Raw genomic sequence first — 143868 nt, 5'->3', positions numbered from 1 at the left:
AAAAACATCCAGCCTGCGTTTCTGTGCAGTCACAGTCATGGTCCATCAGAAGAGGAGGCTTCTCCGGGTCATTATTGACTACCGGCACTCGGCTCAACGTCGCAAAGTGCAAAAGATCAGACCGGTAAGGCAACGCGCTCCAGGACTTGGGAATTCATTTGAAGCGGTCTGGAGCGAAAGGAGCTACGGAAACACAGCTGGCAGCAAAGTCAGCAGAGTGGAGATCCTACCGTTCAACCATCTGGAGTTGTACTGATCGGTCCTCATGGCGGTCTGCTTCCCCAGGGTCCTGAAGATAGCAGAGTCTGTTCCCATGAAGTCAATGTAGACTCCAGCGTATAACTCGCCATCTACCAATCACACACACACACACACAGGTGTCATCCAGCTATCTCCACAAAGTTTAGCCACTCCTCCACATTTCATCAGTCGCCTGTTGACACTTGCAGTCCTTAGCAGTGAATATTGAGGTTGTATACAGTGAGTATTTAGGTTGTATCTAGTGAGTGTAAAGTTGTATACAGAGACTATCAGGTTGTAGAGTATTGAGGTTGTAAACAGTGAGTACTGTGGTTGTATCCAGTGAGTATCAGTTTGTATCCAGTGAGTATCAGTTTGTATCCAATGAGTATAACGTTGTATCCAGTGAGTATAAAGTTGTATACAGAGTATTGAGGTCGTATGGAGTGAGTTTTAGTGATTATGTCAGGGGTGGGCATGTATTTTGGCTGGCGGGCCACAGTTCTTATTTCATTTTTATGGGCGGCCACTTAGGTATCATGTAAATTGAACAAAATGAAAATTGCAATTTAAATATTAACATTTTTTTGGCATTTTATTTCAACTGTAAAATCAAGAATGATCATATAAATCATACGTGTCAAACTCAAGGCCCGCGGGCCACATCTGGCCCGCCGTGTAATCATATCCGGCCCGCAAGATAATTTTACATTATTGTTATTAATGGCCCGTCGATATGAAGCGTTTATCACACAATACTACAGATCCCATAATGTGACGCTTCAGTTGCCTTGCCGTCAATCAAGGCTAGCTTCTGAGAGACGTTAAAAAACGATGGGAGGCCGTGGAGCCAATGTGGTTGTAATCAAAGAATTGTATCTGAGACGGCACAATGAGACAAAACATAAGGATAACCTGAAAGACCTGGATGCAGAGCAGAAGATACAGAAAGCAGTTAAAGAAGAATCTGACATTTCAGCCAATGTTTATTTACCCCTGCAGGATCACAAAGTGAAGCTGCGGAGGAGATCGCATGATCAAAGTCTTTGACGTCTGATGTCACATTAGAGGAAATAATGGACATTAAATCCATGCGCAGGCCGACGACTGGAAAGACATTTTTTTAAAACGCATGTCAAAGTGGAACCGACATGAAACTACGCTGGAACAAACTTATTGGACTTCTAACCGACGGAGCACCGGCTATGTGCAGTGGAAAAAGTGGACGAGTGGGAAGGATGCGAGTGAAGATGCAGGAGGAGAACTGGACTGGTGAGTTAACAGCATATCAGCGCATCACACACACCAGGAAGCACGATGTGGAAAAGTCCTGAAGACGGATCATGTAACGAGCACTGTAACGCAAACCGTACACTTTATCCGAGCTAGAAGGTGAAATCACCGGATCTTTTATGCTGGAGATTCAGAGTTTGCCGGCGTTCCTTATCACGCAGAGGTGCGTTGGCTAAGTCGGGGAAAAGTTCTTACTAGAGTTTTTCGAGCTCAGAAGCGAAATCTGTCAGTTCGTGGACGAAAAAGGAAAAGACTCAACCGTTTTGAGGGACGAAAAGTGCGAGTCGGCGTTTCTGGGTGACATAACAGCTCGTGGTCTCTGACATGTATGACCCAGTGAAGGCATTTCAAGTGTTGTTCATAAAATATCAAATACAAGTAATTTAAGTTTATTCCGGAATAATATTTCTATCTGTTTTTATTCATATTTATATTCCAAAAACATTTAGTTTTTGTGTTTCCAATAAATGTTTATCCTGTTCGGCCCCGCGACCTAAAGTGCGTTTAGGTTAATCATACATACAAGAGTAAACAAAAGGAAAAAAATAAGGCATTAGTACATTCAGTATTGATTGAAAAGACTTAAAATATTCAAAGAAAATAGTTTGACGGGCCGGATAAAAAAGCAAAATGGGCGAATGTGACCCACGGGCCGTAAAATGCCCAGGTCTGGTTTATGTAGTCACTCTAGTTAACAGTTTCCCAAATGTGGGATCAGGGTCAGACGTTTCAATTAGCCGGTCAAATTAAAAAACTTTGAACGGCGCCGCCCTCTTGGTTGCTCCAGACTCAATAGATATTTGTCTTTGCCAGAGTCAGCTGGAAAAGAGCCGGTCTGGCCCTCCCCTCTGACACACACACACACACACACACACACACACACACACACACAGGGCAGAGATCATGGATCACCTGCCTGCTCCGAGCACCTGTGACCTGCTGACACCAAAAGACCACCCAGTGACTCCCGGTGTCTAAAAGTGAGTTTTAGTTCCAGTCAGAGTTAATTACAGCTTTATGAACCCGAACTCTATAAATAACCGAAAAATAAACTCAACTAAATTGTTCCTCCTCAAGGGGGTTTCAAGGTTTTGGAAGTCAGGACTTACTGATCAAGGCAGAGACGCTGTTGAGTTTGGGGTCAAACGGACATTTTCCTTTTCCGGAGTCCACCTTGCCGGGTTCCAGGCGGAAAATGTATTCCTGCCAAGAGATCGGGAAAACATTATCAATCTCTCCGGTTTGAAGATAAATTTGTGTTACAGAAGTTTTTTTTTTTTTCATCGACTGGGAAGTTACGATGTAGAGGGGAACGGATTCCAACTGTGAGCCGCGAAGCTTCGACCGCAGAAGAAGACTTACGGCACAGAGCCGGTTCTCAGAGACGGTCCCTTCGAGAGAACTTGTGTTTCCAACAAGAACCCAAACATCCAAACTGCTCTTCGCGGTCAAAGACATAAATACGGTGAAGCCCCCGAACACAAACCCCATGGTTCTCCTCAAAGTTCTGTCACGCTAAATGGGAGTTTTTCCGTAATGCGGTATCTTGCAGAAATGAAAGGTATTCAAGAAGGGAACCGAGCCATCGCGGTATCTCCTCTGAACCTCCACGTGGGCACCAAACCCAGGGGCCAACCCTCCAGCCCTCCAGCCCACCTTGGCCTTCGAGAGCTCGGCTGCATTGCTGAGGTCCACGGCGCGACTGGTTCTCCCTCCTGATTTTGGGGCCTGAAGTTGGGAACCCTAAAACAGAGACACGGCACACGGAGCCTTTACATTAGCCGGTTCTCTGCATGACGGTGATGCCGAGAGAAGAGGGGAGAGGTGTGAAAAGACAAAACGAATGGAGGTGGAAGGTGACAGAGGTGGGAACGACATAGGAACTCCATGAGGGTTCGTCCAGTGATGGATCTGAGACGATCTCGCGGAAGCTGAGAAGTGACTCTGTGAAACGGGTGGTCGATCCTGCGACGGATGGCCGAGAACCTCCGGAGTCTCCGGTCTGTGGTCGTCGCTAAACTTTGTTTGGCCGCAAAGGGTGGAATAAAAAAAAAGCCAGAATTCACAGGTTCTGATCACGTGCATACGTTTGCTGGTCAATAATGGAGACGTGGAATCTGAGAAGTTCAACGGAATTCTCTTCCACTTTTCCGTTCGTCCACTAATTCTTACTTTCGATGGCAACCTTCCCAATTTGGGAAAGCCGGACCCTTTAATCAGATGAGATGTTTAATCAACATCTCATGTTGAGATGATGGATGTTTCCCAACAGAGGAGCTGTGGTGTCTTCCATCCTCTGTGAGGAAAGTCAAGACGGTGTGAGGTCCGGGAGCTTCTGGGCCCGAGCACCGAGGACAAGTGACCTTTACGCTGAAATGTGAAGCCTGCTTTTCCAAGAGCGAGACTAAACGGGGCCTCAGGTGACTCCGGCAATGCTGACAGAACAATGGGTCTCCAGAGAGAAGGTCCACCGGACTCTTCACGTCTCAAGAGTCCCTCAGACCGTGAAACCAATGGATGAGAACAGAAAACGCCGATGGGGAGCAGAACCCATGAAATGAGGAGCAGAAGGCGGCGCACAGATATGGTAGAAGAATGCCAGACGAAGGAGTCTTCGGTTACCTGTGACCGGCGTCCTCGGTCCACGTAGGTGCAGATGGGGTTGTAGGCTCCGGTTCCGCACACGTACAGGTGGGTCCGGTTCCACGGCTCGATCAGGCGGATGAAGTTTCCGCATTCCCCCTGGAGGAGGGAACAACCAACATGGACAGGATTCAGCTCGTTCACCGGGATCCCCGAGATGCGAGAAGAAGGTTTACGTAACACAGAAGAACCCCTCCGTTAGGCCTCCGACCATCACATCCCTCGCAGGAATTTGGCTCCCGGCGACTCGGGCTGGGGCCGGGCTTCTCCTCTGTTAGAGGAGAAGGTTTTCAAACACCGCAGAAACCAGAAGAGGACTTCCTGCGGACCGCAGAGTCCACGTTAAGAGCGTAGATTTCAACTGTTTGGTGTGAGAAAGGGAAAGACCGGCGCGAGGGAACATTTCGGAACCTCGCTCTCCTTTCTCAGCGCTGACGAAGAGGTGCTGCCGGGGGGAAGTCGCTCAGAGGCTTCTAGGCTGGAGCTCTCTAATCTCTTTTTGTCCGGCCAGCTGTCCGTCGGGCCAGATTCAGAACCCAGGCGGCAGAAGCGTACGGCGGAGTGTGTCCTGTCAGGAGGGCCAGCGGGGACAGCTGGCAGAGCGGGGGGGTCTGGACCAGCAAAAAAAAAAAGATCCTGGGGGGTCGGGAGGGGCAGATGAAGCAGTCAGAGGTTTCTGAGGATCTTCTGTGTGTGTGTGTGTGTGTGTGTGTGGGGGGGGGGTGTGTGTATGAGCCACTTTGCAGCCCCCCTCAGCAGAGTCAGGATGATTGCCGCTGACCTCCTGGCTGGACCCCCTTCACCACCACCACCACACACACACACACACACACACACACACACACACACACACACACACACACACACACACATATATACACATACACACACACACACACACACAGAGGCTAACTGGGCGGTAGTTGGGATGGAGGTCACCCATCCAGGTGGAGAAACAGCAGCATCTCCATCAGCAGAACTAAACCGGACATCAGCCCCAACCTCATCTCTCCCTCAGTGGTCCTGCTTTCCCAAGAGTGTGTGTGTGTGTGTGTGTGTGTGTGTGTGTGTGTGTGTGTGTGTGTGTGTGTGTGTGTGTGTGTGAGTGTGAGCACACATACAGTAATAGCGTGACTCATGGGTTTCATTGGCTCTGTGACTAAGCTCGGAATTCCAACTGCTTGTACATCCACTTAAATTTCCTGGTGAAATGAATGGAAATGCAGCGAATCCGTTCCAGACCCCTAGGTTTGTTACATGTTTTTAAATAAGAAATAGGCGCTTTATTAATAAATAACCAATGAAATACCATGAAGATGCTGTTGGCAGCAGAGATGGGTGGAGAAGTTTGGGGGTCTCATTTTTGGTTCTCCATCCTTCACTTTCTGGCTCCAAACTTAGTGCTACAATGCTATACTAAATGTAGCATGCACACTTTGCTACGCTTCATGTCTAAACTCCATTGATGGACGCAGTGAAGCCGCTTATCTAGTTAAAACCATCAATCCCTCCCCGACCGTCTTTGAACGACTTTTCCAGTGCCTCGTCTGATGATATTCCTGCCGCCAAAGACCAGGTGTTTATAACGCCTTCCTGTCCATTTACTGTTCAATGTGTCTGTCTTTGTTTGGTTTCCCTCTGCTGTGACTTCCTTCGCCAAGCTGATCCATCTTGGCCCCTTAAGCTCCTTCCAGCTCCTTCCAGCGCCCTCCTTGACCTTGTTGAGTCTGATTTTGTGAGTCTAGTTGTGACGCTTCCAGTCTGTGTTGGACTTTTTGTGGATCCAGACAACACCAGGTAGAAGATCCATCCCAGAGCACATAGACATCAGTGACGGCCTTCCCATCTGGTACCTCAACAAGCTCCTGCTCTTGTCCGTCCCTGCCTTCTTGTCAGACTCTGAAAGATGGACCTTTCAGACTTGGGTCTCTGTTGGAGGCTAATTTCACCCGGACCCACTGAGCGGAAGGAGAAGGACGAACAAGGACGTACAAGAAGGAAGAATCCTGTCTCCGTCCTCGGATTTGAGAAGAGCCAGGTGAGCTGGTTCGGCGTACCCTTTCACTTACGTTGGTGTCTTTTCCGGACAGGACGCACTCGGTCCTCCTCTGGAGGGCCACGGGCCAGTGGATCTGTCAGGAGAGACCAAAAGGTGAGCGTCAGAACCCCAAGCTGACCCGCATCGGCGGCCCCCGTCCTGCCGGTCTTACTATGAGCGGCTCCTTGTTGATGTCGTGCAGATCCAGAGACAGGATGTAGTCCTTGCTGCCCACGTACATGCGGTCGTGGTCCTCGTCCATGCGCAGGATCCGGTAGTCGGTGGAGTTGAGCAGGAAGGAGAAGCTGTGGGCCGTGCCGGTGGACTTCAGCTCTGCCGAGGAGACAACCAGAGGATACAGGTGTTTGTTCACATGGAAACGGGAGGTCGGAACACGCTAGCCAACATCCAAGTCCCTTCTACTTCCTGGAGGCGTCATCTCACCCTTTCCTCCCCAAAGCTGACCAAATACACATTCACACATCTTTGCGAGCTACCTGTCAATCGCAAAAGTAACACTGCTGGATCGCATGATGTTAAAAAAAAAATCGACGTCTGCCTATCGTTCATCCCGTCGCTTGATTGATACGCAGGGCAGCCGGTCAGATGACCTCTGATTTTTTTTCTGACACTGAGGTCACTGCACATGCACAAACAACGGCGCAAAGTGCAGCAAATTAGCTATGAGCTACAATCTGGTACAAACATCTCTGCCTCTGTGCTTAATGTAATTGTACACTGTCATAATAAACTTCTAAACAAACAAACAAAGCTAACAAGCTAGTCAGCAAATTACCTCCAATTTTTAGCCCTCGTTTTTTTCTTTTACTTAACTGAAGAAAGGGTATAAAATGAGTGGGCCAGCTGGACCAGAAGACAAAGTCTACCAAAGACTGATAATGTGGAGCGGCATTTTCAGACCGTTCGTGGAAAATACGACACGGATATCCCGCCGAAAAGCGAGCTGAGAAGGAGAAAGGCGAAGGAACTAAAATCCCGGTTGTCCGGACAGCAGTCACTTTTCGCACAACAAACTTCAAAAGCGACAGCCGCGACCAAAACATCGTTCCGGGTGAGTCAGGTCAGCGTTAATAAGGCTGGCCGTCAAGACAAAAAATGTACATCCTTATTTTGTGTTGTGCAATATCAGCTCATGCGGTTATGGAAGGTACATCAACATATATTGCATTTTTGTTGTGGTTAGATCATTTTGACTCGATCATTTTATAAGTAGCTCGCATGCTGAAAAAGTGTGAGCACCCCTGTTCAAGAGGAACATGGTTCACCCGCCATTTAGAGACATCCAACCCTCTCATTCACATATCTGGATGCAGGGTTTCTCCAGAACCTCCTGCATGTGTTTGGACTGTGAGAGGAACCTGGAGAACCCAGAGAACCCCGAGCGGACTCAGGAAGGCCCGGCATCGGAATCCAACCGGGGACCTTCTGCGGGGACGGGGCGGGGCGAACCCGGTATCCCTCCGTCTCCATCGACACCAGTGGAGTGGAAACTCCTGTCGTTGTCTATGACGAGAACCTGAGGACCAGAGGAGAACCCGCTCGGGTTCCACCTCATGAGGAGGACGAGCAGTGCTTCTGTCCTCCGAAGCCCGGTCGGATCCTGCCTGCGGAGGAGGGGGAGCAAAGTGAGCTTCCCCGTCAGGAGGCCCCTCTGCTGCCGCTCTTCCGAGACCCCCCTCAGGAGCTATAAAGTCTTGCTGTCAAAGTGCCGCGATGCTTCTCGTGAGTTCTCCTCCGACTGGCCGGCTAATCTGAAGGCTCATCTCACCTCCATTGTGGTCGGAGCTCCTCTTAATCATGACACATCAACCTCATCCATGACGTCTTCTGGTGAGTCCCTTTCTGTCTCCTTCAGCAGAACGTTCGCCTGCTGTAGCAAACGGACCCCACCGCTGAGGGGAACGTGCCAGATGTGCGTTTATCTGTCCACGTCTGGATCTGGATCCCTGAAGGACATTGGAATTTGAAGCACCCCATTGCTGCAGATGATTGTCTGCAGTTCCTCCACCTCCACAAATGTGACCATTACGTTTACGACCGGAAAGGGAACAATAAACAGGCATCGGCACCGACGTGGGCTCGGGTGGGTGTGAATTCATCATCCCATCACCATTCTATCATCATCCCTTCATCATCCCATGATCATCCTATCTTCATTCCTTCATCATCCTATGTTTATCCCATCATCATCCCTTCATCATCCTATGTTTATCCCATCATCATCCCATCATCTTCTCCTCAGCCGTGTTCTTTGAGTTTCTTCCACGTGTGACTCCTGGAAATAGTCGGAGCCTCTGAATCATAAATGAACGATCTTCGTAGACCTTTGTAGGTCATCTGAGTATCCGAGCAACTTCTCTCCCAGTCCACTGTCTGCACGTAAACTGTAAACCGCACAATGAAAGTGTGTTTATTTGTGCGTGCGTGAGTGAATCTTGCATTCTGGCATGTTCGAATGGTCGAATGCCACCGCTCTCATCTACAGTATATCATTGTTCGACTCTACTTTTAACCACGACGAAGGTGTGGAAGGTCCAGGTGTCTTCAGACTTGGACCACAGAGGCAGCAGATCTATGAACGGTCAACTGTGACATTTTGATGGGGTCACGGCGATCGGCTTTCCGAGGGATGTGCATGTCCTCACATTGTTCTCCTGTCAAAGTGGTCTAACCGACGCTGTGAGACCGGAGTATCGTAGTAGGTGCAGAAGGTCCGCGGCAGTGCGGCCTCGTCAGCCTGACCTGTGATAATCAGCCTCCCACCACCCACCGGGCCTCAGAGCTCCAGCTGCTCACCTGCGCCTGTCAAAACCGTATAATTGCAACCAGATTGGATCTTATCTCCGAGCTTCCGGATGCCGTCGCTCAGATGTTTTTCACGCTCGGCTGCTGGCGATGCACGCAGGAGCACAAGGAACACGTCATCTCTGAGACACCTGAGAAAACACGTGATAGCAAATGTATCTCTGAGGCGGCTCATCCAAGCAGAGGCCGCTGAAGGAGGATGTCTGGTTCAACTGAGGGGAAGGTCATCTTGTTCAGTTTTTCCCAACCTTTTTTGAGCCACGGCACATATTTTACATTAGAAAAATCACACGGCACACCACCAAATAAATATATCAAAAACATTTTTTAACCAATTAGAATGAAACCGTAGTCTCAATTTACTTAGTGTGAAATTTAATATATCTAATATCTGTAGATTCGTCAAGTTGCAATGCAAATTTCCCACTGATGTGCAACTTTTCCAGAACACTTTCTTGCAATGTCCGAAGACATGTCATCAATATGTCTGAAAATGGTATTATTTGAGAGAACTCTGGCTATTTCTTTATCAACGCCAGAGCCGAGCATTTCTTCTACAATGATTTTACCGGCAGGTAGTATTAATATTTTGCTACGGCGTGTGGCTGTTTGGATTTAGAGATGAGTTCAGCAACTTTGGAGCAGCTTTCACTGCTTTCTCACTCGACTTGGTAGTTTTCGACAACGCTGCCTGTTTGTTTACGCAGACACAAGTACTTTTTATTTTAAAAATGTATCACGCAAAGCGTCACTAATGCACAGGTTAATTCACTACCTGTTGCTATGGAATGGGCGCGCTGCCCACATAGACATAGGAAGACACATTATTTGCGTTGGATAAATAATTTTCGGACCAATCAGGTGACAGTGGGCATTTTCCCACGGCACAGTGGTCGGGAAACGCTGATCTAGTTTGCTTCTTCTTCGGAGGAGGAGGAGAGAAAACAAGTGTCTAGTTTTCGAAAGGATAAAAATAATGATATTACTTTTGAAAATGTCCCTGTGTCGGGGGAGTCCGCTAAAGCCTGCATCTTCTCTGAAGGCTACGAGGCCTTCACGGCTACGTCTGAACACACACAGCCCTGGACAGCTGACCCCGGCGGCCTTATTGGGCTGCGCCTGGAAGGTCAAAGGTCCCCTGGGTCTGAGGTGAAAGCTCGTCTGGCCCTCCAACACACTTCAGCGTAATCAGGATTATCTCCTGGGGGGGTCGGCCAGAGACCCTCTAAAGCTGGGAGGTCATGGAGATACTGGGATGGAATATCTGAAAGGAGAGGGGGAAGTTGTAGATTTGTAGAAAACTGCAATTTAATTTCATGTTTTGTCCTACATCGTCTCCTCCTCAGACCTTCTGCTCCACATTAACGTCAAACTGTGTTCAAAGAATGGAAAATGGTCCATGGTCCTTCCCAGGAGGAGACGAACCCACAAGCTCAATTCATCTCTGATTTACAAACCCATAGAGGACCACGGGTTCCCCTCCTTTCCCTGGATGACCTCTGACCCTGCACGCATAACACACGCTCTTTCCCTCGGTCACACAGCTTTGGATGTGCAGCCCCGAGGCTGAGGAACATCTTATAGGATCACCGCTGACCCAGGTGAGAAAAGTCAAAAAATGCGGATGTGATTTCATGTGAGTTCTTCTCCACTATTTTAGCAGGAAAAACCCAGAAGGAGGGGAAATGAGGAGAAACGTTTCAAGAGACAATTAGAAATAAGGGTTGACCGGGGGTCCACTGGGGGAGGCAGCCACCTCCACCTCCACCTCCACCTCCACCCCGATCTCCAGCTCCCTCTGGTCATTTTTCACCTCCACGGAGGGGCTCGGACCTCACATTTATTTTGCGGCAGATGGCGTGAACATGGATGGACGAGGTGTTGGAAGAGCCGTTCAAAGCCGGTCTGGGACGTTTTGATGGTTTTTAAAGAGGAGCGGCTTCGCTCCGTTCCTAAATGGTGTTTCGACAGCAAACTTACATTTAGCATAGCATTGTAGCATTACGGGTGGAGCCAGTAGGTTGAGGATGGAGCACCGAATGAAACCCTCAACCTCCTCCGCCACCAACGCGCCTTCCGGGTATTTTATTTTTATTTTTCTTATTTCAAAAATGTAACGAAAACAGGGGTCTGGACAGAGTTTCCATTCAAAGAATCTGCTACTCAGCTGTGTTTTCCAGCATATATTCAACCCGAGCCTGAGCACGATGGGTGTCCCTTACTCGTGGAAAACCTACGCTCATCCCGATGAGGCGGGCAGCACCGCGAGAGTCATGTTCGACTCTTCGGGCGCTTTTAGCACCATTTGACCTGACTTACTCAGGAGTAAGCTGCCGGACATGCGGGTGGACGCTCCACTGGTGGCCTGGATTACCGACTAGAAGATCGTGTCAGATACGATCAGGAGCAGCACGGGGGTCCTGGCTCCCTTCCTGTTCACACTCTACACCTCTGACTTCAGCGTTCTCGGACGACTCTGCCGTCGTAGGCTGTACCAGCGGAGGCCGGGAGGCTGAGTACAGGGGTGTGGTGGACGGAATTGTGGAGACCAAGGAGCTGGCGGTGGACTTTAGGAACCGGCGGACCGGCCCAAACCCCAACTCTATCAATGGGACTGATGTGGACATTGGGGAAGAGTACAAGTACCTGGGCGTCCATAGAGACAATAAACTAGACTGGATAAAAAAAACAAAACACAGATGCTGTATACAAGAAAGGTCAGATCCGCCTGTTCTTTCTCAGGAGACTCGGGTTTTTCGACATCTGCGGAGCCATGCTGCAGATGTTTGATCACAGTTGTGTCCAGCATCGCGGTCGGCTGAAGACCGCCGACGCTAACGGACTTAATAAGCTCATCAGGAAGGCAGACTCCGTCCTGGGAGTTGAATTGGACTCGTTCGTTGAGTCGTCTGAGAGGAGGATGCTGAAGAAGTATCAGGGACAACGCCTCCTACCCCTTGGATGCCGGACTGAAGTCCTACCAGAGCACCTTCAGCCGTAGACTGACACCACAGAACACCACAGAAGGTCTGCTTACCTGTGGCCATCAAACTACATAACTTCTCCCCTTTCTGCAAAAAGGAAACCTGACATCAAGCAAATCAATATGTTTCAAGTGAATGGACGTAACGTTGAATGGACGTCGGGACTCATGATGTTCCATTCGACTCATTTTAAGTTTAATTTGATAACGGCAGATGGAGTGAAGAACTTGGTCACAATTCAACTCCTCCACCTGCTAACTTCTACTTTTACCGTAGAAGTTAGCAGGTGCTATGGTCTCATTTCTTGGTGTTTTCCCATCATCAGACCGGACGCCTGGACTTCCTACCGGGACACGGCGCCTCAGGATGCTCCTTCACTCATTCCACCTCTGCCGCTGTGAAGAGCCTCTGAAAAAGCCCAAACATCTGCTTCTCCTGATTACTTTTCACCCTTGATTCCTCCGGACGGCTGCGAGAATCCGACCGGCGTCCGCATCCTCTTTTCACCGTCGTTACCAGAGATTTGAGGTGAGACTCCATGTTTTTCATCCCGACAGAAAACCCAGGAGAAGCCATGGGGTCTTTGAAAATGAATCTCCATTTAGAAATATTGATTCTCCATCTATCTTCACTCTCTATTTTCCTGCCAATTCTTTTTTTTTTTTTTTTAATTTCCACCCGTTTCTTCCTCTCTTCCAGCGTGTCTGATCTTGTTATCATTCCCTGCCTCTGCATACCGACACTTTGAGATAACACACCCCTTCCCTTGGAGGTACCTCGCCCTTCTCTCCAGGTGAGTCCAGAGGGTTACGGAGGAGGTTCACGCGCGGTGACGTTAGCATTTCATTCGTAAAAGTCTGAAGCCGCGTAGCTGAAATAACATTTCAACAAGGTCGGCAAAACGTTCGGTTTGATGTTTGGGTGAGATTTCATGCTCAGTGGTGGAAGTGATGAGGTTCTGCTGAGGGTTCTTGAGGAAAACGTCTCCCTAGCATCTGCATGAAACGACTGTAGCGTCTATTCAGGTGACGGGTGTCCTAAAAAAAAGTCTGGAACAGAGGGATGCCCATACTTATTCGCCTTGTGAGCTACTTTTCAATGACCGTGTGAAAATGATCTACCTCCACTAAAAATGCTGAATATATATTTATTGATACATCCACTGAGTACACTTAACACTACAACATAGTACTTTTTTGGTAAATACCTTATTCTGATGACTTGAATGGAGTCAGCAGCATAGTTGAAGTTAGCTGGGGGAAAAATGACTGCCGTCCCGACAGCCGGGATTTTAGTTCCTTCAAGTTTCTCCTTCTCGGTTCACTTTTCGGAGGGAAGTCAATGTTGTAGCTTTTATGAACGGTCTGAAAATGCCGCTCCACATTTCCCTTTTTCGGTATAGCAATGCTAGACCGGCCGATGAGGCAAAACGCACTTTGAAAATGACATAGTAGAAAAAAAAAGTCCACCTCCTATTCCGTATGGAAGTGATACGATTTACGCTTTTTACTTGGTCAGGCTCCCCCACTCATTTTTATATCCATCAGTTTAGGAGACACAAATTGGAGGCTAACACGCTAGCTTGCTAGAACACGCCGTTATGTGCACTGTCAGTCAAGGGACAAGTTTCACGGTGAGGATGACAGACTGACGTCTACCTTTTAACGCCATGCGATCGACCTGCACTACCTTTGCGATCGACGTATTTTTGGCACACCTGGTCTAGAACATTCTCCCGCCCACGGATGAAGACGGGAAGCTAAACGGGCTCCGGGGTCACGTGTGAACTCTCCATTGACAAACCTCTAATGGGCGTCCGGCAGAGGCCCATCTGCTGCTGCTCAATCGATAATGCTGCACACACACACACACACACACACACACTTGACCCCACAATGCTGCCAGACAAAGGAGAGGTCGCACCCAACCAGGTACGTGTCACAGCACATTCTGGCTGAAGCTGCGATCTCTAATGCCTCCTGACAGGCGCGGGACAACCTGAGAATGCTGGCGGTTGCTGAGCAGCGAGGCGTGGTCCTCACACCGCGAGCTGGTTTGTCTGACAGCCTTTGTGTCTCAACCGCGAGTTGAAGCGCGGCAGCAAAGACAAAGACAAGCCGGCGAACCCAGGAGACACCGAGGTCTTTTGGAAGAGGCTGAGTTCAAGTGTCAGCGCAGCCACCCGTCGTCAGACCCTACAGGGGGGATCTACGAAGGACAAATATCTCGGTGGATCGTCGAGGCACGTTACCGTGAGATCGTCTTTGCGAACAAGCCCGACATGAACCTCGATCCGGGAACCGCATTGTGGAGTTTGCGAGGACTGAGCTGGTTTTGGTGTGAAAGCGCAGCTGCGGTAGGAGAAGTTAATAACCAGTCAAGAACTTCTCATCTTCTGAGTCGATCCTGACTGATTTTCGAACCAAAAGGTCCGAAACGTGAAGTTTTCAGGTTGCCTTCTGCAGCCGGTGGAGGCGGGGAAGGATAAACAAGGCACTCGGAGAAGGTTTTACTCGCAGCGGAGAGAATTCCAAGTATTTTCTGATCTGGGATCGACGGAATGATAAATGACGATGAAATAAGGCGGAGGGAGGAGCTTGTAGAAGAACGGCATCAGAGTTTGTTTACTTTGGTTGAAGGTCGTCGAATGATGAAGTTCAAATCGGGAGTTTTGGAGGCGAAGGGAGCGTAACTCATCGGGGCGCGGGACATTTGGACGGACGCTTGAAGTCTGAATCCATTTCCACGTTTTAGACGCCTCAGTCGTATCTGACGTTCTTTGTTTCCACGACGACCGTCACACTCCGGGGTTCCGGAGGCGAAGATCCGAGGAGGAGTAAAAGGGAATGCGGGGAGCGTATCTAAGGGCCTTCTCCCCACGTGGAAAGGGGGGGGGGGGGGGGGCGGAGGCCGACTAAAGGAATGCTGCACGAGAACCATTACCCCAAAACAAGGGATTTGAGAAGAAAATAATAACAGGCTGAAAGCCCCTCTCGCACTCCCAGAGGGCAAACCTGCCAAATTTGATGGTGCGGAGGAGATCCTTCAGAGCCACAAGAAACCGCCGCAAATGACGATGCGGTCCAAGCTAGCAGCCTGAAGCTTTCCAGCTCCAGGCTGACTCCTAATGACAGAAAAACATCTGCGCTCAGACAGGTGGAGGTGCTCAGACAGGTAGAACAAGAGAAAGTATTAGCTGGTAGTAGCTGTTTGGATGAAGGAATGAGAGATGAGGAGATATGAAGAGGAAGGCGAGAGCCTTATCAGCCGGAGGAAGGCAACATGCGTGACAGGAGGAAATCTCGGTCACAGTTCCTCCATCCATCCTCACCGACGGTGCTGGAGAAGGCCAGTGATTGGTCAGACACATGGCGGCGAAGCGCCTTATCTTCCACCATCATACCTTCTCGTGAGTCCGTGCTAAGCTCACCGCTCTGCCCTGATAAGAAGCCCCCCCTCTCTTCCTCCTCCTCCTCGCTCTCTCGCTCCCTCCTTCATTTTCTGGTTTTCATTCATCAGATCCTGACGTTTCTGTTTGTTTCTTCGGGGCTTTTTCAGTTTCATCTTCTCCAGCGGCCTGATTGTAATTATCTGTAGAAACGGAGACGTCAGTCTGGTGTCTGCAAAAATTGAAAAAGAATCTTCAAAACGACCGGGGGGGCGGGGGGGGAATCCTCCGAAAAGATCGCTGCCAAAATAAATCAAAGTTTTTCTTTGTTTCCTTTAGGTTTTTAAAATGACCATAATGACGGCGTTTGTCTAATGCAGTTTTCCTTCACGTTCTCGTGATGGGAAGTTCAGCTCTTTTAATTTGGGATCATTTGTAGCCTTATATTTTACCTTTACTTCACAAAGGTTAGTGCTTTGTGTGTTGAAAATGCCTTTAGCGTTCTGTGTTTTTATGAGAAGCCTTATAATGGTCAGGTTTTATGCATTTATTCTGTTCCAAAACTATTCTTCCTTTTAAAATTTCAATCCAAGTTTTTTATTGCACAAATTAACAACATGCTGCAAACAAATCCACAGAGCAGAGCCAGAACCAAACTCAAGCAAACGGTATTAGTTTCCTCAAAAATCCCACGCCTCGGGCCGGACGGAACGATCCCATTTCTTCTCTCCGAAAGGATCCACCCTGTTTTTTGAGAAGATTCCCTCAGAATGAGCAGATGTTGCCCCTCCATCGCCGTCACCGGCCGTGGAAAGAGCGAGGCTTTGGCCTGCCGCCGGCTCGGCGGTCTTCCGTCCTCTCACCGCACTGTAGTTCAGGTATGTCCGTGCAGGTTTGTGGTGGAGTCTGCTCTTAAAATTGTTTTTCATTTTGCAGTGAAAGCCTTCTGCCAGATCTTTAAACGGCAACCAGATGCCGCTTTGCTTTCGGGTGTCACTCATCGTTGTTCTACACGACATCGCTCGCACACGCCTTCGCAATGGAGCGTCTGCCCCCCTCTCTTTTTTCACATAATGGTATGATCTCATATCGTGACACGTGATTGGCCGAACGGCCTCCGTGGCGGCCAATCGAAATAAAGTTGTGCCGTGAGCAGAGCTGGGACTGAGCGATGCGAGAGCAGAGCAGGGACGGGAAAGAACTGGGAGCCGGATATTCGAACTCACTGCAAAGCATCGGCGCTCAGAGCTGCATCTTTTTCCTATGACACATAACTAATGCGTGCACGCACACACACACACACACACACACACACGCACACACACACGTGTACTGCATTGTAAATGGAACAAATGGACCTTCTTGTGTTCTTGGCTGAACTATCCCATCGTGCCCTGCAATGCTTTGTTTGTAATTAATCACGCAGAGATGGTTTAGTAGGACAATGTCATCCATCCACGAGCTGAAAGGTAGATTTCATGCTTTGCACCATCTTGGACATGAGAGTTGTTTGCATGATTGGAAGCCGAAGGACTGATGAATTCTAACTCTCGTTACAGGGTTGCACTTCGACAAAGCACCTGTTTGTGTCCTGTGTTTGTTTCTCGGCTGAACCGCCGTCATCGGAAGTGGATCCGTCAACCGTTACGGAAGCCGGGGAAGGGATGCTTTTTATAACCCTTGCTCGGCGCCGCCTGTGCCTCCGAGCGTCGGCGGCTAAATCACGTGGTCCAGAGGAGCTAGACGATTCTACAAAAAAAAAAAAAAAAAGGAATCCCGGACGAACTCCGGGAGACGGCGGGCTCGAGCCTCGGCGCCGGGAGGAGGAGCCCGGAGGAACGACCGGGAGACGACGGAGTGCAAGCGGAAGGGAGGCGAGGGCCGGGCGGACATGCTCGCGGCGTTAATACGGCGCCACTCCCCCTCCACTCCCCCCGGGGACGTGAATGAAGTAAATTAATGATGGAGCCTGCTTACACAAACGCCCTCCTCTATTGAGACCCGGCGGTCCATTCACGGAGATGAGCGAGGCGTCAACACCAACAACAACAATAACGACACCAACACGGGGGGGCCCTGACTCCATCCCTCATCCATTCACGTGTATGCGGTCACACGATCGCGCACATATGGCTCAGACGCCGCGGACTGTACTGCCAACATGCCATTAGGCCGGCTTTAGAAGGTCCCTGAGAACAGGGCCAACCGACAAAGCTCGGAGGCGAAGGGGCGTGGGTCGGGGGAGGCGCGGAGGAAATCTTGGCATCGAGTCAATGCAAGCTTCCACAATGACCAGGAATGAGAGGGACCCCCCTCCGCCCCTTCCTCCACAATCAGTACATTATCAGCAGAGCAGGGAGCCCATCAGTGCATCAACCCAGAAAACAAGCCCTGGAAACCTCATGTTCCACCACATTCTGCCCTTCCTCTCCCACTGGGCTTTCTCCCGTTGTGCTTCGAGGAGGAGACGGGTTCAGAGGGTTCTCCTGCTCACGCCGGAGATCTCATTGCAAAGTCAAAGACCTTCAGAGTCGGGACCTACTTGCCAGAATGGAAGGGAAGAAAATACAAAGGAGCGAGACGGCTCCGCTATTGAGCAAGCATTTACATCCGACCCTTGAAGAAGGGCTCCGTAACGATGTTAGCATCTGACCGAGGCTCCCTTTTCAGCAATTAAGGCGAGCGATTCTGTCGTGTGCAGGCTCTACGAAGGTAGAAGGAGCTTCGGTTCCCGGATGAAATTCAGCTCTGACAGGAGGAGGTCGCAGCCTCTTTAACCCGACGGTGAGATCGACCGCAGGAACTCGGTATGCTTTCGGCAAGCACCGTTTTCCCCCCTCGGTTTTCGAGGTCGCCCGAACAGGGGACCTTCTCCCGCATATCGATCGAGACTCGAAAACAAGACGGAGCAAAGCTTAGCTCAAATCGTCTGGATTAGCTTCTGCTCCTGCCGCGCGGCCCTTGACGTCGCTGGATGACAGATGAAGAATCCAAAACAAGTTTTGGAGTTTGGTCCAAATGTTCCTCTTATAAAAAACTCCCCTCATCTCTCCAGTTTCCATGATCTATCTGTTTTCATCGACGCCTTTACTAGAAATCGCCGTGTGAGGTCACCGGCGGAGGATTTGGCACAACGCTGAACTGCGGAGGCCGTCCAAGCCATGGCCATCTGAGGTAAACCATCTCCACCGACGGTCGTCCACAGCTAACGGAAAGCAGACGCGCCATTTGTTCGGAGAGCGTCTACGAACACCCGAACTCTCCTCCTCCTTCTTCTTTCTGCGGCACACCTGACCCCGACGCCCCGCTGCCCATTAATGCTCCTCCCGTTCTGGACTCCTCGGGCTCGACATGGCGGTCTCTGTCCGCGGGGGACGAGTCCAGGCCTGTTCTCACGCATGTCATATTCAGATGTGCCGGAGCTGCAGTAAATCTCCTTCCACGGATACCAACAATAGCTCCTCGGTGTAGCCTGCGCCGGCGGGGCATTGCGCTCGTTCTTCAGATACACCTGTTGTCATCGGATAGCTGAACTGCCCGCCTCTGACGGGCTCCTCACCTACAGCACTTCGTGGCACAGCTCACGCCAGGTTTGGAGTATAATATCAAGGCTACCGTCACATTCGTCTGCCCTTGCGGCCAGGAGGGAAGCCGAGAGGACTCGAAAGTGCAGCAGGGAAGCAGCTCAGGATCAAATCCAAACGACTCCGTAAAGTCAAGGGCGGCCGTGAGGTCTGTTTCGATGAACTTGTCCGAGCGGACCTTCCGGGAGGCGGCCTTCTAATCACGACATTACAAACCGGTTGTTTGAAACAACCGGATATCTGAGGGATTTTTCTCTCTGACCAAGTATCTTCAGCCAGACACACTGCAGAGGCTCAGGGTCTGCATGGTGCTGTCATTCTTCTGAACATTTCCACCAGAAGATACACCAAGCTGAAGGTCTCAGGACTGGTTTTCAGACAACCGTGTTGGAACCGAAACAGAGCGACACTTTTCCATCCGTGCAAACTGACCTGCTGCTCTTCATCTTCAATCTCATCCATACTGGAGGTCAAAGGAAACAGCAAAACAACCGTCACTGATATTTCAATGTTGGCGACCCAAAGAGTCTCCATGATTATAATCCACCGTGTTTGATGGAAAACATAAAACTGATACTCGTCCCTGAATGTGTAGAATTCCGAGGATGGTCCTCCTCACCAGACCCCCCCACCCCCACAACACACACACACACACACACCCCGGGTCATACTACACTCTCATTACTAGTATTTTAGCAGCAGAAAACAAACTGAGCTGGAAATCCAGTCTGATTCATGACTTGTCAGGTCTGAGGTTTCTAAGTAGATGTAAACACACACACACACACACACACACAGACACACACACACACACATTTTCAGGCCAAAGGGCCGGACGGACCCCCATGTCAGGAGGGACAACGGCAGCGCAGAAACCAGATCCCGGCACTGACAGACAGCTAATGAATAATAGCTGTCTGAGTAAACAAGTGGAGCCGCGCCCTTGACCCCCCCGGCTTCTTAATTTCAGCCCAGGTGCCCCCTCAGGACTCCCAAACCTTTGGCACATCTGGAGCGGAGAGTGTGTGTGTGTGTGTGTGTGTGTGTGTGTGAGAGTGTGTGTGAGGTGGGTCATTTTTGTTGTTTTCCTGCGCAGCCAGCCATCACTGCGCAGACGTCCCTCCGCTGTCTTACAAAACCAATTGTTTCAGCAAATGCGTTTTTTTTTTTTTTTTTTTTTTGTTTCTCATTTACGCTTCAGGGCGAGAAGGAGAAGGCGAGGAGGAGGAGGAGGAGGAGACAAGATGGCAGACACCGGGGGAAATAAGCGCAGCGTGATTACATCCCACCTCTCCTCCATGGAGGAAATCATTTGAACCCGAATTGGAGTGAGGAGTGACAGGTAGACGCTGCCATGGCAACCAGACCAAAGCGGTGTCAGATATAGCTCCGTGGAGGAGCCGTGCACAGTGCACTCTCACACTCACAAACAACAGACAGAACCTCACGGACTTTACATGAATATTAAACATCTCCTGTTCTCCTCTGTCACTTTGAATCTGGAGAAAAAAAAGTCTGTAGCATCTCCAGCTTAAACTCCTTTAATACACACACACACACACACACACACACACACACTGGAGGAAGGGGGAGGGGGTCAATCATAACAGCGTCATGATTTGAATCCAATAATGCTGAGAGAGAGGTGGACTCATTCCAAAAGGAACATCCAAACACCTACATATGCCTTTTTGGGAGAAATCAGAAGGAGTTTTCCTCATTTCTGACCTTCTTAAAAGGAATCTGAGCCCGTATTAACACTGCAGAAGGAGGAATGATGTTCCGGTTCCTTCCTGCAAGGAACACCCGCGAGATAACTTTGGTCGTTCGTGTCGTGGATCGGCAGCTTCATTAGAAATGCGTGTTTTCCACGATGAGGACCGAGGCTTGACCCTGCATACATAAAGCATGAGGAGATACGCTCAGGTTCGGGAGTTGGGTGGTAATGGGAGGTGAGAGGCAAAGGTTGCGCTTTCTCGACCCGATGAAACATTTAGCACTTCGGCGTTCGGATTCCGCCGGAACATTCTGGCCGCTAATGGCTTCTCCTTGCCGCCATTGCGGGTCGAATCGTCCGTTATTGACTATTTAAAACAGGAGCTGTGGACGGACGGACTCGTGAACCGCAGAACCGTCAAAGAAGCATCTCAGAACCGTCAGATGCGGATGTGAATGCAGAATTCCATCACTCTACATGCATTTAGACCTTCTCCCCCCAGGTGTGTGTGTGTCCATGTGTGTGTGTGTGTGTGTGTGTGTGTGTGTGGGGGGGTCCTGCCACTTAAGTTCACGGCCATCAGCTCCGCTCTCCTTTCACAGATTTGGAAGTATGTTTGTTTTTCTCTCGCCCGGAGGCTGCAGCTCCAGAGGCATCTTCTCAGATGCGCATCATCTCCACGCACCAGCCTCCGGTCCTCGGCCTCGGAGAGCACCGACGCCGGGACGCCCTCCTCCCTCCTCCCTCTGCACACCGGCAGCCTCTCATCGGCAAACAAACGCAGAGGGTGTGAGTGAAGAGCAGAGGAAGAGGAGGAGAGCCGGATAAGAAGAGAGCGTCAGACAGAGGACACTATATTTAGCACGGGAGCTGTCGCCTTCTGTTTTCCTCTCCTGAATAATCAGAGTTTGACAGCTCGGATCCTGCGGAGCAGAGGTTGTGGGTTGTACCGCCCCCGCCCTCCTCCGTGGCGGCGTCTCCTCGGAGAGCTGCCGAGTATCGTCATCATGACTGCAGGCTCGCGTGCCTCAGATGCCGCACTTTGCGGACACTTTGTCTGGGTCCCGACGTCTTCCGAAGGAGAAAAAAAAAACTCTCCTTCAGAGAGATCTGCGGTGATCTCAGAGGCTCCGCACGGAAAGAACAAGGAGCACAGAAATAGATAAATGCAGATAAGTTATGAGTGGTGTCAGGGTTCAAGTGAAATAAGTTACCAGAGCAGAACCCGGCTAGATGGATGGTGAGAGGAGATGAGGTTGTGTTAAACGGCCTGATCACCACAGACAAGAAGGAACTCCAGTAAACTTGGGTGGCGCACCTCGGCGGGACCGGCCTCCAGCCGATCGGACTCCTGCGATCGGTCCACAACATCGTCCTCCGGCTCCGAGCCCTTAACCCTGCCGGCCTCGGGCCGCTGACCCAGGAGTCAACGGCGTAGAAGATGGCGTTGGCCATCGCACACTGGTAGGACATCCTGAGGACCTCAACTCTCTCAGGAAGCAGAAATGGCTCCTGGCCCTACTAGTCAAACTCACCAGAGTTCTTTTGTCTGGTTCAGTTGCTGCCAATGTGTTGCCGCAAACTGCATGGACTGACAACCGGGACGGCAAGTGGTTTGGATCTTCTAAAATCCACAATCGCCGGCTTTGTCTTAGAGATGTTAGACTGCAGATGGTTCTGCTCGCACCAAGAGACCACGAGGCACCGGCATGCCGTCTCCGTCCAATGCACCCAACTACCGCAGAGATCTTCTGAAGGCGGCAGGACCAGCCGCCGTTTGACGTGAAGCTCCCGAGAAGACGCTTCTGCGATTCTTCTGCTGGGAGACAGAAGACGAAGAATCCCGTGCCAAACACGACGGGAAAGAAGCTTCGGCTGACATCAGGATCGGTTTCTGGGTTCTTCAGGCGTGTCGCAGCTGCACGTTTCCCCCGGTGGAGGCTCTTCGGAGACGCACCAGGAGCAAAGACCAGCCTCAGAGAGGAGCTTCACACGGACGTGAGAAGAAGCGGTGGGGTTCAAATGCGGTGGCGGCTCTGGATTATTCACAGGGAGGAGGTGAAGGCGTCGCACTTGGCTGATATCGTGTCCGAGGACCTTCGGATGACCCGGAACGAAAGGCCTGCCGGGAAAAGAGAAACCGCCAAGGCCATCCCGCAAAATCCGTTCAACTGCTGGCCGTCTTGCCTGGTCTTTTCTCACCAGGCTGAACCTTCACCCAGGTGTTCTTCTCCGGTTTAAGGTTTCAGAAGGAAAGCGGAGTTAAATGCTTTCAAATGTGCCCGAGGATCAGAAGAACAAGCTATTACTTCTCCTGAGTTCGAAAGCAGTTAACCTCTGAAAGAGCAGCTCCTGTGTGAAGGTCGTGACCTCTCGGAGCTCCACGCACCCAAAGAGCATGTGATTGTAGACCTTGTTCAAAGTAAATACGAGTCCTGGGCAGATGATCCAAAGCAGGCTCTGGTGGCCTTCATGAGCACCTCCGTCTCCTTGCGTCTTACAGGACAGCGTCCTCCAGTCCCATCGGACAACACATGTGAGAACCTGAGCTGGACCTCTACCTCCAAGGAGTCTCCTGGAGGTAGAGACCTCCATGGAGTCTCAGCTGGATCACAGTTTTCTCTGATCTGATGAAGATGATGATGATGATGATGTCTCAAGTTTGTTTGCTGAGGAGTTTATCTTCACCTCTTCCCTTCCGGAAACGTGATTGAATCCGTCAGAAGACCGAGCTAAACTTCCGGGCTTCTCCTTCATCGTTCCTGCAGGCTTCTGGAACTCCTTCGCAGCCTCTCCTCTGCTTCTCCCGTGGAGGACAGCCGAGTGTCTCCACGTGACAGAAGACCAAGGGTGGACTAGGAGATGCATTCGCACAGAAGAACGTGAGATGATCGGACCACGGCTGGAAGGGAAGAGACTTTCACTCATTTTCCGAAGCTGTTCGGAGAGACGGGCCAGGATGAGGAACGGGCTCGTCCTTCATGGTGGACCTCCTGTATGATCTCACACGACTTTGACATGAGTTCCACCTCATCCGGGTGGAATGAAAACAGCTTAGAGAGACATGAAGACATCTTCACTTCTCTTGGACACAAAGGAACATGTTTGTGTGGAGAAGTTGGTCCAACCTGCTGAGACAACAGAGCGCTTTGCAATCAGATTCCTCTCTTAGCCATCCTGTGTGTGTGTGTGTGTGTGTGTGTGTGTGTGTGTGTGTTGCTGAAGAGGGCAGAGATTTCAAAAGCAAAGACAAATGATTGCTTTTCTTCTTCTCTGGTTTGGACTCGGGCCAGAAGCGCCTCGGTCTTCTGGAGCAGGAAGTGGCAACTTAGATGTTGAAACATCTGAGGCTGCGGAGAAGCGGGAGGCAAAAGGGCCGCGGCGGAGACGGAGACGGAGACGCCTCCTTTCATCCACACACTCGGGAAACACACCGAGGCTCGCCGTTTGCCTTCATCGAGATCTTCACAAGGTAAGACGTTCACAAGACGAGATGTTCCTTCATCAGTCTCGCGCACCCTTAAATGTTATTACCATATTACTATAATATTATCAACAATCAGATGATCAAATATTATCTAGCTCGATGTTTCCGGGGGGGAATCTGCTGAACCTACTCCCACGCCTCTGGTGGAGATCTTTGCAGATAATCGGCTGGATGTTTCACGATAAACCCGTAAAATGTTGACGATGTCGGCGCTCCTTCTCGTCTCGGGAGCGGCTCCATCGGGTGTGAAGAACCCTCGGAGGATCGAAGAGGAAGACCGCGAACTTGCGGAGAGTCTCGCCGACCGAACGAAGGGATGAAGGAGGAGAGAACGAGGAGCCCCTCGGTTTAAATCGGCTGAACGGGAGACCGGGATGAGAAGGTTCACAAACATCTCTGAAGGGTCTTCAACCGACCACGGCTGAATCCACGACGTCCCACTTGGAGTCACATCATCTCACTCGGCTTTAGCCCAAAGAAGAGGCGGCGATGACGGCGCGCGGTCACGCGAAGGCCCGCGCGGGTGGAACCCGGACCTCCAGCGCGCACGTCCAACCCCCGACGGAGTCGCGTCTTACCTTTGAAGGACAGGAAGATCCGGGGAGCGGAGAGCGGCTCAGAGGACGGCGCCGCCCAACCCAACGCCAGGAGGGACAGCAGGAAGCCCAGGTCGTCCCACGACATTATCTCTGGAGGTTAACCCGGGAGGAAGGAGCGTCCGGGGGCTGAGGGACAGAGAGGAACCCACGTCAGACTTCTACCTTCCGGTGATCCCGGTCGGATGAGAGGTGGCGCGAGAATTCTTGATATAGCTAAAAAAAAAAAAAATTCTCAAAACCCGTTGAATCGCACGTCGGCCGGCGGAGCTCTACGGACCTCCCTCTGAGCAGGAGCTGGAATTCAGACACGCCGCGAAGCCAGAGTTCCATCATTGTTGTCTTTTCAGATGAACCTCTCATTACAACCTCCCGCAGCTATTCCTGCTGCCCTCTGGACAGCAGGACCAGCCTGCCCGGCTCCCAGAAGAAGAGGAGCCACCTTCAGCCGCCGAGGGAACCTCCTCTGGTACAACCAGTGGACATTTACATGAGTCTTCTTGGACACACACACACACACACACACACACCCCTGCAACTGTGTGTGGTTACTGGAGACAGTTGGTTCAGATGTTCCTGGTGGAGGAAGACCTCCACGTCACGGCGGACGCCCGTCAATCATGTCATTTGGGATCAGGACGGTCACCGTGGAGGACACACACACACGCGCACACACGCACACCCACGCACGCATACACACACCCCGGAGTTGGTTCAGATGTTCCAGGTGGAGGGAGACCTCCACGTCACGGAGGACGCGCGTCAATCATGTCATTTGGGATCAGGACGGTCACCGTGGAGGACACACACACACACGCACACGCGCACACGCACACACGCACACACACACACACACACGCACACCCCGGAGTTGGTTCAGATGTTCCAGGTGGAGGGAGAGCTCCACGTCACGGAGGACGCGCGTCAATCATGTGACACCGTGGAGGACTGCTAATGTCCGACCGCACACACACACACGCACACACACACGCACACACACACGGTGCACCGAACAGCGCTTCTCGCGTCTCGGATCCGAACCGTCAACCCTGAAAACTGTTGCCAAAAAACCGTTCGTCGGAACTTTTCCGGTACCGGAGCGGAGCGAACCGAACCGGGCCACCGCCGTGTTTGCGCTACACGCAGGACCCGCAGGACACGCAGGAGGACGTACCTTCTCGCCGCGTCCACGGCCACGGAAGATCGTTGTGGAACCGCGCAGCTCGCACAACCATCCAGGCGTCCTCTCTGTGCGCGCCGTGCACGGTGATCCCGCGGACGCTCGCCGGAACTTGACGCTGGAAGTTGGCGTGTTTTTCCTCACACGGCCGCGGCGGAGCCTCCGCTTCCCGGCAGAGAAGGTCTGGCACAAAGAGTCCTCCCGGAGAGGAGCGGCGCCGGAGGTCTGCGGGGGAGGAGGCTTCTGCAGGTGGATAGACGGAGGTCTCCGGCTCTGGACACACCCATGGGGAGGGAACCTACCTTCGCATCCCGCTCCCCCTCTCCGCCCCTAAAGCAGGAGGACCCACGGCGCATCTTCTCACACTCCAGCCTCCACGCAGGAGGAGAAGAAGGAGGAGCTGCAGGAGGAGGAGGAGGATAGCGCTGAAATCTACAGGGGGGGGGGGGGGGGGGGCAAAACACAAACATCTTCATGATCAGGGCTTCTGTGGATCGGAGCCTTCTGGAGCAGAAGCAGAATGATCTCCTTTGGAAGGATGATAGAGGTTTTAAGAAGAAGGTCCACAACCTGCTGGACACCTGAGATCAGCTCCTGGTCATCCTGGAAGAAGAACGTCACCGTGTGAACTCTGCAGGAGAACATGAACACGTGGACTTTCTTTATTCTGCATTAAAATGTCACAGATGACTTCATTCCACCTCCTCTGGTTTTCTGGATCTCCATGGAGATCTCAGCCTCGCCGCCGCACCGTCTCAAGGTGTTTGTCTTCAGTGATTCTGCCAGAGGAAACTTGGAGATAAATGGACCTTCTCATCAAACTGTCCATGAATGGAAAAGTGATGGAGAAAACACACACGCACACACACACACACACACACACACACACACACACACACACATACACACACACACCACAAGAAATGAGTCATGAAAGGAGAATTAACATGTGGTCAGTTTGAAAGACCTCAGTTGTTTGAGATTTCTCTCTCTCTCTCTCTCTCTCTCTCTCTCTCTATCTATCTATCTATCTATCTATCTATCTATCTATCTATCTATCCATCTATCCATCCATCCATCCATCCATCCATCCATCCATCCATCCATCCATCCATCTATCTATCTACATTGAGCCACTGCCTTGCTCTTCTGCATGAGGAGTTTGTCTTCCTGACATGAACTTGCTGAAACCAGGTGAGATACAGAAAGTCTCCCAGCCCTGGAGGATCAGTTTTTGGGTTTGGGTCCCTGCTGAGAGCTGAGAGAAGGAAGATGATGATGATGAAGCTCTTCAACCAACCACAAGCCCTGAAGTCCATGACCTCCTAGCTCATCTTCTCAACCTTTCTGGACAATCAGAGGCGGAGACGATCGTTCCACCGGAGAGACGAGCCGTCGATCGCGTTCCTCTGCTTCGAGTGTTTATGAGATGTTCCGTCTCCAACCCGTGGACGCCTCGGCCTGTCAGGAACGCAGGAGCTTCTGTCCACCAGCCAGTCGAGGGAAGGATGGCGTGTTGTCATGAAGCTTGCGTACCTTTACCGGTGCAGAAGAAATCAGATGTTGCAAGTTTCCCCAGACCTTATCCAGGAGCTCTGGGAAACAGCCAGGCTTCGAGGAACCGAGGAACCCAGGAACCCAGGCGGAGTGCCTGTGCAAACGGACGTTTACGTTTGAAAGGTGGTCCGAGCGCACGGATTGGGCAAATCCAAATAAATATGACATACAGGAACATCGAGAAGCAAACTCTCGGTCCCTCTGAGCTCAGGAGGACGACAACAGGCAAACAACCCCCTCCTCCTCCTCCTGTTTTCCCCCCTGAAGCTGCATGTTGACTCCTAAAAGTCTTTTTTTTTTTTTTAATCAACAATATCACGTCCCTCTTCGGCAGCGGCCTCGCCATCTGTCGCTCGCGTGAGACAAAGGGAATGGAATCAGAATCCTGGCTTTGAGACGTGCGCGCCTTCAAAGAAGTCCACGTGCCTCCGGCTTTCTGCAGAGCAACATCTCAGAGGCGACACACGGAGCAGTCAGGTGGTCGGCCACAAAAAAAAAAAAAAAATTGCACACACTCATTTTCTTGCAGTTCATACCGGCTGATTGGAGAATACCGCAGGGCAACGTTCCCTCTAATTTTTCACACGTCTGTGCATGCAGACGACCTCCCTGAGCGCACCGAGGACCACTGTGAGCAACATTAGATGTGCACGCTGTGGCCACACATCAGTATCACACCTGGGATAGTAGCTTCCATTTAGTCCATATTTTTGCAACAGAAAACTGGCTTACTACTTTCTTGAAAAGACCTTTCTTGAAAAAGAAAAAAATATCACCCGGATTCACCGCTCGTTCTTCTATTTGCACGTAATTGACAGCCGCTCCGACTTAAAAGAACCGCATTTTTCACTGCCCGCTCATTTCGCCGTGATAAGAGGTTAGCATGTTAGCATTAGCATCATTTAACGCCACCACACTGTTATCATTGTTATACAGGACTGTCTCAGAAAATTAGAATATTGTGCTAAAGTTCTTTATCTTCTGTAATGCAATTAAAAAAACAAAAATGTCATACATTCTGGATTCATTACAAATCAACTGAAATATTGCAAGCCTTTGGTTATTTTTATATTGCTGATTATGGCTTACATCTTCAGAAAACTCAAAAATCCTATCTCAAAATATCAGAATATGAAAAAATATTTTTTGTTTTTTTAATTGCATTACAGAAGATAAAGAACTTTATCACATTATTCTAATTTTTTGACATTCCTGTATAGCGTGTAATGGCAGAGCATGTGCGCAATTAGCGTCAATGCCGTGATTTGCATTGTATCGTATGATTGGCTGGAAACCTGTCGCTCACAGAGTTACACAGCAAAATTATACAAAAAAAAATATTATAAATCTGATCCATTTGCAATGCGCTCACTGTGCTGGATAGGTTTTCTTGTACGCTGAGAGTGTGTGAGCGAGTTGCGCAGCTTAGAGGGAACATTGCCGCTTGGTTCATCACAAATACTGATCCCAGATCAGATTGAACTCTACCGCCCTTCACACATGGACAGATGCGGGGCAGCCCATGCAGTTTAGCGCCAAAGATAAAATAAATAAATGAACTGCGTGCACACGGTCTATGACATAGGTGTCAAACTGCGGCCCACGGGCCAAATTTGGCCCGCACTGTAAATACATTTGGCCCGCAATGCCATAACAAATGACTATTAGAGCCGGCCCGTCTGTAGTGCATGTACAGTGCATGTATCGCAAATTCTACGAATCCCATAATTTTCTGCTGATGGCTTGGCATGAAAATCACAACATGACCCATAAACGCCCTCTCCTCTGTGTACAGTAGTCATAGCAGCCTTATGCTAATACTGGCAACCTGCAACTTAGGCAGAAAACAGGATTTTGCATGAGTGCGATATTAAGTTATATATTGTATTGTATTAAGCTATGCTTGTTCCATATTTAGTTTTTAAGCAAAACTTGTTTGGGTCCATATGAAAAGGACTATTTTTATATCTGGTGGAGGATTTTTTTCAATAGTAATCAATGCTGGCCCGCGACTTTGTCCCAGTTTTGAATTTTGTCCAACTGTGTATTTGAGCTTGACACCCCTGATGTATGACGTCAATAATTCATACTTTGACCGTGTTATGCAGGCGGACATGTGCATGTGCAGAAAGGAACCTTCATTTACCAGTAGCAACGTACAGGTGGGAAGTTACACCACAAAAATATGCAGTTTAAACTGATGTTAAATAGTGCAAAAATTAACATAGGCAGTGTCTGCCTGCTGTTACTAAATGAGCGTAGTACTGAGTAGTGTGTGTGCAGGACAGTTCAGTAGCGCAGTGGTAGTGGAGGACATTCTCTGATTGGAGCTGGGCTGTAAACCGGTGTGTGTGGTGTGTGTGGGGTCAGCGGGGGTCCAGTGAGGACGCGGTTCCGGGGAACGAGCTCTTCGACGCTGTCCTCAGGAGGAAGAGGTACCGCTGAGCTTTGACCAACCAGGAGGTGTTCGGCGGCCGATCTGTGTTTAAACTGACCGGGACTGTCCTGTTTCATGACCTCCATCTGCTTTTTCCCCTCAGTCGGGCTGCTCAGTCAGTCCACATCCTGCAGCAGGTCAGGAGACGCCGTCACCATCAGGACCTCCTGAAGCTCGCCGACCGGCGTCCTCGTGCGCCAACAAACCAATGGCGGTGAACGATGATTGGAAATTGCACTGACACCTGCAGTTCTTCATGCTCATCAGCAAAGGTCTGGGGAACCAGGATCCAGTGTGAGTGCAGACACACACACACACACACACACACACACACACACAATACTATAAAACACACACACAACCATGAAATTACACACAAACACACACACAAATATGTCATATAAACACACACACGGACATTCACACATGCGGACACATAAACACACGCACACACGCACACACAAACGCACACTACTATACACACATACACAAAACCATGAAAACACACACAAACACACACACAAATATGTCATATAAACACACAAACGGACACACACACACATGCGGACACATAAACACACACAGACACACGCACACACACACATGAATGCACATTACGATAAACACACAAGCACAAACACACACACACACACACACGTGGACAAACACACATATGGACACATCAACACACACACACACGCACACTATTATAAACACACACACAACTATGAAAACACACACAAACACTTCATGGAAACACACGGACACACACACACATGCGGACACATAAACGCACATACACGGATACACACACACATTAACAAACAAACAGAAATACTCACATAAATTCACAATTATACAAAACACACACGCCTACAGGTAGACCAAGTCAAATACACATACACATATAAATAAACAATTATACAAAACACTCACGCCGACAGGTAGGCAAAGTCAAATACACACACAGATGCAGACACACACACACACACACACACACACACACACAGGGACACACAGAGTGGCCTTTATGGCACTTTGTGTAGAAATTAATGAGGGAACACGTCCGTCTCCCGCCGTCTCTGCGGGGGTTCTGTCACCTCTGCAGATGAAATGTTAAATATTCACAGTTTCGGGGCTCTGACTGCCGCGGCTGCGCGCTCATTAGCATTTAAATAGGAAAAAGATAAGGCTGCACTTGGCGGGCTCGAACCTCCATCAGCCTCCACGGAGGTTGACGGGGAAATCAACTTGTCCGGTGGCTGAAAACTCGGATTATTTTTCAATATCCTCGGCCGTCGTCGAAGTAGTGCTCGCCGGGGAGGCGTTTGTTTCACGTCCGTATCCAATTTCATTTTTTGTTATTTATCGATCGATCGATCCCTCCATCCGTTCCTCCGTTCCATCGTCTGGGGCTTACGCCGTGTTTTCGTTCCGGTCGTGTCGATGTGGTCGCTGAAAAATAATAATTCTTTAAAATGATGCGCATTTTGGAGTTTCAGAGTTTAACTTGTGGCGCTTCGCCGTGCTAAGCTAACGCCGCACAGCTCGGCTCGTCGCTGCAGAGATTTCTCTTCGCCGGCGCCGGTTCGTCCCAGGCGTCGGAGGCCTCTTTCCTGGAGGTGTGTGTTTGACCAGCTTTCCTTCAGGAGGTGCAAGAGGTGAAGAAGGAATCCCAATGTGAAGAAGCGTGCAAATGATCTCACGTTTCACGGATCTCCTCCGACGTCGCTCCGCTCTTTGGGGTTTATCTCGTCTCGTGCTGTATGTGTGTTTGTTTTCCACTTCTGCTTCAAATGTTCACCAAAAGCTGCTTAAAGTCTCCCACGAATGACCCTTTTAAGGCGATTCAGTTTTCCTCTCAGGTTTTTATTCAACTTTCCAGCCAAAGACCCCAATCTGAAAAAAAAAACGCTTCAAATTTGGAGCTATTTTTGTTGGCCCGTGTGATGTAACAAGAGTCAAGATGCTGCGGAGCTGAAACAATGGCTGCTCTCTTGTGCATCTAATTTGCCAAGCGTTTGTGTGAAGCCTTTTTTTTTTTTTTTTTTTTTGGAAATTCACACGCCGTGTCTTTTCTCGGGCAGAGTCGTGATCGAGCTGCACTTGAAAGGTGAGCGCGCCTCCTCTCTCTTCGTTCCTCCCCTCCAGATCTCGGCGCGTTTGGCCGATTGTCATTTTCCTCTCGGCGTTTGTGCCTCGGTCCTTTGTCACAGTGTGACTCAGCTGGAGCTTCGCGTGGCTAAAAATGGGACAGCTGCCGTCTTTAAACGACACAAGTTTGCCTCTTTGTGTTTGGCTCCTTTTCGCCCGGGAAGCGAGGGAGGGGGGCAGCTGCGGCGGGGGGACGATTTGGTAGGAATTAAAGCTGTTTCCTAACAGGCTCCACAGGGTCTGATCCGTCCCCGGCTTGTCTGCTGGATTCCCCCCCCCACCGGCGTCGAGACCCAAAACACCGTATTATGTTACGGCGACTCCGTCATCTTTCTTCTTCGCGTTAAAATGTTCCCCGACCAATAACAATGGCTTTATATTTAGCCCGTCTCTGCGGCCGAAGGTGCCGCGGCCAGGCGAGTCGCGGTCGGACGCGTAATAGTTTTCCCATACGGGTTTGCGGACGTGGGCCCGCTCCCACACCGTTGCTCCTCGCCGGCGTCCAGCGGGCGTCCGGCCAGAGGCCGGGCACGGGCTTCTCTTTTTCCTGCGCGTGTGTCACCGAAAGCAGGTCGACTCGGAATTCTCCATCGTCTCAAATGCACTTTCCTCCGCCGCCGCTGGAAGAAACAGGAACGGATCCCCCCCCCCCGCCACCCTGCCCATCCTCCTGTCACCACCAGCCTCACGATGAGGCTGAGAAACAGGTGGCCTGAGAATTCAAAATGACATAGGAGAGATACTGACCAAACTGTGTGTGTGTGTGTGTGTGTGTGTGTGTGTGGAGGGGGTCTAGTAACGTCTAGTTCACTCCTGGCTGTCTTAAAACAAGAAAACAAGTATATTTAGTGCATCATGGGAAGAACCTCTGGACCATGATGCTTTTTTTTTTTTTTTTGACATCCCACCAGAATAGAGAACACAACTGAAATAAAGGTAATGAAATCCATCTTGAAACAAAACCCCCGGAGCTTCACAGAAGAAAAGCTGGAGCGTTTACAGAAGACAGGAACATTCCTGAGTGTCTTCAAATCGTGCCGCAGAAGCGGATAGTGACAAGAACAAATACTTTTGATGGACCATAAAGAATCAGTGTGGAAGCTTCCAGTACATCTGTTCTCAACATTCCCCAGCAGCCGCCGTGTTGTAGTAGATCCTGTGCTGAGTTGTACACACACACACACACACACAGGCTGGAATATGCGTCTTTCTCTGTGGCTTAGTTCTCAATTTAATTAACGGTGGAAGTGTTGTTGAAAGGATGTCACAACCTTGGGCGGCTCCGCAGTCAATCCCAGAAGAGACTGTTCGGTTTATCTCCGTCTGCTCCCCCTGCCGCCTTCAAACACACTCGCATTCTCCGGAAATCTGATCGTCGCAGAGTCGTATTGTCGATTCGGCTACGGCTTTTTGTTTGTCACATTGGCCCGTGGATATGATAAGACCACGGCTTACTCAAAAAGACTTTTTTTTGTCAAAGTAAGCATCAATTATAATATAGTCATACGGCCTTATTTGATGTCGAGGGGTTCGGAACAGTAAATTCAAGTCCAAATTTTTCCTTTGTTTTAGTGTAAAGGAGGTAAACAGGCAAATTCTAAAAATCTTTATATGTAATGAACTGTTCCTCTAAAGAATACATGATGAATTAATATTAAAAAAGAATTGATGAAATGACACTCTAAAGATATTGTTGAGTTAAAAGAGAAAATCTTGTCACTGCGGGTAATTTTAATTGGTAGCGTGTATAAGAGGTGTAATGTTTACAAGGCTAATTCTGGTTATTAGATCAATCTTTTTCATTTTGCCCATTTTTTTTTTTTTGCTATCATTTTTGTGGTTCATTTTATACAATATCACCAGACATTTTTTCATCAAAAAATCATTTTGTTTTTCAAATTTTGAAGCAAAAAATACATCGCAAAGTTACTTTTTAATTTTTTCCTTGCCCGTTTTTTTTTTTTTTTTTTTTTTTTTTAAGAGATGCATGAGAAATGGGATGAGAAAAAATGCAAAATGCATGAGAGATGATGCATGCAAGATTTGATTACGGGCAGGGGGCACAAAATATTGTTCTGAGGGCCACAATTGGCCCATGGGCCGCGAGTCTGGAACCCCTGGTTAAGTAGAATCTCGTGACGCAGGCCGTCGGGTCCTTGTATGACCTGCGGACGGACTTTCTGGGCGAGTGGACGAGGTTTTCCGGCATCAAGACCGGCTCTCTGCTTTTTGCAGACGATGTGATGCTGTTGCTTTTATCGGTTTGTGATCGCCAGCGAGCGGTTTGTGGCCAGAATGAGGATCGGCGCCTCCGACTCTGGTTGGCAGCTGGAAACAGGTGGAGCGCCTGCTCAGTGTTAGGAAGGACATCCTGTATCTCGGGGGTCCCGAGTCAGTGAGGGAAGAAGAAAGACCTGTATTGTCGCTTTTAGTTGGAGCACATCGACGAAATCCAACCGCTGCATTTTATCCTGCATGCTGCATGAACCTGAGCAGAAGGGGAAGCGGGTTGGGGTTCGCTGTCAACAACACTTTGACAGGCTAGCGGTTCCAAGGCCGACCGTTCTGACCCCCTGTGCCACGCCGTCCTAAGGATGGAGCCGAATAAAGACAGGCGCGTCGGAACAGCGTCCGGGGCGATGCGGATTCAGGATCGGTCTGTCTTGGTGCAGAAGGAGCTGAGCCAAAAGGAGAAGATCTCGATTCACCGGTGGATCGACCTTCCTACCCTCACCCATGGTCACGAGCTGTGGGTCGTGACTGAAAGAACAAGGTTGTGCGTCAAAGTGGCCGAAATGAGTTTTCTCCGCTGGGTGTCTCCCACCCAGGGGATAGGGTGAGGAGTAATAAAATAATTACAAATAATGATAGGATTATCAGACAGTTTCCAGTGAACGGTTGCTCTTCTGCAGGACCTTCAAGGTGAGCTGGCGTTTCCTACTTTCAGGCTGCTCTACAGATGTTCATATCAGCTGCCACGTCGTCCTCTGGATAGACCAGACCTGGGATTTTACGCCCATATCCGACCTGTTTTCTTTTTTTTATCCGACCCGCCATACAATTCTCTTTGATTCTATTTATTTTTATTTTTATTTTTATTTTTATTTTTATTTTTATTTTTATTTTTATTTTTATTTTTATTTTTATTTTTATTTTTATTTTTATTTATTTCTTTGATTATTTTCTATTTTAACAAGTATTTTCAACCAAAATTACATTACATTACAGTCATTTGGCAGGTGCTTTTATCCAAAGCGACTTACAAAACGTGCAATTCACTCATTTCATCGTTAACTCTTTTTTTTTCCGGGGGGGGTTGGGGGCTAATATTGAATATATTATTGAATATATATACGTATATATAATTTATATATATATACATATATATATATATATATATGTGGTTGTTTTTTTTGAATATTGAATATTGAATTTAGAAACTTATTTTTTCCTTTTGTTTAATTTTGTATGGATGATTACATGCAAAATAATGTCATCCGGTACATTTATATTATTATTAATGATTTTAAAATTGAAATAGAATGCCAAAAAATTGAAATATCTCAATCGCAGTTTTCATTTTGTTCACCTAGTTGGCCCGCACGCGAAAATTAAAAAAGAAATGTTGCCTGCCGGCCAAAATAATTGCCCACCCCTGGGATAGACGCTGTGTTTGAGCGCAGTTTATCTTTAAATCCAGGTTGAGGCTGGATGTGTTCAAATGTGTGTTCCATCTGTGAGCTGGAAGTCCTTTTTCATTGTTTCTCCTCGGTTTCTCTGAATCTGGAGCTGTTTAAGGGATATGTCACAGCTAGATGTGTTTCTGATGCAAACCATCCGGCAAAGACGGCCGGCCAAGGCTGCATTCTGGCCGAGCGATAGAAATCAGCCGCGCACGTGGAATCCCACATTAGGACACGCGCTCCGAGGGGTTACGACGTTTAGATAAATAATTGTTCCTCCAAAACCGCTGGAAAGGAATCTTTTGCCGTTACACGATATAAAGCCAGCAGGTGACGGACGGCGTGGAATTTGATACGCTCACTCTCGTGAGCGGCGGAGGCCGGCCTGCACGCGCTGTTACTCCAGGACAAGAAAACACAAGCGGCTGATTGGACGGAAGGAGGCCCGGAGACGTCCCAGGCTGTCAGAAGGAATGGGTCTCATTAAAAGTAGCCCCGGGTCACTCTTTGAGGGACGGGAGATGTCAATCTGCCGAGCGGTAGAGCCGAGACCGAAGCATCCGCCGTCATTGTACGTCACCAGAAACATGCGGCTGCTATCGCCGCTGTTGTTATTGGTTCAAGATCGATAATTCCCGTCCCTTCTAACCTTCTCAGGGGCCGTCGAAAGAACGCCCGACTCGACTTGACCTTCCCGGCGCCTCTGCGGCGAGCAAACACACAACCGTTGACCCGCTCATTAGCGTAGCATCGAGTCATACGACCAGTGTACTCCATATATGTATGTGCAACGTACCCTCACTTTTTACCGAAGGCACAGGCGTACGGTTTACTGGCATTTTTTTTTTCTTCCGAAACATCATTTTAGGCAGTTGCTGCCTCTGCTTTTTTTCCGTTTGAAAATACTTTTATAAAGTCCCCGTCGATCAAATTACAAAAGCGGACGGACCGAAGCATATCGTCGTCACGATCTTGCGACATATTTTGCGGCGTTTGTCAAAACCGCAAGTCGTTGGAGCGTCGGAGTGTCTTCGCCCTTGGATTTCTTCCTCTTCTTGTCGCTTCTCTTCCTCGCCGGCAAACTTCGTTTCAGGACTATTTACTGCGCTGATGCTTGAGCTGCTCCAGATCAGGTTAGGCACCAAGTTAGGCTATACAGTATGTGTGTATATGTGTACGTTTGTGTACGTCTTTGTCAAAAAAACAACAACTCACGAACCCAAGCTTTCTGTTCTGTATATTTCCTGTGCTTCTTGTATTTGCAAGCGTTATTTGCAGTCCTTATGTCCTCTATTGTAAGTCGCTTTGGATAAAAGCGTCTGCCAAATGTAATGTAATGTAATGTCATCTCGGTGAGGACCTCGTTGGTCGACGGATCCAACGGAAGTCTGTTAAGCCGTCGATGTCGTCAGGAGTCATGTCGGAGAAGCCATCTCCTCCGAGTATGTTTGCCAGCGAAGGAGATTTATTTAAAAATTTTTGTTTAATTTTTCTGTATTTTTTTTTTTTTTTTTTTTTTTAGGCTGGAATAGGACTATTTCATCTTAGAAGACTTTTCAAATAGTGCAAAAAAGGCTAAAAAAAAAAAAAAAATCGAGAGAACCGAATCACACAAACGTCTGCAAAGTAGCGAGCGTCCACCGTGCATCTATATCCGTTTTTGGATCTTCATCAAGGTTCACGGGGTGGATGTCACTCAACGGGTCCTTCCAGGAATCGTCTATTAAACATGAGCTTTTTCAACGGCAGTTTGGGGCACCTCGGCATTCTCTGCCTCTCGTCTTATCAAACGTCCCGCGGTTTTCCAGATGTTTCATAACACCTGTCACCCGCTCCCCTTCCGAAGGGGTGAAATCTGGGTCCGACACCGAAGAAACGGGGAGAGAACACGTTTATTGACGAGAAACATAAAGCGACCGGTCGGGGCGAATCTTTTCTTCTCCGGTGAAGAACATAGCGTTCTAATATTTTTAAACGGCGGTCATTCAGACCTGGATTGGAAGGAGCAGGACGGTCCGTATTGAGAGCGCCTTCAGCTGCACGGGAATTCTGGCTCCAGATGTTTAGCTTTCATTTTCCATCTATTCGCTCCAACAGCTTCTACGGAGACATCCAGATGATCTTCTCCCTGGTGTCAGATGGTGTTCTACAGCGATGCTGCTTTTCCCCGTTCGTTTATCAAAGGGCGAGGTTCTGCAGCGAGAAGCTGCAGGTTTTCAGAAATAATACAACAGTTCTGGTGGGCCTGGAGGTTCTGGTTCCAGCCAAACCAAATGTCGTGGCTCCGGGGTGAATTTAAAACATTACTTCAATCGGTAACTTCGCGTTTTCCCTCATTCCTCGCTCTTCCAGTGCGGAGAAGCTTTAAGTTGGTTGATTTTTTCTTTTAAGACCTTAAGACACCTTATAGCCTTGACTTGTTACTTTGACACTTTATAGTTTTCTTTGTATTTCTTATTCTCCCCCCCTTTTTATAGTGTTTATACAATTTCCTACTATTATTTATTATTGTTCTGTTTTACTTGAAACTCTGGCGCAACAATTTCCTTCGGGATAAATTAAGTTGTTCTTATTCTTATTCTCTTCTGCCGGCGTGGAGTCGGAAATGTGAAGCTCCCGGGATGTAACTCAAGAAATCGCCGCCGAAATGAACTTCCTGAAGATCGAGTTCCAAAGCGCGCTTCGTCACGGATCCGATGCTGGGATTCATCCTTTCGAAGTGTAGTAAACTATCTATACGTTTCTTTTTCCCTTTTTTGTCTCCCTCTTCTCCTTGTCTCGCGTGCACTGTAATCATACAGTGACCTACTGTTTATCCCAGCATTCCCAAGAGTTCAAGTCTCCAGCAATAGCCCTGTGGCACGGCGCCCGGGACAGAGGCCGCGCAGGCTCGCTTCGACACGCATGCTGGGCAACTTCTCCCAAAGCGGGTCAGGATTCCAGACCGGCACTGACACACCAGGAGATTGACGTAATGCACATTGGATCTGAAACACTTCTAAATCCAGGACGATAAAACGGTTCTGGCAAATGATGGGCAATTTATGGAGTTGAAGGTTGGAGTTGTGTGTGTGTGTGTGTGTGTGTGTGTGTGTGTGTGTGCGTGCGCGGATTGAAAAACCCTCATCGGCTTCTGGATTTCTTGGTGCATCTGAAGGCCAAAGGTGGTGCGGATACGAGATCTCGTGTATATCGAGACAGAACCTGGGCGGAGGAACCTCTCCAGAAGACCTGGTCACTGACACTGACCCTGTTAAAGAATAGCTGACTGTTGAAAGTTTATATTTACGAGGGCTGGAGATAGATTGAGCAAACTTTAAAAAAAATTATTAATGTTCTTTAACGCCTCCGCCCACACACACACACACACACACACACACACACGCACACAGGGATCAGAATACCCAAAGCTGATTGGATATTGACCTTATGTCCCTGAGTGATCAGGACTTTTGGATGCATCTGCAATCGGAGCCATCTCAGGGGACATTACGGTGACTTCCTCCGCAGATACCCCGCTCGCTGGGTTTGACGGTGTCTTTGGGGGGGGGTGAAGGAATTGCAGTAAATCGGTTCCTCTTAAAACCTGCGTTGAACCGACGCTCCAAAACCTACACGGGCAGGTTTCTCCGATGTCAGGAAACAAGGTTTCCCAAACAGTGGATGTGTTTTGACAGACTAGCTGGAATGTGCAGCGGTGTAGGTGGTTGGAGAGAAAAAAAATAGCTATTTGACCCGTTTTTGTGAGGCAGCGGGCGATTTCGCAGTCCAAGGGAGAGGTCTGTGTGTGTGTGTGTGTGTGTGTGTGTGTTCCACAGTAATTGTACATGATGGCTTTGGGCAGGTTCTTAAGTGTTGCACGTCTTCTAAAATGCTGAGGGCAGGAAAGCGACGGGTCTTGGAGTGAAACTTCTCCCGAGGTGTTCGGGCTGTTTTCTGCTCCACGAAACACCTCCCAACCAGAATTCAAATAATTCCTGGTGAGCAGCGAGCGCTCCGGTCATCTCGCTCCGGCTGCGTTGGGTCACTTGCCTTTGTGCGAAAAACCCGCCGAGGTCGAGAAGGAAATCGCATATTTTCCTCGTCACTTGCTCATAACGTAAGAGGCTTTATATCCTTCGATAATCCTCAGACGGGGAATTATTTCCCTCCAAATAACCAAACCGTACATTTATTCTCTCTGCGTTCCGTGGTTATTTTGCAGCAGAGTAATGTGCTGGATATGGTATTAGTTTTGACTGTTCTGTAAGTGGATCATGGAGTGGTTCACCACCCTCACTTGTCCTTCTCCGGCTCTCAGAGCCTCTTAGCAGAGTGTTTTCTGTACATGCAACTGGAGGAGCTTCCCTCCCCGCTCGCCGTCAGCCATTCCAGGCCCGGCCGCGGTGCCGTGAACCGCCACTGCCGGTGGGTTCGCTTTTTAATATTAATAACGCGACGGCAAACCCAAGCCCGACGCTCACCTGCAGCGCAGAGAGCAAGGAAGCGAAAAGGGGGATAGTCCTCGCTGGTTTCAGCCCGCCGCGGCGAGCGCTGCTGACACGCGGATGTTTCGCTAAGCCTCTCCTTCAACAGGCTGCATGTGTGGCATCTCGGCAGGCAGCGGCTGGAGCGGATGGAGGAGCAGCAGAGCTCCTCGTGGGGGGGCTGGAGAGGGAGGAGGGGGGGTCTGCGTTAACCTGTAGCTACGCCGTACGGCCGATCATTCTTATCTCTCCGCGGTCCCGGCTGAGTTCTGTTACCATGGCAATGCTAACTGCAATATGTTCTGGAATGCCGCGCTCGCGTCAAGCCTTCGTGCACAGCACAACCCGAAGACTCCTGGCGGTAGGGGGGCGCGGCGACGGCTTAGCGCAAAGTGGAACCGCGGTGCATTATGTTGCATCAGCTCTTAGCGACTTGGACGCAAAATGTAGCAAATCACCAACCGGGTGAATTTTTAAGCCCTTGTCATTTTCCTCCAAAGCAAATGTTACATTCAGGCGGCTCTATGTTTTTAACCTGGTTCCCTTCTGTTTGGTTTCCCCGGACGTTTCTCCCGATGCACATTGACACGCATATCTGACTTGCTAACAGGGTTTAGCTCATTGACAAAGAGGTCAATTGATCCTCAGGGAGTTTGCGCCTGCTGCCCTGCCATAGGGAGGACACGCCTCCGGACATTTTGGATTGGACGGACGCAGCTCTACATCCGCACATTTCTTGATATGTCAGTGTCGTCCTGGCATATTTAAGAGTTAGCCGCCACGTTACTGGCTTGAGTCTCCAGTCAGCTGCAGGGGTGCGTGTCAACATGCTTATTGTGTTTTGATAATCCCGCAGTGACATGACCCCAATACAAAATCATCTCAGTGGTCGACGGCTGCAGAGAACACATTTGCCAACATTTCAATCTTTTTTTTTTTAAATCTGTTTTGTCCCCCCATTTTCATTTTAGAACAATAACAAAATGAATCCCATTCCTGCTCAAACATGCGTCGATGTGGTTCTGCGGAGTGTAGAATAGAACCCGATAGCGTTTTATCGTCATTGCATTTTAAAACACGACAAAATTGCAAAAGTAGAGCAACAGCAGCACCAGTAAAAGGTGCGACAACATCGCCACTCGTGAAGCAGCTGACTCGTCCCGTGGACGTGACCTGCATCTTTACACGCGACTAAGCCTGAATGCAGTCACAGCCAAGGCAGGAACCACACCTTGCAAAGCGCGCAAACACACACACACACACACACACACACTTCCATCTCCCCCAAATTTTCCCTTTAGAATACTGTCACCTGTTTAATGTTTCCATGGAGACCTAGCACACTAATGAGCCGGTGTATGTGGTTATGTTGGAATATACGTGAGTGTGCTGACGTGGGGGGTGGATGGAGGGGGTTGGCAGGTGATGCTAAGCAGCTTCTTGGATTATTAAAGATGAGTTTATCCCGGGAGCAACACCAGCTGCGCACGTGTGAGTCAGTATGTGGTGCAACAACCGAATCCCCCCGTGGAAAGATTCAACCGTTTTATTAGACAGTTCGGACAAATCCTATGTACCTGAGATCAGACATTATGATCAGATGGCTCTTAAAAAAGGTATTAGCCATCAGCAATCCAGTATTTTATTGGTCGTCAAAACATCGCGCGATGAAGAAGTTCTTCACCGCTTGTGTTTCACATCAGCTGCGACGTGCACGTGGCGATCGTTGAGAGCGGGTCATCGGAACGTTCCGGTTCATGTTGATCGAACGGCCTCCCGAGAGCAGCGACAAAGTGTCGGATCAATGACCCGGTTTCTCGGTGAATCCGAATCTCCGGGAGAACACGTGGGTCGCTCTGCAAACACAAACGTGAGGTCCACCTCTCTGAACACGTTATCAGAAGACGTGATTCTACAAACAAATCTCCAATACGGAATTTACAGGTTTTTCTCTGGACCGGCATCATTGCTTGTTTAGTCTTTTCAATTTATTTGATGGATTGTTTGAACATTAGAGAGGATTCGGATAAAGAATCGTGAGAGGGCGGGACTTTTCGATGACTCGCTTTTCTCAAGGTCTTAAACCACGGCCGATGATTTAAAAAGCTCAACTCCGCCATCTGTGAGAGGGATGTCCTCGTCCACATGAGGGTTGTAGCGGCCTCACGTGTCCAAACAAACCGTCTCTGCCTGAAAAATCCGTACTTATCGTATGCAAGTATAGACTTCCCCCGTTCAGTCGGTCGGTCGGACACCTGGAGGACTTACGCTCCATAAACTCTTCCTCTGCGCCCCCACTGGCGTCCATCTGTTCTGCGGGGACTTGAAAAGCCTCAAGACAGTTTGTGAGAAGCCTGGATGCTGTACGGTTCACCTCTGATAACTGAGCAGAGATCTCCACCTCCTAAACTTCTTTTTCCAAATCCTCTCATGACCGCAGAGAGGTGTCAGATAGGCCAGAAAAACAAGGACTGTGCACTAAGGACGTCTTCATGTTAAGTATTCCCATATTATTTGAAATTTCCATCCATCATCCGGGCTGTTTGCGAAACGTCAATTGACGATTTCGCTACTACTTTGAACAAGCCGCGGTGAAGCTGCTCCAGAAGTGGAGACAGCTTATCATGGCTGTCACAACGATGGCATATTATTTGGTTTCCCAGTATGCCATAATCCCTCAGGATCCTCCAGCAGCAGGAGAGAAACACCAGACTTCTCAGCATCATTTCCTCCCTAAACATGTTCTGTATCACTTGTGAAAAGTCACCTCTGCGGCGTTCCTTAGTCATCTTTGGTCCTTGCTAATCTTTGGCTAATAACAAGAAATTAATTCATCTATAATTCATTCATTGTCCAAAAGTGCTTATCTGCTTAGAGGCAGGTTTTGATCTGGACGGGTTGCCAGTCCACCAGACCACAACGTACGGCACATTACATTACATTACATTACATTACAGTCATTTTGCAGACGCTTTTAACCAAAGCAACTTACAAGAAGTGAAATTCAGTCAACGAAGATCCAAAGTACCTGTAGTCAGACGTCAGAAGTGCCCACGCAACCAAATAGCCATCTCAGAACCATATTCATACATGCACTCATTTCATTAATCTTTATTTTTTTGGTGGGGGTTTGGGGCCAAGTGCGATTTGTAGGGTAGTGCTTTGTGAAGAGGTATGTTTTAAGCTCACTGCAAAAGGCAGGCCGCGACCCTGCTTTTTGGACCTTTTTCGGGAGTTGATTTCACCACGGAGAAGAGCCAAGACCGGTTCGATCGGCAGCCGGGGGTTCTGAGTGATGGGGTGGACGGTCGCCCAGAGGTGGCTGATCGGAAGGGACGGGTAGGGACATGTGGCTTGACCATATCCTGGAGATATGGCGAGGTTGTCCCATTCACTGCCCAGTAGGTGAGCACCAGGGTCTTAAACTTGTTGCGGGCGGCTACCGGGAGCCGGTTTAGGCACATAAGAAGGGGAGTTGAGTGGGACAAATTGGAACAGTTGAACACCGGACGGCATGCCGCTTCCTGAATAAGCTCCAGAGGTTTGATGGTGACCACTGGGGCACCGGCAAGGAGGAAGTTGCAGTAGTCCAGACGAGAGACGACTAGAGCCTGGATGAGTATCTGCTCCGTATCCTCCGTGAGGAATCTGCTGATCTTCCCGATGTTGTAGAGGAGGAATCTGCAGGAACGCGCAACTGCTGAAACGTTCGCTGAGAATGACAGTCGGTTGTCCAGGACCACGCCAGGGTTTCTCGCAGTTGGGGGTTGTCAATGGCGATGGCCAGGAGACGTGCACCCTTTGGTGCCTCTGGGAAATTCAGATTCTTCTACGAATCTGCTTCGTGTTTTTTGGGCTAAGAGAGGAAACTGCAGAAATCCAATGTAGACCCAGGAAGAAGAAACAAACTCCACACTCAAATTTGGAGCAAACAAACAAATGTGTTTAATAAAAATGCAGATTATAAATACATATACACGTACATTATATGTTTTTAGCATTCATTCGATCCCGCTCGACTTCCTGCCTCTGCGTCTGAGCAAGAAGGTCCAGAAAACTGGAGGAGGACGGCGAGTTGCCCACCAGGGACCCTCTCTCCGTGGACGGCGCTGCTGACAGGGACAATATGCTGCAAACATACAAGTTTACCGGAGGAAACCTTTTCAAATGTTTGCCATAATACATTTAACATGCTGGCAGGAGTCTAAAGCAGAGGGATATTCTTTTGAAGTGTTTACGGCACCAGTAAATGACTTCTCCCCCCCCCCTCCCGTGCACTGAGGGGCTCTAATTACAGAGCCCTTCACATACCCTTCACATACTGTCCATACTCACTGCTCTGGCTTCACACATGGAGCTCCATTCACACTGCCCTGGTCAACTGAAAGAATAGCAGCCACAGCTGTCGCTGTGTCATCAGCTGCTCATCCAGCAGTATGAGGTCAAAGGTCAGAAACACCTCGTGTTTACCTGAAAATTGGGTTAGCTTATGCCCAGAAAAAAAAACAAAAAACAAAATATTAGTTTCATGGCGAAACGACCTTCTGTGCATTCAACAGAAAATTCAGAGCTTAATGCAAGTAGTTTGGTGCATTCAGCTGGAGTTTTAAGGATTGCGTTAAGGATTCTCGGTTCAGAGTTGTCGTGAGGAGAGCAGCATCCATTACGAAACGCTTCTCGGAGCGTCTGGCCCTTCTCAGCCCGGACGTCTCTTCTGGGATGCAAATATCAGAGCCTATCAGACATCCTGACTGCTTGACGTCAATAGTGATCTTCTGGTTTAATGAGAGCAAATTCTGACATCCGAGCACAGGCATTTTGTGGATCTCCTTCCTGGAAGAGGGTAAGGTCTCGTAGTAGAACATCAGTGCTGAAGGAAGTTGTTTGGGCGATCACGCACGTGCATGAGGACCACATTTGGGGATTCCAAAAAAAACGATGAACTATGTTGTGTTTTGGTTAACCGTCCCATGATTTTTAGTTTCAAGCCCGTTCAGCCCTTGAGATGAACGTGCCTCGGTTGTAGTCTGAGCCTTCGTCCCGGGAGCCGGAGAACGCCGGTGAAACGTGATTTTAACTGATTCTTATCGTTCTGCTGGGGTTTGAGGAAGCGCTGAAGCCCGGAGATGGAAACACATGTTTCCAAACGGAGGGATCATAAAAGCCCATTTTAGCCGTCTTGGTATTCGTAATCCTGGCAGCCTGATGACATTTGATTTGCTCGAAAGCTGCGGTTGTTCAGTGAATTTGAGTGGACAGAAAATGCTCGGTGGAGCCTTAACACTGTTACTCCTGTGAAATAAAATCATGGAAATTCAATTAGAACAATACCGCGAAGCTTATCTGGAAGCCGCCGACATAAAACCCGGCCGAAGGCCTCGTGAAATGTCAGCTCGATTCGAATCGTTGGCGCTCGAGTTTTGCGAGTAGAAGAAAAGATAAGCCCGGTTGTTGTCGAACATCATATCTTGAACCATTTCTGTTCAATAGCTTCTTTTTCTGAATCCGTTTTGATCGTCCGAGCTCTGCATGTTCACAAATTAGACTCGGAAAGGACCGTAATCATTAGCGAGAAGCGTCCATTGTCTGTTTTTGTCTCGAATCCAAAGATGATTATCTCTGTTTTCACCACGGTCATGTCTGCCTGGCTATTAAAATGCCGACCTCTGACCGCTGGCGTAAACAGACTTATTGGGTTATGTGCGGTCCTTTTACTAGTCAAGGGGTCTCAGAGTCTGACGATGTCGCTGATGAGAAAACAGGGGCCGAGAACGGTTTTGGGAAAATCCGAGCGTCTTCCAAAGCTGTTAAAAGCAGGGATTCACATCCCACGCAGAAGAAAAGCCCAAAGGCAACCGCGTTTAAGTTCATTCGGTATTACTATCGTATATATTTCATTTTCGTGAAAGGGTTCAGCTCTTCGCGGCGCCGATCTGACACTCACTATCTCCTCCTTGGTTGCCACAAGGGTTATCGGCCGCGTCGCTTATCGGCCGCGTACTCAGAAAAAACAATTAAGTCGGGGGCGGAATCGTGATAGGAAGCAAAACGTTCGCTCGGAATCCTTTCGCCGGGCCGGCAAGCACGCCGGTCCTCCCGTTTCCAGAAGCTCCCCGACTCGGCTTCCCCCGGGGAGCCTTCAGCTCATGTCTACACTAATTGCTCATTGATACAGATTGTGATTATCTGTGCTTACGGGGTAATTATGTGGTGTCAGAGTCGCTAAATCAGGTCTGGAATGAGGCTATCACAGTGCTGGCTCTCTGAGGATTTGCGGGGGTATGTCTGGGCCTCCGCGTTATCTCGATTCCACTCCTGCCCTTATCTCCAGAGCGTGAGCGTGGAGAGAAACAACGGGCAGGTCACAGCCAAAGCAGACAGATAGTTGGAGTTCCAGGCATGCAATGCATAGACGCCGAGGTGGAGAGAGAGCCGGCCGACGCGCTCGGCTCGGCGTTTTGGCGTCGCTCGCTGCCAACGAGAACAGCTGGCATTTCTCAGAACGGACGAGCGTTTCTTTTTCGCAAATAAAACCGCTAAGATTTGACAATGTCGCTAAAATACGACCGAGAATTTGAATCATACCTTAGCGTAGCCGTCGGTATTTTTCAGCGGGGTTTCATTCGCAACCGTGTATTTACACGTACAGCAAACACAGGGTGGTACGACCGTCGGAGGCCGGGTGTTTTGACATCGCATCATGCGTATTATGTGCAGCCTGGGCAGCCGCAGACCTTGCCAACATTGACAGAGTGCCATAATTGTTTTAGCCTCCATTTGTCAAACTGAGTCAGAGCCCACGAAAACAGCGGCACAATGACTGCACAGACAATGCTGCGCCCTCCTTTCTGACATGTTTGCTTACTTTATGCTTACAGGGAAAGACAAAATTACACACGCATTTAGAATGACCCGAATTTAACTCGCAATGTGTTGAAAGACGACCGCGGGTTGAGATGCCTTTTTCGCCACGAAGGCCCGCGACTTCCCCGCTCCTCTTCCTCTTTGTATCTCCAACAGCTCGATGTCGGGAGGGGCGCCTGTCGCTCAACGCGTCCTATGTATTCAGAGGCGAGTCGTTTGCCGCGGAACAATTGCATCCGCGACGCTGAATGTTGTGTTTTTTTTTTAGCGAGGGGTCCATCTTAGCGATAGCCTTCATTAATGTACGGATGAAAACGTCATTATGCTGTACATCCACCTTACGTGAGAAAGGCCTTTCTTTCGAATTTGGTCGTTTTCAGAAAAGTCCTACCCGGGTCAAGTTACCGTTGGACCATTCAGTCGACTAGTGGTTCATGCATTCTATCGCAGTTGGATCACGATTTACATAACACTGTTTCCCCGATCTAGAAGAGTTGATGGTTCCACTCTGGCGGTTGATCGTGCGTGTTCTCCTCAGATTCTCCCGCCTGGGTTCTCTCAATGTTCAAAAACAGATAGTAGGTGTGAAGGAGAAGGTGGATGGTTGCACCAACCATGATTGACAGGGAGGAGATTGTTTGTTGAGGAGAGACCTTTGGTTCTCGGTAGAGATTTGGAACAGGTTCGTTCAACCAAACACGCTTCTTTGATACCGACGAGGCCTCGATGACCTTCGAAGCACGGCTTCTTCGATCCAAACCTTCATGTCCGCCGGACGAGCGGGTCGGCTTCTCCCGGAAGCGCTTGGTTCTTTAGCTTTTATTGACGAGTTCTCCCATCGTGACGTAACCGGACGAAGCCAGACACTTGGATATGGGCCGGAGGGGTTCGCAGATTGGAATGAAACCGAGTCCGACGGTTTTGTAATTTTTAATGAATAAAATTTTGAATTATTTTTAATTCCTCTTCCCTCAACCGCAGGGAATCTTCAAATCTTTGTAGTTAACAGTTAACTGTTAAGACAATTTATATTTCATTGTATTTCTTATTCTTCCTCCTTCCTACCGTCATCTATTACTGTTGTGTTTTTGCTTGAAACTCTGGCACAACAATTTCCTTCGGGATAAATAAAGTTGTTCTCATTCTCATTCTCATTTGTCTGCCGGCAGAGCTTCCGACCCCCGTCGCTGAGACAAGAAGAAAGGGGAAAGACAGAAATCATTTGTTCAAGTGACAGTAGCTACTAGCAGCCGTGTGTCTGCATCAAACACAGGTGGCGACACCGGATCTAGAGGATCTACAGAGCCATGGAAACTTTCACTCCATACTTGCTCTGGGCCTTTACGTGCTTCTATGTTCTGGCTGGAGCTCTTTGAAATCTATCAGCGGTACTTCTTCCATTCCCCTGAGAAGACCCAGCATCAAGACGGCATCAGCAGATGGTGTCGTGTCTCCCGTCAGCTCTCCACGACCCGCCCGGTCTTTCAGATGTTCGTGAATCCTACCGAAGGGCTCGGTACGTTCTCCAAAAAGATGTCGTCTCTAGAAGGTTCTTCTCAGTAACGCAGAGAAACTCTTGAAGTTTCCCCGAGTCCGAAGTGGTTGCTCTTTGCGTGTCTCTGCGTCTGCGCTGTGTTTTCCAGCTGCATCTTCTCACGGCAGCTTTCATGTTCGAGTATCTGCTTAATCATGACCCGACGTTCCCACGGCCCCCGATCGGCCTTCAAATAGCAGCTCTCTGATTCCCGCTCCTCTCCCACATCTTCACCGCGGGTTCAGGAGGTTTTTCTCCTGTCGTCTCTGGAGGTTCTCAGTCATCCGGGTCACGGCTAACCCTCGGCTAACGCTTCGCCTCCCGTCCGGGAGGCTTCTTAAGTTGTTTGGTTGTTTTTCTCCTGTTCTGATTTCATTTCTTGCGCTGATGCGTGGCTGCTTATGCTTGGCCTGGACACGGAACAACACATTTAGAATAATAACTAAAGTCATATTAAGGATTTAATCATGATTAGAGTTGGAATAGAAATTGTTCACATAGACCTTGACTGGTCAATGCTTTTGTATGAAAACAAGTAAATGGGGAGAATTAACTTCATTGGGAAAGCATCCAACCACCACACACACACACACACACACACACACACACACAGGCAACCTCGTCAGCAGAGATTGACTATTCATTACATTATGTCGATTATTAACCCTCATATAATGTTAAGGGTCAATTTGACCCATTTCACCCATTGACCCAATGGGTCAAATTGACCCTTAACATGATATGAGGGTTAAGGTGATGGGATTGTCTCATATTTAGTTCATCAACATACAGGACACTCCAGGCGTAAAAGACAAAATCTTGACCTTTTGTTTTGGTGCCCTATTCTTGTGCTCCGACCTGTGCGTCGAGATGGATGGACTCATTTGCGATGCCTTATCACGTCCTCATTTCTACTTTGCTCTAATGACTGACCGACCGGGTATTTCCAGACTCTCATTCTTGTTTCTTCTACTCCGATGCCATTATCTACCACTTCAAAAAAAAAAAGAGACCCCCTTCCAAAAACCCAAGTCAAACAAAGAAAACCAAAACACTGTCTTCAGATGCTCCTGCGGCTTCGGGCTGAACGCCCTCTTCCTCCTTCCACTGTCAATGCACGGAATACAGATTATCAGCAGAGCATCCCTTTGTTACTGCATGGAGGGGATGGGGGTATTTGAGTTAGATCTCCCGGATAACGTCTGAAGCGCCCAGATTTCATTTCACGCAAGGCTCCGTCGCGATGACGATTCCACATGTCGGGATTATGGTTATATTCGAGAGGGAAAAGCCGACAGGAACCAAAACCCACGAGGACAATCTTCTAGAAAGCTAAAAAAGAATAGATATATTTACAAAGAACTGTACAAACAGGAAGAAATCTGAGTGAAACGGTCGTTCATTCGCACAAAATGACGGCCTCCGCAGGCTTACGATCACGGCAAACTCTGAAGTTCTCGATGAAGGAGAGCCCGGGAGGACGAAAGAAAGACTCTTCCAGCCGTGATAGACTGGTTTTATCAGAGGCCTTTCTGGTAAAACTGACAGACTGAAGAAGAAGATCTGATATCTGGACCTTGTTTTGATTTCCTCAGACTGCTTATCTCCAAGCAAGTTGGGTGGAATCCAGCTTCAGACGCACCGTCCAGAGAGAGGAGACAACATGCTTTGGTTACAGGTTATCATTTTCCCCCTGTCACGCTTGACCCGCCTTGCCATCAGCTCCTCCGTCTGGCTACCTGGTTACCTTTCCAAAAATCGTTGCATGTTGGTCGATCTATCCCCCGTAAAACGCCGGTTTCCCTTTATTTATATACAAAATATGGAGAACTTTGATTATTCTCTGCTCTGTGTGGCCAGGATTGAGGTTAGAGAAGATACTCGACCCGAGTGTGTGTTGAAGCCATGGTTACCTGCTGACGAAGGTCATGACGTGGAGTTCCATAGAAGGCCGAAGACGTTCTGGACGTCAACCTTCAACGGCTGGTCGCCGCCGTCCAACGCAGCAGTTGCAGGTACCACATCCGACGTCGAGACGATCTGAAGGTGTATTTCCGGAGAATGTGTTACAGGCAGAGAAGATCTTGGCATTTGGAGGAAGAACTGGTCTAAAAACAAAGAGGCACAAAAGGTCATCTCGTGATCCGTGTTTCCCAGACTGCTGCTTGCTTCGTCTGTGGATCAAATGAAACCGAACCCTAAACCGAAGCTGGGGACAAAAAGGCTTTCTGATACAAAACTTGATAACTGAAAGACTTTCCGGAAACGTCGCACAAACGACTTCATTTATAAACCCGCGTGAAAACCTTTTTAAAGCGGCGCGGACAAAATCCAACACACTCTTCCAATAAAGATACCTTGTTTTGGATGTGTTAAATTTCACAACCTGCCAGATATGCTCATTTGGGACTCTTCTCAAAAGCAAAGATGTTTTCCGCTACTATGCAGGAACCATGCGACCGTACTGGCAACATAAAACTGTTAATAGTCCTTATCTGCGAAGGCTCCGTGTCTGGGTGACAGTATGAGCGGTACATTTGGCTTCAGGTACTTGTTAAAACTCGATATCGCGCTCTAATGACAAACACTGGAAGGTGATGACTGTCAGAGCGTACTATCAGCGAATGACCGCTGCGTGCCTGCCGACTCTCCCCGAGAAGAGCACGGGTGATTTAGAAGTGAATGATTGTCGGAACGCCTCGTTCATCCTTCGCTATCTCGCCACGAAGAGCTGAACGGCGAAACACAACAAGTCCTATCCAGGAAGAGCTCTCAGAGAGAAGACGTATCACCGTAATATTCATTTCACGCTCCAGGAGCCTCCGGGAAACAACCAAGGTTATATCGGGAGAAAACAAATCAGCGTTTCTTTACTTTTCACATGTTCTTCAAATGATTGAGACCAAAATCATTTGAATTGTCAAACATTAGAGAAACGCCTCTGCTGGTTCCCGTAAAAGGCCGGCTGGGGGAACTGGCGGTATCTCATATCCATTAAAACAGCTTGTTTTTGTCATCGTTGCTAATTCTGTAAGTCACCCTCTTAAAATAATCGCCTGGGTCATTTGCTCAGATTTTTCAGGAAACACAAAACACTGAACCATTTGACACACTCTTGACGTAGGCAATTTCTACTAAATGGCACAATCTGTTTAACTTAGGATGTAAGCATTTTTGCCAGAGGTGGTCAGTATCATGAGATGATTGAGGCACAAAAAACATTTTTGTAAAAAAAAAAACACATAAGCGATTATTTGAAAAGGGCGACGAATACTGTGGCGAGTCACGAACGTCGGGGTTTATGTTGACGCTTCTTTTTCTGCATGATTTTGAAGTCGCTGGGAATTTACTGGTTTGGGGTGCAATGAATTCTAGTTTTCGTTTTTACCTGGAATTGAGCTGGAACAGTTACCGTATTGAGTCTTGTGTGGCGCCGCTGTGAACAACAACAGCTACTGCTTATTAAACAGACGTTTTATCGCTACAATACTTAGAAACAAGAAAACAACAATCGTGGTCCTCCCTCCCAAGTTTCCTCATCTGCTGCACCAAAATTTGAATCGGCTGACCTTTCATAGCGGAAAACACCTTAGATTTGCACTTAACAGGGCTGTAAATAATCAATCTTAGCTTCAAATGTATTTGATATAAACAAATAACACAGTTTAAAGAATACCTAGAAATGACCTGCCAGGTAGGATTATACCCATATTCACTGCTCAAAAAAATAAAGGGAACACTTAAAAAATCCTAGATCTAAATGAATGAAATATTCTTATGAAATACTTTGCTCTTTACACAGTTGAATGCGCTGACAACAAAATCACACAAAAATGATCAATGGAAATCAATTGTATCAACCCACGGAGGTCTGGATTAGGAATCACACTCAAAATTAAAGTGTAAAAACAAACTCCAGGCTGATCCAACTTTGATGTAATGTCCTTAAAACAAGTCCAAATGAATCTGTGTCGCTTCCTGAGTGGACACTATGATTTCACAGAAGTGTGATTGACTTGGAGTTACATTGTGTTGTTCAAGTGTTCCCTTTATTTTTTTGAGCAGTATATTTACCCCTCATCTGTACGTGACTCTTACCCACGATGCTATTTGCCACATATCGACCCCTACTGGCCACGGAGGGAACGGTCTCCACCTTCTAGTTATGCAACAGCTCAGCATCTATTTCTTTGATAAACCCAAATATTTGCTCGGCAACCTCCCAGGACGCACGACATTTCGGCAAGATACCGAAGGTCCAAAAGCACCGGTGCTCAGATGTGACTTGCTGTCTTTCAGCTGCAGTGAGGAGGAGCGTCGATGCCCGGAGTGCCCCCTTCTGCCCCGCTGAGGTACGACCGATCTACCGACAGCGACGTCTCTCCTCGAGGCTCGACAGATGGATCACGGGTGAGAGCCGGCTCAGTGCAATTCTCTTGTAAACATTTTCATCCCGGAAGAATAACTTTTTTAGCAGAAAAACAAAGCGCAGGTGCGTGTTTTTACAGTGCGGACGAGTAGTTGGCGATACTCTCATTAGTAAGGTGTTTTGAGAGAATGAGAATGACAAAAACTTTATTTATCCCGAAGGAAATTGTTGTGCCAGAGTTTCAAGCAAAAACATAACAGTAATAGATAATAGTAGGAAGGAGGAAGAATAAGAAATACAATGAAATATAAATTCTTAACTGTTTTAAGGTCTTAACTACAAGATTTGAAGATTCCCTGCGGCTGAGGGAAGAGGAATTAAAAAGTCTGATAGCCCATTATGAAACAAGATGTTTTTTCAAGTAGTTTTCATTATGATATTTCCATTATGATCATCCGGCATCGTCATCTTATTGAAAAAAGTGCATATTATTTCTGCAACGCCCTCATCTCGAGACGGACCGAGCGGAGAGGTCGAGAGGAACGGGCCGGATCCGAGTAGAGGAACCCACGGCGCTGCCGCCACGCGGTGATTGTGTTTCATGCAGACATGAGGGGAATGTCAGAAGTAGCGGCGTCCTCCTCTTAGAAGTGGCCGTGTCGTCCTCTCCCGCTCCGAGGCATGCCGCCCGGACCGAGTCCAGGGAGCGGCCTACGTCAGGCGGTCCTCTCCGAGCTTCATACTCCGCCGACGGGGCTGTCGTCGGAGAGCTTTGACGGCGTTGCCTGTGAAACCCGAGAGCTCCCGGAGGGGCTTGGCGGCCAAGAGTTGAGGGAGGAGGGCTTTATCGGCGCGGAAGAGGTAATGCAAACCTAGAGTAGTGGGGAAACCGTCGCTTGGTGTCGAGCCACGGGGCTGCTTGAGCGCGGAGGAAGGCCAACCTCCTGCCTACAAGAGGATCGGATTTCCTCACAACTTGTTGCCTGATGCTATATAAACTCTGGCATGCAGCGCCGACACCTGATCCTGACTAAAAGGGCCGCCGGAGAGGTTCTTTGCACTCAGCATCTGCCCCGCTCTTTCATGTTTGCTGCCCTCTTCTCATGCCCAGATCAGCCCACCGGCATGGTCTCCCTTTATGGGGCCCCTTGTGGGCTTCAACATGAAGCTCTCACTCACTTTCAGTCATCACTGCTCTACTAATCAGGGTCTTGAGGGACAGTCGGCCACGACGGAAGGGACGCCGTGGATCCGGTGGAGGTTCCCTTCGCCCCGGCTGTGTGCAGAGGGAACCCCCCCCCCCCCCCCCCCCCCCCCGTCCCAGTCGTCCACCTGCTCCGCCAAAACATCCCGGTAACCTAAATAAACACACAAAAATGCTCAAATTTTGGGGATCCCCCTCCCCAGAATCTGATGTCACAGCCTGCTTCTACTGCTCAAGCGACTGGGGAAAACATGTGTAACTTTTGGCTGCAAGCACATCTACCGTTTGCGATGATGTAACAAAGAACACCAAATCGATGGCTTCCCGCTTTCATCCAGCGGTGGCTCGTACAGGGCGCTTGGGCGCCGCCACGCTTGTTTCACTTGAAGAAACGCAAGAGAAGAATGACAGGAAATTATGAACGTGTAAATAAACCGTCTATATCAGGGGCGGGCAAACTACGGCCCGCGGGCCACATCCGGCCCGTCGGTCTTTTTAATCCGGCCCGCCAAAGATTGGTGAGAATTCATACTTGATGTGAATGATTGAAGGATTGGATCAATGAACGTGGGAGCTCAAACAGGAGATCATTTCATTTTTGGAGCTACACGAGTTGATTGACACAGATTAGCTTTGTGATTTAGCCTTTATTGTGGACGTACTGACACACATGACTGAGCTGGACGTGAAATTACGAGCGAAAAACTGTTTTTTTGCCTTCAAAACCAGCTTGGTTTTGACATTTGAAGGTTTTGACGACCAGCAAATGTCAGACGAGTCTGATAAACACTGTTAACAAATGTGTTTTTTTTTTATATATATATCGTATCTTGTGCTGACCCGGCCCGTCTGTCAAATTTTAAAAGTCAATGCGCCCCATGAGCCAAAAAGTTTGCCCTCCCCTGGTCTATATATTATACGGTTGGTTTGTTCCGTGAATAATCTGCATTCACGCGTGGTTTAAAAGAATTCTGCGGTTGTTCATATAAAGGTCACTCCCGTGGACTCCCCGCGGTAAACGTTCCCAGCAGGCCTCCCATACGACATATTTGTTAACGCGGGCGACTCTGCAGCCCGAGATCCCTGAAACAGGTTTTATTTACATCCGGTGTGAGGATTGATGTGGAACCTGTCAGGCCGCGCTTTATTTGAATTTTAATTAAACGCAATCTTTGAATGAATGTTGTGACGTGAGCGGTGCTTTGGCGTATCCTAGTGGCAACAAGGGGTCACGGCGCAACCGAAAACAGACTTGCGCGTCAGAAAATAAACTCACCAGTTGCCTCTGAAAGCTTTTTCTGAAAGACATGGACACCCAGCAGGAAAACTCAATGTGAGGCGCTTCAAACTCTGATCAAACTCGCAGGAGGGCAGAATGCCGCTGCCCTCTCCGCTCCAAAGACCCCCCAACCAGAATCTGCAAAGTCTGAATGATGGAATAAGTGCTCCCTGCATCAATTATTAATCCTAATTGGCTTTTCCACTCTTTTACCTCAGAAAGCAATGGAACGGCTGCCCCCGGAACACTTCCGCCGCCCCGCCGTAAATCTATCATAATCAGAATTACAGTGATCGATATGATGCACGGCTGCAGAGATCCGACTAATGCACTTGGAACAAGAAGCAGAACCGTAGGCGGAGAGAAGAAAATTTAAGTCTGGACTAAAATCTTCCTCTTTGCAAATCACATTGCATGTGATTTACTTTATTTCGGCGTCCGCCGCTTTGTTTTTTTGAAACATTTATCCCTGTTTATCAGAGTATCTATGACTACCAAGGTGATTTCAGATGAGGGCCGGGACAGGACGTAGGAGGGAAAATGTTTCCGTGTCGGCATCATTTCTCAGAAAGTTGCAAAGCAGCACTAAAACTGTAGAGAAAGAGATGAAGCCACCAGAGAGGGCCTCCTTCTCCGCTCGGGATGTTGTTTATGTTGTTGACAGGGCTTTTAACCTCCCGAGCCCATTCCGCGGGGTCTCTCAGGGATCTCGCTCTGGGTTTGTGGCCCGAGGAGTCTATTCAGCCCCGTACCGAGTCAAACACTTGCATTATTTATGAGTGCTTCGCCTGCTATTTTGACTCCTTTATTGAGACTGTCGATACGTCTTCACAGAAGGAAAACAAAGAGGCGACGATAAATCGAGGTTCTGTCAGCAGCCACTTGGGCGAACAACGTGTCGAGTCTTTGCCCTTCAGGTACGACTGACATCAGATCCTTCTCTCCATGCGATATGTTTTTCTTTGGACAGATTCAATGGATTGGCCCCAAGGCCCATTTCACACCGGATTAGTTTCCATTTCAAACACCAGCCCCCTCCCTTCCCTTAAGTTCATGCTTCAGAAATTCTTTCTGGTTTAACAGGAATGTGGCATTTTTTTTTTTTTTTTTTTGGTCGAATGAAAATAATGTCAGGTTTGCTCACAAACCTGAAAGTGGCGTTCTTTAAAAAGCTAAAAGGTGAAAAGAATGCGATCAAATGTTGAAGTATCATTGTTGCATAAACATTCTCGGCCGCTAACACGCAGCGAAGAACATTCCCGTCTTTTTTCCGCGATCGGCACTTTTCCCGTCACTCATCGGTCGTACGCGCGAGCGTGTTCCTGCGTTTTCCGAATCGTGCGGACTTTGCAAACATCAGAGGACATGAACGCAAACACACACACATCTGCGGCCACACTTGAACACACACCGATGTTTTAGCAAGACAGCTGTACAGGCATGTAGGCCCCGAGCCTCATCAGTGAACGAACTTCCAGATGTGAACACAAATCATTCACTCCCGGTCGCCGGGCTCCGTGTCGGCGCGCGTACCGTCCAAAACGGGTGTTTGTAACAGGAAAAATCACAAGAGGAAAGAGAAAAACGTGATCCGAACTGAAAAAAAAGTTCCATCCCTTATCGGACTCCGGACGGACACCTCATTATCCCCAAATGACGGAGAACCCGGTGCCCGACCCGTTATCTGACGGCACCTTATCTGCATTTTTGTGACACTGAAAACGGCGCTGAAGAAGCGGTGAGGTCTTACCGGCCTGAAGAAGGTCTTTTAGAATACATGTGGCGACTTTTACTTATCGCGCTCTGTTATAAATGACCTTTTTGCCCCGCTGGTAAATTAATATTACCTCTTGTCATGTAACAGCTCATCACAACAACCTTCCAGTCACACTACATTTAACATTCCTCAATGAGGCCGGTCTCGGGAGTGAAACCATTACTGCTCTGAACCTTTGACTCCGCTTCGTGCATCCCTTACATGCACGCGCTTTCCTTTCTTGCCGTGCACACTAACACGCCCCAAAGTGATATAAAACCGTCACATCTGAAATTGATTTGTGATTCGTCACCTCTGACATCACTATGGAAACTTTAAAAACACCTTTTATCACATTGGGCTGATTTACTTTCTTACACTGCTTACATATACACATATATATATATATATATACACTGCTCAAAAAAATAAAGGGAACACTTAAAAAACACATCCTAGATCTAAATGAATGAAATATTCTTATGAAATACTTTGCTCTTTACACAGTTGAATGTGCTGACAACAAAATCACACAAAAATGATCAATGGAAATCAATTGTATCAACCCATGGAGGTCTGGATTAGGAATCACACTCAAAATTAAAGTGTAAAAACAAACTCCAGGCTGATCCAACTTTGATGTAATGTCCTTAAAACAAGTCAAAATGAATCTGTGTTGCTTCCTGAGTGGACACTATGATTTCACAGAAGTGTGATTGACTTGGAGTTACATTGTGTTGTTCAAGTGTTCCCTTTATTTTTTTGAGCAGTATATATATATATATATATATATCTCACTTCGTCCATAAATCTTCTCTTTGGTCTTCTTCTAGACCTCCTGCCTGGCAGCTCCAATTCCAGCAAAAAAAAACAACAACAAAATAAACATATATATTATATATACCTCTTGATTTGTGATTCATAATATATATATATATGGTAATGGTAATATATATATATGTGTTTTTTTGTTGTTTTTTTTTTCCCTTTCCCTTCAGGGGTCGCCACAGTGAATCAAACCTTATTCTCTGTATCCTCCTCTCTCACACCAACTACTTCATATCATCTCTCACTTCGTCCATAAATCTTCTCTTTGGTCTTCTTCTAGACCTCCTGCCTGGCAGCTCCAATTCCATCATCAGTCTACCAATATATTCTCTATCCCTCCTCTGTACATGACCCAACCATCTCAGTCTGGCTTCTCTGACCTTCTCTCCAAAGCATTTAACATGTAGTGTCCTGCTGATGGACTCATTCCTGATCCTATCCATCCTGGTCACCACCTAAGAGAACTTTAGCATCTTCATCTCTGCGACCTCCAGCTCTGCCTCCGGCCTTTTCGTCATTGTCGCTGTTTCTAGACCATACGGTCTCACCACTGTCTATATCAGGGGTCTTAGACTTGCAGCCCACAGGCCAGCTGTGGCCCTCGGAACAATGTTTTGTGGCCCCCTGCCTGAAATCAAGTCTTTGTGTTACTGCGGCCCGCAGGGTTTTTGTCATATGCAACTGGGGGTTTTATACAGTGGGTTTTAAAAAACAGAACGGGCAAGGAAAAAATGAGGAGGTAACTTTGCAATGTATTTTTTGCTTCAAAATTTGAAAGCAAATGATTTTTTGATGAAAAAACGTCTAGTGACATTGTTGAAACAATCTTTTCTTTTCTTATATCTATAAAAACCACAAAAACAATGGCAAAAAAAAAAACGGGCAAAATTAAAAAAAAATTTAATAACCATAATAGCCATCATTAGCCTTGTAAACATTACATTTCCTCTTATACATGCTACCAGTCAAATATTCAATAAATTCTATCAGCAAATTTTCCAACAGTGACAAGATTTGTCTCTTTTAACGCAACAATATTTTTAGGGTGTAATTTCATCAATTCTTTTTTAATATTCATTTTTAATATTAATTCGCCATGTATTTTTTTAGAGGAACAGTTCATTAGGTAAACAAAGATTTTTATAATTTACCTGTTTAAGGAAAAATTTTGGCTTAGTGTTACTTCTAGGTAATGATTTTACCGGTCAGTTCCCCTTCACATCGAATTTGGCCGTATACAGCCCCGGACTAAAATGAGTGTGAGACCCCTGGTTTATAACTATACTTATGTATTCATATAAATACCCGACATCCCTTTGTGTTCAAATCTGGTGAAGGCGTGTCGCGTCAAAAACTCACTTAAGTTTGATTTTCAGGCAGAATAAATCCATCCTAAAATCTTAACAACAACAAAATCACTTCAGGAAACTTGAGTTTACAATGAATGACGCGGTGATCCGCAAATACAAATAAAAATTAAAATGCAGGAAAATGAGTTTAAGCACTTCTTCGGTTGGCTGTCCTTCCAACAATAACACCTGTCCTGCTGCACTCGGATCAACTTCGCTCTCGGGGAAGAAAGAACTGAAGGGGCACATTTCTCATTAACAGTGGCTTTTCCTCAGGCGGGCCCATGTTGCTCCCTGCAGGAATTTGGTAACAAGCGCCGTGATCCGCTTAGTCCGACTCTCCTGCAGAGTGGTGGGTGGATGGCATTACCACAAAAAAAACCCAAGGGGTCCTGCTGACCAGCCTGCTTTCATTAGCAGAGTTCACCTTCAAATGTACTGCTGCCTCTCGCTTTGCCCTCGGGTCTATTATGACTGAAAGGAAGTTGTGTCAAATATACTGTCAACGCGCTAAACGGGAACAGCTTGGACACAACAAAGTGGTAGACGGGACTCCCCGCCAGGCAGAGAGAAGTTTTCCTCTCCGGGAGTTTAAGGGTCTGTCTTTCAAACAAAAAAACGTCTCCTTCGAGAACTTATCTCTGTTTCCAGACCGAGGAAAAGACGGAAATGATGTGAGGTTTAAACCGACCGAATTGACGAGGTGGAGAGGCTATCTGTGACAAAACACAGCCAGCTGTTGAGTGAATGTTCATGTTTCCAGGACATATTTGTGAGGTTACGTGTCAGTGGCCTCAGATCATGGTTTCATGATTGCAGTTTTAGGATTATCGGGTCCTGGACTTAAATACCCTTTGAAATGTAGCATGGAGGACTTCAACGCACGGAGGAACATAATAGTTGCCTCAAATACAAATGTGTTAAATGCGTGACGTAACGTTGACACCTTTGTATCGGAAAAAACAGCGTGAACGTGTCCCGGTGTCCGAAACAATGTCGGCCATACCGATTTTCATTTAGAAAGAGGACCAAAAGTCATAAATCGTCAGTCCTTTCAGCTCAAATAAAAATCATTATTACCTAAAATGTCTGCACTCAAATAGAAACTGAAGTGACACCAAAGGTGATGCCGGCTAACCCAGGTGTCACACGTATGTCACTTTAATTTCCTCTGCTGAATGTATTGGTGTTTTGTGTGAGGATGTGTGATCGCCACTCACCAGAGGCTGGATCAGGTCCAGATGTGTTTCAGATGAGGCTCAGATTCATGGACCCAAGAAGAGGAAGAGGAGGTCATGAAACCGCTAAAGTATCTGCTCAGGTTTACTCATGGCATGAAGATGCATGTTTTACTTCATTCTAGTTCTATTACAGAAGTGATTGTTGAGTCAAAGTTTGTTTTTATAGAGGGGCGGGAACTGTAAGAGCCTTTACTGCATCATAGTTGCCCTCAAAGGGCCACATGTAACAGGACAAATGTAACTAAGTGTAACTACTCCTTAATGTTAAATAATTCAAATTAAACAGCCTTGAAACAGCCTTCCATCTGTGTCAACTTTTCTCCTCCTGGACATTTAAGAAACATTTGTATTTCTCAGTTTCACTTGTTGAAAATGGCGCAAATGTGGATACGCTGCGATCTAAAAGGCAGGATGCCGTCACTTTGCTGGTAACGTGATCGGCATGAATTGTGGGAAATGTAGTTTATGGTCAACGCACGCGTTTGACTTTTATTTTAAGACGTTCTCGCGGGCCACATAAAATGACCTGGCGGGCCACATTTGGCCCGCGGCCCGGGAGTTTGACACGTGTGCTTTACTGTGTGGGCCGACCTCAGCAGTAAAACCACTGCATCTCAAATAATGAACATGGTTTTAAAGGATGAAGACAAATTATCTCGTCAGAAACCTTCATCTCACTTGATTTCTTAGGAAGTGCAATGAATCAAACCCCTTCACCCCTTTGTTTACACAGTGCTTCTCAGCGGAGGTCAAGAAAAGGACGAAGAGGATGAATAAGGAAAGGAGAAAGAAGAATTGAGTGAGTGTCAGCTTCTGGGACTGGACTTCTGGGACTGATGACAGCGTTGGCGGCAGAAGTGCACTGGCAACCAGGCGACATCGTAGAGACATCGCTGGGAATCCACATGGAATAAAATATTGAATATTAAATGTGTGCTGGGCGTGCTCCCCGCACCACCCGGACAGTGACCTGGAGGGGAAACCGGCCCTGAATCGCTGCAGGAAAAGGACAAAGGGTGAAGAATTTGGCCGAGCTCTGAAAACACATCCTCAGTTGGGGACCGTCAACATCATCAAAAATGCAACCTGGAATTCCATGGGAGTATTTTAGGAACTTAAATACTAAAGACACATTTTGTATGTCCGACATCAAAGTATGGAAACAGTTGTACTCCAGAAATGGAGAGATGTACTACTTCCCTTGGGAATTTGAAGTATTCCATTAACGGAGGTACTCTTTCCAAAATCTTTTCTTTTGAATTTCTTTTCTTGAAAACTTTTAATCCGAGGGGCCTTTTCACTTTGCAAATTCAAGTCCTGTTCCTACGAAAAGGATTAACTATGACTTGGATGATGCAGAACAGGCTTTTTTCAAACTATATTCCACAATGCACTGCGTTCATGTCTCACGTCCGGCTCGGGGTAAGTTCATCTCCAGAAAAAAAAAGAAAAAGTTCATCGCCAAACTTCTGTCAGATGTTGAACCCAGTTCATAGTCTTCCTCTGAAGTCGCTGCTCAGAAAAACTGCGTCAGCACCTTCATGTGTTCAACCACTGTCATTGCAGGGCTTCAGAAGTGAATCCATTCATAATGTGAAGATGAATGTTTTAGCCCTCCTGCGACGGTGGACAACAAACAAATCTGCAGAAAATATAGATTTTACTGAAGATGGCTTTCAAGGGATGACTTTAATTGGAGCACTTTATTTTTAATTTGAAAACAACAGACAGCATTTCTTTGCACGTTGGATGCTTAGCATGTTTAAATAGCACGTGTATCTAGTAAACCAACTAGGGGCGGTTCCTGTGTCCCGATAGGGCTGGAGTTGGGTGTGTGGTTCAATGTGTTTCCTTGGGAGTTTTGGTTCTGACTGACTGAGCAGCCGCTTGTCCCAGCATAAATAGTTAACACCTGGCTGCGGCCTGGTGGTTCTAGGGTAGAGAGAATAGTCTATTTTATCGAACTTACGGCCCCCTCGGAGGATCGGGTTGAGGAGGCTTGTGAGCGAAAGAGAGCTTGTCATGCTGAGATGGCGTATTGGAGTTGCCAGATTGTAGCCTGTCAGAGGAGTACAAGCATGCTAAGGTTAGATTAGAAAGGACTCTGCCAGTCAAAGGATCTGGTGGTTTGGGTTGCAGAGCTTGTACTGATAACAGGGAGGAAGGGGAACCCAAAAGAGGTGGTCCAGCAAGCACAGGCAGCCCTTGAAAGTAGGGAAATCATAGGTCAGGTACAGTTCGGGCGTGAAGCTCAGGGGGTTAGAGCGGTCGACCTCAGAACCGAGCCTGGTTTGATTCCTGGTTCCTCCAAGCTTGTCGACGTGCTGTTGAGCAACACACTGAACCTCCAACTGCTCCCCTGGCGCTGCTCCTTTGCTGCCTTCTGCTCATGGTGGGTTAAATGCAATGGTCAAATTTGGCTGATGATGTGCTCTGTGTATAACTGAATGTGAAAATAAAGGCATTTCTTCTTTCTTCTACTTATGAGATGTGCTACCATCTCCCCCGAACCTCCAACAGCGGCTGGGGGAGGATGCTGCCTGCCCTTTGTGTTCTGGTGTATGCACACTGAGGTATATATTATCTGGGTGTAAGGTTAGTCTTTACCAGAGGCGGTACACTTAGTGTCATAACCATGCTAAAATGTTTGGCAGCAGCAGTTGAGGAAAAACATCGAGAGGTAAATTCTGGAGTTGCTGGATGAGAAGCTAGACAAATTAAATTTGTACGTGAGGAAGAAAAGGTGAGATCGTTTATGTTCGGGCACAACTCCGGGCAGCTAAGTGAAGGCGGGGCTTGAGAGCTGATGGTGGCCCTGAATGAGCAGCTGGTTGTCCTAGCAGATATGATTAGCACCCAGCTGCGGACGGTTACTTCTATTTTATCGAACTCACAGGCCTCTGGGAGGATCGGGTTGAAGAGGCTTGCGATGGTAAGAGCTAGGTATGCTGAGAAGGCGGCAGATGGAGAGCAGAAAAGCTGGAGCGCTTGGGTGCAGCCATGGTTTTGTTGCAAAGTCTGTCATTGCCCTACTAACTGAGTTGGGCATTCAGGTTGGAGCCTGAAACTTGCGGTCAGAAACACATCTCTGGCAGCACAACAAGCAAGCAAGGGGGAAGGTAGCTAAGGTATGGTTGTCTGCTTATAGATCAGCTGACCTTCCAGGATGCTGGATTTGACCGTTAAGCCTTCTTGAGGTGGGCCGAACTTAATGAAACATCGGTGAAGGCAGTCGTCCACTGGAAAACCCTGATGACATCCCGCAGACTGCTGTTTACTAGGGTAGGTAGTCGGTAATGATATATTCTTTGTCGGGTTGTGAGCTTATTTGTTGTGTGGCTTGTTAGTTTCTTTAAATCTGAGTTTGGTTTCTAGTTGTGTTATGCCTTGGATTCTTGCACAAGGGACAGTCACATCTTGTCCTGTGTATTATTGTACAGTGTGGGCTGTTTCAAGCAACCTGGCAGTCTCAAGGCACAGGATGCTCATGGATATTTGTTTGTGTCGCCATGTGACAAACAATTGAATTTTGGACGGTGCACATTGTCCACGGCTCCAAGTTGTTCATAATACGAAGAAGATACAGTTTTTATAACTGTCTTGACTGGACTACCTGACTCACCTGAAGGATCACAGATTGTATATTGTACTTGAAAGGTCTTCATGTAATTTTAAATTTCTGCTTAAGTAGCAGGGTGCCAGTATGAGCATAAAGTCGCTATGACCACTGTACACAGAGGAGAGGGCGTTTATGGGTCCTGTTGTGATTTTCGTGCCAAAACACCAGCAGAAAATTCTGGGAATTGTAGAATTAGCAGTACATGTACTGTAGACTATTCCGGCGAGCTAGCTCTAATAGTCATTTGGTGTGGCTTTGCGGCCAAATATAATGATAGTGTGGGCCAAATTTGGTCCGCGGGCCAGAGTTTGACACCTATGCTGTAGAAGATTCACCCCTGAAACTCGGACCGAATGAGTTTCTCTCTGTCTCTCTCTCAATTTCTCTCACTCTCAGTTGTACTTTTTCAAATTGTAACTCAAGCAATTCCCCGGAAGTTAGTGTCATAGGATTAGAGAGTTGGTGTTCGGGTTTGGGTTTAGAGTTACGTGTAGATTGATGCAAGATAAGTTCATGTTGCCTAAATGAGTGTCTCAGTCATGGTAGCGTCTGAGTTGTTGCGGAAACCTAACGGTTATTACACACACTCGGCAGTACGGCACACAAACTGACTGGATGTTGAAAGAATTAAAGGCACTGAACTCCTGCATCTCGATCCCTGCCTGAGTCTCTTTCTAAATGACAGAAAACCTGAGTGAAACCAGGCTAATAAATGACACATCTTGTGTTTAATAGTATGGGATGTTTCAAGTAGCGCCCGAGAGCTGGGCGGGTAACCTTGTCTCTGGTGATCCAGCAGAATCGGGCTGGAATTGGACAAAAATACAGTTAACCCTAAAGACCTGTTTTAAACCGGTGTTTCCCAATTTTGTTTGAGCCACGGCACAGCCCAGCTCACATACAGGACTGTCTCAGAAAATTAGAATATTGTGATAAAGGTCTTTATCTTCTGTAATGCAACATTCTGGATTCATTACAAATCAACTGAAATATATTGCTCAAAAAAATAAAGGGAACACTTGAACAACACAATGTAACTCCAAGTCAATCACACTTCTGTGAAATCATAGTGTCCACTCAGGAAGCAACACAGATTCATTTTGACTTATTTTAAGGACATAACATCAAAGTTGGATCAGCCTGGAGTTTGTTTTTACACTTTAATTTTGAGTGTGATTCCTAATCTAGACCTCCATGGGTTGATACAATTGATTTCCATTGATCATTTTTGTGTGATTTTGTTGTCAGCACATTCAACTGTGTAAAGAGCAAAGTATTTCATAAGAATATTTCATTCATTTAGATCTAGGATGTGTTTTTTAAGTGTTCCCTTTATTTTTTCGAGCAGTGTATTTCAAGCCTTTTAATATTTTAATATTGCTGATTATGGCTTACATCTAAAGAAAACTCAAAAATCCTATCTCAAAATATTAGAATATCATGAAAAAGTATTTTTTGTTTTTTTAATTGCATTACAGAAGATAAAGAACTCTAATTTTCTGCGACAGTCCTGCATGCATGTTGTGGAGAAAGGGAACACAGCTGAAAATAGCTATATTTGCCAGAATCGAGCGCTCCTTTGCAACACTCCGCCAAAAACTGTCCAAAAGTAGATTGGCAAAGCTTAGCTTTAGACCACGATTTTGTCTCAGTTCAGTTATTTCCTCCAAGTCATATCTTTTCCAACTGTAGTTCGACTGTATGGGTGCCTAACCTAGTCAAGGCAACCAGTTGATCGTGAAGGGAAATAACACGACCGCTGCTCCAGAGTCTGCAGATGTTTACCTGTTGTCTCACACACTGCAGCACTTTCGACACCCTGCCATTTCTGGGTGTGCGGGAACATTTCAAGCTTTGCATTTTCTCGTCGCCAGAGCTGCACATTTGAACGCTATCCAAACATTTTATCTGTTCTTGCAAGCATGTTTTCATCTTGACCTAGCATTCGCATTTTCAGGTCATTCAAATGTTGTAAAATAACTGCCGGATATGCCAGTCTTGCGCAACACTTGAAAGCGACTTAGCATCATCTCACTTCTCATTTTTCAAAAACACTTCAAGTTCCTCCCGCAGCTCACACACACACGGGCTAAAACCTCTGAATGGAGCAATAACACTTTATGCACTGCTTCCATTTCCTCTCACAACAATGCAAACATGCAGCTTTTCACAGGTCTCGTCTTCACAAAGTTTGTGAATCGTGCAAACGTCTTTCAGTACGGGAGCTGGGTCTGCTGGTAATGTCTGGGCAACAAGAGCCTCCCGATGCAGAAAAGAATGCGTCGCAATAACATCTGGATGCTGCGCTTTCACCCTGTTTACAAATCCTTTGGTGCAGACGAACATCAGTGCAAACACTTATGCAGTTTTGCCACTTCATTTCTTTGTGGTCGAAGTATTCTGATGCAATTTTAAATATCTCCTATCGTGTTGTTCTTTCTGGAAATTCCTTGCCAATCAAAAACTTTTCTCTGACGCCGTCTCTATCTACAAAGCACACATTTGCCAGAAGTCGTGCATGTCCTCCAATATGCAGTGCAAATTTCCCACTAATGTGCGATTTTTCCAGAACACGTTTCTATGTCTGCAAATGGTATTGTAGCGTTTTAGTCAGGGAAACACCCAAGTAATGGTAAAATGTTTGTTTGTTTGAGCAATAGCTGTTGTCGGCCACACAAGCCTGCAGTACAAGTAACTATTCCCGCTCAATTCCAGGTTAAAAAAAAAAAAAAGAACAGATGTATCAGAAGTATTTCTGTGTGACAGAAGTCACACAGAAAAAAAGTATCACCATAAATCTCAACATTCGTGACTTGCTGCAGTATTATTTGAGAGCGGGACTTGGACTATTTCTTTAATTGTGCCAGGGCCGATGATTTTGCAGGCGGGTAGTATTAATGTCTCAGCCACGTTGTGTGGCTGTTTGTATTTAGCCACAAGTTCAGCAACTTTGTAGCTAGTTTTCAGAGCGTTCTCACTGGTCTTGGTGGTTTTCTTCAACAATGCTGCCTGTTTCTCAGTCTGTTCACGCAGATGAACAAAACAGTCCGCGTTCTTATCTTGAAGTGAAGGGTGTTTCATTTGGAGATGCCGTTTAAGTTTGCTTTGAACCACTGCACTTTTGGACAGCTTTTCACGGCACATCAGGCGTAACAGAGTCGGCTCGGTTGGTTCACCAGTAAAAGTGAATCCAAGTGCAATCTAACTTCCATCGTTTTGTCTTGAGCTCACCTTTTCCACTACTCATACTGAGGTCTTCATCTGGGTCAGGATTTCTCAGGAACAGAAGGTCCCGATTGAGTACTTTTTCTTTGAAAATATCTATCCATCGTGTATCACTGCTGCCGTCTCACCCGAAAACACTCATTACTCTGAGCAACAGCAAGTAGATACACAGGTTCATTCACTAGTGCCATCTAGTGGAAAACCATTTTATTGTTCTGCCTGTCACTGCACGCTGCCCATATCGGTGGATGTACCAAGAAACACTATTTGCGTTGAATAAATATTTTTTCCGCACATCAGGCACAAAAGGGTTCTGTTGCAACACTTAACAGGAGCTGAAGTTTAGAGTATCTTTTCCACTCTGGATACATTGAGTTAAAAACTATTTATCCGCTTTTGCCAATGCCCTCCTACACCGGATGAGTCTGATAGTGTATCAAAGGAAGTGACGATGGGTAGATTTAGCATCGTTTCAGGTTAACTTGACGTCACCATTTAGTTTTGGTTCAAACTTTCACTTCATTCGGTTTTCCCCTTCTTCAGATTAAACTCAGGCCGTATCCTTGTCCATGCGTTTGAATCCTCATCGCCACTTGTCGGGCTCTTGTACACACTTAAACATTTTGCATGGGAGACATCTGCCCAGCCTTTTACATGCCACTTTTTCTCCTCACCCACCGTACACATTACATTCTGCCGTCACCGAAGCCTCTTTTCTGCTCTGACCCTTCAAAAAAAAAAGCACCTAATGATGCTTTGATGTGATCGTGAAAATGTCGCTAAGAAGAGTAAATAATAGGCGAGTTTTGAAGAATAATGTCTTTCTCGGATTACTGTGGTTTTCTCATGATATCTGTGCAATATTCAGAAACTCAGAAACTGTGCAATATTTCATCTCATCTCATAACAGCTACACTACAATTTTCCCTTCTATCATACTATTGTGCACTCCTTACCTCACTTGTTACTAAGACACTTATAGTTTTATCACTGCTTACTAAGACACTTTATAGTTTCACTGAGATAGTTTATAGTTTATTTTTATTTCTAATTCTGCCTTTCTTTTATTATTTATTACTGTTATATTTTCTGTAACTCTGGCACAGCAATTTCCTTCGGGATTAATAAAGTTATTCTTATTCTTATATGGAAGCACACACCTGCTGGTATCTCACTGAGGTTTTGAAAAATTCAAGAAGTCAGAGTAAAACCAGCAGGTTTTTGTTGCTGATTTTTATTACAGGAGCACCATTTTTCCACTATATTTGACCCAAGCGATTTTTGTGAAGTTTGTGGCACGGTTTTAAAATGCGCTTTTCGAGCTGACATAAAGCAGTGTTGAACTAATAACGCAGGGACTATGAAGAGCAGGTGTGTGCCGTTGAAATACGTGATTCCACAGAATGTGTAAAATGCATTGTAATTCTGAAAAAGCTGGTTTATGGACCGAATCGCAACGACGGAGAATGACTTCAGAGACTTTAGTGAGGCACAGGAGAACACTGGAAATACTTGCATCACAAAGAACAGTCTGGCAAGAGAGTGAGTGCGTAGCTGAAACTTATGGTGGATCGCCTAAAATCACTCTGAAATAGTAGAGCCGTAAGAAACGGATACAACTGCATTTTATTTGTTGTTTTATTCTTTCATTTATTTAACCATCAATATTGCATTAAAGGCAATCATTTGAATCACAGTTCAATCTGTGCAATGAGGTCATTTGAAGACGTTTTCAACAAACATTGAACCAATCCGGCCCCTTGACTTCTACCAATGTTTAAAATTTTGTCCCTCGGTGTATTTGAGTTGAAGTAATCATGACTCGTAAAGCAGTTTAGATGACTCACAAGTTTTGAACGATTTGTTCACCATAAATAAGCAAGCCGAGCTCTACTTTAAGAGCAGTGCTAGTTCAGACGTCATAAATAGGATCGCCACCGGGTTTGGCTGCTTGGAGTTGTTTGACATGAGCTGTGGTTTCTCCCGGGAAGTGTGAAAACTGTTGTTGATTTTGAAACTGCTATTTTCTCTTGAAAGGTTGTTTGTCATCGCTGGTGTCAGGGAAAAAGCCTTCGCCACTAGATAGAGCCAGAGACCTTTAGAAGAAAAAATTATTTTGACATATTGGGTGAAACATATGGGACAACGGATCGGCAAAATGCAACCGCTAGATTTAACCCATCGCCAAGGGAAAAGTCGGGAGTTAAGAGTCAACAACACTTCGATAGGAAGAGCAAACCAATATGAAACCAGGAATGTTTGGAGCCAAGCCGCCGCCCCAAAAGCTGTCAGAGGAAGGTTTGATCCATTGACCTCGGCTCTTTAGTTGTCCTTTCTATATCACAATTTGATTCGCTGGTGTCTCCATTCCGGGTGTCCCTTTGTATTTCACTGTGAGATACGAGTTGATGATTAAAAATAGAGGGAAAAAAAGAGGAGCTAATGCTCTATGTTATTCAGAAAGATTTGAGAATAGCTGTTTTTTGCTGGTTTCAAACTGGGGGACCTTTTACATGCATGGCAAAACGTGGTCGCCACAACGCTAAGTAAACTTGAAAATAGCATTTCCGTGGCGATTTGTATTCATCCATAAACCAAACAATAATAAATGCATCCAAATGCATGACTGAAGTGTCGACCGTGAAGCAGGGAGTCGATTCCCCGGCGGGGACAAAACCACAAAAACACGTTGCTACGGAAATAAATAACCAGAGAAAAACCGACTCGGCTACATAACAGTAGCTGCACTCTTAGGAAAGAGACTCTGACAAAAGTCAAACACTGGAATTGAGAGCTGGAGCAAAACTTTATGCATGTGTTTTGTTGGCATGGTTACAGCTGACAGCGACCATTCTGTTCCAGCAAAAGAGAATGAGTTGGTTGATGAGTCAGTGTCATCCTTTCACCATCCGGGTGGAAGCTAGTTTTTTGAGAGCGGACTAATTGACTTTAACGCTTTGTCTCATACCACAAAGTGTTGTTGAAAAAAGCACGAAGAAGTGTTATTTCTTTAAAGGTTGCAATTTATGGCATACTTAACCTACGGGCGCAGCCATTGTTTAACGGTCGCAATGCATGCAAACTGGTTGTATTGTGTTAAAGTTGGTTTTCCACTAGTTTTAACTTTGCTTTAACTTGCTTCTGGATGCACAGAACTTCCTAAGAACGCACAGCTGTGTTCTTGTCGCGTATCTCCGGATGCATTTGATGCATTTAGCCACGCTGAGCTAAGTTGCCGAAAGAGCTCACAGGTACCTGCTTGTTTTGAACTCAAGACTATTTACATGTCTACGGTTTTCTTTCACAAGCCGACAAAAGGTCCGAGGGAAACAAGAAACACCTCAGGGAGGAGATGCTGGATGTTCTGTCATGTCAACAACCCACGACTGCAGAAGTAGCATCCCATGTCTAAAGACTGACGGGTCACAACAGCGGGTCTTAAGTCTACAGTGAACAAACATTAAGTGGAGCTACTTACAACATATCCTCTCTCTCTGTTTACATCCCTCCCACCTCCAACAGCAGTGACAGGAATGTAGCACATGGTGAACTGTGCCAGGCAATCAGTGAGCAACAAACAGCACATGAATTTATCATCCTTGCTGGAGATTTGAATCATGCTAACCTCAAGGCTTTCCTCCCAAGCCTCACCAGTATGGCGTGTTCCCAAAATGAGGAGCACCCATCTCCGCCATCTGCATGCTGTTTGGTAGTTATTTTTCTTTCAATATACACTAACCTGCCTTGAACAGAGTAACTCCAGAAGTAAATTGTTTTCTTTCTACTTTTTTTTAATAATGAAAGACATTAGATTGAACTTCCCTAGTTTTCTTTCATGAGCAAATATTACCTAATTTTCTGTAAATTGATCCCCAGAAATATGCAGGACAATGATGGCAAAGGAATACGTATAGTAATGCAATTAAAAATGTCAGACAAGGCCTCGAGAAATCAATATATGCATTCATTTATTTTATACGCGTATCTATTATTTTCCTCTTTTCGTTTGCACATTTGTTTCGGCGTGGATGTATTTTAAATATTTTTGTTGTTTTCTTTTCATTAGAAATTTGTGATTATTTATTGCAATTTTGCTTCTATACACAAGCCAACATAATGAAGAGCATCAGATGTCATCCATTGCACTTAAAAGCAACATTGCAGGTATTAAATTCTACAATTAGCTGAGAACAATTCTGAGGCTGTTGCATCAAAAAGTTTTATTGATGATAGTCACTCACAATTCCAAGCTATTACTCCAGAAACATTTACATATAATCACAGAAATGGATTTATTCGTTGTCTGTACCTCTTATCCTGCACAAAGGGTCGCAGGGGGCCAACATGTGCACTCCGCACAGAAAGGCCACAGACAGAATTGTATGAAGGACCTTTTTGCTTAAATCAAACAAAAGTTTTGGCTATATCATTCGAACCGATTTGCTAGGTTAGTAGATATACTGGCTGAGGTAGACATGATGCAATAAAAACTAATTCAGACACATTTTAAACATGTTGATAAATACAACCGTCATGCACAGTGCAGGCTAAATGCAATTTTGTTACATGATAATTACCAGAACAGTGAATATAGTATGCAAAACTATTATGACAATTAAGATCAAAATAAGTATGCATTTTTAAAAAGATGGGTAGCAGACAGTCATTTGCATCCTACGAAGTGTGACGAGTAACTTATCGTCGCTGGCGACTGCGAAAAGGAAAAGAAGGCGGAGGTATGCGTCTGCGTGAATTCACTCGTGACGAACACGTTTCCTTGGCGATGCTGGAGAGTCCAGAGAGAAGGCGGTCGGGGAGACGGGCCGGGATTCAGGGATATACTCTGTCTGGTACTTATCGATGTAAGGCTTGGCTACATGCCACACCTGATTTGACAACATAAAAACGTCTAAATACAGTGAAACATTTCAGACGCTTTTAATATACGAGTGGGAAACTTCCGGTCTCGACGGCACCGACTCGTTCCGTCGGCACTTGCCTTCTGATCCAAGAGGAGACGGTGAACAGCCTCGATGTCAGGAGACATGAATCTATCTTTAATCCAGGGTCTGTTGAAAACAGGAAAGAGAGGAAAACGTAAAAGTGGAACAGCAGATAAATATTAACTATTCTGTACATCATTTGTGGGATTTGTACCTTGGCCACACTGTTTGACTTACTTGACAACACTGCGAACAAGTTCATAGACCTTTTCCAGTGGAGTGGTGGTACGAAGCGGACGGAGAAACTCAATACCCTGACAGGCTGCCAACAGCTCTATTGCAAGAACTGATTGACAAAAAAAAACATAATGAATGTTACTAATCTTAGAACTGAATATATCTGAAATAATGATAAACAGCAAAGTACGGCATTTGTTTTCAGTGTAAGTGAATTTGCATTCAACCTATACAGTTCCCGCTTCTTTCAGGGCAACACAGAATATGTAGAAGGATCCAAATTCAAGCCCTTAGTGATTTTCTTTTTTAACCCCCTCTCGATTTCATTCGAGGCACTGCGCGTAAATCGTTAACGATAACATGTTAACCAAGTGTAACCGAAGAAGCCTCTCGAAAAAAAGTAGTAGGATGTGTTTTCGGTATGAAAGCCGTGACCTAGATGACCGAAAAACCTTCACGGACATACAAACTAGCATTTGTTTGGTGCACGGCAGTTATTGACCCAACTGTGACAATAATAGCACTCAGGGACAGACTCACTAGTTCCGATATGTAATATTTGTCATGTTGTAATGCGTATTATTGACAATGTCTTAATATAACATGCTCTGCTCACCGATCTCTGGTCTACCCCTGCTTGTATAATGAAGAACTATTGCATTTTACAGTTCCTCTGACAAAAAGGCCACGCTGGAGACTCCCAGTGACCACCAATATTCAATATACCAATATTAGATAGATTTACTACGACTGGAAGATCTACTTGTCCTTTCTTCCTATAAACAGCTGAATTGCAAACGGTTCTTTTAAAAACCACTTTGTGACTTAAATCAGACTTCAGGCGCTCAAATCTGTTACGAAATCACGACACGTGTCGGCTTGCCTTGCTCTACGTGTTCCACCACCCTCAGGGCCTTCCGTGCAGCCCAGCCGCCCATGGAGACATGATCCTCCGTGGCGGCACTGGTGGACAAGGAGTCCACCGACGACGGATGGCATAAAACCTTACTCTCTGAAACTAAAAAACAGCACAAATGATCACTTTGCGTTTAAGTTGGATTACTGTGAAACCGAATGTAGACTAGATACATGCTGATTTTATTTCATACAAACCCAAGGCTGCGGCGGTGCAGTGAGCAATCATGAATCCTGAGTTTAGGCCTCCTTCATTGACCAGGAAGGCCGGTAGCTCACTCAGAGACGGATTGCACAGTCTCTCGATCCTCCTTTCACTGATAGAGGCCAATTCATGGACTCCAATGGCCAAAAAATCCAAAGCCTTACAGCAAAGACAGAGCGAGCGATGAAAGAAGAACAAAATCTATGGAAAACACCAAAAAGTTAGGATATCCTTGGCTTCTACACACCTTCGCAGGGTATTCTCCATGAAAATTCCCCCCTGAAATAGTTTCACCTCTTTCTGCAAAAACCATCTTATATAGCTGCTAAGGAAAAAACGCTTTGCATTTAAACAAATGTAGTAAGCATGCAACACAGATTTGTAAAGAAAAAGTGAAGTCTGCACAGGAGAGGATACAGGGTTGTCAGTTGCACTGTTAATTTCTGTATTGATGATGTTCTGGACAAATTTTATTGTGTCATTTGTGACTCCGTGAACCTATTTAAGAAGAAGAATAGGACACATTCACAAACAGACGGACAATCTTCTCATATGGGTCCATTCATTATGCTGAGTCAGGAGTTGAAAAAAGAAAATCTGACTTGTGAATATATAACTTAGGACAGCTGATATTCTGGCAGTTTAAACTTAACACAGCACCTGTGATTTTAGACAAAGCTACAATAGATTTGTGTGCGCGGTTGCCTTTTAACGACATAGTACCGATTCGATATGTCGTTAACACCCCGGCAACTGCGGTACTGCTGACATACGAGTGGATCTGGAGCGACGACGAAAATGTACGATGTTATATAAGGCTTACCTGGGGACAGCATCGCATGGTGTAGGCATCCTGGACCCTGTCACAGAACCTGTGGCTCTCTAGCAAACCAGCGACACATCACTCAAATGAAGTTCAACTTGACAGTTTACAAACTATGCGGTTATAGTAGCTGCGCCCGGACCAGTACCGGTGCGCAAAGAAAATCTCTCTGGGTACAAATGATGATTTTCATGCTTAAAAAGGTTGGGGACCGCTGGTTTATAGGATAGCAAGTGTGTACTGTATCGTAGATAAAGCCTTGTGGTTTACGATCTATGCACCCAATACTTGTAGCAAAGCCCAAAAAGAGGAGGGTCTTTTCACATGCAACTCCCCAAAGCTGCCCCAGATGGATTTGAATACAGGAGCCTCCTTGCTGAACGTTAAGATATCATATTGAGAATGACTATATAGTATTCTGTAACTCCTCTGTTTAATAATATGGGCGCACCTACTACCTACCTGCAATCTGGGAGGGATGGTGATCGGAGTCCAGCAAAGAGCGAAAACGTTTGGCCACCTCGATCTGACCCGGGTGGGGCCGCAGTGAATGGATGTCTACAGAAACACACACACAAGGGATAATAACATTTGAGAGCCTTGAGGTTTTGGGTCAATGATCTCGTCCTGTTTGGGGATTCGGCTCACCGCTGTCGAAGGCCTTGGTGGTTCCCTTCAGCACCTCCAAGGTCAGGGCAGCAATTATGTCCGCCTGTTGGGCAATAGCCTGAGCTCGCTCTACAGCCTCCGCTCCCAGAGAGGTGATCATCTGAGTCCCATTGATCAACGCAAGGCCCTGTAAAGGAAAGACAAGTTAATAGTCATCACTTGGAGAATCGACTAAATCAAGTTTTCATTTCTATCGCCTCGTACTATGTGGTACAATCGCGACCGCTATTCTGAATCTTTGCTTTGGAGATCCAAAGATGATGCGGTGTGGACCCATTTAAACCCTGGGTCATCGGTATTCTCTACAGCGAGCGGACTGAAAGGACGTGAGCTCGGTTGTTTTTAAACATTACCTCTTTGGGCTTTAGTGATATTGGCCTTAGTCCATGGGCTTCCAGGACCTGTTCAGAGATGAGAGGGGGAAAAACATGAAGAAGGTCAAGGGTCATCAAAAGCAAACATGTTTTGCTATATGATCTTGCGGCCTTTTGCCGCACGCAGTTCCTACTGTATCAAGCGAGTCATTGTCGTTCTTACATATTTGGCATCGGCCCATCCGCTCTTGGGGGACCACATTTTACCCTCTCCCATCAGTCCCAAGGCCAAATGAGAAAGGGGCGCCAGGTCTCCGCTGGCACCTACCGTTCCCTTCTCCGGGACAAACGAGAGACAAGAAGCTGCCGAACGGATAAAAGTTTAAAACCGGTCATGCGGCCGTCAGACTCCTACAGAAAGCGGCGCCATCGTCTCGAACCGCTGAAACCGAAAAGCAGACGGGTTACCGTTGAAAGCCTGGATCATGGCATGGAGCGTCTCCAGAGAGACTCCGCTGTGTCCTTTGGCCAAGACATTGATCCTCAGGGCCAGCAACATGCGGGTTCTCTCTGGGCTCAGCGGGTTTCCCACACCTGCAACCCAGAAAGATCGTGTATTGGAGCACAAAGGTCTAAAAACAATCTGTTCTCGACAGTTCTATCGACGGGACCTTTTCTCACCGGCTGAATGGGAGCGCACTAAGTTCTCCTGAAGCTCCCTGCAGAATCAAACGTTCACGGCTGTCAGCGTAAAGCTTCGTACTCTCAAAGAAGATGATTTGGCGGAAGAGAATAGGGAGATACTGTCTTTACTTGAGTTTGCTGACGGGAATGACGGTCCGGGCGAATTTGCCGAAACCCGTGGTGATTCCATAAACCACTGGACGGCGACACATCAAGAACGGCATTTAGAAAATAACCTCAGTTTCTAAGAAGATGGATCTTTCAATTTAATTTAGACTTTGACAAGAACCTTTGTTTTCTTTGACAATGGTGTCCAAAAGCTCCCTGGATTGCACAACTTTCCTCTCTGCCTCCGGAGTCAGCTGAAATTGCAGGTGCAAGGAGTGATTAGGTTAGGTCAAAGATTACCCGAGGATGATCCGGGACAGGAATTCAATTTGTCGATCATTACCTTTATCTTGTAGACCCCTCTGCCCAAGTTGACCAGATCCGTCGACGTCAGGCTGTTGCCATCCAAAGAAATGTACTGCAATTGACAGAGAAACTCTACGAGCAACTATCCGAGGGTATTATAGACAAAACACTTATTTGTAGCGTACGATGTAGAAATCTCGACTTTAGATGGAATAGCGTGGATGTGTTTGTGCGAGACGGTAAAACGAAAGGACTTACTTCGGCAGGTTCTTTATACGCCGCCGTACTATTCGATATATCTAAGGACAGACGTTCAACTGTGTGTCGACTTTCTGACTACCAAACATTTATTTTAGGAGGCGGTGCGACGGTAACAAACGATTTCAAGAAAGCGTCAATCTGACTCGGGACGCTTCGAAAAACGGTCACAAACAAGTGGAAGGATACAGATGAGAAACTCCAGGCTGACACGGAATGAAGTCGGTAGACACGGTATCTCCTTCAATAGCTGTGAGAACGAGATGCCACAAAGTCATTGGAGGATCACACCTGTATTGGGAGGTTCGCTTGTGTGCGCACTTTACGCACGACACCTCCACTTTCCCCTCCAAACGTGGCGTTATCAGGATGTGAAATGCGCACGGTCCTACCGAGCTCCACGAAGTCATTGTCCTCCAACACATCGTCGATGGTGTCGTCCGCGTCCAGCAGCCCCAAACCCTGACACCTGCGCACGACGAAGCGTGTGTCCTTCACGGCCGCGATGCCGCCGTTGTCCGGTTTGTTCTTCACGTAACGTTTGAGGGCTTCGTGTCCGAGCCACCGGATCGAATTCCCGGTGTCCCGGCAGGGCACCGCCAGCCATTCGTCTCGGATGTGGACGGTAAAACGAGGCATCGTGTTTCGGGCGGACTCCGCTGCACTGGCCGCGGGTTCGCCGCGGAGCTGCGACCACCTCCGGGCCCCCCGGGGCCCCGCCGCCAATCAGGCCGCGCGTCGGGAGCTCCGCCCCCGCCGGTGTCTCCTCACGGGACCGCTGACCCTCCGGGGCGCTGAACCGAGTGTTGGAACAGAGTGACCGGGATTGTCTCCGGACCGTGACGAGAAAAAAAAAAGGCTGATAGTCACAGTTTGAATTCATGTATTCGACCAGATTTAAATGTTGCATGTTGTACAACGTGCACATGATCATCTTTTTTTATTTCTCCAGATTTAAATTGCAAGGAATGACTGCACTGAGGCAAGAGAGGCCATGCCTCACTTGCCAATCATGGAAAATAGTAAAAATGGTTATATGTATTAGTGATTAGCACAATAATGCTACTTTTCATTTCACTTCACCAGATTCAGATTGTTTTTTTATATTCAAAATTACTGGATTTTCACATTTACTGTTCAAATACTGAGGAGACGTGCAGTTGTGCAATGACGGCTGACTGCTGCCATGCTCTGCACTAAGACCGCATTGCCACGTCTCTGTATTTCGCTATTAAAATGTTTCAACATTTTTACTATATGAGCAACATTTCAAATGTACAGTGTTGTATTTTTGTCAACTGTAATAATAATAATGATAATCATAAGCACAGCAAATCAAACTCCTCCATCTAGCCTGTATCCTCTCACATGAACTATCTTCATGTCCTCTTTCACTTTATCCATAAATTTTCTCTTTAGTCTTCCCCTGACAGATGTCTTCTGCCTGGCAGTTCCAACCTCAGCATCCTTCTACCAAGATATTCATCATCTGTACGTGTCCAGACCATCTCAGCCTGGCCTCTCTGACTTTCCGAAGCATTTAACATGTGCTCTCGCTCTGATGGACTCATTCCTGATCATATCCATCCTGGTCGCTCCCAAAGAGAACCTCAATGTCTTCTTTTCTACGACCTCCAGCCCCGATTCCTGTTTTTTCCTCCATGCCAGTCTTTCAACCCCACAGCATGGCTGGTCTCACCACTGTCTTGTACACACTTCCTTGGCTCATACTCTATTATCACACATTAACCCTCATTCTTTTCTCCAGCCATTCCAACCTGCCTTAACCCATTTCTTTACCGCTTTTCTACACACTCAATTGTGCTGGACTGTTGAACCTAAATACATAAAATCCTCCATACTCTATCTCTACAGCCTGTAGCCTCACTGCTCCACTTTGGTTCCCCTCATTCACACATTTATTCTGTCTCGCTGCGACTAACCCTCATTCCTCTCCTTTCCAGAGCATACCTCCATCCCTCTAGATTTTTCTCCACCTGCTCCCTGCTCTCATTACAGATCACAACGTCATCTGCAAACATGATGGTCCGTGGAGATTCCTGTCCATCACCACTGCAAAGAGGAAGTGGTTCACAGCTGATGCCTGACGTATTCCCATCTCCACCTTGAACTTCTGCCACACAAAGCAGTCTGAAGGAGATCGATGACTGCAAATGTCTTGACGGGTGAGAGAGTAGCCACACAGCTTAGACTGGTTTGTAAGATGAATCTGGTGACAAGGAAGATGAAGAAGACAGAGGCAGAGCAGAGGAAAAAGTGGTGGAAGCTGAATAAGGATAGATGCTGTGTGGTTTTCAGGATGACAAGAGGTTCAGGATGACTGGACAACTGCAGCTTATGTGATCAGGGAGACTGGTAGGAGAGTATTTGGTGTGCTGTCGAGGAAGAAAGCAAATAATGACACTTGGTGGTCGAAAGAGGAAGTACAGGGGTATTTGCAGATAAAGAGGTTAAAGTGGGACACTGCATACTGAAGAGAGCAGGCAGGAGTATAGAGAGACTCGGTGTAAAGTAAAGGTAGAGGTAGCAAAGGCCAAACAGAGGGTGTATGACATGATGGTGCCCATTTTTTTGGAATAAGGAAGATGTGCAGAATTGCAGTAACTATAGAGGAATAATGTTAAAGAGCCATACGATGAAGTCATGGGAAAAAGTGGGAACTGGACTGAGAGCAGAAGTCAGCATCTGTGACCAGCAGTGTGGTTTCATACATAGAAAGAGTACTACAAATTGAAAACGCATACAACAAGGTGCCGAGAGAGGAACCATGGTGCGGTGTAAGGAAGTCTGGAGTGGCAGCAAAGTATGGTAGGCTGGTGCAGAACATGTATGCAAAAGTTGTGTGCTGCAAAGTGGAGGTAGGACTACATCAGCGATCAGCTCTGAGCCCCTTCTTGTTTGCAGTGGTGATGGACAGGCTGATAGATGAGGTTAGACAGGAATCTCCATGGACCATGATCTTTGCGGATGACACAGTGATCTAGTGAGAGCAGGGAGCAGTTGGAGGAAAATGTAAAGAGGTCGGGGTATGCTCTGGAGCGGAGAGGAATGACGGTTAGCCGCAGCAAGAAAGAATATATGTGTGTGAATAAGGGAACCAAGTGGAATGATGAGGCTATAGGGATTGGAGATGAAGAGGGTGGAGGATTTTAAGTACTTCAAGTCAACAGTCCAGAGTGGAAAAGAGGTAACTGTACCATTGCCCACTGGAACAGGAAGGAGTTTGCATGTTCTCCCCGTGACTGCGTGGGTTTCCTCAGAGTTCTCCGCTTTCCTCCCGCAATCCAAAAACATGCAGGTTACTTGGATAAACTGAGAAACTGCCCAAATGTGTGAATGAGAGGGAATGGTTGTCTGTCTGTATAAAACCGCAATTGACAGGCGACCAGTCTAGGGTGTACCCCGCCTCCAGATTGCAGAGATGAAGAGGTTTAGATTTTCTTTTGGGGTGTCACAGGATGTATAGAGAATATGTTGGCAGAAGAATGCTGAGGTTGGAACTGCCAGGCAGGAGTCCAAGGGGAAAGACCACGGTAAAGATTTATGAATGGAGTGACCGACGACAAGCTCGTGGATTTTAGAGAAGAGGATACAGAGAATAGGCTTAGATGGAGGAGGTTGATTCGCTTTGGCGACCCCTGAAGGAAGTTGCAGAAAAAAAAGTAAAAGAAGAATACAGGTTGCTCATCAAAAGGCTAAAAAGAAAAAAGGGACTGTCACTTAAGGTCAATAATTGTCAAAAACTTTTGTCATAATTAAGCCTAATTTATTTTACCTTTCCCCCAATAGATGGCGCACTCCTCGTGCACATTGACCTTTGTTGGAGTGTGATGATTACTCTCTACATCATTTTTTTCACTTTGACCTTTTAACTATTCTGTAAAAATGATCTTATCAAGGAAAACTGGACAGCGAGTGCTAAATAGGGGTTGAACAGCAAAATGTTTTTTTAGCTGAAGTCCGATCAATAGCTGTATACCTGATATGCCAAGAAACTCTCACGAAATTCATCAGCTGACACTTTGCCACAAAGCATGCTAACTTGTGAGCGGTCTACGTAAGAGACCGGTGGCCTCGGCTCAGAGGGGTTTTTTTAACACTAATTTACACTGTTAGCAAAAAATAAAAAAAATGTCACCGACAAGCCACAATTAAAGAGGCAAGTACCAAGGCAAGTTTTATGCTAGCATTCAAATTAGGGACTAACCGGGTTTCCAAACTTCCGGAGGACAACACAGATGCTGACGTTGTTTTGCTCGACCTACATACACTGTATGGCCAAAAATATTTGCTCACCTGCCTTGACTCGCATATGAACTTAAGTGACATCCCATTCCTAATCCACATGGTTCAATACGACGTCAGTCCACCCTTTGCAGCTAGAACCGCTTCAACTCTTCTGGGAAGGCTGTCCACAAGGTTCAGCAGTGTGTTAATGAGGAGTTTTGACCATTCTTCCAGAGGCGGATTTGTGAGGTCACACACTGATGTTGAACGAGAAGGTCTGGCTCTCAGTCTCCGCTCTAATTCATCCCATCGGGTTGAGGCCAGGACTCTGTGCAGGCCAGTCAAGTTCATCCACGTCTTTCTGGACCTTTCTTTGTGCACTGGTGGCGTCTCCACTGCTCTAGAATCCAGTGGCGGCGTGCTTTACACCGCTGCATCCGACGCTTTGCGTTACACTTGGTGATGGGTGGCTTGGATGCAGCTGCTCTGCCATGAAAACCCATTTTATGAAGTTCTCTGCCAACTGTTCTTGAGCTAATCTGAAGGCCACGTGAAGTTTGGAGGTCTGTAGCGATTGACTCTGCAGAAAGTTAGCGACCTTTTCACACTGTGTGCCTCAGCATCCGCCAACCCCGCTCTGACAGTTTATGTGATTTACCAATTCGTGGCTGAGCTTCTGTCGTTCCCAAACACTTCCATGTTCTTATAATCCAGCTGACAGAATATTTAGGACTGAGGAAATTTCACGACTGGATTTGTTGCACGGGTGGCATCCTATCACAGTTCCACGCTGAAATCGCTGAGCTCCTGAGAGCCACCCATTCTTTCACAAATGTTTGTTAAAAACAGTCTGCATGCCTAAATGCGTGATTTTATACACCTGCAGCTATGGAAATGATTGGAACACCTGATTCCGATTATTTGGACGGGTGAGTGAATATTTTTGACCATATAGCGGTATCTTAGCAGACATTCAGCGTCATAAACCCCAACAAAATTTGTCACAGATCCAAGCTCGGATGCATCCTGAGAATTGCCCCAACAAAAATAACCCCTGACTTGGATGCACTGGTGAAAAAGGGAGATCAACAACACTGTTCCCACTGAAGCTGAACCTGAGTTCCTGTTGCCGTGTTATACAATCAGTGCCTTTGGGAAACAATTTGTACAATAAGTCTTGCATATTCATGCTTTGCTAAATGGCCACATCCTTTCATGTAATGGCTTTTACAGGGTCTTCTATTCTATCAGTGTCATTTATATGAGTTGACACAAACACTCCATCCATCTGATCCTGATCCGGCCCCTCTGTCAAATTTTTAATCCGTTGTGGCCCAAGCGTCAAAAAGGTTGCACTCCCTTAACATAAGCCATTGGACTGTTGAAGTCAAAATTAAAAATATTAAAATGTAAAATAAATATAGAATATTTATTTTATAAATATAAGATATTAAATATATTGAAAATACCTGTCTGTGCACTATACACTACCATGTCAAACATATTCATTGATATCTTTGCTACGTTTTTTTTACATTCTTAGACATTGTATATTCTTACAAGCGCGCACGTATCTTTTCATTTTATTTATATTTCAAAGCATTGTGGATGACGACAAATACCTTGGCGCTGAACAGGACAAAAAAACTCAAATGCGGTTTTCTAAGAAGGGCCAGACATGTCAACTTCCTGAGGCAGCTGAGGTTCTTGTACATCTGCTGAACAATTCTCAGGATGTTTTATGAGTCTGTCATGGCCAGCGCCATCTTTTACACTGTTGCATGCTGGGGCAGCAACCTGAGGATGGCTGACGGTGATGTCTGGGAGGAGAATATTCTCCAAGATTATGGCGATTCTCAATAGCACTTTTCATCCACCCCGTGACACTAGAGCTTATTCAGCAGTTGATCGATTTCTCGGAGGTGCACTTTCGAACGTCACAGGAGGTCATTGTTGCCCGTGGCCATCAGACTTCCAGGTAATACCAAACGCACTCATATGTGGTTGTATTTGATCTTTTAACTTGTTTATTTTATACATTGACACTACTTATATCTTATCATCTTTATTTATTTATTTCGGTCAGTCTTATCTTATTCATTTCTATTTGTCAATGGCGGGGCCACATTTAGAGAAAGACAGCTATTCACGCTCTAATCCACACATCTGGGCAATTTTTCCAATTAATTCCAGTCAACCTTCATCTTTTTTTATTTTATTGTGGGATCATTGTCTTTAATTTATAAGATGACTTCTGACCCAATGTATATGCTTAATGAATCACAAATAAATACAAAAAAAAGGTACAAATAGAACTACACACGTAAATAAGTGAATAAATAACAATAATCATAGTAATGAATTTTCTGTCACATGCAGCACGACAGAATATATGTGTGTGAATGAGAGGAACCCGGGTGGAACGGTGAGGCTGCAGGGACTGGAGATCAGGGAGAAATTTAAAAATACTTCGGGTCCACGGTCCAGAGCAATGGAGAGTGTGGAAAAGAGGTAAAGAAATGGGTTCAATCAGGTTGGAATGGGTGGAGAAAAGTATCAGGGGTGCAATGAGATAGAAGAGTATCAGCCAGAATGAAAGGTGAACAAGACAGTGGTGAGACCAACAATGCTGTATGGACGTGAAACAGTGACAATGATAAAAAGACAGGATGCAGAGCTGGAGGTCGCAGAGATGAAGACATTGAGGTTCTCTTTGGGAGCGACCAGAATGGATAGGATCAGGAATGAGTCTATCAGAGGAACAGCACATGTTAGATGTTTTGGAGAGAGGGTCAGAGAAGCCAGACTGAGATGGTTGGGTCATGTATAGAGGAGGGATAGAGAATATAATGGTAGACGGATGATGGAAATGGAGCTGCCAGGCAGGAGGTCTAGAAGACCAAAAGAAGATTTATAGACGTAGTGAGAGATGATATGAAGTTAGTTGGTGTGACAGAGGAGGATACAGAGGATAGGGTTAGATGGAGAAGGTCGATTCACCATGGCGATCCCTGGAGGGAAAAGCCGAAAGGAAAGTAAGAAGAAGTAACATTAACTGGGCATTGCTTTACACTTGAATCAACGCGTGCTTTCCCATTTTAAGAGTTAATAGATATAACTAGTTTTTACATAATTATGATGAAGGGGACAAGCTGGGGGCCCCTGGAGGCCCGGTTGCCCTTAGCATTTGGCTATCTGGCCGAATGGGCCAGTTGATATACACAAATAAATCATTCTGTTCCTTTTTTTTTTTTTTTTAATGCGTGGTCACTTTTTTTTTTTGTAACACAATAGCGACACTTTTAAGTTTTTTGAAGTTTTAAGTTTTATTTTTTATTTTTTATTTTTTTGTTTGTTTTGTTTTGTTTAGTTTTTTTTGAACGTGGATTGGCTGTTTAAAACCACGTTTTCCCACGCACCCCCGCGCGCCACGCAGCGGAGACACGCGGGAAGCTCCTGCGCGTGCTCGCGTGAGTGCGTGCGTGGGCGCGTGCGTGCGGCAGGGGCCGAGCGCCAACCGTCAGCGGGCAGGCGGAGAATGAGGAGGGTGGAACCGGGTGTTTACACAGACTGAGAACCGCCTGGGGAATCGGAGGGGAGAGGAAGTCGGCCGGCTCTGGGTCTGCCTGCTCCGACTTCCTGCCGACAAAAAGACATTTTGCCCGGGATCCTATTTCAGTGCGACGCGGGCCGAGAAGAACAGAGGTGAGGATGGGAAGTCCGGGAACCGACCGAACTTCTCCGTAAAGTTACGAGGAGGGAAAGGAGAGAGCCGAGACCGCAGGTAACGACAAGAACAACGGCCGTGTCTTTTTTTTCCGCTCGGCGCTTTTGTTGTCGAAAAGAGCGTCGGTGAAAAACAAAAAAAAGGGGGGGTCTGGACCGGTCGGGACGGACCCGGTTCGGTTAAACTGTTCGAAAAGTGTATTTTCAGAGTTTACGCCGGCCCAGCGTGGACGGTCGAGCCCGGAAAAAAAGGCAGCCTTCCGGTCTGCGCTGGAAATGAGTCACCGGGGAAGAACCGAGCTCGGCGTCGAACTGGCTTCCTGACCGCGGATTCGATCCGGCGAACCCGGTCGAACTCCGGAGAGGGGGGCGGGGGGGGGGGCTAGGAAAACACCCCGGAAACTAAACCCGAGATGCGAAGGGATGCGTTCGAAACGGGCCGGGGTTGAATTCCCTCCGTCCGCGGACCGGAAGGGGCTCGTTTAGTCACGGCTAAGTCACGTCTGCACTCCCGGCTAATCTCATTAGGAGTTTCCGCTTCGACCGACACACTGCGAGACTTTGTGCTCGACGAGCCGAGACTGGGGCCCGGGCTTCGGCCGGGCGGCTGCGCGGCGACCCCCGGCGAGGAGGGGGGGATATATCTAGCTAACCCCCGGGGGGAGGTGTGTGTGGGTATACATATGTATATATACCCACACACACACACACACACACACACACACACACATCAAAAACGACGTGTATATACCCCAGAATTATATGTACATGTAACCCTGGGGGAGGGGTTATATATACCCCAGAATTATGTATACAATCCGAGGGGTCGGGGTGGTATATGCCCCCAAACTATATATTCATGCAACTAAAGGGGAGAGTTATATAGACCCCATAATTATATTTACATTTTACATTATAATTATATATGTATATCTACAACGGGGAGGTGTGTATATACCTCAGAATTATGTAAAAGATAAATCGGCGAAGGGGGTATGTGGGTATGTACCCCAGAATTATTTTTACATGTAACCCGGGGGGAGAGGTATATAGACCCCACAATTATGTATAACTATATAACTGTGGTGTGTGTGTGTGTAAGTGAGTGTGTGAGTGTGTGTGTACATACATATACCCCAGAATTATGTGTACCCAACAGTTACATGTAAATGTATCCCAGAAATAGATATACCCCATGGTAAGATGTGTGTCAGAATCACTTTGTTTGTCCATGAGGGGCAATTGTAAGTGTGTATGTGTTTATATATATGAATATATCGACACGTATATGTGTTGTAACCCAGAATTAGACATATATCAACCCAACAGTTAGGTGTGCATGTATTCAGACGTGTTAGTGAGTGTTTGTGTGTGATACTCCTGAGATCCTCCTTACCTGTGGAAATAGGAGGTGTTGCCTGACCTGCACCTTTACGGCGCGGCGCATTTCCTGCCGAAGCTGCCGAGGCTCTGACTTCCTGTTTCACCTTGCCATATGAAGCGACTCGTAAAAGTTTGCGTCTAGACAAAAACTAAAGGCAAGACTAGACCAGTATGAGGGAACTGGACCCCCCCCCCCCCCCCTCGCAAGGACGGGTTCCAACTCGGTAAAACTTGAGCAGGAAAAAGGACGGGGATTGTTCCTCTGATGACCCTTTCTGTCTGGGATTGCAGTGGGAAGTGTGGCAAGAAGGGGGAAGCTCTCCCCTGCTGTGGGATCCCCTCTCTTCAACGTTTGTCCTTGGAAATAGAATAAGAGGAAGTCCGGACCGCGACAGGTTTGTAGTTTCACATGGCGGACAGAAAACTCTGGGGACAGTGTGATTTGGAAAAAGACTTCCGTCCCCTCTTTTCCTCCCCGTTGTCTGGACTCACAGGAGCAGCCTGTTGGATTTTAGAATCAGTCGGTCCTCACATTCAGAATCTACCCAGTCCATCAGTGTTTGGTCTTTAAAACGGGTAATGTTGAGGTAACAGCTTCTGCTCATATACATTTTAATTCGTTGTTTTGTTATTATCCAAATTAACTTTGACCCAAAGCGGGTCAAACTAAGCTTTTCTCTCCGAGGACCGAGATCAGTCTTCTCACCAGCAGTGCTATCCCAAAAATTTGCACTCCTAAAAATAACAAAGTATTGCACTTTAACGACTCCTGCACTCAGATAAAGTTTATTTTCTCCTTTCCCATCTTCTAGAATGCAAATTAAAATGAAGGCATGGGAGAGTATATGGATTATCATTTTGAAAATGTGATATTTTTCAGTTGATACAATGAATGGCGCCTGTTGTTTGTCTCTAATGTGCATCTGCACACCGTGCCAGTTTAGATCATCAACCCTGAAAGTGTTCCTCATCTTGTCTTGGCTTTGCAGAAAATAACCATTGTTTCCTTTCTTTTAATGAAATATGTTCATTTTGGCCTTTGCTTGTCATTATTTCACCGGTATACTTTATTGACCATGTTGGAGCTGCACAACCCCGGTGACACCGGTATGTCCTTCCAGTAATGCAAGAGTGGCTTGCAGACAGACAGCAGCTTCGAGGCTGCACATTCCTCTATTAAAGGAATAACACACCCTGGGCCCAGCATACTTCCTGTGGAGGGCCAGGTTGAGCCGCAGCATATTTCTGGCTTGAGCTGTTCTTCCTTCTTATATAGATTTTTTTTTTCTCTTTTCCTGCCGCTGCTGCTACGCGACTACACTCAAACACACAGCGAGCTACTCTTCCTCGCACCGCAAGTTACAGTTAAAACAAGCTGCTCCCTTTCAGCCACTAATCTGATTTAGACTGAAAAATGGAAATTATTTGAAAAAGCAAAACCGCTTTGCTCCATTGAGGTTTTTGCTTTTGTCACAACACCTGCTAGGCGGTGTTGCTTACGTTATCATGTTCTAGTTACATCATGGAGGAGAAAGACTGATATGATCACGATGATCCTCGACACAGCACGAGCTTCGATGTTTTAGGTTTCCTGGGTCTTTGTGTATCCTGTAAAACACTATCAACCATAGGATCATGGAACCTAGGGAAATAGAAATGTGTTGGAAGATATTAAGAGGAAAGAAAGGGCTGAAATTACAGTGGAGAAGATCTGAGAAGGAGCTGGGAGTCAAGAAGAAACTGCTTTCAAAGCAGCCTCAGACGTGAACTTGGATAAAGATGTTAATTTATCTGAAAGACAGAGGAAGAGTAAGCCAAGAATGACAAGAAAACACACAGCAGTTGGAAGAATTAGAGAAGCAACTACAAGTATAAAAAAGGCAAATAAATGACTTTTCAAAAATGTTTTATTTTTTAAAATATCATTTTTAATATAACAACTTAGAAGATAAAAATAAACTGTGAATATAGGACTTTGTTTTTTATATTTTTTATTTGTATATAATATTTTAAGATAATATAGAAGCAAAAAAGTTTCAAATAAATGGAAAACAAATTATTCTTAAGATATTTGTATTTATATTAAATATAACATTTAAAGGAATAATGTATAAGCAAATAAAAGTATCAAATAGTAAATATGTCATCCGTTTAAATACATTTTATCTATATCAAATCATGTATTTTTTCAATAATTAAAGAGATTTCTAAAAAAAAAAAAAAAAAAAGTGATTTGAATTGGAATTGGTGCTGAAAAAACAATGGGGACTCTGTTCTCTGCTTCACCCGCGGTTGTTTCGCCGCAGGTATGGACAGCGCCATCACCCTGTGGCAGTTCCTGCTGCAGCTGCTCCTGGACCAGAGTCACAAGCACCTCATATGCTGGACGTCCACGGACGGCGAGTTCAAGCTCCTCAAATCTGAGGAGGTGGCTAAGCTGTGGGGGCTTCGTAAGAACAAGACCAACATGAACTACGACAAGTTGAGCAGAGCCCTGCGCTACTACTATGACAAGGTAAATAATTGACGATTAACCGTCGTGGCTTCATTTGGAATTGTTACAAATGGGTGGTGATTCTTTAGTAATTCCGCTTGTGTGTTTGGACTTTGACTCCCACCCCGGCTGTGTGATACTCTTGAGTCCATTGGGGGGCGGAAACGTTGTTTGCTAGTTGGCAAGAAGTTAAAACGTTAATATAACAAGCCCAAAAATGAGTAAAACGCATGAATAAGAGAAGATAATTAGTGAGAAATGATTTGATATCTGCAAAGACAAGAGGTTTCTGCCTGGAAAAAAAAACCAAACTGTAAACGTGTCTGCTTCACAGAACATCATCAAGAAGGTGATTGGCCAGAAATTTGTCTACAAGTTTGTATCCTTCCCTGAGATCCTGAAGATGGACCCCCAGACAGTGGAGATGGGCTTGGCCGCCGGAAGGTTTACCCTCCAGGAGGGAGAAGCCCCCGAGCTGGGGGTAGAAGAAGAGGAAGAAGAGGAAGGGGAGGAGGAGGTAGGCCAAGGAACCGCCCTGGCGGCAGCCCTGGGGGACCAGCAATGTCGAAATGACTACCTCCGCTCAGGTCTTTACTCGTCCTTCAGCATCAGCTCCCTGCAGAACCAGCCGGAGCTGCTCCGAGGCCTGTGGGAGCGCCAGGAGGAGCCGCGCTCGGTCATCCGCTTCGGCAACAACGCCAGTGAGGGCAGCTCGCCTCCCGCCGTCAAACCCGAGTCCTACATCTCTCAGAGGCCTCCCAAGCCCCCCCGTCATTCCAAATCGCCGTCTTCCTCTCAAACCCGCCCCGGCCACACCTGGAACCCCACGGTCAAAGAGGAGGAAGAGGAGGAAGAGGACTGCGAGCAGAGCGCCGAGCCGCTCAACCTTTCTTCCGGGCACAGGGAACGAGCTTTGCAGCCCCCCGAAAAGAAGGGCGGCAGCGGCGGCGGCAGTAGTTCGACAAATACTAGTAGTAGTAGTTGTAATAGTAGTAACCATGGAGATGGACTCCCACCAAAAGGCAAAAAGCCCAAAGCCCTGGAGATCTCTGCTCCGTCTCTGCTGCTGGCAGGGAGCGATATCGGCTCGATCGCCCTCAACAGTCCGGCCCTGCCGTCCGGTTCCCTGACTCCGGCCTTCTTCACTGCACAGGTGAGAGTCGGGAGGCATTTGGATGTCGAGGGTAAAAACGTCCCACCAGTTAGAACGGAAGAGCTTTGTGAAAACATCAAGGATCGCATCCGTACGCTGCATTAGCCATACATTTTATGCATATATAAATGTCGCCCTAAAACGTGCGTGGGATAGTTTTCTCGGCATTATAAGCCCCGCACATTTGAAAAATGGATGCAAAAAAAAAGTCTCTGGCAGTCGTGGGGCTGTGTTTACACTTTTTTTTTTCAACATCACTTCACATTTGTCTGTGTCAGTCACACAGAGGCAGGGTTTTGGTTTCGCTCGGTGTCCACTCCCAAGTATCCGCAGCTCTCAGGTCAATTGCTAATTTCTCTCGAGCATCAGTTTATTGATGTTCCCCCTTCACGTTTCCTCTATTTCGAACAACAACGTAAAACTAGAACGTTAATACGAGTTCTTATCGTTTCGCGTCTTCCTGGTCACCTTCTCCCCGTTCCCGTCTTTCCCCTTCTTCCTCAATCAGCACAAATCCTATCACCTCTAGAGCTCCAGGATTTCTGAGATCTCACAATAAAGCATGGAGATCCATCACCGGCCCGACAGCCAAACTCAGGGCGGGCCAGTATTTTAGATCTGCATTCCTTCTTTCTCTTGTTTTGACCGACTTCCATGTACCGTCACCGCGGTACCACCTTAAAAACCGCATCGGGGAGATGTGTTGACACTGATCCTAAGACGAATAGACACCAAAAAAAAAATGAGATAAGCAAAAACAGGAGAACGACAAGAAACTTGCGACTCCCAACCTGTGAGCGTGGTGGAGAGGCCCTAAATGATGCCATATGCTGCAATAGCCCCATTAATAATGAGAGTGGGGCCACAGCGTTGGCTCACTCCTGGGGTGACACAGAGGAAAGTGGGGGAGGGGGAGAGAAAAGAGCGGAGAAGATAGGTGGAGAAGGATTCCGCGTTCTGAGACACACCCCTCCCGACCCCACCTCCACACACACAACCGGCCTCCGTTTTCCAAATGTACATGCATTTAGCGTTTCTGCATGTAATGTATGTCGTAACGTGAAAAGCAAAATCTCTCATCCTAACTAGTTTCCTTTGTCTATCCCTTACGCCTCCTCTTCCTTCCTTTTTTTTGTCCCCCCCACCTAGACTCCCTCCGGTTTGCTGCTGGCTCACAGTCCCCTGCTGTCCGGCATCCACTTCTGGAGCAGCCTCAGCCCTGTGGCCCCGCTGAGCCCCGCCCGGCTGCAGGGCCACAGCTCCTTGTTCCAGGTGACACACACACACACACACACACGCACACATACACACATACATACACAAAGGGTGTGGGTTCAGATTTGCTGGGGGAAAAAAAAAGTGCAGTGTTTACGGGTCATTTTTGGCAACACGATGTGGAAGTTTGTGAAAAATATCAAGGGAGTAGATATGAAGTGTCAAAATACATAACTTTTGAAAATATCGATTCATCTGCACAGGCACTTTCAAGAAAAACAATACAAGTGGTCAAAAATGAATCTACTTATGCATGCTGAAATGTCGCTTGTTGTTCGTCGTATTCGAACTTCCAGGGCAAAAACATTTGCTCGTAAATTCATAGACGACAAATAGGGAGCCGGGCATTTTGTGATCCGCTAAATAGCAGACAACCTTGGTGGGGTTAGTCAAGACTTGCGAGCCGATCCTGCGAAGGTGTCCTGTTTCAATGCTTGTGACTGCGAGAGGAAATCCTGTGAATACTTCCTGTTTGAACCCGGGGGAGCCGGTCTCAACAGGGCGAACTGGTTCTAGGGCTGCTGCTCACACATCACGCCGCTTCCGTAGGCACACGCTCACACCCTTAACCGGATTCTTTGCTCACAAATAACGTCGACTTCTCCTTCTGTTGCGGATGTGCAGGGGGACAGAGACAAAAAGGAAGAGGCCACAATGAAAAAGAAAAAAAAAAAAGACAAAAAAAAACAGGAAACCAGAGCGGTGACAATGCTCGCAGTTCCTCACCGGAAAGCAGCTTTCATAGAGTCTGCGTTCCCTCCCCTCTAACTCTCAGCCCCTTTCTCTTCCTCCGTAGTTCCCCAGCCTAATCAACGGACACATGCCTGTCCCCATGCCAAACCTGGAAGGAACACCCTCCTCGCTGCTCCTCTCCCTCACCACCCACAAATCCTGATCCAGGGTCAGTGGAAAAAAAATATCATTTCTTGTTAAAATTGTTCCGTCGGCGGCGATCTCGCATCCCAATCTTGTTGAACACAGTCCTCCGCTTCGAGTTGGCGACCTTGCTTTTTTTTGTTCTTTTTACAAGTTGCCTCAGATCGCAGAGGTTAAAAGACTGCGCTTGGTAAAAAGCCGCCGCATCTGAGACATCTGTGAAAAATACTGATGATGTACAGCACGTGTCCACGTCGAGTGACATGTCACGGCTGGCAAAGACTCGCGATTTGCCTCTTCCGTGCAAGAACTTGTCTTTAACTTTGTTTAAAAAAAAAAAAAAAAAAAAATCTCTAAAACAGTCATTCTGGTTTCTGTCACGTGGGTTATTTTACATATTGTATGCATCATGCTTCTCAGATAGTACCGGCCGTGCCTTATTGTAAGTTTTCTCCAATTTTTTCAAAATCTGTCGGTGAAGACGGGATTTCTAATTAATGAAAGACCTTTGTAATACCTGTAATATTCTTTTTTTTTATACTGGACATGGTATGCAGTGTGTATTCTGTATAATTTTTTTGTATTATGAAGAATATCTTGTCATTTTCAATAAACAAAGCATTGAATGCTTGAACGCAGTCTCTTTTACAAATCAACAGGAGTTCAATAAACCTCATTGCATGCAGGCAGATGATAAATAAAAAGGGTTCTAAGTGTCGGATGTATTGTTTTTACTCTGGAAAAGATACCACGGGAGGGCAACCTCCACACACTCCCACACCGGTTACAATTATCCACAAATAAATTGAAGAATATCATTAAAAACACATTTCTATGACGATTAAAGAGAATCGGGATCGTTTCCACTCGACGCAGGACCGTAGTCGTCGCCTCCTTTATTCGGGATTTCGCGGCCGAGAGCTTCTTCAAACAACGTGAGCCAAGAACAACACAAGGGTGGATGTGTGCCGGATAAAAGACACATTTTTAAAGTTCATGGAGACAGAAATGGCAGGACAAGTCAATATACAGAGGCTGCGTCGCTTATTTGTGTGAGACACGACATGATTTGCATCCACGATGAAGAAACCATTCACTGGCATTTGTTTACTGCACAATTTAGGAGGTTAGCACTTTGGTTAATAATGCCCGTTCAGCGGTTTTACTTTGCAGTGTATTTCTTTTCTGATTGTTGAAACGATCTGGAACGAGGGGGCGTCGTCCTGGAATGATGTACTGGAAATCTCAAGGAATCCTGACAGCACTGGACAAATATGAAATAGCCTTCACGACCGATAATATGATTATTATTATGACAGCTGCCGTCAAAAACCATTGAAGCTGCTCCAGAAATTGTTTCCTCAACCTAAATAACCTAAATAATGGCCAGGCGGAGGATATGGATGTATGAACATGTAAATAAAAGCAAATATATATATATATCACGGCTTGAACAATTACAAAACTACACACACATTGCATGTACTCATTAAAGTGACTGAGACAGTAATCAGATTTAGCAGCAAATTGTAATAAATATAGATGTACAGAATATAAAAGTCTATTTGGCCCGAGTCAGGCCAAAGTGTGTGTGTGTGTGTGTGTGTGTGTGTGTGTGTGTGTGTGTGTGTGAGGAGGGCCAGGGAGGGTGTTTTCAAGTACCCCAAGCTGGTCATTGGAAAGTGATGATGGTGATTACTGGAGGTCAACATCCATGTCAGATCCATCAATCAATCAATCAATCAATCGGTGACGTTGTACACTTTGGGCGTTTTGCAATTTTTATCTGCAAAGACTGAGAATTTAAAACAGCATGCTTTGCCTCCTGTTCTTTCCATTGCCTGGGGGGGACAAAAAGGGTGCAGGGCACAGATATGCGTCTGTTAAAAAGTGAAAACATCATGTCACACCATTGATTCCTGCATCGGCGCTCACCTGACTCGGGGTAGGACGTGTTCTGGTAGCAGGGATCTCTCTCCAGCCAGACCTCCTTCAGTGTAAATATGGATATGTCTGCCAAAGACACCGAAACAGAAATCATAACGTGCACGGACGGTGGTGTCTTTTTTTTTTTTTTTTTAACAAGGCTGCAAACAATCCACGTTGAACATTGCGATAGTCTACAACTTGAAATGGAAGGGAGTATATTTAATATGCCCTGCAAGGTCATTACTCACTCTCCGGGATTGTGTGCACTCGTGGCCCCAGGCTCCTGAAGTACGACTGTCTCATCGCCTCCTCGGCCGATATTCTCTTTTTTGATTCGTACTAGGACATTAAGGACGGCGGTAAATATGGCGAAACGTGTCGGCCGTTCGTGACAGGACGTTGAACGTGCGGACGACAGGCTTCTTGAAAGCGGAAATCTATGAAACGCGTCTCGCTGGGCGCACCGCTTGGCGGCCGGCGATTCGACTCACTTTGAGGAACGACTTCAGCAGGTCGATGCCGTCGGCGTCCAACCTACAGAAGTGAAAGAGGGAGAGAGGATGAGGGGGAGGGGGAGGAAGTCGGCGGAGGCCGGGGCTACCCGGAGGTGGCGACAAGTCAGAGTAAGGAAGCGGTCATCTTTTCCACAGGATTTCCTCACAGGGAGTAACAATGAGTGTGTGCTCCTGACTAAACAACCCAACAACACCAAGATCACGCTCTCTCTTCGTATATACCGAGGTTCCATCCCGGGACGGGACTGCAACACTGGGATCTGAATCCGTGAAAGGTTTTTGAAGGTCCGAGAGTCCTACCTGGGTGCGTGATGAATGAGTTGCTGAGTCTTGTACTTGGGGAACTTGCAGGACTTGAACTCCTCTATGGAAGATATCCCAGGCCAGTTGTCTTCAGTGGGAGTGCCTGGGGAGGGAGAGTGAATAGACGCTCGGTTTGTTGCGGCGTTCGGTTCAGTTTTACACGCCGGGCGCTGGGGCTACGTGCAGATGATCGCTTCTGGGCCGGCAGGGGGCGGCACTGACCTAGAAGCCTGAAGATGAGGTGCAGCTCGTCCTCCACTGCGGTGCCTGGGAACAGGGGCCTGCCAGCAGCCATCTCATAGAATATACAACCCACACCCCTGGCAGAAGGACGCGCACAGGAGGGGTTAGGTCACAAATAAATGCCCAGCAGATGCTTTAACACGAATGCAACTTCCCAGTAACCTTTTCCATTAGAGAAGAGGAAGAAAGCTTTTATAAAAGGAAACCTATTCCTTCTGACCAGAAACCTGATTTGGGGTACAAAGTACATCTACTGTCCCTTTTGACTTCAAAAGGACTTCCATAAATTGGAAATATAGTTAAATTTAATTTTTTCGATGTGCAACTTTTTTGATCTTTATGCTCTTGTCTATATCCCAATAACAATCTCTCTTTGGCAAAATCTGGTTTCAAATCATTTGGTTTCATTACATTACATTACATTGCATTTGGCAGATGCTTTTATCCAAAGCGACTTACAATAGAGGACATAAGGACACTTGCAGGTTTCAACCAAAAAGGTGTTTTTTCAATTAAATTAACAAGTACAATCAGTGAACAATCACTTTTTAACCTCAAAGGGACTTCGATAAATTCGAAATATAGTCTAATTAAATTTTTGATATGCAACTTTTTTGATCATTATGCTCTTGTCTATATCCCAATAACAATATCTGTTTGTTAAAATCTGGTTGTGAATCATATGGTTTGACCAAAAAGGTTTTTTTTTTCAATTAAATCAACAGATCAAAACATAGAATAATCACCATAAAATGGGGGAGCAAAAAAAAATAAAAAATAAAAAAATCACCCATATATCAACCTTCAGACCTGGAACAAATAACAAGAGCTTACATGTAAACAAATAAAAAAATACTGAAATAAGCATTACATTTCCTACAAATCAACGAATCACAACTTAATGTCAGCAACAAACTAGGTTTCTCGAAAAATAAATTAAGTATTGAACATTTCTGCTAAAACTGTTAATGAATGAGCTGATAAAGCATTTCTGATCAGACATTTATAGATTCGTATCGGGCAAATGAACACAGTTCGTAAAAAAGACGTGTTCAGCTACAACTGTTTAAGGGAAGAGTGAAATTATCTTCTGGTCATTCCGATTGTTTTCTTTGTCTAACACGTAATTTCCCATCCTTCGTCTCGGCCACGGCAGGTTTTCGTTCGTGTTGTTCTTTTGGAAACTTTTTGTATTTCTTTATGGCTCCCAAACGACGAGCCGGTCGCTTGGCCTCAGTCGCAGGAGCGTCTCGACGATGAAAAGCGTCTCCGTGACGATGTGAAAGGAGTGCTTTGGCTGGAAGACCAGCATCAACGGTGTATTCCAGTGAGCAGTAGGTGCGCGACGTAGGTGCTAGCAGCCAAGTTCCGACTTACGGGGAAAACACTGATACTCTGCATTGCTATTGAAACCCAGTTTTCTGCTCTACATGCTTTTAAAAATTGTAATAAGAACACAGAGATACAGTAGTCAGTCAAACAAAAGATGCGCCAGACAAAATACGTACAAGACTCGCCCATGACAAAAAAAAAATCCTTGGTATGTGAGTATGTGTTTGCTGGTGTTTTGATTCAGATAAAACCAGAAGGCGCCTGGGAAACCGTTCAAATCCTGTATCAGTTGTAATCACGCTGCCGAGTTGCAGACTCACCACATGTCTATCTGCGTGGAATACTCCGAGGACCCCAGCAGCACGTCGGGAGGCCGGTACCAGAGCGTTACTACCTCGTTGGAGTAGGTTTTGGTGGGCACCGACTTGGCCCTTGCCAGGCCTGAGGAGGGAAAAACAAGGGATAACAACCGAACCAACGGAACTCGCACACGGTCGCTCAAAAACAAAACTTGGCCGACAACTTGAGATACATACAGCAAGGTCAAGAACTGAAGGGAAACGTCGGAAAACAATATCATCTGTGTTTCTTTCTTTACCAAAATCAGCCAGTTTCAGCTCTCCTCTGTCATTGATGAGCAGATTCTGGGGTTTCAGGTCCCTGTGGAGAACTTTCCGGCGGTGACAGTACGCCAAGCCTCGCAGGATCTGGAACAAAAATACCTGGAGGATAAAAAAAAAAAAAAAAAAAAAAAACGTATTACTTAACGTCATGTAGTAAAGTAATACATCCAAGTCCAAGAAGATATAACCGCTTCTTTTCACACGGATACTACACAATGCTCGCTTATATCTGTCCCTATGAAAGGGATGGGATGACACGCTCCATCATATTCAACCAACTACTTTCAAAATCCATCCTAGACTCGACCACAAGGGGTCACACTGATGGTGTTTTCTTGTATCCTGGCAACCATGGGGGGATTCCAGCGCTGATGAAGTCGGCCAGCTGCACTTCTGTCGACGCTCACCTTGACATTCTGCATGTTCAGGATGTTCCCATAGTCGTCCATGTACTGCTTGAGGTCTTTTTCCTGGAACAGAGACAGAAGGAGAGACACACCGAGAGCCCAAAGGCCACCGTCAGACAGCCCATGTCACTCTGCCGGCTGAGGAATTATGACAATGAACATATTCAGCGGGACATCCGTCGACGGCCGGCACATTGAGGATGGAATCGTCGAGGTGCGCTTGTTCTCACCAGGTACTCGAAGACCAGTGTGAGCGACTTCTCGGTGTGGACGATGTCGTGGAGCGTTACGATGTTGGCGTGCTTCAGGTCCTTCAGTAGTGACACTGCAGGAAAGAGATGGTCGCATGAACATGTTCTTCCCTGGTGTGGGTTAAGCTCTGGAAAATCCGATAATGAGCTATAAAAGAGTAACTGAGAAATTCTCTGAATTCTTGTATTGTTTTTTTAGGTCAGTTTTAGATTACGTTAACTCATTTTGGTCTGCGGGCCACATACGGCTTAATTTGATGTCAAGGGGGCTGGACTAGTAAAATCATTACCTAGAAGTAATACTAAGTCCAAAATGTTCCTTTGTTTTAGTGTAAAAGAAGTAAGCAGGTAAATTATAAAAATCTTTATATGTAATGAATTGTTCCTCTAAAAAGTACATGATGAATTAATATTAAAAAAGAAATAACATCCTAAAAATATGGTCGAGTTGAAAGAGAAAATCTTGTCACTGTGGGAAAATTTGCCACAAGAATTTATCAGAAAATTGATTGGTAGCATGTATAAGAGGAGGTGTAATGTATACGAGGCTAAAGTGTCTATTCTGGTTATTACTGTAAAACAATCTTTTTAATTTTTTTCCCGTTTTTATTTTTCTGCTATTGTTTTTGTGTTTTTTTTATAGAAATAAGAAAAGATAATTTTAACAATGTCACTAGATGTTTTTTCATCAAATTTTTTTTTTTTTTTTTTCAAATTTTGAAGCAAGAAATACATTGCAAAGTGCAAAGTTACTTTTTAATTTTTTTCCTTGCCTGTTTTTTTTTTTTTTTTTTTTTTTTAACTCACAGTATAAAAACCCCAGATGCATGTGAGAAAAAAAACGCACGGGCCACACTAACACAAAGGTTGGATTTCAGGCAGGGGGCCACAAAATATTTAAGAGATTTAAGAGATTGTTTGTCTCAAGGCTATTATATTCATATACACAAGTTACTTTTTAGTAAAATGATAGGTAACATGAGGACGGATTGACAAAGAAGGTACCTTCTCGAATGGCTGTGCACGGAGCCCCTTCTTCGTGCTCTAGTCTGATCTCCTTTAGCGCCACAAGGTTGTCGGTCAGCTTGCTCCTCCCCTTGAAGACCGTGGCATACGTGCCCTGGAGGACGGATTAACGTCAAACGTGTTTCTTCGGCGAAAACACCAGCGCCTGAGAGGAACTGGAGGACCACGGTAAGCACAAACTCTCGCATACCTCCCCCAGTTTGTCGAGTTTGATGTAGGTCTCCAGCTTCCCGAAGCCAATCTCTGACTACAGGAAAGAAGAAGATGAGCAAAGTTGATGAGGAGAGCATTTTGATGCTCAAAAGGGATGAACATACGTTACATTTTCTTGTCAAAATCTTCTTTTCACAGCTTCACAACTGGACTTGGAAGAGGCTTATTCAGTTCGGGCGCAAGGGAAGAATATCAAATCCAGTTGCTGTGAGAAGATTTTTACAAGAACTGACCTTGACCTGGATGACTGAGAACCTCCGCAAACGTCGGTTATATTTCTGTACAATCCAGTACAATTGTGGCTCGCGGGGAGCGGCCACTCCCAGATGTTCTACGAACCTCCGATCTAAAATGCTTAATGAGCATCGCGGCTTTCGATAGCTTTTTGGACATCGATTCGGCTTTGCTCGCGCTCGTAATATTCACCCCCAGCCCACGCCGTTCATCCGTCTCACCAGCGATGTCCTCCGAGAACGTCTGCTCAGCGGCCGGTCGAAAGGCGGGCTGCCGAGCAGCAACTTCTCCAGGTAACCGTCGGGTATCCGGATATCGGCCGGCAGGGACAGGCGTTTGTTCAGGTCCTGCTCTTGCACAGAGACAGACGCAACAACTTTGTCACGTGAAGTGTTAAAACCTTGGAAATCGCGTGACCGAAACCCTCGGCAGGGTTTATTTCATGCAGCCATTTAGGTTTCGATTTTACCCCTGACACCTGCAGAGCTTTACCAGCGACGGCAGTATTTTAGGATCAACTTTTTTACCTCAGGAAGCTGATGTTTAATCAGGCAGATACAAGGGTTTATCTTCTTGATATCTTCCCATGGTGACCATGTCCCATGATGAATAGTGGTATGTAACGTGTATTCATTCATGTTTCCCTTTAAAAAATTGGACGGATGGGTTCCATAAAAGATTTTTGAGTAATTTTAACCTTTTTTCTTTTCATTATCCATCGCCAGTCTGCTATCTTACCATTGCGGCGTCTTCAAATTAGTCAACAACTGGTTGAAAGGAATCCATTCCATCATCCACTTTTTTAGTCAACCTTATTGCAACTGACAACCGTATGTCATTATATATTTTTTTCTAATAAATCAATTCAGCAATGAAAAAAATTAAAAAGTTAAAAGGGTATAGAACTAGGATAGGCCTCATCTGTAGCCAAACAAAAGACTAATTCAATAAAACAAGTAGGTCAAGATAGTGACATTAACTTTTCTACGGTCTCTGTAAACAAATAGTCAAAACACACAAACTTAACACTGCTTGTTTACTGCATTGATCATTTAAAAAAAAAGATGTAGAAATAGTGTAAGAAAAGCAGTTTTCCCTAGGAATGATACCAAAGTATGTATTATTGTCGTAATAGATAGAACATAACACATTTCATTAGAGCGATCAACATATATCCAGAACAAAGAGCGTGAGAGAGTTTATATTCCATGATATGGCTAATGGATGGCGAATTAAGCTGATCACTTAGCAGTTGTGTAGTTTTCACATGTTTCCTATACAAACTACAATGTTTGATACAAACTCCAATTACAAGAATTAATAATGTACTTCAATGATTTCAAACTCATTTTCCACCCAAATTCCTGTTGAAAACGTTTAATGTTCAAACTGACAAACATTACTTTCTCTTTTTTTTCCCAAATATTCACTCATTTTGAATTTGATGTACACACTCACAAACACACACAAAAACAAAAGACCTGGAAAGCCTGGGAATGCTCAAAAACTACCCTTTTGTAGCATTGTACGGGTGAACAGGTAGATTGGAAACACGTCAGTGTCAAAATTGAGTATTAAACGTGCAGCCCGTTAACAGGCTCAGTTGTTCACTAGCAAGGACGGGGTGAGGATCACCACTTTGTGACCAACTGCGTGGGCAAACAGTCCAACAGTTTGAGAACAACTTTTTTCGGCATACGCTGCAAGAACTTTAATGATTTCATTATCTACACTCCGCAATATCATTAAAGCACTTAGAGAATTCATGCACAAAAGCCAAACACCAACATTGTAATTCTCAGAAAGCAATTTTCAAGAATTCGCTTCATTCTAATTAAAAAGAAATGTGTGTTTCTATGATGCAACCACCCAAAGAACATTTAAATCTGTCCCCCCCCGACTGAACCCTCTGATTGTTCAGGAATAATAGGAGTTGGTAGAGCAGGGGATACCGATTTCAAAAGCTTATACAAGAGTACATTTTGTGGTGTCACTGTAGGTGTGTTCAATTTTCATTCAGTTACTCAATAAGGCTGCGGAGTAAACAGATGCATTAATACGTGAGGATGCATAACAGTAGATTGCCGATAACGGCCATGTATAAACAACATGATCGATTCAAACATTAAAAACTGAAAATAGTGACAAAGGCAATCTGAAAACTCGGCCGTGTTGAGCTCACCTCGGCGGAGATGCGTCGGTTCCCTTTGTTCCGCAGACAGACCCCCGGCGGGGATTGCACCTCATCAGAAGACGTCCCAGATGCCTGGTCGCTTTCTCCATCCGACCCCATCGTCAGGTTCTCATGCACTATATCTACATTGCAGAAATAAAAAGGACGAATAAATGTCCGGGCACCTCATGACAATTTTTAATGAGAATTCACCAAATTCCACACATACTTTAGCGTTGAGCAAGTTCATTGATGCGTCGATTAATTAAGCGACCAAATATTTGCTTGGACATTAGTGCAGGTTTTATTTCTTTTCATTATTAGTCTGTTGCTCATTGGCTTTTAATAAAAATACAGACAAACCGGGGTCACCGGAGAGGCGGGGAGAGGATTCGGATCACCGCTGGGCGTCGTCAAGCGTTTCAACCAGTGAGAGCATTTGGGGGCAGACCTAAGACTATCCCAGGGCTCTCCTGAACCGGAACAGAAAGGAACTGGCGGGGGCAGCTCAATGGACATATATGCCGAAATGTCACAAGTCACATTTTAATGTCTGCATTGTCCGGGGGGCGCAGTTGACAGAATTGATTAAAGAGTTCTGAAATCGAACTAAAGTTGATTTTTCTTGTCACCTGTGTACTTCCAGTCTGAAGTATGACTTCAATGCAAAGCACGCCCTCGATGCCAGCCAATCATCCCCTCCAAACCCAACAGTCAAGAAACGATTTTGCACACTAGGTGGCAGGCAGCACGTCGGAGAGGATCCTGTTATAATATTCTGATACTGTTCCGATGTTATGCTCCTGTTGAAATGTTGTGATTGTGGCTCTGGACTCCATGGGTAACTCGGTGTCTAACAAACCAGATGATGCCCTTGCAGGGGCAAAAATGCAGCCTCGGGGGCGGGGGGGGGGGCACAAGCCTGTGTCTTTCTGCACCAGTCCAAAGCCCGTATAAATGTTGTAGCGGGAAAGGCATCCATTGTGAAACTTATGCCAAATGACAACTATGGGAATCAAACCTATGACTTCCATAGCAGATCAGTCAAGAGCTCGGGTTAACAATGTTAACAATGGTACCATTGGTGCCAGTAACCTAGAGGTTGCCAGCGGAAAATTGGACTATTGTGGGTCGAAGAAAGAGAGGAGAATTGTGCGTTCGGAAGCAGAGAGAGAAGAGATAATGCAAGAGTCTGGGACTGAGAATCGGGACTTTAAAAGTTGGGACGATGACAGGAAAAACTATACAGTTGGTTGCCAATCATGCAGGAAGAAGGAAGGTGTATTTACTGTAGGTCCAGGAGACCAGATGCAAAAGTAAGTTGTACTATCATGGTATTGACAGGAAGAGAAACTGAATACGAGTTATCTTGAGGGATGAGTTTGTTAGGAATGTTCTGGAGGTGTAAAGAGCGTCAGATAGACTGATAGAATAAGATAAGATAGACTTTAGTGATCCCACAATGGGGAAAAATCAATTGTCATAATAAGTCTGAAGCTAGAAATTGAAGGTGTGATCTTCAATGTTGTTTGTGGCTATGCCCCACAGGTGGGATGTGAGTAAGAAGAGAAGGAAAAAATTGAAGTACTTTAGAAAGAGTGGTAATTGGTGCAGACGTCAATGGACATGCTGGTGCAGGAAATAGAAGTGATGGGCAGGTTCAGTATCCAGGATAGGAACACAGACAGTGGCATTGAGGAAAAGACAGCGAGCAGAGCTGGAGGTCGCAGAGATGAAGATATCGAGGTTCTCTTTGGGAGTGACCAGGATGGAAAAGATCTGGAATGAGTCCATCAGAGGGACAGCAGATCTGATGTTTTGGAGAGAAGGTCAGAGAGGCCAGGCTGAGATGGTTTGTTCATGTACAGAGGAGGGATAGTGAATATATTGGGAGAAAGATAACAATATAACAGCATAGAGGAAACCAAGGAGGTAGATAGATGAGGTTGATTCGCTGCGGTGACCACCGGAGGGAAAAGCCGAAAGGAAAAAAAGAAGCCTTTGTTTGATTTGAGAAGTTGAGATTTACAAGAAATATTTTAACTGCACCTGTGTAAAGAGAACACCGCTGTTAGAAAACAACTTATTTGTATCAAGTTGTTGCCAACCAGACGTCATTACACTTTTATTCAAACAGCAATACTTTTAAAGATCATTATTGAATTATCCAGATAACTACGTGATCATATTCAGAATTGTAATCGTTGCCCAGCGCTAAATAAAAACAAATAATAATATTCTAAACAATGAATGCAAAATAAATTGCCAAATACACTTAAGTAATTTAAAAAAAATAAAAAAAAATCAAGAGAGAAGCGTGTGTCGACGTGTGTGTCTCACCGAGGCGACTGCCATTGCGAGGCGCTGCCACGAGAGCGCCGGGGCCGCCACCGATGACGCTCTGAGGGCGACGCGGGGGAGGCTGTTTGATGGAGCCCGTGCACTGATTTAGGAAGGAGTTGACGCTGTGGGCTGAGTGAGGACGACCATTCCTCGCTATGAGCTCTGCGGGTGGAAAAAAATTTAAAAAATCCTTTTTTAATAACAATCGTGAGGCGGCTGTCAGCGATGCAGGAGGCTGACAGTTTTCTAGAGCGCTAAAGTACATGTTTATGTTTCTGCAGCCGTCTAAACTGACATCTGACTTGAATTCGTAACATTTGTTGTGAATTTAAGTCGGAGTTCTTTCACTGTGGCAACCTGGCAAAACACTGGACGTGCACGTACTGATGTCGTCCATTAAAATTCGTTCGCTACATCCCATGTTAACAAGCATCATCCGATGTTGGAAAAATCCTGAAGACTGTTAATTGACAGTCAGAACACCAACCTTTTCCAGAAGCGGTAACGGTTCACCCGTCCGATTCACTCACATGCAATCGATTAACCAATAAGAAGCTTCCAAAGCCATGACATCATCATCTTGGCTTTCCCAAATTGTTTTAAGGCATAGTAATCTAATTGTGTGTAAACATCTCATTATTCTGGCATTTAGCGAATGGAAGTAACGTCGAGAATCCAAACTGACCCAGAACAGGAAGTTTAATCTGATTTAATTTCAGACACTGAAGATATAAAGGTTATGGGTCTTTTAAGATGTCAGCAATAAGTCAGATTCGTTCCCAGTGAGGGTCGGATTCCACTCTTCGTCACGATTCTGTTCAGAACTTTTACGGACGGATGTTCTAGGCGCAGCCAGGGTGTCGAGGGGATCCCGATCGGTGACCTCGGGATTGTGTCTGCTTTTTGCGGATGAAGTGGTTCAGTTGGCATCGTCAGAGCGTGATCTTCGCGGCCGATCGGGATGAGGATCACCACCTCCAAATCCGAGACCACGGTCCTCAGCGGGAAACAGGTGGAGTCCCCCCTCCAGATCGGGGATGAGGTCCCGTCCCAAGAAGATGAGCTCAGGTATCTCGGGGTCTCATTCAGGAGTCGGGGGAAGATCTCCAGCTGGATTAGTGCAGCGTTAGCAGCGATGAAAACTCTGCACTGGTCCGTCATGGTGAAGAAGGAGCTGAGCCAAAAGGCAAATCTTTCAGTTTACCAGTGGATCTACATTCCTACCCTCACGTATGGTCACGAGCTGCGGGTCGTGACTGAAAGAGCAAGATCGCGGATCCAAGCGGGTGAAATGAGCTTGTCCGGACCCTCGCTTGGAGATAGGGTGAGGAACTCTGCCGTCCAGGACAGGCTCAGAGTAGAGCCGCTGCTCCTCAGCATAGGGAGAAGTCAGAAGAGGTGGTTCAGGCATCTGCAAAGGATGCCTCCTGGACGCCTCCCTAGTAAGGTATGCTGGTCATGTCCAACCAGGAGGAGGCCCTGGAGAAGACCCAGGACATGCTGGAGGGGCCGTGTGTCTCGCCTAAGCCTGGGAACACCTCGGGATTCTCCCAGAGCAGGACCAAATGGCCAGGGGGAGGGAAATCCTGGCCTCTGCTTCAGCTGCCAATTCCCCCCCAATGGACAAAAGACAATGGACAGACGCCTTTTTATACAGAGAATGTAAATGCCTGGTTTCCTCTGTTGAAAGATATGCAAGGATGAGGTTTAACATTCACAACCATCACAGTTCGTCCAAACGCTTAAACTCAAACACAGCAATGTACTGTCACAAAGCTTGTTTCATATTTGCCTTTGTGTCTGAATACAGCTATTATCTTCCACTTGTTTGTTTGTTTGTTTGTTTGTTTGTTTGTTTGTTTGTTTAGAAGTTTATTAGGACAATGTACAAATACATTAAGCACAGAGGCAGAGATGTTTGTACCAGATTATAGCTCATAGCTAATTTCCATCTGTAGTCCTGGACAATACAAATATAAAACTGTATAAAATAGACAATATATATAAAATATACGGATAGGCAATAAAATAACTATACAATATATAAAAGGCAATAAAATATGTATTTTGCAAGTTGAAAGTGCCATTGTTGTGACATACATAACAGACAAAACATACTTTTTAGTATTGATTATTTCTTGAACAAGCAGCCAGACCCACCGTTCTATACACAAAAGCAAGAAGTGACGCGTACAATACTCACCGCCGTCCTTACTGCTATTTTCCCTGATTTTCATCTGCTCAGCCAGCTCAGACAGCGACTCGTCGCTGGTGCGGCTGCCTCTTAGTGTTTGAGCGAGACCCCGTTTGAACCGTTTCATCTTCTCCATGGAGCTCTCAGGAAGGGGACGCCTAAATACAGCAAGACACAACGCCAGGACATGAAGATGTGTATTCTGTATAATACTCCCGTCTGAGATTTATTAGACAAAACCCCACATTATTTTGCAGATATATATTTAACTTTGCTCAGTGAGGTGGCAGATGACTGCACGCGCGATAAAACCATGACGACGCACGGACGCAGATGTCATTTTTGTTTTGCTGCAGGCGGAGTATTTAAATTCAGCTTTTTAATTCACAACAGAGAGGACTCGGACATTGAATGTTTTCTTTGAAAGTAAACCTTCAACCCAGCAAGTTTTTTTTTTTTTTTTTGAGTTTAAAATGTTTTGTTTCTACATTTGTTCCATGCAGAAATGAAATTTTGTTATTTTCCATGGCAGCTCATTGATTTCAAAAATACCACACACTGTAGTTTTCTTTTTTTTACATATATAGCATCAAGGTAAAAACAATATAGGCGGATGAGATGTCAAAAGGGTTTTGTTATATTTTACTTCCGGCGCTGTCTCGGGCAGTTTCTCCTCACCTTAGTGTCTCTTCAACAATTTCCTTCGGGATAAATAAAATTGTTCTTATTCTTATTCTTAGAAACATCTCCAAATGATTTGTTGAGTGTTTAAGGTTTGCCTACGCTGTTTCTTATGAATCAACTCATTAAACCATGTGAGTTTAGGTTCCTGCCGGAAAAACAAAAAGCGGTTAGTTAGACATTCTTACATTCTGAGGGGCATGTTTAGAATTTGTACACACACACACACACACACACACACACACACACACACTCCATGGCATAATGGACTGTCAAAGCAAACCCCAACCCGGGGGGGATTTGGCGTTGAATAGAGCAGGGCTAAATCGAGTCCACATCACACATTCCAGTAGCGTTTACGGTGTTCATTAGAGTGACTGATTGTGAACGCTGGAGAGTGTGTCCATGTGTGTGCATGTGTGTGTGTGTGTGTGTGCGCGGGGGAAAAAAAAAAAAAGTGAGCTGGTGTTAGTGAATACATATAAAATTAGGACTGAGAAGTTTTGATTGCCTGGTAGAGGCAGTTAAAAGCAGCCTCTTTCTCTTACATTCATTTGAGGATTCCAGTGTGACAGATCTGGACACATAGTTGTCTCTGCAATACTGATGAGTAAAGCTCAACGTTAAAAAACAAAAACAGCCCCTTAGGGTTGTCATTAGAACATCCCCAACAATTGCTCAACATATCAGTCATAACCTGGAGTCTGTTCAGAGAAGATGTAAATCATCCAGTCGGAATGGACTAATAAGACAGAAACCGTCCCACGGATGACAAAAACGCCGGCTAAAACTCTCGGGATTTGAATCTATCTTTAAAGAACCTCTCATTTTAATAATCTGTCGTCTTTTTTTCCTCTTGCAACCCTTTCCACAGAACAACAGATGACAAAAAAGTGGCAGGCTAAACCTATATGGGAAAATAGAACGACAACTCTCACCATCATAACCAGAGCAGCTCCCTTTCAGGCACTGTAGGCAAACACTAAGGGTGCCATGGGCTCAAGAAGGCGTCAAAAGAAATCGGGAAAAATTCACCTTCGATATATTTAAATTATAAAACACTGTATATGATTTCGCCTAGGGGTAGTGTCAGCTCTGTTTGCAAAGAATTTATCAGTTTAATTTTTTTGCAGACTTATAATCCCACCCCCTTTAGTGTCAGGAAGTACAAGAATATCTTAAAACTCATACTTTTAAGGTTTTCCCCAAATATTCACTTTCTTATATCAAGAGACAAGCTGCAGAGGACTCCGTTAGTGATTTGGTTCATTATTTTACTGTATCAACTGATTGTTGATGCAAATCGCAGATCAGCAACTCAGTGTCCTTCAGCATGTGGACATGGTCAATATGACATGCTGAATTTCAAAGCAAGCATGAAAATGGGGCAAGAAATGAGATTTAATTTACTCTGAACACGGCGTGGTTGGCTATTTCAGACAGCACGATCTAAAAGAGCAAAATTCAACCAGATATTAGTAACTGCTGGGATGGTGTGGTGGTATTACCGGACCGAGTCGGACAGGCCGACTGCCGCAGACGACAATGGCAGTCTCCTGCTGAACGAACTCTTGTGATTGGTCAGCATGCCATCGAGTAGATGAACAATGTTATTGAGAATTGCCTTCATTTTGGACAACATTCTCCTCTCAGACACCATTGTAAGAAAGTCCCACTCCAACCCAACCTTGCCGGCCTGTCTGACTAATTTATGGAGTCTGTTGGCGTCAGCCACCCTCAGGCCGCTGCCCCAGCATGCAACATTTAAGACTCATAAAACTACCTGAGAATTGTGCGGCAGATGTTGAAGGAACCCAGCTGCCTCAGGAAGTAGAGACAGTCCAGCTCACTTTACCGTCAATGTTGAGTCCCAGGTATTTGTAGTCCTCCGCAATTTCCACACCCACCGCACTGATGGTAACAGGGATAGCGGGTGCTTTAGTCCACAACAGCCCGGTATTCCGACCCATCGCCCCCTCTGATACATCCAACCATCCAAAACTTCTGAAGGTAGTAGAACTGAGTGCCGTAGCTGAAAGTTCTCTGGGCTAAAATGCCCTGTTCATTCTTGAAGTCAGAGTAGAGCGGCCCAACGGGCTCAAGATGAGAGAAAGGAAACAGTAACTCAAATAACCACTCGTTACGACAAAGGGATGCAGAAGACCATCTCTGACCTCTCAACATGTCCCATCCTGAAGATGATGTGCTCCAGTAACAGAAAAAAAACACACCGAGTACTTCATTTTGGCTTCAGTTTGCAATGGCGATCCAATATTGGGTACAAAAGATAACATGAGCATGTCCATGTGTTGCAGTCTTTGAGCCGGCGTCAAAGATCAGGTTCTTTATAGAAGCAAATTAAAATAAGGTGATAAAAAAATTAAAAAAAAAGAACAAAACAAACAAAAATAACACAACAGTCCACTGTATTGCCAAAATAAAGATGGTCTCTAAGTGCCACGGTAGTGGGGACACCCTCTGACTTATCTGACTTATCAGTTTTATCAAATACCCTGAATATTTAATTGACATTTCCGGTGTGAGAGACAGATCACATATGTTTTCTAAACAGTACAAATTTTACATCCTCTGATGTAGAACTGTCAGACACTATTTCTGCTAATTTGCTAATCTGTACATTTTCTATATAATTATTTCATCTAGGCACTGACAAACTTTCCTTCTCAGTCTAGCAACAATTAAATTAATCATTCTAAGCGCTAAGATGAGGCGGAACCAGACAGTCATGACAAATCCATCTCATGACACATCCATTGTAACAGGGGAGAGCCATCTATGCTTGCCTGGGCAGCTCACTCTGACCCTAATAACCTAGCAGATCTTTGCAAAATAAGTAAGAGAAACAGGTGAAATGATGGGAAAATCTCAGCCCTCAAAACACTGTTTAGTTAATATTTTTTTCAGTTAAAAAAAAAAAAAAGTTTTGGGTGAGTTTCTTCTAAATGACGCATATTTTTGCCTCTTCAATAAACGGCACACTGCCACATCTAGATTACATCAGAACCACTCCCGTCGATGACGTGCTTTGCCTCCTGTTTCTCAGCTGCTTTCAAGTCAAGTCAAGTCCGGCTGTATTGACATTGTGCCAATTAGGACGCTTTACATGTAGATAAGTTTTGGATACATGCTTCAGTTCTCACCGTGGTCTACGGACAGAGTCATGATGAATTAAAAAAAGTGTGAGTAACTATGCTAAGCACTCATTTAACTTTATCTGCACCTCTGTAAAAAACAGATTGTTTAGAAGTTGGAGCAACTCATTTCAGGATTATCTGGTGGCCAATTCAAATGATAAGAGTTCCATGGACAATTTCTGAGCGAAATTCCCCGGCCAACGGTCGCGTTGCGGGATCGAGTGTAGAGTTCTGTATGCGATTCACGGTCCTGACCATATCTCGGCTAGACCGCTCTGAGACCTGTGCTTCGGCTCCACGGAGAGGAGGCCGGAGATGGGGAGAGGGAGGGCAGTGTGGGCTGGAGGGGTTCAAGTGCAACAGTGATTCAGGATTTGTTACCAAGGCAACTGCTGCTTTTTCCATGTTGTAAATGCAGAGAGATTGCACGCATACAGATTTTCAATCGCCCAACATCTCAGTTCCATAAAGTATCAGCTGGGTGAATCCGGGGGCGAACAGGAGAAAGGGGTGCAAATTGGATGACGAAAGCCGTCTAATTCATGTATTGCTTTTGATTTATCAAAAGCCTACAGCAGCACTGAAATGTAAAACCAAAAGTCTGTGACCCGAAACCAACCCTCCGGCGGGTTGCAACTTTCTTTCATTGATCCTCTTCAATTACCACAGTCTGAGCCCTGTGATGAAATTGGAAATTTATGGTCACATCCTCTCTGCGACCCCTGCCTTCAATATTGAATAAACCCCTATTAACAGCTACTCGCTGCAAAAATGAACAAAGACACAAAGCATGATGGTTGGGATGATTCATAGGTGAGCTCAGAGTTGCTTGCGTAAAGAGAAGACCAAGAAAAAGAGGGCATGAGTGAAGGAACTAACTAACTTAAAGCCTTCATCTCACACACACTCGAAAAAAGGCTTTTCCAAAGACAAAGGAGGTGTAAAGGTGAGCTGCATGCCGTTACGTTGTGCAGTTGCTACTGGAGAAAATACTGTGTGTCACCGGATTCCACAGAATTCTGTGGCGCCGTAAGACTAGCCGCTGGGAGATGCTTAGGGGAATCTTGGCAAATGCAAATACCTCTTACCAGATTTAATAGCCTGAGGAATTCAGACAAGAACTGCAATTACCGCCCATCGATCTTTAAGGCAATGGAGATTCAAGATTGAATCATTAAGACCATTCCAAGGGTAATGGCCGTTTGACAGACAGACCTGCAACTAAGCTCTCTGTGTGATCTGACGAGGAATATTTGTAAAATAATCAACGTAATTCATTCAGGTTGCCTTTTGTAGATCTAAACCGCAATTGTGCATTTTTTGTTGACTTAAGGAAAGACAGAGTTTTTTTTTCCTGAGAATGAAGGCTCATTCAAAGGAAAGAAGCTTAGATAAGAAAAAAAAAACATGTTTTGTATATAATTATTCAGAAAACTTTAGGATAATTATTAATCAATACATTATTTTTCAAATATGCCTCAGTTAAACAAAAATAACATGTGCAAGAAGGTAAAATAATTTCTGTTCATACCAAATGCTTTAATCATATCAATTAAAAAATTGTTTGATCCGACTTTGGAGGATGACAAATAACCACAATATTTGGTCATATAAATATACATCGATACCGGCTGTTCAATAAGTCAGCGTTAAACAAAAAGCCACTTGTAAAAAAGTAAAAAGTAAAAGAGAAAAAAAAAAACCTCACCCTCACCCTTGCATTTCAGAAGTACAAAGTGATTGTTTACCAATTTGGCCTTTAAAATGAAATTACAGTAATCCTTTTGCCTTTTAGTATTGTGACACTAGTCTAGTTAGTAAAGTGCATGCTCACCTAGCCACAAAGCGTAGATTTGTCTTAAAACACAGGCATGCAAAAAAAAAAATGAAAACTGCTCAAAATCCTGTTGATGGCGGGGACACATAAACCTTAAGGAGCAAAGCTAGGCTTTACAAATGAAGTGGAAATGAGGAACCACCTTAAGCAAAACAATCACTTGTATATGTTGACCTCATTGTGGAGACGATCACCTGGGCGTGGACTCATCAGATCAATTCAGATCGCATTGGGTGTGGTTTTTGAGCAGAACATTAGCACCAGAGAAGGTGATCACGAGCGACCACCTCCCCAACAATACCTCAATTTTTCCCTTTCAGGTCCCAGAAGCCTTTCACGACTTCTTTTCCTGTTATCAGGGAGCCGTGCTTTGTGATACGGGCCAATCAGCAGGATGAGGTTATCAAATTATCAGTTTCAATGTCAAACTGCAAACGGCTCTCGATAGCCTTTGTATCATTGCTTCGGTGGGTTCTCGTTTAAACTGTTCGGGGGGATAAATATGCATATGTGTACATGTACACTCGATTAACTTCAGCTTTCCTTCCAAAAAAAAAAAACAATTGTTTAAATGAAATTACTTTTGATTTGTTTCCTCAACACTAATCTGTTTGAATGCTTCTCAGGTCAAGATGTTTACAGAATTTCTCCTTTTCTTCCATAGAGTGGTGAGAACTTCGCTTAGCTTTAGATTGAATAAATGGGGTTATGAACAAAGAACTGAGCCATTCATTTACAAAAAAGAAAAAAAAAATAATAATAATTTTACATGAGATCAAAAAATTATCAAACAATGGGCTGAATCTCTAATTTAAGCAAATTTAAACATAAATGGACGAATGGACTACATGAACAATTTCAGAGACCCACTTTGAAACCAAGCTCTGCTGGCTAGAATAAAATTTGCAATGGAGAAACATTAGTGTGTCATGGTCCAAATAAAGATCAGACAAGTGTTCAGACAGTTTCTGCAAATCCTGCCAACAGTAACAGAAAGAAAGTCATATCCGGCCCTCACCTGTTCAGGATTAGAATCCTGCTGATAACAAGCCAAATATGTGGCAATTAAGGAGTAAGTCAATCAAATGGGTCGCCAGTTATAAAAAAAAAATGCCAACATGTTTTCAGGCTGAGGGAGGTCAAGTAGCCGAACTTGCAGCTATCAACATTTGTCAGATGTGGCAATTGCAACGGAGAAGTTTCAGCCGCACAGCAGCTCCAGAATTCTGTTAATGCGGCGGTAGAAAGAGGGAGCATTCGTATTCATGGCTATCTATAGACCCAAGTGCTGGGCTGTGGCATAGCAGCTGCTTCCTTGAGAGCTGTGACACATTAACCTTCAGCCAGCTGTCTTGGCCATCAGTTTAAATATGTGCTTGCACAGTCACTGCGCACACACACTAGCGTTTGCATCATGTGTGTCATGGAGCATCTGAGGATTGGACTCGAAGAAAGAATGAATGAATTCGTTTTTTTTCAATAGGTCGGTAGGAAGTAAATAGGAAGTCTGGAATGCCCAAAAGGCCACAAATCATCTGGAGATGGGCGGTTAATAATATAAGTAGCGAAATCAATGCAAATAGATGTGGTCAACATGTATGTCCATGGTAAAGGCAGAAATCTCCTGGTCGTTTCGGTTCCAACTAAAATGACAATTCTGGGCGGCACAACAGGATTACAAGTCGAAACGCGACGGCGCTCGCTCCTTCTGGGGTAGAACGATAAGCTGAAAAAGACCTACAAAGAGCTGAGAAGGAGCTTTCAAAAATTCTATTGTAGCAACAAGCGGTTTAACAGGTTAGAACGAGGTTATTCTTCGTTTTTGAGGCCGGTTCGAAAATTAGAAAATGAGCAACAAAAAAATATTAGCGCACAAACACAGGGGTTGCAGCACAAGCGTGACAGATAATGAATGAATGAAATCTTCAATGGCCGCAAGAAAACTCGTCAGGAAAATACATTTCTGACCTGCTCTCATCTACAGATGTTAAAACCCGGTTAGACGACCGCAAGGATCCTTTCTGGCGAATCAACCAATGGATGAGAAATGACTTTGAGCTCATTCATTTATATATGTGTCATTCCCAATGAGCCCGCAAGCTTTGGGACTTTATTTTTTAATTGAAATTATTCATTTTTAGAATTGGCTTTATTCAAATCGAACTTTGCTGTATTAGTACCGCGGTAGTAGAAATATTTGGTTTGTCGTGGTTCATATTGTCAACCCTTCAAAAATAAATATTCATAGGATGAATGAGTCGATACGCCCCGCTGTGTATTCCTCTCCTTGAGAGTGATAGAACATATAAACACAGCGTCGTCGTCCAGAGGATCTCCAGAAGATCTAAAGCTGGAGATCACTGGACGACATCTTTCCATCGTCGCACGTGGACAAGTGTCTTTCTGGGATTCAGCCTGACGACCCGGCGCCGTCGAGGTTCAACGCATTTGTAGTCAAACCTCGCAGGACGAGGAGGACGATGACGGAGTCGCTGGGAAGCTAAAGGAGACACAGAGACATCGAAGGGGACACAGGGATGTTGAAGGAAACGTTGAAGGAGACACTGGGATATTAAAGGAGACACAGGGACGTCAAAGAAACGTTGAAGGAGACACAGGGACGTTGATGGAGACAAATGAACGTTGAAGGAGACACAGGGACGTTAAATCAGATAAAGAGACATCGAAGGGGACAAAGAGACATCGAAGAAACGTTGAAGGAGACAAAGAGACGTCAAAGGGGACACAGAGACATCAAAGAAACATTGAAGGAGACACAGGGACGTTGAAGGAGACGCAGAGACGTTAAATCAGATAAAGAGACGTCGTAGGGGACAAAGAGACATCGAAGAAACGTTGAAGGAGACACAGGGACGTTGAAGGAGACATATAGACGTTGAAGGGGACCAAGAGACAATGAAGGTAACGTTGAAAGAGACACAGGGACATTTAAAGAGACACAGGGACGTTGAACGAGATAAAGAGACTTCTAGGAGACACAGGGATGTTGAAGGAGACACAGAGACGATGAAGGAAACGTTGAAGGAGACACAGAGACGTTGAAGGAGACACTAGGATGTTCAAGGAGATAAAGAGACTTGAAGGGGACTTGAGGGAGACACAGAGACATTGGAGGAAACGTTGAAGGAGACACAGGGATATTAAAGGAGATAAAGAGACTAAGAGGGGACATTGTAGGAGTCACAGAACCATTGAAGGAGACACAGAGATGATGAAGAGGACAAAGAGACAATGAAGGAGACACAGAGACGATGAAGGAAACGTTGAAGGAAACACAGAAGAGTTGAAGGAGACACAGGGATGTTAAAGAAGATAAACAGACTTGAAGGGGACATTGATGGAGACACAGAGACATTGATGGAGACACAGGGATGGTGAAGGAGACACGGAGAGGAGCCACTAAGATGTCGATGGAGACACCGAGATGTCGAAGGAGACACGGGGACATCGAGGCAGAGAACTCGGGAGTAAAGCGAACCTCCAGAACCTTCTAAAAGTTTTCAGTGATGTTTTCGGGACGCGTTGCTCGACTCCGGGCTGTCGACTAAGGAGCCCGAGGAACACTCCCACCCCGCCGGTACCTGGGAAACCGTCGGACCGTCCTCTCCCGTGGACGTGTCCGGTGCCGACCGAACCGCCAACACGTCTAACCGGCGTCAGACCCACCAGAAACGGAAGCCGCGGCTCCGACCGAAGTCCCCGACCTCAGAAGCTCCTCTCGGGCCGGACGCCGTCGCTCCCCCGCGGCTGCCGGTTCTCCGTGAGTCGCTGCGACGGTAGTTTGTCTCGGACGGAAGTTGATTCCATCCGTGGGGCTCCGGTGTCCGAGATCTCCGCCTCTGCTGGGTCATCGGAGACTCCGAAAACAAAAAAGCACGACACGCCGGTGTCACTCTGGCAGAAGATCACAGCGGCCGATTGGCGTGGATTCTCCCTGCGTGTCTCCGGGCTCTCCCTGCGGGGGAGGGAAACAGCGACACCTAGCGGCGGGAACCGGAACTGCAGACGAATGCGCTGCCACTGCACCTCCCACTTTCAGTAGTGCAAATACTTTTAGACGAAAAGTACCGGTATTAATACTAGTATTTCTGGTACTCTTCGTATCAGTGGTGGGCCGTCAGGGCCTGCAAGGCCTTCTCTGCTGGCCCTTAAAAAGTATCTGAACAACAGGCTTTAATTTTTATGTCTTATTCTCCCTCCTACTATTATTTATAATTGTTATGTTTTACTTGAAACTCTGGCACAACAATTTCCTTCGGAATTAAGTTGTTCCGATTCTTAATTATATTTTGTCCGTGAATACTTATTAAATATATATTCCAAATGGTCTGTCCGCTTCCTTTCATAGCTTTTTCCACAGCTATGCCGCCTCCAGACATGTACTTTCATACTAAAGCATTTAACCGATCACATTTCAGCCATTATTCGTTGCCAGACGGGGTCAAAGTCAAAGAATCAGATTCACGGGTGCTCTCGCAAAAAAATAAGGGTCAATGAAACTGATGCTTCAATAAATCTGTCACGTGACGCTGGGGCGGACTCGAGCAGGGAACCACACTTCAGAGCAGGGATGGTTGAAAGCGCTTTTATTGCATTGAAATGGCAGGACGGGTTGCAGGCGGGACTGCAAAGACTGGGTCTCACCAGGACGGGCTGCAGACGGGACTGCGGACGGAACGGGTTGCAGACGAGACTGCGGAGGCTCGGTCTCACCAGGACAGGTTGCAGACTGGACGGGCCCCAGGCAGGGTGGCATACTGGATGGGTTGCAGACAGGGTCAGAGGTTACACCGGCCAACTGGGTCCGGTCGTAACGAGGGAGGGGACAGAGGGTACACCTGGGGTCCGGTCGTGGCAGGGCTCTGCAGTGATCTGAGAGCCAAAATCCCCCAGCGCCAGGCAGAGCGTGCCACTGCCCTTTATAGGGATCTTGATTAGTGGCATCTGCTGCAGCTGGTGCCGATTACAATTGGGATCAGGTGTGAACCCTGACAAAATCAGATTTTGAGTTGCGATACCAAGGCCTTCCAGAAGGCTGCGGTAACGCCAACTTGTCACACGCCCTTTGATTGGATAGTGAGAGAGCATACTAGCCAGAGCTAGCAAGCCGCATCTGTAGCGAGCGTTCATATAATTCATATAAGCTAATTTGTCGACCCATGATGGCTGAAGGGAGGGAAGAAATGGATGGGGTTCCAGATTTACTGTCGAGACCATTTTCAAGACGGACGTTTCAAGAAAAGCTGGACATGGCTAAAAAAGGTCGGGCAATGCCGAAGCTGCCTGGCCTGTTGCAGCATGGAAAAGGATTGGTCTGTCACTTTCAGTCCGCTAACTGCAGAATAAGTTTGGTTTTATAGCAGTTATTGAGGGGTGGATTGATAAATGTGGCACTACGGAAGGCCTGAATGTGAAACGTACGGCCCGCCACCGGTATTTCGCTATGTCTCAATCTGAATGCATAAAGTTCAGACAAGGCCTTCCATTTATTGATCTCAAAGGCTCCTTTATCATTTGAAAGGAACTAGATTTACTAAAGAACTGCAGAAGCATCTCTGATGGGAGGTGAAAAGTCAAAATCAAGCCCTATTGCCATGACAAGAAGATTTTGACAAGAATTAACGATTACCTGCATGACCGAGAACCTTCACAGACTAGTTTTCTTCAGAAAGAGAATATCTAAATTTAAAAAGTAAAAATGTCAGGATCTGGTCAAATTCAAAAATAGCACCAATCACTGACTTCCAATCAAATGAAATACATTGTTTGCAGAAGGAGAAGGAATGGAACTAAATTCTCTAATATGCGAGTTTCAGTTTCAGGAGTTAAATTGTGGAAAGGTCTTTAAAAAAAAAAAAAAAAAAAAAAAATCAGTTGGGAAGACAATATCCATCATAAAAATGATAAAAGGATGAAGCCACTGTTTAATCAAGGACTGTAATATCAATGTAAAGACACAAATATATCATCTTGTACACAAAAGAGGTAAACTAAACCCAGTAATAAACAAAAAAAAATGTTGTTTTTTTTTTTTTTTTTACTGGATTCAGTTGTCTTCTGCTGTGTACAATATTATAATCAAATGTTCTTCAAAAATTGTACAAAAAATGGAAAAAAGTAAGTTTGTGATCTAATGCTACTACTATTACTTGTGCATGCTTCTGCATATTCCATTTTGAGCATATGCAGAATGAAATGCATGTGGAAAAAAGTGAATTTTGTGAATGATTTAAAATATTCAAAGCAAAAATCAAAAATTAAAAAAAATGTAAATGAAAAAAATTAAAGGGCAAAACATGTAGCTGTCATACTTTATTTATTTGTATCTATTTCTATCCTATTGTCAAGTATTAATTTTTTAAACTATTTTTATTTTGATAGTGTTGAAACACCCGAAGTTGAGACTTTTATTCCTCTCTCACATTCAGATATACACATATATGAAATTTGACCTCTGCATTTTACCACTGTGAATGAACCTGGAGAAGTATTTAGACATTCACTGCCTTGCTCAACAACCTTGAATAGGGAGGCGTGTGTGTGTGTGTGTGTGTGTACACATGTGTCATATGAGGAGCACTGTTAAAAGGCACATCACTTCATGTAGATTTGTAGCTTTTGCAGAAGTATGACAGATGCAAAGAAGACATTTCACAAAGTAGAATTATAGATTAATCACAAAATACATAATTGTGGGATTGTTGTTTATCTAACATCACTTAATAGCTCTTCAGGCATCAAGGTTTGTTGTTCAATACCATACTTGCTGCTCAATCTTTATCAACCTCACTGGAATAAAAAAAAAGAAAAAAAAAATCCTTTCTGGACCTTATAACTATTCATCAGTTGCAAAATAGTGTAATTGTCTCATTACCCTCCCCAGCCCCCGAAAATAACAGAAATGTAACAAGAGGGTAGCCAAACTATTTGCCTCGCTCCATGGGTCAGTCCTTTCGGGAGCAGATCCGGGATTTACCGGTAGGTGGGAGAAAAACTGAAAAAACTCAATCAAACAGAAGGTTGCATACTTTCAGCTGGATGACAGGGAGCAGCCTTGTCGTCAAGAGTTGTCTGAAGTACTGTACTTACCAGAAAAAGCGGCTTCCAATCAGCCCATGCCTTGTTTTAATGTCAGTCTTTTTGTCATGGTTCCGCCTCCAAGCGCGGCTGATCTCGTCACAGGACACACAGCTGCCGCCTATTACCGGCAATCAATGAGGGTGTAAAAGCCATCGCCTCAGCCTCATTGATGGTTGGGTTGGTCACCTGTGGTCCATTGGCTGTAGCTTCTGAACCTCAGTGGTCCCTTGAAGTGCATCATTGAGATCCCTGTTCCTGCCCGCACCTGTTCGAGTTACTGTGCACCTCCTGCAGGACCTTAAACCTAGCTTTTTTTTTTTCTTTTTTTTTTTGGAATTCTTTTTCTGTTGGTCTTGGGTCCATACATGCTCAACTGACATTTCCTTTTGGTATTTTTGCTCCACATCACATTGCTCTCTACCAATTTAGGCTCCACTTTCAACAACAAACAAAATCCATGCCCAGAACTAAAAAGCTTAGTGTTAAGTGCACTGATAATGACAGTCTTTATCTTAAATATCTCTTCCTTTCAGAGCTTCTTTTGAGGTGTTGCCGCAGCAAATCAAATGTAAACCTGTATCCTCTTCTCTCTCAACAGACTTCATGTCCTTTCTCACTGCATACGTAAACTTCTTCTCGGCCTCCTGTCAGTTCTAACCACTACATCCTCCTCTGCACATGTCAAAAACATCTCGGCCTGACTTCATCTCGAAACCATTAACACGTGCTGTCCTGGACTCATTCCGGATTTTCGTCTCTCCCAATGAGAACTTCAATATAATCGCTGCTACCTCCAGCTCTGCTTCCTGCCTTTTCCTCTGCCACAATCACTGATTTTTTCATTGTAGCTGATACTATTATCACCCCCCCCCCCCCGTAGCCTCACGGTTCCACTTGGCTTCCTCTCACTCACACAAGTATTGTTTTACTGCGGCTAACTTTCATTCCTCTCCTTTCAAGGGCATACCTCCACCTCTCGATGTTGCTCCACCCGCTCACTAGTCTCTCAAAAGATCATGTAATGTGCGAATATCATAGAACATGGAGATTCCTGTCCATCGCCACTGCGGACAAGAAGGGACTCAGATTTGATCCCCAATGTAGTCTCACCTTTACCCTGAACTTCTCTGCCACAGCTAGGGCACACCACCACCGTCTAATTGCAAGCATACATGTCCAGCACCCGTCTAACATACTTCTTCACCACAGTACCATAGTTCCTCTTTTGGCACCCCGTTGTATGTTTTTTCTAGATTCACCAAAACACACCACAGCTCACTCTGACCATCTCTCTACACCTTTACCAATCTTAGAGGATAGTCTGTTAATCACAATTTTCTCGTGTTGAATACAACCACACGTCAAACCTGCACTGTCACTCCCACTCCCTCTGACAAACAGTAAATGTTCCTCTCAGCTTCCACCCACCTCTCACACACATGTCTGTCAGCTCTCCTTCCTTCTCATCCTCATTTCTTCCCTCTGTTTTGACACAGAGCTGAGGATGTCCTGGGCTTACGCAGGCCTGCTGGCCCTCCTCACCCTCCTTCCTTTTTTTCCAAGTGAGTACAACACTTCATTTTAGGTTTCTTCTCTTTGACATCTCTTCATACCCTGGGAATGGAAGAGTGATCTGTTGTCCTCTGACTCAGTGTCCTCAGAGGCTGTGGCTAGAAGGAGAGGCAAAGCTAGAGACCCACAAGGTAAATGAATGCATCTGTAAACCCCATCTTTCAGTCGATTCAGGTAAAAAGGAGATGTTATTCCCTGCATGTTTTTTCAGATCCACTGAGGGTCTTCATGAAAGAGGCCGATGCTTCCACCTTCCTCAAATGTCGAAGCAAGCAGGATAAAAAATCTAAGAAGGAGCTTATAAGTGAGTGTTTTCACCGAGCTTTAGCTTTTTCTGTCACACTGATCATTCTTATGGATTAAATTTGAGATTCATTACTTATGTACTCCTTTTTCATAGTTTCATGGCTATGCTGAGTATTTTCCATCTTAAAAAGTAATATTGATGTGTATTGTAGCATCAAAATACTACATTTTATATGAAAAAACATTGACGGTGCCTAAAATAAAATATCCTCTTTCTGATATTCCACTCAAGTAATCAAGCGTGAAAGTGTTTGGGTTTTTTTTTAACAACAAAAGTACACATGGGAACATTTCAATGTTTGATTTAATGAACACGGAACTATATCAAATGGTGCCATCTATATTCTTGAATAAAGTAGTCAACTACAAGAACCTCAGTTGCATTTAGACACTTAAGCAGATACACTTTCTATTATAAGCAGAGTATTCTAAAAGAAAAATGACAACAAATCCAAGTCATTTAGAAAAATGATTTTTGATACACACTTAAGTTACTGGCATCTAAACCACATATCACATGATGCATTTCTTTGTGTGTGTGTGTGTGTGTGTGTGTGTGTGTGTGTGTGTGTGTGTGTGTGTGTGTGTTCTGGATCAATGTGGTCACACAGAGGCAGAAGATTGTGCAAACAGGAGCAGCGAGATGGCACGGACCTCAAACAATTCACACCACATTGACAACTCACGAATAGCATTCCAACAAATAAAACTTGCGTATGATTTTTTTTTTTACAGTTGAGTAAGAGAATAAAACTGTCATGAACAGTTTTCTTCGTGGGAAGGGGAGAAACCATTCCAGGAATCTTAGTTGTGGTTGAAAATGTAGTGAATGAGTGAACTCAGGGGAAAAAACACAGTAGGGAAATAAATCAGGCTTATTTCTAACAGGCATTACCAGCTAATAACATCAACAAATTCAATGCCAATTCTCATTTTGTGGTACAAGTATAAACAGTAACAGTCTCAAAAAGGCATTGGCAGACTGTCATAGGCAGTCTGAACCATTCATTCATTAGCTGTCTAAGATTTGGTACGTATTATTCATACTAATGGTAACAGATCCTTTCACAGCCTTTAGACGACATGTAGCGAGAACTTCAGAGTGAAAACAAGACCGCCGAGAGACCAAGATCATACGTTTGGAAAGCAAAGTGAAAGGAAATAGCGAACGAATGTATATATCCCGTACAACTTCGTGCACGTGATATTTGTGAGATGAACTCCAGAATGGCTTGGTGAAAACTGAGTTTTAGATGGAAGCATGTGATTGGGGGAGCGACCCGAAAGCGAAGGTCTTCTTGTGTCCAAACTTTCTGGTTAGAGGAAAGCTACTTTCCTATTTGAATATATGAGTACATATAAAATACAATAGATTACAATATGTTGATATAAATTCTATTTAATGACAATAAATAAAGAATTATTTGTATCAAAGTTGTTGTAGCATTTAGTGAAGAAGCACTGAGCTCTCAATAAGGCTTTATACAATTTTTGACATCATTTTGTTAATGTGTCAAACTGATATCGTAAGATACACGGTCTTTTATAAAGTAATAATAAGACAGTTAAATAAGCAGGCATAAGAAAACATTTCAGTTTTTAGCCAGTGTCATAACCTTGCACCTTGTGTTCAAACATGCATATTGTTTCATCCAGGTCAGACCGGACATTTCCTTGTTCTTGGAAACAAGCATCGCGGCGAGCGTTTTAAGTTTATCACGTTTGCGGAGACGGCCGGGCCCGACGGACCCGACGACAGACTGAATCCGAGAAATTAGATGTATTTTATGGACTAGAAATACAAATAAGAATATTGGAATCACACGAACGAACCAAAACATTACGATTTAACCTTCACATGACCTTAACTGATGCTTGGTTTTCCATGTAAAACAATTCGACAGTAGATTTTTGGGACAGCTAATACGACTTTGTCGGCTCACTAAAGACAAATGATACTTAAATTACATCAGAGCTGAACACAGGCTGATCCAGGCGGCAGCCAAAAAGAAGAAAGAGTTCCACGAGGAGAAGGGGATCGAGTTCAAGCGTGACATCGGAGAGGACCACGACGGTATGTAAATATCAGCAGTGACTAAGTTTATTTGCCCTCGGACGACTTCTAATTCTCGTCATGTTCTTCCAGAACTGCACAGGAGCACAGAGGATGCTGAGCAGCGGAGGGATCAATCCGCCCCAAGAATACAACCGTCACTTCAACTGAGCTCGGCAGCAGAGGGACATGAATACGACATTGAGAGTGGAAATAGCCAATTTTAAAAGAAATTTCTTCAACATTTAGACAGCATTATACCGGTGCACAGTCATGAACCATCATTATTGGACATTTTATCTCTTTATACCCTCACGTATGTAACATTCAAAATATTTGATTTTCTGAATGTTCGTCCAAATTGATTACCAATTATATTCCATAAATAAAAAATAATTAAAAATCAGAATGTCACAATCTTATTCTTCTGTCACCAATTAAGAGTTGTTGTTTTTTTTATTTTTATAAACAATTAATGGAGAATCTATTTTTTTTAACAACTATATAATCTGAACAGATTTAATCGGAGATGTGAAAAAGTGGCGAATGAATGGTTGTTTGTCTCTGGATGACATAAATAAGAGTGAGCGGTTGAGTGTCTTTGTATGACGGGTGAATGAGTGAGTTAAACATCATATAGAATCTATATGATTGAATAAGAGTCAATGGGTTTATGTCTCTATATGACAGCTGGGATCAAATTCTGCCCCCCCTACCCGTTACCTGAAAGCAGGAATAAGCAATGAATGAAAATGCATAGTATTTAACTGTTTATTTACAATAGTTATTAAATGAATCTAAAAAAACATTTCTGTAATCATATGTAGCACATGCATTTTGGGAAGTTCACATCAACCTCTTTGCTATACTTTGACGTTTCTGAAATCACAGGAAGACAAAAAAAATGCACACCTAGTATTTCAGTAAACCGCATTATTGGGATTGTATTTCCAGTCGATCAATAATCAATTGATTATCTACTGTGGCAGAGCTTTAGCCCTCAATCTGAGCATGCCCATCTATCATTCTGGTGGAGAGATTTAAAAAAAAAAAAAGAAACACACACACACACTTCTGCCAAACTTGGCTGGTATGAAAGCGATGTGAGAGAGCAAAGTGAGTGAAAAGGATGAAAACAGTGACAGTCCATGAAAGGGGAATAAACCTCTTTAACTACAAGTCGGTCATTTACATGAACGCAGACAAAAACATGAATATCGCTTAAATTAGAACAAATGATTCGGTGTGACGATATTCAAACCACCAGTTTGATATGAAGAGGTTTCACCAGAACATTCCATGTCCACGGTGATCAATTAACTTCGAGTCATAACGCTTCCCTGAGAACTGGTCACCCGGCGACGGTACGCCATCGCACTCTTGCCGTAAAGAGGAGAACCTCGCGGTCTCGTAAAGAGCAAATAAACAAATAGCGGGACGTCGGAATGATTTCTCTGTCATTCAGTGCAAGAACGTCATTCGTAATTCAGCATTTCTGCTGGTGACGTTCTGTACATTATAAAAAAAAATAAAATAAAACACGTTCCCGCGGAGCGCGAAACCTCGACCGGCATCCCGGCCACAGCCGAAGCTAACGGTTCCAGCTCTTACATCACATCTACACAATATTAAGCGAACAGGAAACACGTACCGACCTACTGCTTCGGAGTAATAACCCCGTGAGCCGCTGCAGCGAAGAATCACAAGAGCTGACCGTTTAAACGACAAGTTTATATTTCACTCCACTCAACAATCCCTCTTTCGTGACACTCGGGGTCAAACTTGGAGTTCCCTTAAGTGTGACGATTCCCAGGGGGGGGGAGCTACCTTGCAGATGACCAGGATCCAGACTGGGAGTGGCTCCTCCTCTACTCTACTTCCACGTCTGAAAGGTAGCGGTTGAGCCCTTGCGGGGTCACGCCGATCCTAGAGTAAAAGGTAAAGATGCTCCGCCAAATTCCACCCTCAGGTCGCAAAGGACGGCTGGGAGGCAGCGAGATGAGCAAGCTGGGTGAGGGCTTTGAATCGTGAGGCCGGGGGTTTCCGGTTTTAAAGCTCAGTAGTCTCCCAGCTCACCTCCCGCGGAACCTGGCGTCATTTGGTCCCCATGTGTATGACCGTGACGGTCGAGGGCCGAGGCCTCAGCGTCTCCGCAACCACCGATGGTTCCTCCAAGACAGAGGGAGACACGGCGGAGTCTTCATTTTGGCCGCGAAGACCAGACGGCAAAAGAGGACCTGCAGGGGGGGGACAGAGTAATATGGTTAGTTTGTAGACCAGGGGTGGGCAAACTTGACTTTTAAAATTTGACAGACTGGCCGGGTCACTACGAGATATGATACATATAAAAAAAATAAAAAAAAAGGAATTTATTAACTGTACATATCACACTTGTCTGACATTTGCTTTGAAAATAAAACCAGCTTGATTTTGAAGGCTCAGACATTTGCTTGCATTTCATGCACAAACCGTTTTTTCCCTCGTAGCTTCACATCCAGCTCATTCATGTGTGTCAGTATCACACAGATTGGCTGTGTGATTTAGCCTTTACTGTGTCATTCTGCTCAGGAAAATTCTCAAGTAGCTCCAAAAATGAATTAATCTCCTGTTTGCGCTCCCCCATTCATCGATCCAATTATTCAATCATTCACATCAAGTATGGATTCTGTCCCGATCTTCGGCGGGCCGGATTAAAAAGACCGGCGGACCAGATGTGGCCCGCGGGCCGTAGTTTGCCCACCCCTGTTGTAGGCACTTATTTGTACATGAAGAATTTAACTTTGAAATACCACTACTCCGCTCATGGAAAATTGAACTGAGCTGTCTCCATGACAACAAAGCAAACTATCATCTTAGTTTGTTTTCCCACATAATGTAATAGTGCTGCACAAACTGCCTCATCGCGAGATGAAATAATATTCAAATGTTTTCGAATCCTGCTCAACAGGCGCTCGGCAAATTAAAGAGGATCTGATATTTTTAATCAAATAAAAATAACACAACATTTTCTTCTGCTTGTGATTATAGTAGATCTTTTCCTGTTGAATGTCAGAAAATGGTTGTCGGCCTCAACAGTTTATTTTGCCAAGAAACCGCATCATTTCAAGATGCAATGATTGATCAGTGTATAAAACGAAAATCTATGCTTTTTCTATTTTTCTATTTTTTTTCTACGACTGAGCACACTGATTAAATGACCAGTATATTGAAATTAATGAGAGGCAGAGCTCGGTTGGCTACATTCCTCATCCAAAGCGTCACTCACAGTCCTTCAGGGACAGCGCTGTGCAGTCTACAGACTGGCTTTTGGCTGGAATCCGGCTTGAGGGGCCGGACAAGGAGTTGTGAATGTTGCTGCTAAAGCTGGAGCCCAGTTGCAGGCGCCTCATGTGGCGAATTACGGCTGTGGCATTGAAGGCTTGCTACAGTTGCAGAGGAGAAGGAAAAAATTAAGACAGCTGAAAAACCACTAATACGTCTTTCCTATTGATTTTCTTCGCATAACAGCCAATTATAAAACTGAAAATTCAGAAAGACTTGTCTGCTTACCCTCCATTTGCTTTTGGCGAAGTTCTTCCTCATCTGCCTGCTGACCGATTCGTGTATGTTCTTACGCAGAGCAGTATCCCCAGCAATCCTATGAACAAAACAGATAACCGATACAACCTCGCGCAAACACATTTGCACGTTTATCACCTTATGAATTGTACCAAAGTGGATTTTCCCTCTGCTCCTCTCATTTGTGTTTATTTACTATGAACATTTCTCAGATGAGTTGACAGTAGCCTTCATTCACATACAGCGCATCATATCATCTTTTCTCTGCTGGTGCAAGGGCCATTATAAGATACCAGACGGTGTTGACCTACTCGAGACTGGTCTGGATCTGGAACCCTTTTTGGAGGGTTTCGGCCTCATGTTGGAATCAAATGCATACTGACCCGATGTTGTCCCTGCCTCTGACATGGCAACAGAGTCTGGATTTTTAATTGAGACCCTGTAAACATAATCAGGGCCGAAAAGGCCGAAAATTTGGTCTTGATCTGCTTCTGTCCTGGTCTTGACTCAGCCCCGTCAAGTCTTAGTCTTGTCTTGTCAGGGTTAGCGTGGTTCGGACTAAGCCACTATCAGACATGCTGAAACTGACCTCAGCCGAAAGGTGGCTCTGGCTCAGGCCAGGGAAAAAGAAATCCTTAATGCTCATTAAAAAACTTCTATACTCCTCAATGAGCAAGGCACCAGTCTCTTATTGTCAGTCGTTATTTCAGCAGATTTCGCTCTTAGGGTGGACTAAGCTGAGCAGAGGTGAGGGGGCTGCTTGAAGCCATGGCAACAGATGGCAGTGAAATGATATGCTCCTCTTGACAAAGTAGAAGGCCTGACAGTCTGCATCATGCTACATTTTCATCTCAACCTGGTTCCCTGTAGTCACCGATGCTGGGGTACAGGGTTAGGCCGGTTTCTCACCAGGGGTGCTGAAGCGCCTGGTTACATGTGAACCTTTTCTCTGGGTCCTTCTCCATCAGGCAGCTGATGAAGTCTTTGGCTGTGGAAATGGAAGTGAGAAACATCAAGACCGCATCAGGCTGAACATGAGATTTATATGGCATGGAAACTAGACCGAGAGCCAAAGACAGTGTTTTTGTGCAGCTATATGTTTTCACTACAGATGCATTATTTGCTTTAAAAATGCTGGAATAGAAGTACAGAGGGAGCTGCATTGTGCCTTTTGAAGATCTTGAAAAAGACTACCGCAAGATGCCAAAAGAGGAACTATAGTATTGTATGAGGAAGTCTGGAGAGGAGCAGAAGTATGTTTGACTGGCGCAGGACATGTATGAAAGCATTGAGACAGTGGTGATGTGCCTTAGGTGTGACAGAGAAGTTCAAGGTGGAGGTGGTGCAGGACATGTATGCAAGCATTGAGACAGTGGTGGTTTGCCTTAGGTCTGACAGAGAAGTTCAAGGTGGAGGTGGTGCAGGACATGTAGGCAAGCATTGAGACAGTAGTGGTATGCTTTAGGTGTAACTGAGAAGTTCAAGTTGGAGGTTGGTCTACATCTGGGTTCACGATGGAGGTTGGTCTACATCTGGGATCAGCTCTGAGCCCCTCCTTATTTGGGGTAGTGATGGACAGGCCGACAGATGAGGTCAGACAGGAATCTCCATGATGGGGGGGGAGAATGGTTAGCCGCAGCAAGACAGAATATAATGTGTGTGAATGAGAGGGACCCAAGTGGAGGAAATGTATACAAGACAGTGGTGACACCAGCATTGCTGTATGGTGTGAAAAGACATTGGCATTGGGGAAAAGACAGGAGGCAGAGCTGGAGGTAGCAGAGATGAAGATGTTGAGGTTCTCTTTGGGAGAATGAATCAGAAATGAGTCCAAGGGGACAGTACATATTAGATGTATCTGAGATTAAGTCAGAGAGACCAGAGTGAGATGGTTTGGACATATACAGAAGAGGGATAGTGAATATCTGGGTAGAAGGACACTGTGTTTGGAACTAACTAGCAGTCAGGAGGTCTAGAGGATGACAAGCATTTTTAAATGGAGAGGGAGGACATGAAGGTGTGAGAGAAGAGGACCCAGAGAATAGGGTTAATTGTTGACCCCTGAAGACAGCAGCTGAAAGAAAAAGAAGATTCTAGATTTATGTGTGGGGGAGGCTTGTGTCCTGAAGAAGAATCCACTTTCGGCACATGTCATCATTTATTCCTCAAACCTTGAGAATAAGTTACAAGTGGTTGGCTTTGATTAAAGATGCCATTGATTGGGAAATGGATAAATATTTATCCTTCATTTCTGGCAAGATGATATCACAGCAGTAATGAAATGAAACAGATGGCTTTTCTTTCAAATAGATGAAAAATATATGACGGCAGTGAGAAGATGCCACTTTGAAAGGCGGCGTAAGGTGTCATAACCTACGCGAGTATTCAATTTACATTGGCATCGATGATATGTCTGGTTTCATTGTTTTGTAGCGAGTTAACACTAATGTAAAAATGTGAAAAGTAAAACTTAAACAGGCTCGGGGTGTTTCTTTTTTTGTTGTTTATTTTTTTTCCCAGAAACAGCTGTTAGCACACACACACACACACACACACACACACACACACACACACACACACACACACACACACACACACACGGAGTCAAAGCTCACCGGAGTCTGATATATCATCCCAGTACGGCGCGTCAAACTCATAGTCGGCCTTGAGAATCTGCTCAAAGAGCTTGGAGTCATTCTCATCGTAGAAAGGAGGGTAACCGCAGAGCCTGAGAAGATACACCATGAGAACAGTCCATGTGACTACCATCATCCCACTGCTGTTAAAAACTTCCACACCATGTAAAAGGATTTGGTGTAGCTTAATCTAATCCCCTGGTGCTTTGCATGGTTTATATAGCATGCAAAAAAGGCCTAGTTCAGACAGATTATACGGTACTTTAATATGAACAGGTGGAAAAAAGAAGAGAGAAAAGGGATAAACTCTCCATTTTGATATTATCCTCGAAAATGTCATGTGAATATCTTTAATCTGCGCTGCATATTTCAACGCATCCTCATCGCAAGCAGCCATGTAAAAATATAGGAGTTCTTCCTCTGGATTATCAGACCCCTAACCAAAGCATCAAAACATTTTTTAATTTGGGGAGGAATTTAGTCCTTTGTGCGATAGAAACAGAGAAATCTTCAAATAAATGTATTAATGTAGCCTCCATATTCACTATATTCTATTGATGATACAATTATTTATCTTTGTAACAGTTTTTTTTTTCATCAGGTTCACATCATTATATGGTGTCACCGGAAACTTTTCAGGAAGACTTTTCCAGTATTTACCGCTATAAATATAAATTGATTAACCCTTTTATTGTGCATGCCCATTTTTGGGTACAGCTTTTCCACAGTTGAATTAAACAGGTTTTATGCTGATGCATCTATTGTATTGTACATTGATTTAAACCCTGCTTGGAGATCCCTGAGAGATCAATGAAGTATTCTGATTCCTGCACAACATTATTCTGCAGTCCTTTCTTCTGGAACTACACTATCCAAGTTCCCCTGCCTACATTAGACGCCAAGTACCTTCACTGTAAAGATGTACATCTGAAAAAAGATAGTTTCAATTGTTTGAAATATAACAATGTCAGCGTAATTTGGACTCAACCTCGGCAAATTTGTTAGTCCTGGAAGACAACCCTTGTCCATTCCTTTACAGAATCACAACATAATAAAGACAACGTGCAGACAATGCGGCGATGTTAGCATTGCGTAATCCCACCAATAACACTGTTACAATTAAAGGTCAGTGCAGTGTGCACGCTTTCGATTTGACGGTTTAACAAAATGTAAAAAACACATTGCTATTGCACTCATTCTTTGTGGAAAAGGAAAACATCCAAGAGGTTTTCACCTGAAACTTTTTCTACATGTTCAGTCTGATTGGTTACGTGAACTCTTTGCAGGTTCTTTTATGTAACTGGGTTGCCACTAATCTTGCATGACACTTTTCTCAGTCAGGTGGTTAAGAGGTTTTAGGCTAATTGAGGCTCTGTGGTGATTCCCGACCTGAACAAGACTCTAATGCTAAGATGCCAAGAAAGCAACCTATGCGAGACATAGAAAAATAAAAACACAGATGAATTACTATATTTACATCCAAATTCAGTACTCACAGAATATAAGCGATGACTCCAATGGACCAGCAGTCTACAGCTTTGCTGTAAGGCTTTTGAGCTAAAACCTCGGGCGCTGGAATAATAAAATGATCGGAGAAAATTATATTTATATAGTCACACATTGCCTGTTTTGGGTAACTCTGCATAAAAGCTGGAGATGAATGTAAGTGCTTGGTGTCTTGCATGGGACAGATGGCAAAGACTAACCTGTAGCTATTTACAGATTAGATTAAGCCACGCCGGAGGCCAACTAGAGCACAAAATTATCTCTGAGTTGATGTTCAATCTGAGAGCCCGCTTACCAACATATCCTGGAGTCCCACATGCAGTGGCCATCACGTCTCCTGTCCCTTCCATTTTTGACAGCCCAAAGTCACTGATCATGATCTTTGACTCATCGTGTGGACTGTAGTACAGCAGGTTCTCGGGCTGAGAGGAGGACAAAAGCGTCAGAAGCTTTTTTCATCTGTTCTTCTGCAACTGATGATTAATTCGACTGAGATTTCAGGAAAAGGGGGAAAAAAATCTCTTGGAATTGTTGCTTGAAGTGGGTGGAGTTTTCACGTCAAAAGCATCAGGAAAAGACCTTTAACCTCTTTGGATGATCTTCTCTGAATGCTCATGAAATATTACTTGGCTTGATAGTAACTCTTCAGACAAATAGTTAGCCATCAGATGAACGGCAGACGAACAGTACGTCCTCAATTGAAGAGTAAATCGTAGAGTTAGTAGCAGTTGAACAATAAGTCTTCAGGTGAGTAGTATATCATCAGATGAACACCAAACAAATAGCAAGTCTTCAGGGGAATAGCAGATGAAAAGTCATCAGGGTGATAGTAACTTCTCAGGCGAATCGTAAGTCCTCAGATGAAAAGTATTTTGCGAGGTATTAAGTAACTCATCTGGTGATTAGTAAGTATTCAGACAGATAGCAGATGTATATTAAGTCATAAGGTGAATTGCAGACAAATGGGAAGTTCTCGGCTGACAGGTAACTCCTCAAGTCATCCTCAGGTAAATTGTTGGCCCGCGGGTGAATAGTAACTGATCAGGGGAATAGTAACTCATCATGTGAATGATAAGTGTTCGGTGAATAACAGACAAATATTAAGTCCTCGGGTGAATAATGACTGTTCAGACCGATAATAAGTCCTCAGATGAATCGTAAATCTTCTGGTGAATCGTAAGTCCTGAAGTGCATAGCGAGTCATCAGGTGATATAATTATATTTTATACATATTAAGTCGTCTGCCAAGAATGCAGTAGAAAATGTATGTACCTTGAGGTCCCTGTGGACGATGCCCATGGAGTGCAGGTAATTAACCGCGTCTAAAACTTGTCGAATCAGTCGACTGGCGTCCATCTCTGTGTAGAAGCCCTTTTCTACAATGCGGTCAAACAGTTCACCTCCAGACACCCTGTAGACATGCATTAAAATGAGAAGACATAGTTATCTGCGGTCAAGCGCCCTGATCTCCCTTGAACCCTTGAACACTTTCAGTCTCTGAACATGCAACTTGGCTCTACCCAATCTTTTCTGGTGTTTAAGGTGGGTTTATTTTTTTAAATTGGTCAAACACATACCTTTTAATTAAATCCCATTCTCAGTTTGAATACTAACCCTACATGGTAACCACTACCACCCCACAACCAGTAGGTTTGACTTCAACGGTACCTTTTCTGTGTGAAGTTTGAAGTGGGTTCACCAAAGACTCCAAAGGGAGTTTAAGTGTGAATTAAATTTTGACTTGTAAGCCTCGACCCTATGATCAACCAATCCAGCTGGAACCCTCCTATCACCCAATGTCTGCTGAGATAGACTCCAGCCCCACCTTGACCACATCTGCAGGATAAGCGGTATAGATAACGACAGAATACTTGCTACCACGACATTCAAACATGACCATTAAGCCAAATCCCCTCCTTACAGCCAGTACAAGGTGGCTGACACCTGACTGATCTGTGGTCATGGTGTGAAGATGCCTCCTGACCAGGTAAGCCAGTGATCTACAGCGGTGAGGCACCAAGTCTCTGCTTTATGATGAACTTTCCGCCGACTACAATGCGTGTACAATTATTAGGAGAGTTGTATTTTTGAGGATTCATTTTGTCATTGTACAACTACAGCGCTCTTGGTCAATCTAAAATGTTAACAAACCCTCAAACCTGAACATTTCAATTCATAAAACTGAAGCTTTGGCTTTCTTGAGAGGATATCAATATGAACACCATTATTGGGCAACTATTAGCGTGCAGAATTATAATGGAACTTAATGAAAAACAAAGATTTTCCCATCTCACTTGTGTATTTTTTGGCTGTTAAAGTGAGAATGATAAACAAACTCAAAATTTACAAATAAACATTTTAAAAAAAATGAAAAAAAAAAACAAAAAAAAACCTCAGTGACCAATATAGCCACCCTTCTTTTCATGTTTTGAGTCAGTTTCTTGATCTAGTCAGAATCAACTTTTTGTGCAGCCGCAACCACAGCCTCCCAGACACTGTTCAGAGAGGTGTACCGCTTACCTTCACTGTAAAGTTCCTGCTTACAAAGGGCTCAAAAGTTCCCAATAGGGTTTAAGTCAGGTGAAGAAGGGGGCCGTGTCATTAGTTTTTAATCTTTTAGGCCTTTAATGGCCTTGAAGCCACGCAGTGGACTACGTTGATGCATGTGATGGAGTGTTGTCTTGCATAAAAAAAATCAAAGTCTTCTTGAAAGATGCAGACTTTTTCCTGTACCACTGCTTGAAGAAAGTGTCTTCTAAAAATTGGCTAAAAAATAGGCCTGAGAGTTGATTTTGAGCCCATTTTAAACCCGAAAAAGGTCCAACTAGCTTATCTTTATTCACACCTGCCCATACCAGTACCCCACCTCCACCTTGCTAGCGTTTGAGTGGAAGTGGAGCTCAGTGTCCGTTACTGATCCAACCACGGGCCCGTCCATCTGCTCCGTCTAGAGTCACTCTCATCTCATCAGTCTGCAAAACCTTTGAAAAATCTGTCTTCAGATATTTCTTGGGCCATTCTTGACGTTTCAACCTATGCGGCTCGTTCAGAGGTGGTCAGGTTTCAGCCTATCTTACCTTGACCACGGCTCTGAGAACTGAACACCTCGTACTTCTTGACACTCCAGGTAGGTTGCAGTTGTTGAATATGGCAGCGCTGGAGGATAATGGCTTCCTGGTAGCTTCATGTTTGATTCTTCTCAAATCTTTGACAGTTAATTTGCATCATTTCTTCTCGACACATTTCTTGCGACCTTGTTGACTATTTGCAACAAAATGTTTGGTGGTTCTGTGATCACCCCCCAATTTCTTAGATATTTTTGACTTTTCAGAGTCAGTTAAATGTCTTTTTTCGCCCATTTTTCCTGAGGAGAAGAATCTGCCTAATAATTATGCACATCTTGATATAGGGTGTTGATCTCCTTAGGCCAAACCCTCGCTAATTACACACATACACATCACCTGCTATGCATTAAACCCAATAAGCATTCAAGTTTATACAGCTTGGAGTTGGTAATTATGGATAAAATGATGATATGGTCAAAATAATCCAATGCCTAATAATTGTGCAAACAGTGTAGCATCCCAGCACAGGAAGTGGCATATTCTGTGCTAGCATCAGGCACATCTCAGCCTTTTCTGTCAGGATCAGGTGTGACTGCGAAGCCATCTCATCCAGGATTAATCTCACGGTAAGACATCTCTGCAAGTCTTGGTTTGCATGGTGTCTGCTGTATCCTACAGGGTGGATATGCTATAAACCCACACTGAAGCAGAGTGATGTGATTTTGTGGAACTTTATCCATCCCGAGAGGTATTGAGATGCACAATTTCAATTTCCTCTGGGATCAATAACGTATTTCTGATTCTGAAAGATCCTTGTAAGTCCCTGCTGTTCAATGGATTCTCTTTTGCCAGAATCTTTGATTGTTGAGATGAGGTCAGACTGCACTGTAAGGGGAGCATACAGTATATAAAACAGATGAGGAAGCGACAAATTGATTCTGCAATTCTGTTGCAGACTTCTTCAACACGGGGGATGAAGCACAGACATAATGGTTAATTATGAGAATATCCGAAGGAGCTAAGCTGCACTGCATCACATTTGGCCCTCTCATCTTCTGTGTGTGATCCCACCCCTGCAGCCAAAAATGCATGCAGCACCTTTCAGTGTTTGCAGCATTTTTTTTTGCTATTTTATCAATCACGGCAGTCACACCAGTACCTTACAAATTTGATTTGTGAGAATTTTTTTCTGAAACGTTTCCCAAAACCTGCCACCTGGATCAAATTGTATGCCTGAAACCAACATGAATACATTCTATGTGTATAATTTAGTTCGCTGGTTGTAAAACAATAGCACGAATCTAAATATTTCACTCATTGTGTGCTATGCTACTGCTACTTTCATGGTAAGAGCGCAGTTAGGCACTTGCAGAGTTCGGATGGTATCAGGAATCAGCGAAAGCACATTTTCTCGTGTGGTGTTTGAGTCTGACGGCTATATTTGGGTTGTAAAAACCATGAACTACGTGGTGAAGATAAGCACTTCTGGATACCTAGATGTGAAATACGATCACTCTTGGAGGTGGATTGAAACAAATGTACTCTTTTGGGACACTACGCGTACTTATCTAACCATTAAAAAGGCGCATTTTCAAATTCTGGGCTACGTGAAAGACTACGTTAAGAAAAGAATGACACACAAACAAAATGCACTTACAGCTGCATGATGAGGTACAGGTGGTTCGGGCTCTCGTAGATGTCCTCCAATGCCACAATATTCTCATGTTTTATTCTGAGGAGAGAGAACAGACAATGGGATTTTCGTAGCACAGAGAAAAACCGGTCCCTTTGTTGTAAAAATGAAAACAATGAATCCACTTTTGTTTCCTGTAACAGTATCTTGATTATATTAACATAACAGGAAGTATGACTCCCAAAAAAGGCTGGATGAAGGATCAGGGAGATACTAAGAGGATTCCATTATGTCAAGAAGGGGTAACCCCTGTCTGCAGCAACACCTGAGAAATGCAATAGAGGGAAACAAGACGCAGGACGTCTGTGTCCAAGCAACCAAACGGAGGATGATTTCAGAGCATGTTCACAAGGGAAATGTTACTGCAGATTAGTAATCATCTCCTGCTCCCCGGTGAAAGGAGGAAGCGGGACCCTTCTGCAACCCCTTGCTTGTTCGAGCACTACAAATCAGCTCTAATCAATCCAGGGCATTCAAGAAAAAGGGCAGACCTCACTATGGCGGTTATATCCCAAATTTGACAATTCGTACCAAAACGATCTGGACCGACTAATTGCACACCCGAGTTGATATAGACGATTTTTTTTTTTTTTTTTTTTTTTTTTACAAAGTGGTGCACATTCACTTTTAGGGATGTTGTAGTGGAAGTGCAAGCATTAGGATTAGGACAGGGTTGAGAAAACAGAGACAAAAAGAAGCATGGGGATAATGGACGGCAACTGTAACCAGGCAACTACACCCAACAGCTGGCACGCTCGCATCAAGAGCGACCGATAACTGAGCTTTCTGGGGAATGACCATCAGGCTAGAGAGGAGCAAAGCAATCCTGCCTTCGCTTGCGGGCGATTGCGTAAGACACAAAATGGTGAAAAAGAGCGATAAGTGAAATCATGTTAGAACATAAATACGAGGAAGGTGAAGCAAGTCGGTCCTCGTTTAGAGACGCCAAACTCTTGCCTTGCTTCGCCCTGCTAGCACTTACTTTCTCAGCACAGCGATTTCATTTTCAATGCTCATCTCCTTTCCCTTCAGTGCCTTCTTTGGGATACACTTGATGGCCACCATCTTTCCCGAGGCCTTCTCCCGAGCCATCACCACCTCCGAGAACGCGCCTCTGCAAGACAAACAGCACAATGGACACGTTGGAGCCTGTTGCTTGTGCACTCGGGGATTATTATCGCAGAATATTGTATATTAACACGTGTACTTGTGTAGATTCAATACATTGCTGAAAGAAACGGCGAGATCTTACACGTCCATGTTGTCCCATGTATATTTTCACTTCGTAAACATTTGTAAGAGAAAAATATTAAAAGGGCTCCTTCCAGAATCATAAAGTGTATTCATTTTGGCACTAGAAGGCCATTGCAGTCAGCAATGAAAGCCTGTACAATGCGAAAAATCACATTTGAATATGTGAGTTTATAAACAGGAATTAAGGTATCACAGGTGCTTTCAGGCCAGACCTTATAGAATACTCTGCAGGAAAGGGAATGATGTCAAAAGTGGAAGCACAAGAGATGAGAATTGGGCTGGCGGATGTCAGCTTATACGGAATAAACTTGGCAAAAGGGGCTGAGCTGAGATTGGTTAAAGGCTTTGCTAGGTCTTCTAAAAAGTCAATTAAAAAACTCCAAGAGATAAGTTTTGAGATGCTGTCGGGAGTTACTGGAGCGGTGGATCTGAGATTTCTGTTTTCCATGTAGGACACAACTGGTGTTTAACTGCATTGATACGTGTGACTGGCATATTTTAAGAAATATTTGAAAAAAATGCACAAAATGCCCTTTATAGACATATTGCGATGAAAAAAAACATACTTAAATTGCAAATAATGTTTGCTCCTTTTCCAGCACGCCGCATCAGCTCCCTTATTTTCATCAAACGGTGTCGGTAGACGAAGAAAATCTACTGCGAGGTCATTCTGAGTACTTGAAACGACAAAAGAGATGAACGCCAAAGGCTTCGTGATGGCCTGGGAGTGTAAAGACTCGAAACTAGGCGGTACTAACCGCACTGCGTCTAACAGCGCCCATCCGATCCGCACTAATCCTTTGCACAGTCAACCTACGGGGCGTTGGTCACTCAAAATCACCGCATACAAACACTAGCTATGCACAAAATACACTACCTGCTCACAGTGCGTGGCCCCGGGTATGATGAGTAGGAACACACCACGAGCAAACAGCACAGCCCCCCCTCCCTCAATGACTTTGACCTTCTTTTGTCACATGACATTGGACGGTGTGTAAACTCAACAGCTTGAGCGGCCGAGGGAGCCGATGCAATTCTTCGCCACGGCGCTATCTTTCAGAGCAGCTGTTGCCGTGGGGACAAAAACCTTCATTTCTATTCAGTGCATGCAACCTGTTTCCACAGCTGTGTGGCCACCGGCGGGTGTACGACATTCCACCACCAACAGCTCTCTGACTTTGTGGTGCAACTCTTGCAGACTTCGAAGAGCACAGTTTCTGCACGGAGGCGAACGCACGAGTGTAAAAACCACAGGAACTCTGTCACTCAGTCATCACACCGCCATCTTCTCATCTGTCGTATGCGTGTCGTGACACATTTAGCGAGAAGGACACCCTTTCAACCTGAACTTTCTCTGTTTGATTATTACTATTTATTTTCATAGAACACTGGCTTTCCTTAATCAAAATGCCTGCAAACGTATCTCTATGCAGGAAAGAGTAGGATTGTTCAGTCTACTGTGAGCAATGAATTTTTGATCTTGTGTGTAACATCTTGAAATCTGTGACAGACGGGTTGCCATCCTATTTAGGTTGTAAATTAATTCAGAATTGACCAATTTTTTTTTGTCATTTGTGGAAAGTTGCTGAGTTCAACTTGCGAGGCCGATGTTTGAAAGTCAACAGAGTTAGTGACCAAAAAGCAAAATTAAGGGGATGACTTTGAATCAGCGCTCTCGGTTAGCGTTTTGAAAACACATGCACAACTGAAAGAGAGGAGGAACAAGCCGAGTCCGGTTGCCTCGATAACGTTTGACGATGGTCACACTTCACAAATACGTCATGATTGCAGAGTCTGCTCTGCTCCCGAGACACATCCTGATAAGGATCAGCTATCCATGCTAAATGAGTAGCCCTGCCCTTCTTCGCACCGTCCAAAAGATCTCTTTTCCTTCAATGGGACATTGTAAGCCATGCATCAGTGTGCGGAGGTGCAAGGAACAACGTGTCTTGCAACGAGTCGAGATTACCGAACTGTACTTCCAAAGCTCCGGTGTCCCATCCTGCTCGGCACATATTAGCCCATACGCACCAAAACATATGTCGTCGGAGAAGGTCTGCAGAAAACCAAATATAACCCTGGGAGTGTAAAACACCCAACGCATTTTGAATGCTTGCAATTCCCGAATCAGTCGGACCCAAAGAATTTCCGTGGACTTAATGACAGCCTAAACCAGGTCCATAGTGCAATCTGCATGCAATTATGACATCATAAAAGAAAACCTAGTCACCCAGGTCAAAGTGCTGACTGATGAATTTGCTTCATTTATTGCTAATTTTCATTCGTTCATTCATTCATTATCAGTTTATTCTGCAGGGATGCTGGAAGCTATCCCAACAATCATTAGCCAAATATTCAAATCTTTCTAATTCACCACTTTTGGATTGAAGAGAGGAAACCCACGCAGGAACATGCAAACTGCACGCAGAAAAGCCCTCTTAGGAATCATGCCAGTCCTTCTTGCTGTGATCGTGCAAAATGAAAGGCTAAGACGGGATTTTAATCGGTGAAAAAAGGATAAGAATGAGTCATTCGTGGCGACGATGACCTTATCAGACACTGCACAACTTTGGTAAAAACTAATCTCAGAAAACGGTATTCAGGATCTAACATAATGAAACACTCAGGAGGGATTTAACGGAGAAGCATAATTGTTACCAGTTTTAATAGAAGAGTGTTATCAGTCTGAGTGAAGTAGAGCCCAACACATTTACTCTGATTAATGAAAACAGATTAGATGAATGTGTGAAGTGAAAGTGTGTATTCCACACCGCAGCGTTATAACTGGTTCCACCATTACTCTGTTTTCTCTCATGGAGTCGGTTATGTGTCCAGGACTTCTTCTAAAGGCCGATGCTACTTGATATAATCTTTATCCATGACAAGGGAGTAGTTGTGCAAACCTAAATCTTGCACATTTGTCCCTTAATCGCTGCCAAAGTGGATTATTAATCCAGTTTTAAAAAGATTTTGATTGAGATGAATTTGTTGACAAATAATGGATTTTTAAGCTTATATCTGGGAGTAAAACATCAGGAAGATGTTAACCAGCTGATATTCGAGGCAGCCATAAAGTGAAGTTATACTGTGAAAATTATGTCTGTCGCATCATTTGTCAATAAGACGGACAATTTTCAGCAAATACACACCTGACAAACATTTCCTTTAAGAACTTGATATCAAGATGTAATGTTGGAAGTGTTTCTTTATTGTTTGTTTTTTTTTTTTGATTGCATGAGTATCAACTTGAGCCGTCAACATCTCAGTTCAAGGCTGGTTCTGCCAACAATTGGAAATACAGCAAACTGATTACGTTATTACAGCCTGTTGATCTGGAAAATGTTTTTTTTTTCCACGTCCAAAAAAATTCCACAATGGAAAACATGGAACCTCAACCTGATTTAATGATGTAATTAAGATTTTAAGCTTATAAAGTTTGAGCGACCGGTTTGTTAAAATTGGGATCAAATTCTAAACTAAGAAATGAATAGATTTTTTTTGTTTTTAAGTCAGTGCGCAGGCCATTCGGTTGATTCACTTTCAGGCAAACATTCAAACACAGCATCCCGTTTAGCGATTTCCCCTGGGATAGTTTACACCCGAGTGTCATCCGGTTACTTAACTTGCTTCGAGCGAGTATGAGCTGCTTAGTGGTCTGAAATTAGTCTCAAGGCAAGTGGTCAGTCAGGGGGGCTGGCTACCGTTCCAAAGAATTCATTGGTTTACAGAAGCTTACGTGGTCAAAGTAGCACAACAGAAATCCTGCAAACATGATCCTCTACATTTTTTCTTTTTTTGGCTTGCTATCTTCTGCCTGCCTTTCTATTTATATTTATATTAATATTTATTTCTTTTCTTTTTTTTTTACATTAAAACTGTTACACCGCTCGGACAAAGGAATTTACCCTATGGGGATCAATAAAGTTTATCTTATCTTATCTTATCTTATATGCGACCGGTCATAAACGTAAGACGGAAAATGGCCTCCGATAACTTTGGGAACTAAAAACGGTTTCACTAAAATTTTTATATTGTTCACATCTTAGGACTATATCTATTTCTAGTGTGTAGAACTTTTTTTTTTAAAAAGTCACATTATACAGTCATATGCAGTTGGCGCTTTAACCTTAATAATTAAGCGGGGGAGATGCTAAGGTGCTTCCACTTCTTGCTTTGCACACATTCTTATCTCATTTTCCAGAGCTGGTGTATTCATTGATGTGTTTGTCCTCAGTTTACAATATTGGCTCTTTCCTGATCAAACTAATGGCATGCTTTTTTTTGAGAAGGCACACAGTCTGCTTGCACTGGGGGTATCATTGGTGACACATACCTCCGCGGGTTTTGTCTGTCTTTTAATTCCTGAAGAACCGATGTCCTGCAGTCTGCAAGCAGCTTCTTAAGCCTGGAACAACTATTTGTTTTTTTTTTTCAAAATCAATGGTCTTTTTGTTGTTGCTTGGAAAGCCTTCAATCAGAATTTAAACAATAAACTTGGTGGGTTTCCATAGTGTGCGGTTGGGATGGAAGCAGTGGACAAACATTTAAGGCCATTACACAAAATAGCCCTATTATTACTGCGAGTGAACAGCCTGACACCAAGATTTTCAGTGATGCAAAAAGGTTTCTCCTTACTTATACGTATGACAGCAGAAATCAAAGAAAGCTTAAATCTTGTTGAACATAATCAATTTTAACAACTATGCATTATCCATCTAACCCTAATGCACTGTATCTGACTGCCTCATGAACACATAAATGCAAATATTAAATACCAAACAATGTGGCAGCATGGAGTCACTCCCTGTGAAGGCTTTTTTTTTTGAAACTGCTATAACAACATGTTACCGAAGCAGGTTTGGATTGCATTCTAACATCTTTGCAAATTGCCAGTTGTTGGGCTCAAACTAGAAGTAAGAGCACATTCACACACACACACACACACACACACACACACACACACACACACACACACACTCACACACACGCAGACACACACAAAAAGTGATCCTTGGAGCGTAGTTGTCGGGGGCTTTATGCACCTGGAAGGGTCACCTTAGGTAAACCTGTCCTGGATGAAGGTTCAGACGAGGTGGATCTAGGGATTTGCAATGTCACCCCTCTGTAAGAGAAGGGACCTGAGCTCTTGCTCGAGGCCGAGAAAAGAGATAGAAAGAGCTTCAACTCCCACCTCCAGCAGAACTTTGACCACATCCCACATCCCGGGGAAGGCGGGAGGACATTAAGTCCGGGTAGGCCATGTTCCGTGCCTCCATCATTGAGGTGACACAGACTCGTGACCAGAAGGTGGTGACCCCCGGATCTGTTGGAAGCGGCGGTAAAGAGGAATGCTGTCAAGCTGGGAAGGGAGTCAAGTCTGGCCTTTCTGGCCTGTGAGGCTCTGGAGGCAGCTGACATTTACCGGCAGGTTGAGCCAAACGCGGCTTCGGTGGTCCCCAAGGTTAAAGTCAGGCGTGGGAGGGGTTCAGTGAGAACAACTCTTGAATGGCTTTGCGCATCCAGTGACTCAAGAGAGGGAAGAAGTGCACTGTGAACAGAGCAGAGTCTGCCTCTAGATTGGTCAACCAGGAAGGCGGTCCCCTACTTTAAGAAGGGGAATCTGTGGATGTATACCGGGGATCACACTCCTCAGCCTCCATGGAAAAGTCTATTCAGGGTTCCCGGAGAGGAGGGACTGTTACATAGTTGACTCGGATTCAGCAGGAGCAGTTTGTCTTCCATCCTGGTAGCTGCTCACATTTACTCAGAAACCTTGGGCAAATCAAAAGTGCCACCGGGTACGAACCTCTGACCGATACATAGACCAACTGAAAAAGTGTGGTTTGGGAGTCTCCGGGTCCCACGAAACCGCTTAGCTGTCCACAGACAGAACCACAAGCAGATGATATAAACTTCACCACACCAAATTAAGTGCCATCCGGACGAAAACAATGTCCAGAAGACATTCCTAGTGCTTCTTGTTGGCAGTTCGGAGCAAAAAAAAAAACAAAACGGAAGATGTACATATTTTCACCTTGGAGATATGCCTCCTTCCTTAGCTCATGCTTTCCCCGAATCCCTTAGATTACAAATATCAACAAATGAAATTCCTCTCAGCCAAGCACGAATGGGTGTGATGGTACAACAAGGTAGGAAATTATGAAGGGATTCATGTGCAGGCAGCTCTGTACTGCATTTAGCATCCGACTAAACTTCTCTTGTCATGTGAGACGGGGCCGACCCTGGCCATGATGGTTTGTTTAAGCTGAGGGGGGAAACACTGCCCATTTGGGGTCTTAAAAACACAACTTATTCTCAGAAGAACGGGCATAAAGTCAAGCGGAGCTGAGCCAAAGTTACCTCTGGGATTTGCTCAGTGGGATAAAAATAGCTAAAGGGGCGCTTCGATGAAATAAAAGACACGACGCGGATTGAGCATCATCTGAAGGGTGTCCCTCAAACACCAAGTCTCAACAGATGGCGGTTCAAATTTGGCCACCGAGCTACCTTCATTCAGCGAAGAGCCTCGTGGTTGCAGAGCAGAATTAATGCATGCAGCAGAAGTCTTCACGTTACATCATGTCTGATGTTGGTGATTATTCAATAAAACAGCCAAGCGAAGAGCATCTGGGGCCCGGATTCCACCTCACATCATCTCATGAAGACCGGTTCCAACTCCAGACAGAGGTTGGTCTCTCAGAAAAGGAGCGGCTCTGTCGGACATTCAACAGCTGTCAGCAGCTGCAGAGAAACATCACAACTGCATCGTGTCCTCTATTTCTCCCCACATTCCCAGGAAAAGAAGATGTTCTACTCACGTCCCGAGGACCTCCTTGAAGTCAAATATCTTCTTCATGTCATCGACGTGCTTTTTCAGGGATGCGTCGCTGGACTCGCCGTTTTCTCTAGCCATTGCGCACCAGCGTGTGTGTATGTGTGTGTGTGTGTGTGTGTGTGTGTGTGTGTGTGTGTGTGTGTGTGTGTGTGTGTGTGTGTGTGTGCTGATCGAAGATCGTCTCCCGTCAAGCGTGGGAAAAGCTAGGAAAGAAAAGTGGACTACTGCGTGTCCACAACCCACGCAGGAGGAGACGCGGGGAGCCGAGGGCGGGGGTCATGTCGAGCCGGATGGCGTGGGGGGGGGGGGGGTCCCTGCAGGGAAGCTGTCAATCAATCCCTCCAAGGAAGCCGATCCGCGGCTCTCCCTCGCTGGACTCCTTCTGGAGGACGATCCGCTGCTTGCTGGACTCCAGACGCCCGCCCTCCGCTTGGAGGAGGAGGAAGAGGAGGAGGAAGAGGAGGAGGAAGAGAATGCTGCTCCGCCTCTTCGAAGCAACGATCGGAGTCTTCGCATTGCACCAAACCACCGGCCGGGTAGAAACTCTTGCCGCCTCCCAGCTTCTCAAGGGAACCGGTCCCCGTTGGTTGTTTGTCAAGTTCCCTCAAGTTCTCCCCCGTTGGATGGAAAGTAACGACCGCGCTTCGGTTTAATGTATCTTTTTTCCTCGCT

The 143868-nt window shown here is 45.4% G+C and overlaps 5 protein-coding genes across 7 annotated transcripts in view; 1 reads left to right on the top strand and 4 right to left on the bottom strand.

The window, feature by feature from the left end:
• Positions 1-26576, bottom strand: part of LOC147232591 (semaphorin-3F-like) — a 36112-nt gene extending 9536 nt beyond the window's left edge. The window contains exons 1-10 of the mRNA XM_086149516.1: positions 26547-26576; positions 26279-26408; positions 25971-26201; positions 24779-24925; positions 6387-6547; positions 6246-6308; positions 4156-4275; positions 3190-3276; positions 2643-2736; positions 231-350 (exon numbers count right to left, since the gene is read on the bottom strand). Of these exons, the coding sequence (XP_086005642.1) occupies positions 231-350; positions 2643-2736; positions 3190-3276; positions 4156-4275; positions 6246-6308; positions 6387-6547; positions 24779-24884 (751 nt within the window). The 5' untranslated portion in view covers positions 24885-24925; positions 25971-26201; positions 26279-26408; positions 26547-26576. The remainder of the gene's footprint in view (positions 1-230; positions 351-2642; positions 2737-3189; positions 3277-4155; positions 4276-6245; positions 6309-6386; positions 6548-24778; positions 24926-25970; positions 26202-26278; positions 26409-26546) is intronic.
• Positions 26577-71744: 45168 nt separating this feature from the next.
• On the bottom strand, positions 71745-77708 carry hal (histidine ammonia-lyase). Its single transcript, XM_086149504.1, has 20 exons — positions 77396-77708; positions 77193-77253; positions 77004-77031; positions 76783-76857; positions 76621-76693; positions 76461-76527; positions 76329-76366; positions 76116-76241; positions 75871-76010; positions 75687-75734; positions 75313-75460; positions 75127-75222; positions 74665-74723; positions 74259-74339; positions 74089-74154; positions 73835-74000; positions 73605-73739; positions 72722-72830; positions 72541-72610; positions 71745-72427 (listed from the first exon to the last, which is right to left on the bottom strand). Exons 1-20 carry the CDS (start codon positions 77640-77642, stop codon positions 72296-72298), a joined length of 1965 nt encoding a protein of 654 aa, XP_086005630.1. The 5' UTR covers positions 77643-77708; the 3' UTR covers positions 71745-72295.
• A 7115-nt stretch (positions 77709-84823) lies between these two features.
• On the top strand, positions 84824-92788 carry LOC147232589 (ETS domain-containing protein Elk-3-like). 3 transcript variants are annotated; one of them, XM_086149502.1, is made up of 6 exons: positions 84899-85035; positions 86652-86755; positions 88667-88875; positions 89189-90007; positions 91157-91279; positions 91907-92788. In XM_086149502.1, the coding sequence occupies exons 3-6, from the start codon at positions 88669-88671 to the stop codon at positions 92048-92050; spliced, it is 1293 nt and encodes a 430-aa protein (XP_086005628.1). In that variant the 5' UTR covers positions 84899-85035; positions 86652-86755; positions 88667-88668; the 3' UTR covers positions 92051-92788. The 3 variants fall into 3 exon arrangements, with proteins under 3 accessions (XP_086005629.1, XP_086005627.1, XP_086005628.1); XM_086149503.1 differs by lacking the exon at positions 86652-86755 and having other exon boundaries at positions 84824-85035; positions 92079-92788; XM_086149501.1 differs by lacking the exon at positions 86652-86755 and having other exon boundaries at positions 84824-85035.
• An 89-nt stretch (positions 92789-92877) lies between these two features.
• On the bottom strand, positions 92878-115515 carry LOC147232588 (cyclin-dependent kinase 17-like). Its single transcript, XM_086149499.1, has 17 exons — positions 115305-115515; positions 105954-106102; positions 103748-103912; positions 101417-101550; positions 99456-99581; positions 98978-99034; positions 98767-98881; positions 97741-97835; positions 97511-97573; positions 97079-97202; positions 96801-96921; positions 95128-95225; positions 94903-95008; positions 94579-94621; positions 94336-94426; positions 94094-94171; positions 92878-93999 (listed from the first exon to the last, which is right to left on the bottom strand). The coding sequence occupies exons 1-17, from the start codon at positions 115487-115489 to the stop codon at positions 93962-93964; spliced, it is 1788 nt and encodes a 595-aa protein (XP_086005625.1). The 5' UTR covers positions 115490-115515; the 3' UTR covers positions 92878-93961.
• A 5368-nt stretch (positions 115516-120883) lies between these two features.
• camk1db (calcium/calmodulin-dependent protein kinase 1Db) lies at positions 120884-143494 on the bottom strand. The gene is made up of 11 exons (XM_086149515.1): positions 143180-143494; positions 136090-136221; positions 135072-135146; positions 131622-131760; positions 130645-130771; positions 130340-130415; positions 128823-128935; positions 127117-127195; positions 126199-126286; positions 125915-126071; positions 120884-124886 (listed from the first exon to the last, which is right to left on the bottom strand). Exons 1-11 carry the CDS (start codon positions 143272-143274, stop codon positions 124744-124746), a joined length of 1224 nt encoding a protein of 407 aa, XP_086005641.1. The 5' UTR covers positions 143275-143494; the 3' UTR covers positions 120884-124743.
• Positions 143495-143868: the final 374 nt, after the last annotated feature.

The sequence above is a fragment of the Fistularia commersonii genome, chromosome 7 (assembly GCF_037954325.1).
Source record: "Fistularia commersonii isolate RoL2024-O1a breed Wild chromosome 7, RoL_Fcom_v1.0, whole genome shotgun sequence".
NCBI classification, from domain to species: domain Eukaryota; kingdom Metazoa; phylum Chordata; class Actinopteri; order Syngnathiformes; family Fistulariidae; genus Fistularia; species Fistularia commersonii.
This window is presented reverse-complemented; position numbering and strand designations above follow the sequence as displayed.

What these genes read in the sequence shown, in the direction of transcription:
- hal (XM_086149504.1), bottom strand. Translation starts at nt 77,642, where the DNA reads ATGCCTCGTTTTACCGTCCACATCCGAGACGAATGGCTGGCGGTGCCC. An exon ending in GATGGGCCGATGCCAAATAT is followed by an intron (nt 75,735 to 75,870) that starts GTAAGAACGACA and finishes ATCTCTGAACAG; the next exon opens with GTCCTGGAAGCCCATGGACT. An exon ending in CACCAAGGCCTTCGACAGCG is followed by an intron (nt 75,223 to 75,312) that starts GTGAGCCGAATC and finishes GTGTTTCTGTAG; the next exon opens with ACATCCATTCACTGCGGCCC.
- LOC147232589 (XM_086149501.1), top strand. Translation starts at nt 88,669, where the DNA reads ATGGACAGCGCCATCACCCTGTGGCAGTTCCTGCTGCAGCTGCTCCTG. An exon ending in TGCGCTACTACTATGACAAG is followed by an intron (nt 88,876 to 89,188) that starts GTAAATAATTGA and finishes TCTGCTTCACAG; the next exon opens with AACATCATCAAGAAGGTGAT. An exon ending in GCCACAGCTCCTTGTTCCAG is followed by an intron (nt 91,280 to 91,906) that starts GTGACACACACA and finishes GCGGATGTGCAG; the next exon opens with GGGGACAGAGACAAAAAGGA.
- LOC147232588 (XM_086149499.1), bottom strand. Translation starts at nt 115,489, where the DNA reads ATGACCCAGCAGAGGCGGAGATCTCGGACACCGGAGCCCCACGGATGG. An exon ending in TCCACGCAGATAGACATGTG is followed by an intron (nt 95,226 to 96,800) that starts GTGAGTCTGCAA and finishes TCCTTCTGCCAG; the next exon opens with GGGTGTGGGTTGTATATTCT. An exon ending in CACGTCCTACCCCGAGTCAG is followed by an intron (nt 94,000 to 94,093) that starts GTGAGCGCCGAT and finishes TGTCCCCCCCAG; the next exon opens with GCAATGGAAAGAACAGGAGG.
- camk1db (XM_086149515.1), bottom strand. Translation starts at nt 143,274, where the DNA reads ATGGCTAGAGAAAACGGCGAGTCCAGCGACGCATCCCTGAAAAAGCAC. An exon ending in GGAGTCATCGCTTATATTCT is followed by an intron (nt 128,936 to 130,339) that starts GTGAGTACTGAA and finishes GTATCTTCTCAG; the next exon opens with GCTCTGCGGTTACCCTCCTT. An exon ending in AGCGCTGTCCCTGAAGGACT is followed by an intron (nt 124,887 to 125,914) that starts GTGAGTGACGCT and finishes CCCCCCCTGCAG; the next exon opens with GTCCTCTTTTGCCGTCTGGT.